Genomic DNA, 142,023 nt, shown 5'->3' with positions numbered 1-142,023 from the left:
AAAAATAAATAAATAACTAAAACTAGTACAGAGTTCCTTTTAGGGAGAGAAAAGTGTTTTGTTTAGCAAAAGAGTTTTATTGGTCATTTTAATTGTGGAAAAATAGGCTCCCGGGCAGGGCTTGGAAGGCAGAAGGTGAGCAAAGATAAAACTAAATTGCTGTCCAGAGTAAATTGGGATTTGGGGGTTTCCCTGGGGAGTGAGGGACCGGAGAAAGGGAAGGGAAGCTACTCTTCAGAGGCTGGCAAGGTCCTGTGCTAGGCTGAGATGAGACCCTCTCTGTGAACTTCAAACTATAAAAGACTATTACGTGTAAGTGTCTTACCTAGGGAAGGCAAAGAAAAGGCACAGAGCTCCACCGTCTGGGTTAACGCAGAGCTGACAGGCAAGACCAGCAGTGTGAAGGAAGATATATGTGAATTGGGGAATCCAGAAAGCACACAGTAACTAAGGAAAATAAACCTCTCCTCACGCCCAGATCCTTGAGATGGGGGGCAGGGCTGCTGGTTTTGACACTATATGCTGGGGACTCAAGCCCCTTTACCATTAAAGGATATCGATCCCATTGGGACGGAAGGTGTGGGGACACCCGGGTAAACAACGCTGGCTTACACTTCTAAGACTGGATATAGGCTCTCTCTCGACTATTTAAAAAAATTTTTTTAAATAAATTTATTTATTTTGGCTGTGTTCGGTCTTTGTTGCTGTGCGTGGGCTTTCTCTAGTTGCGGCGAGCGGGGGCTACTCTGCAGTGGTTTCTCTTGTTGTGGAGCACGGGCTCTAGGAGCACGCAGGCTCAGCAGTTGTGGCTCGCGGGCTCTAGGGCGCAGGCTCAGTAGTTGTGGCTCGCGGGCTCTAGAGCGGAGGCTCAGTAGTTGTGGCGCACGGGCTTAGTTGCTCCGCGGCATGTGCGATCTTCCCGGACCAAGGCTCGACCCCCCTGTCCCCTGCATTGGCAGGCGGATTCTTAACCACTGCGTCACCAGGGAAGTCCCTCCCTGTACTCTTAAATGGGAGTCTTCTTTTATAATAGGAGATAGTAAGCCTATAGCGATTCGAATGCTGAGGACTGATATGGGTTTAAAATATGTCTAAGGAGGTTTGAGCAGAGGTTCTCAGCCTTTAGCACACACTGCCAGCATCTCACTAGGAGATTTATAGACCTACAGGAACCTCGCTGGACAGGGTAGGGGGATGTGAGATTCTTATATCCAGGACCCCTCTTCTCAAGAATAACCATTTTAGAGATGTCCCTCCATCATGGCTCCCTAGCAAGTCAGTGTTGGATGGAATGACGGCCATGGCCTCCCCAAAACTATTAGGGTCCCAGGATGATAAAATGCTGTTACATGTTTTTCTAACAGTAACAAACCGATGGGCCAGCACTGTAAAACACAGACACAGGCTGGTTCATCTTGCGCCTGGTGTGTTTACCCATTTTTCCTTTACCCTCTGCCATCACCCAATATTCCGGGACCAGATCTCAGAGAGCCAGTTATAGCGCCCAAATCCTTGGTGGTGAGATAACTTTGTCCACCTGTGGCTCTTCATTTTCAGTGGCATCTACCTTAAACTTGCCGTCTCAAGACTTCCTCTCTGAGGAAGCTATGCACTGTTTCTAAGGAGTTCTAAGGGGGGGATGAGGGTGTCTGTGGCACAGCAGATCGCAGGCTAACTGGCAGCTCATCTGTGGAAGAGTCTTGGCACTGAAGGCCCTCCATGGCCCGGCCCCGACTCACCTTGCATCTACATCACCTACAACTTTATACACCCCGGCTCTAGCCGGGCCAGTCTCCTGCCTTACTGCCCCAGTTCCTGCCTCCCCAACATGTTGGATCCTCATTCCACTTTGCCTTTCCCTCCTTCCCCTGCTCCATTCAATGCATCCTTTAAGCCCCGACTCCTCCAGGTCTAAAGGACATATAAGCTCTTGGCCGTGGATGCTTCTCAACAGGAATGTGGTAGGAAAGAGTTTTACTCTTCATTCTTTTTTTAAACCGATTTTTACTGCATGCATTGATCTTTTCATTAAAATACTTTTAATTAACACATTATCTCTGAAGGAAAATAAAAATCCACCCCCAAAGCAGGACCGCCGTCCTGCTTCGGTAAGCGGACTGCAGGGTCCACACTGAGGATCCTCGCTGCCTGGGGGAGGTCCACATTGAGTGTCACCACCTTTGCTCAGCTCCGGGGGGGGGGTGCGTTAGAGCTCACTCTAGGACTCCCCCAGGGGCTGGTGCTGGAGGCTGGGTTGACTTGTGGTATAACCGAGGGGCACTTAGTGCGTGGGGCCCACCAGACTAGGACGCAACAAACCAGAAACTTGGCCTTGGCTCTCTCACTCATCCGTCATGAAACCTCTTTGGGAATAAGCTCCTCGAAGGTAAAATAAAGGGACAGACTCGAGCTATGGGCTCAAATGTTTCAAACCATGTCTCAGTGGGGATTTCTCCCCCTCCTTCACACTCTTAACAGCCCGAAGAAGCAAGAAACAAACAAACAAACAAAAAACCCTGTTGGCCTTACTTCCCGTGATTTAGGTTATGAAAATGTTGATTTTCTCCACGTGCTTTTGAAAAGCAGAACAGTGCTGCCTCCCAACCGGTACAATGGACTAGAGGGTCCCCTTCTGCTCCAACAAAACTCCATTGAGCTTGTCTATATTTAACTTCTCATTTTCTTAAGATGTGCCTCCTTCAAAAAGCAGAATAAAGGGGGAAAAAAATCCCAGTTAGCTGGATTCCAGTTCATTGAGGGTTTACTGTACGAAGCCACGCTGGAGAGCCCTCCGGCCTTGTGAACATGCAGTCTGCAATCTGGACACCTTTTATTTAATTTCAAGAATTCCCTTTGCACGGCAAAAAGGGGTCTGAGGAAAGCAGAGCGGCACAGATGAGGGGAAGGCAGAAGCAGAGTGCGCACACACGTGCTCCCCGGCTGGGAGAGAAGTGGGACCGACGGCAGGAGCGGAAGTCATTCTTGACACAAACAAGGGTCCTGGGGTGTGCCACCCCACCCCAGCGCCTGGCCATGCAAGACGCAGAAATGGAGGCTGTGGCCCATCAGGACCACAGAGCAGATGTACTGACACGGGGAGTCCTCTGGGCGCCTCCCAAGGCGCCTGCAGGGTCTGGAGCAGAGAAGGGTCTGTGTCCATGTCCACGAGCGTGGTCGGTTAACAGACAGCACCAGTTGGGAGGCTCAGGGCAGGAGAGAGACTGAGGCTCTCAGACGCTAGCACCTACTGGCCCCGGCCCTCCTGGGAAGAGACTCACTTCCTCGATGGCTGCCCTTGCAGCAAGAGCCTCTCCCTCACCCCTGTGCCCTGGGAAACGAATAAATCGTCAGGATGAGGTCTGAGCCAGGGTGCTAGCTGCCTCTGGAGGGCCAGGTCACTGCTGTGCAGTGGAAAGATGCTGCTGCACCAGGTACAGGGATTGGAGGTGGGAGGGACAGGCTGGGGGCCGGGGGCCCTCCCTCTCGCCCAGCGGTGCCCACACAGGAAGAACCTTCTGGAAGCACAACCCCGGGCATTTTCTAGTCCATCTATTCCCCATTCCCAGTAACCCCATGAGTTGGCCCCTGTTGCTTCTGATTATTTTTGGTGGGTCAGGGGAAAGAGAGAGGAGAGAGACCAGGCCAGAGAGGTCTCTCACGTGCCAGAGGTAGGCAGTGTGTGTGGTGGGGACACTGCGCTGGGGGCAGGGCTCTGGTCCCAGCCCTGCCACTCTCTTCTGTGTGATCTCGGGCAAACCATCTCACCTGTGTCTCACTTTCCTCAGCTATCAAGTCAGGAAAATCCTACCCCACGTACCTCAGAGGGATAGGCTAAGGGTGAAAATAGATAACGGATAGAAAACGTGTTTAAAAAAGTATAAAGCGCTATTCAAACGCGAGGCAGTGTTGTCATCACGGAGATCCATCCCTTAGCACGTCCCTCCTCTCACCGGGACACCTTCGCTTCCTTTTTTTAGGGTCTCTTAACTTTAGGACCTATTTCTTTATCTCAGAAGGGTTCCGAGACTCCCTGGTGGTTTCCCCTGATCACAATCTGTGACCCCAGAGGCCCAATGGGCACGCTAGGTGTCTGAGGGGGGGTGCCGGAAGAGGGACCTATCCGCTGTCCTTCCGGCACCTTCCCTGTGCCGGCCCCCTTGGTCCACCCTATGAGAAGAGCTGGGCTGTCCATTCAGGCCGGACAGGTCTAGGGGACCCCTGCCCCACACTCAGGGGACCCCGTCTGGAGTGCAATTCCTGTTCCCGATTTCCAGCAGGTGGCGGGTAGAGGGAGGGAAGGCGCCCCGAGAACCAAGGGCAGGATCGGATCGTGGGGCCTCAGGACGCCCCCGGGCTCGCCCCCGCCCCCTGCTCCTGCCGCCGGGCCCTTCCCTCCCCCGGCCCAGCCCTAGTCTCGCTCTGGCGGCGCCTGGAGGGGCCGCTGGGCGCCGAGGCCCGGTCCGCCGCCGCTGTGCACGCGCAGGTGGTCCTTGAGCGACTCCTTGTAGCGGAAGCTCTTGCCGCACTCGCCGCACGTGTAGGGCCGCTCGCCGGTGTGGATGCGCTGGTGCTTGAGCAGGTTCTGCTTGCGGATGAAGCTCTTGCCGCACAGCGCGCACTGGAAGGGCCGCTCGCCCGTGTGCAGCCGCTGGTGGTTCTGCAGGTGCTCCTTGCGGCTGTAGGTCTTCTCGCACTCGGAGCACTTGTAGGGCCGCTCGCCGCGGTGCGTCATCTGGTGGCGGATGAGGCCCGAGTGGCAGTTGAAGCTCTTCTCGCACTCGGCGCACTCGTACGGCCGCTCCTTGGTGTGGCTGCGGTGGTGGATGATGAGGCTCTTGCGCACACCGAAGCTCTTGCCGCACTCCGGGCACGAATAGGGCTTGCTGCGCGCGCCGTGCAGGAGGAGGCTCCGGCGGAGGCCGCCCGGGCAGCAGCTGCCGCAGCCCCCGCCGCCCCCGCCCGCGCCCGCGCCCCCCGCGGCCCCGCCGCCGCCCGCTTGGCCGCCCGCCTGCGCCCCGCCCGCGCCCCGCTCGCCGGGCAGCGTAGGGAAGCCGTCGTCCAGCAGCGCGCCCCCGCCGCGGCTCGGGGGGCCGCCCGAGTCCTCGGGGGGCGCCGGCAGCGGGGGCAGGCTCTGCGGGGCGGGCGGGGGCTGCGGCGGGGCCGGGGGCGGGTTCTTCACCATCAGCAGGCTGTCACCTGGGGGGGAGACACGAAGAAGCGACATGCTGACACTGCTCGGTCAAGGAGTCACGCCGTCCCTGCAAGGGGGCCCCGGGCCTTAACTCGTTCCTCTGCGGCTTACCGCGAGTCACAGGCTAGCCGGGCCTCAGCTTCTCTAAAGGATGAGGGGATTGAACAAGGCAAATGATCACATTCCCTGTGCTAGAGAGTTCCCCAACCCTCGGAGCTGCACAGAGCCACCAGCTGGAGAGCACCTGAAGCGGGTCAGGCAGGTGGCATGCAGTTAGGATAGGAAACACCCCCAGATGCCGGGAGCCGGTGGGCGGAGGAGCGGTGCTCTGCGGAAGTCCCCTTGGAAGGCGGAATCGCCTGGAAATAATAAGACTTAATTGTATTCTGATGTTCAGTATTAATTTACCTACGGAGAATCTCCCGACTGGAGGGAGACAGTTTGCCAGAACCTATCCCAGGTGAAAAGCCCGTCTGAAGGCCTACAGGAGGGGAATGCAGGGGGCCGGGCGCATAACCACCCTGCGATTTGCAGTTATGTCTCCACTAAGCAGGCAGCCTTCGGCCTTGTACAGCGGCGGGGTCAGCCGGGTTGATATGAGTCCCACCCTGGCGCCTGACCCCACCTGGCCGCAGACCACATGTGACTGGCACTCTCCACATCCTCGTGTGGAAGTGGCTGCCCAGCCAGCCTCCCCAGGAAGCGCCTGTCTCGCTCCTGCAATGATGCCCTTTCCCGCATCCCTGAGTCTCCAGGGTGCATGGTTCCACACTACCTTGGGGTCAGTGGGGCACAAAGCCCAGGCTCTGAGCATCGGAGCAACAATCTTAGGCCCAGGACTCCGACTTCCAAGGCACTACTGGGTTTGCTGACTGTATTTAGGAGTCTTCCCTTTCCTTCACCCTCCATCACCTCCTCGATCCCCAGTTCACAGTCCTTTCTTCCTGCAGGAGCCCCCTCCCCGTGACATGTGTTCCTTACGTGACACTCCTAGACAGACTGGGCCCAGCCTGGCCCCCTCTATCCCAACCAACACTGACCAGGCAGAGAACCATTTCCATAGGACACTGGCCAGGGGCAGGGGCCACCGTAACTCTCCTAGCCTCGATCCAGGATGTCATGCCGTTGATCCTGCAGGTTTGGCTGTGGCCTCTGTCACAGCTGCACTGTGGGCCTTGCTCCTCCTTCTACCCGACTGGCTACTCTCACTCCTTCATGGGTGTTATTCCCAAGAGGACCCCCAAGGAAACCACATGCATGTAAACCTCCATCTCAGGGACTGTTTCCCAGGAAACCCAACCCCAAACAATCCTAATCCTACTCTGATCATTCTTCAAACTCGGACTGAGCACCAGACCACTTCTGTCCACTGCCTCCCTGCTCCCCCCCCGCCCCCCGCCTCTGTTCTCCCTTCCTGACCCAGCTTAGCTCCTGTGCTCCCTCTACCCCTCTCTCCTCTGTTGGGCTTGCCTGGGGGACCCCAATGCAGTGACAGCACTCAAGTAGCTGAAGGCTGCTGGAGAAGATCACACACCTCAGACCCTGGCATCCTACCCCATGACTCAGCATACCCCACTTTTCCACTCTCCATGGGGATTACGTCACACCTTCTCCTCCCGCCTCTAACATGAGGACTTTAACTCCAGAACTCACTGGCCAGTAACTGATTCAGATACAAGCACGGGACCTTGTTCTGGCTGATGAGATGTGTTTGCTGGGAGGCTTCCAGGAAAGCGTCTCCTTGGAGACAGTGCAGGAAAAAAGACGGCCCTTCCTTTCCCTCTGGGTCTGGAGGTGATGCTTGGAACAGCTGTGGCCAGCTTGGTCCATCCACACCAAGGATGACCGAACAAGCAGTTGGAAAGAACCTGGGTCCTTGATAATATAGCTGCATCCTTGAACCAACCAAGGCTAAAACTGGACTACCTCTTAGTTACATAAGAGAATAAATGTCTTTTATTTTATTTTATTTTATTTTTGTGGTATGCGGACCTCTCACTGTTGTGGCCTCTCCCGTTGCGGAGCACAGGCTCCGGATGCGCAGGCTCAGCGGCCATGGCTCACGGGCCCAGCCGCTCTGCGGCATGTGGGATCTTCCCAGACCGGGGCACAAACCCGTGTCTCTTGCATCAGCAGGCGGACTCTCAACCATTGCGCCACCAGGGAAGCCCGATAATAAATGTCTTTATTCTTTAAAGCAGTCTGAATATTCAATCAATTGTACGTATGTAAAGAAACCCCAGTACAAACTCTGGACACAGAGGCTCCGGTGCGGTCCTCTGGTAGGCAGTACTGTCCCTCATCACTGTGCGGGGAGCATGACACTCCCGACTCCACAGGGAGTAGATAACAGAAGCTTCATGCTTAGGACCCTCCCAGACCTGGTCCTGCGGATCTCCCCTTTCAGCTGGTTCTGATTTGAATCTTCTTGCTCTAATAAAACTAATTGTAAGTATAGCACTTTCCTGAGTTCTATGAGTTGTTCTAGGGAATTACTGCACCCGAGGCATTAATGGAGACCCCTGAATTTGCAGCCAGCTGGTCAGAAGTGCAGGTGGTCTGGGGACCCTCGAACTTGCAGCTGCTGTGTGAAGTGAGAGCAGTCAGGTGGAGAACGAGGTGCTTCACCTGTGAAGTCTGGCCTAATGCCAGGTAGTTGGTGTCAGAAGTCCTTGCAACCTGTAACTCCCCAATCAATCTAGCCCCGGGCTCTCCATCTTCAGACTCTTGACATTGCTACCTGGATGTCATCTCAAGTTGAACGGGTCCAGAGGAGAACACCTAATTTACACAGCTAACCTGCTGCTTTTCCAGGACTCACCATTTCAGCAAACAGCACCACCATTCACCCAGTGTTTCTGGATCAAAACCTAGGAGTCACTCTTGTCTCCCCATCCACCACAGACAATCCATCAGGTATATTTCCAACCATCACCTCTTGACCTGGTCTCTTGACCCACTACATTAGCTCCTACATGGTTTCCCTGCTTCTGGCTCTTTCTCCCCACCTGACTCCGGTCAATTCCCAAACTTACGTTTTAAAAATGTAAACCAGATCATGTCACCACTGTGTTTAAAACCCTCCCTTAGTCTCCTTTCATATTAGCATAAAATCCAGACGCTAACCTGGCCCATAGGTCATACGTGGTCAGACTCCTCCTTGTCTATTGCTCCAACCTCATTCCCCAGATGGCCTCCCTATGGCCTTCCCTCTTGTGGCCTTCCCTTCCCCAGCAGCCCCATGGTCAGCTCCTTCTCATGATCTGGACACACTCAAGTGCTTCCTCCTCTCCTGCCCCGACTCCCATCCTCCTGTTCTCCCTGAGTCGTCACCCTCAGAGCATTTACCACCCCGACTTGATCTTGTTTGCCTGCTTATGGTCCATCACCGTCCCACAGAGGGAAAGGCCCCTGGTCCTTCTTCACCACTTACTCCAAGCGCCTGTAGTACTGCATAGCATAGAGCAGGCACAAGGTAAATATTTGTTAAGTCACAGAGACTAAAAAAGGCTGGAATCACTGTTTGAACCAGTTTTAACCCAAGGCAGTACGTGGGAATTTCAGGAGGGTGCTTTCAAATCGTATCCTGTGATTTGCGAGTGTGTTTTGAGTACTGGCATCCGGGGAGGGCGGTCTGGCCCGAGGTTCCCCACTCTCTCCAGAAGCACCCGGTAGCCACTGAACTCCAAACCCCTATTCATACTTCCTGCTTCAGTGGAGCCCCATGCACATTACTTCTGAGGGAACCAGACTTTTTTTCTGTCTTACACTAACTGTCAGAGAGCAGAGAGTAACACCCACTCATTAATATATAAAGCCAGGAAGCCTTTTGACTAAAATGTAATGTCCAGTTAGGCTGCCGTCTGACTTTGAGTTAAGCAGGACACCAGGTCTTTCTCTCTTGTTTATGGCAGGGCCAGGGAAGGGGGCTGGCATGAACATGTATATATTACTGCATTTTACTCTCTAGCCCTGCCCCCTCTCCCCTTCCAAGCCCCCTCCAGAAGACGACCACATGATGCCACGTCTTACCAAAAGTCCACCTGGTTGTCCTGGGCAACCACAGCACTAGGTGGGTTTTAAACCTCAAAGAAATCACAGGTGAGATACTAATTTCACATTCCAACATTAATGAGCGGAAGGCAGGTTCATTTTGGGAGAAAGACAAGAGGCTCTGATATGAGGCTCTAGTGACTGGGTGGGCAGGAGAAGCATTTCCAGACACCCCTCTCTCCCAATTCTGGGCATTTCTTCCCAAATGCAAAGTTTCTAAGGCCTCCCAGAGACAAAACAACACGGGGCAAACTGTTCTATGAGTCGCTCGGCATATTTGAACTGGAGAAGGAAAGCGTGTTGGTAATTTGCAAAGCCTGTTGATTTCTGCACGCGTTTCTCACATTGTTTTCACAACCACGCAGGTCCCAGGAAAAGGCTCCTTGAAGCCCACACACTCTTAGCCAAGTTGAAGAAATCAGAAGGCAGCGCTGAGGGACAAAGATTTGGGCAGAGTTTCCTGGCACAATGTTTGATGATCTGGTACCCCTGCCTTCAGGGCCAGGGCTAGAAATGGTGGCCTGAGTGCTGCAGAGCATGGGTAGCATCCACCGCTATCACTTCTTCCTGCCCTCACAGGCAGTCCCCTGGATGTCCCTTTCACATCCCACCCCACCAGCAGGTTAGAAAGAGGACAACTGAAATTCTGTTTTAGACAAGGATGTGCACCGTTCCTCTGCCATCCCATGCCCATTCCTCCGGCCCCACTTGCTCTTCCAGAATGAACTAAGTTTGTCTCACAGAGAGTTAGATCCCCTCACCTGGGTTTTCAATGTCCCTTCAGATTCAGAAATAACCCGTGTCCTCAGCTCTGACATGGATTTCGAGCTCTTAGGGGATGTCAGGCATGTGAGCAAGGAACATACGATTAATTGTCCCATCACCACCCCAATCACCCAGAGGACATTAAGCCAGCTGTTTCAGTGGTACTGGCCCTGGCAAGGAATGTGAGCCTGATGTTACGTGTTACCTAATCCACCAACACATGACAAAGGTCCTCAGCCAGTAAGGGAGCTTCCAAAAAGACCCAAGAGACCCAAGTCAGGGGAGATATTTGGCCTCATACTTGTCGGCAGAAAAAAATCCCCTCTTCCTATTTGAGCTTCAGGATCTTCCCAGTTACTCTGGGGTGTCAGCTGCCTTGGGTGCTCTGGTGAGTGTTTCCTAGTGTGTGAGCCACCTGCTGCCATCACCTGGGGCTCAGACACCACTGCCTCAGCTCGCTCCCAGGCTGCTCGCCTTTCGCTGTTGTTATGGGTTGAATTACATCCCCCCAAAAGATACATCAAAATCTGGACCCCCCAAGTACTTCAGAATGTGACCTTAATTGGAAATAGGATCTTTCCAGGGGTAGTTAAGATGAGGTCATACTGGAGGAGGGCAGGCCCCTGATCCAATGTGACTCGTGACCTTATAAGACACAGACCGTGTGAAGACAGAAGATTGGGGTGACACATCCACAGACCAAGGAACACCAAAGATCACCAACAAACACAGAAGCTAGGCGGAGGCAAGGCAGGGCTCCCCCACAGCTTTCAGAGGGAGCATGGCCGTGCCGACCCTTTGATTTCAGACTTCAGGCCTCCAGAACTATGAGAGAATAAATTTCTGCTGTTTTAAGCCACCCAGTTGGGTATTTTTGTTAAGACAGCCCTAGGAGACTAACATACCTGCCATCCTCCAGAAGGAAAGGGGACAGTGCTTTGATACAGGCCTTCGAAAGCCTGCCGTGACAGAACATCATCCTATAAGGGGCTAGGCTGGGTGAGCAACCATCCCTGTGGACAAAACACCCAGGGGCCCCGCTGGATGCACACTCACCGGGGCCAGAATCCAATCCGAGCTCTCCTTCCATGGAGTCGCGAGGGCCCCACGGGTACGGCTGCTCCTCCTGCTTTATCCAGGACAAGATGTCGTGTGCGGAGATCAGAGACTCTGCTCGGGGAAAGAAGGCAGCCTTACAGCCTGTTCCTTTCCACCGAGCATCCCACCGGAAGTTCGAACACTGCCACGTGCAGAGGCCGCTGCTCTGCTCAGAGGGCGTGTGGCAGTTTGGGTATCCCTGTCCCCCCGCCTGCCAACAGCCTCCCCAGATGGGACCTCACTGGTGCTGCTGCCAGGGAGGAGGCTGTGTGGCGGCAGAGTCAGGACCGGAACCCAGGTCTTCTGGCTCTGTCCTCAGAGCCCCAGGGCCATCCGCGGGGCCAGGCCGGAGGGGAGCCTGGCCTCTGCCGGCCCACAGGACCAAGGGAGGAGAGGTCGGCCTTCCAGATCGGCCACAGCAGAAGCGGTGGACAAAGGTCATTAATAGGCACTGCAGTGGACACTGCCGCCTCTCTGTCGGGAGGGCGCTGCTTGCTCCTCTGCCCTGGACCCCTTCAACGTCCCCCCCTTGTGAAGTTGTAGAGTTGACAAATGACCCGGAATCCTAGATTTTACAGCCGCTTCTTCTCCTGGTGTGTGGGGATGCATGAGACTTTGGGGTCACAACCAGCAAACAAGATGACACTGGCCTCCTCCAGCTCTGCAAGCGTATGTGAACACACGTGCACACGCACAGTGCACACGCACACAAATGCACACGCACGCCCACATGCACACGCACATGGGGCCTGGGCGGGCAGAGCTTCCCTATTGTTCTTTTATGCTTCCCTTTATGCCTGGACTCTCCCTAGAAGTTTCCTGGGAGACATCTAACTACTATTCACTCAAGGAAGATTCCAGGAAATGTAAATTACTTTCTTTCTGTCACAGAAATATATACAACTTTTAAAAGGCTTTTTAATTATATTTCAGAAATCAGTGAAGTCATTTTAGTATCAGTTCACTGACAGTACAAATTATCAGTGTGATGATTACTTTAGAGAAATCCTCCCCACTTTTCTAATAGTTTTATGCCAAAATGTGTACAAAGTTGCCACCTGAGGAACACACTGTAGTTTATTCCCTCAGTCTTTCACTGGACTTTGACCAAAGTGACTCAATCAGATTGATTTTCTGGCAGTTACAAAAGTCATCCTCCCCGTGCTCCGACGGCGTGCTCACCTGAGTTGGGGTCCGTTGGAATGTCCCTCTCTGCCAACTCCTGCTGAGCCCACACGCACGGCGGGTCTTCCTGTTTGATCCGGGACAGGAGGTCTTGGGCAGAAGCTGGTGAGTCTGCTTGTGGGAACAGAGCAGCAAAGGTGTCGGGGGACATGGAAACGCCCGCAAGGCGGTGCTTTAAGTCTCTCGTGTCAGGCAATTAGTTCTTTCCCCTAAACATCAGCAGTAGTTTTTCTAGTTAATTAAAGCTTTAGGTCAGCTTGGCCTCAGTTGCTGGAGCTTTTGCCGCAAATAAGTGGATACTACAGGGGGTGACCTAACAGTGATGTCATCGAGAGAGATTTCCTGTCCTTCAGGAACTTAACTCCTTCAACCGAGGTTCACGCCTGAGGCCTGAGCAACACTGTGGAAGGAGGTCTTCCTCCTGCAGGGATCATCCAGGAAAATGACGCCTTCCAGGAAGCCTTTTATCTTAACCATCTTTTTTTTTTTGCGGTACGCGGGCCTCTCACTGTTGTGGCCTCTCCTGTTGTGGAGCACAGGCTCTGGACATGCAGGCCCAGCGGCCATGGCTCACAGGCCCAGCCGCTCCGCAGCATGTGGGATCTTCCCGGAGCGGGACACGAACCCATGTCCCCTGCATCAGCAGGCAGACTCTCAACCACTGCACCACCAGGGAAGCCCTATCTTAACCATCTTAGCGGGATTTTTCTAAGATGTATCCTGCACGTTCTTTCCTCTGCAGAGTCTATTAAACCTCATTTACCCTTTATTGCCTTCTTATCTCTTAAAGATCCCTTTGAAGCTCTGTGATGCTCTCTGAGGAATGGACCGGATGAATTGGGAAGCGGCTTTCCTCTGCTTGGGGGCTGCTATCACTTACCTATGAGTGTGAGGCTTTGACTGAGGGATAACTTGTGGATAAGTAAAGAGCTACCGCATGTTAATATATCCTGTGACGGTTAATTTTATGTGTCAACTTGCCTAGACCACAGTACCCAGATACTGGGCCAAACGTTATTCTCGATGTTTCTGTGTTGTTTTTTTGTTTTGAGGAGTTCAACAAGACCTTGAGTAAGGTGGACTGCCTTCCATCATGTAGGTGGGCCCCGTCCCACCACCTGACAGCCTTAATGGCAAAAGACTGACATCCCGAGGAAAAGGGAATCCTGCCGGCAGACTGCCCCAGAGGTCCAGTTGGCAGAGGCCAGCTCCTTAAATTCAATCACTCAATCAATATCTCTCTACACACATGCGCACACACACACGCATGCATGCACACACCCTGTTGACTATTTGGAGAACTCTGACTAATAAATACATATCTTCTCTAACAGAGATCTCACGGACAAAGTCCAGCCGGAATGCCATCGCAGAGGAGCTATCCAGACCACCCGACAGGACTGCGGCCGTGCGGGGCCTGACACAGAGCCAGCAGCCCTAAGTGCTTGGTTAAAACAACGAAAGCTCTTCCCACCGGGCGGGAGCAGGTCTCACGGACCCACAGATTCCCCCACCCACGGGACCTGTAAAACGCCTCACACTCAGTACTTCTGCAGATACTACTTTCCAAGGGAAGAAAGGAATAGTTAAAAACTGGTATTACAAAGAAGAGGAAACAGAACGGCTAAGCCCAGACGTGCTGGCAACTCGTCCACGTCGTGTGCCGGGTCTGTGGCTGGTGGGAAACCCCGTCTCTCCATCCATCCCGGACCCACAATCTTCCGTTTTCAGCTCAGGCCTCTGGCCTGGCACACACGTCAGACAACGCTGGGCGCCTGCAGACCATGTTGGACCTTTCCTCTGCCACCCGGCTTGGGCGGCCAGTCAGCCCACTCACCGGTAATGGATTCCGTGGGGATGGCTCTTTCCTCCAGGCCCCGCTGACCCCGGGCGCACAGGGCCTCCTCCCGCTTCACCTGAGAGGACGTGTCCTGTGCAGGCACCAGGGGCTCTGCTCCTGGGGACAGAGAATCACATCGTTTGGTGCCGTTTTCATGAATGATGGTCAGCTGGACGTTCCCGGGGTCAGGAGCACGGCTGACAGCACTGGCCAGGGAAGAGCACAGGGGTCTTGGGTTTCTCTGGGCAACTATGGGGAAGCCCCAGGAACAGAAGGTCCTGGGAGCAGAGAGGCGACTGACGTTCAGGACAAAGGGGTAGGCCAAGCCACAAAATGAGGTGTGGTAAGGCTGGGAGAGGGTTCCAGAAACAGCCCACGCTGGGTGGGTGCCAATCAGGACAGGCCATAGGTCTCCCTCCGTGTGGGAGACATTCGTCCTTGTTCTGCACACCAGTCAGGAAGAGTGGGCCAGACAGACACACACACACACGAAGTTAGACGGGCAAAGGGAAGCAACCCCGTCCCATTCCTGGATGGATAACGCACAGCATCCTTTTGCATAAAAGACAGCAACATATCTTCCGCGCAGACCCCATGACGTGACCACAGGGGCATGCTCCTCTTATGAGGGTCTGTGGTGTAATGTATAACACTAGCCCCAGCAGGAGCCAGCAGGAGAGAGACTACATGAGGAAGTGGAAGACACGGATCCTGGTTTCACCTCTGCCCCCAGCCCAGAGGATGAGTCACTCGCCCTCTGTGGCTCTCAGTCTGCTCGGTCCATCCATAAAAAGGCCACAGTGGTCCCTGTTCTATCTGGCACAGGGATGGATGATAACTCAGTGAAACGGCTGAGGTTACATTGCTTTACTGTGAAAGGTCACCACAGCTGCTGACCTCAAACATTTGTGGTACCTGAGACGGGGAGGAGCCATTTAGACGAAATGTCCAGAACAGGCAAATCCATAGCAACCAGGGGCTGGGGGGGCATAGAGAACAGGAGTGACTGCTCATGGGTGCGGGGTTCCCTGTGATGAAAATGTTCTGGAATTAGATAGTGATGACGGCTGTACAACTTGGTGAACTGAATGATACACTTCAAAAGTGAATTTACAGCATGTGAATTATATCTCAATAAAGAGAGCAGAATGGGGGGAGGGGGCTGCCTTGAGCTACCTTCTAGGGAAGTTTCGGTGAATACACCCTCCACTGAAAAGGGAGGGAGGGCAGAGGGCGCCAACGGGTGAAGGTTCCTGGGATAAGGCAGAGAATACAGTTCAAGGACCAGATGTCACCTGGCCCAACAGTGCTCCGGAGAGCTGAGGTCCCGAGAAGCCTCGCACCTCCCATCACCAGGTGTGACGTTCTCAGGGAACTGGATCCTCAGAACGTAAGATCTCCCCTGAATGAGGAGAAAGCCTTGGAGGGTAAGGCTGCCTGTGATGGGGCGTCTGTGAGAACGGGGTGAGGCTACTGAAGAAGACAGCCAGGCATGAAGCAGTCGGCCACGCACCCAACATGCACCACGCAGAGCCCCCTCTGCCCACCTCCCTAGGCTGGAGCTGCACTCAGGTCTAGGGCCCCCATCAGGCCTGGGAGGCTGCAAGGCACCCCCCCTCTGCTTTCTCTTCTCTCCAGCTTACCTGGGCACCTCGAGCTACACGGTTCTGACCCAAAAGACAAACATCTGTGGTGCGCTCTCTGGCCCTGACACTCTTCCTGTAGGTGACTGCCAAATTTCAAGGGCAGCAGAACTGGCCCCACGAACAACTCAGGAGAAGCCCGCCTGGAATTCATGCAGGGATGGCGGTGCTTCTCTCCCACCCTGCCCCGGACCTAGGGCTGTCTTTGGCTGCCATCACCTGTGTCTGGATCCATCAGGATTTCTCTCTCTTCTGGGTCACGCTGCTCCCACACGCAAGGCTCTTCCCGGGGCTCGGCCTGGGGTGGAGCATCTGGCTTTGACACTGGACCTTCCGAGTCTGGAATGAGGTGGAAGGGAAGGAAGAGCTGAGTGAAGCTGATCATTGGGCCCCGATCAAGGGCGATGTGGAGCTCTCCCCTCCCCCACCCCACCCCAGCGGTCCTCTAGGTGGTGGCCGTTATGTGAGTACGTCAGGTCATCTCTCACGAGGAACTATGAAAACAAGTCAATAGATTCTCCAGTTTCTGGTGTGGAAACAGCTGGTCTCTGAAAGCCAGCAGCAGAGCGACTGCGGCTTATCCAAGGCTGCTGGGAGTCCGCGCGCAGTGATGCTATTTGGCTGTAGTTCCAAAATAGCAGCAGCCCAGTGTTCCTTCCTGCAGTGACAGGCCCTGTTGTCACGGTCCACTCTGTTACAAATCATTCTAACTTCCTAGCAGGCAAGCAAATCGTTTCTTGAGTTTCCGTGAGGTATAAACATGAAACACCTTGCCCGGGGGTGGTGCACCATGGGTCGAGAAGCATCTCACTCCCCACTCCCGAGGTGCCCGCCACAGGGGAGGGAAGGCGCCCTTACCCAGGGACATCAGGGTTTTGTAGTTCTCCTTAACCAGGTTGTTGTAAAGCTCCTTCTGCCATTCATCCAGGTTCTTCCACTCGTCCTCAGAGAAGTACACAGCAATGTCTACAAACGTCACCGGAACCTGGGCCAACAAGAGTTTTAGTCTGGAACCTCCTGCTCGCTCCTCCCCACCACCAACTCCTCATCAGGGGCACTGGGCCCGCTCCATCCACGGCCCCCGTCCTCCCCATCCTGCCCGGCCCGTTTCAGTGGAGTCAGTCCACTCTGTTCCTGATCCTCCTGTGACTCCAGTAACAATGATGGTCACCACTACCTTTTAAAAATTAAGCATTTAGGGCTTCCCTGGTGGTGCAGTGGTTGAGAGTCCGCCTGCCGATGCAGGGGACGCAGGTTCGTGCCCCGGTCCAGGAAGATCCCACATGCCGCGGAGCGGCTGGGCCCGTGAGCCATGGCCGCTGAGCCTGCGCATCCGGAGCCTGTGCTCCGCAACGGGAGAGGCCACGACAGTGAGAGGCCCGCGTACCGCAAAAAAAAAAAAAAAAAAAAAAAAATTAAGCATTTAACCACATCCTTTGTAATTTCACTTTTAGGTAAACTGGGTACCTGAAGGTAAAGCTTTTGGCATTCAGGGTGACAGAGATGCAGCAGGTTCCTGGAGTGCGTATCAGCGAGCCAAGTACGATAAAACCCTGTTACGGAACCTGTACTTCAGTCAGGTCCCCCCTAGGTACACAGCCACGTTTTTGTCACTAAAACTTGCCCGTGCCAAGGCTCCGGAATCTTGATCTGTTTCGTGCACTGCTATATCCCAAGCATCTAGAAGCATGTAGTTTGGAGTCAGTAAATATTTGCTGAATGTGTTGAATAGCTGTTGCCAACACTAGGAAGGTCCCACTGTGGCCCAAGTCATCCAGCATCCAATGTCAGTCACGTGGTGTTCAAGGTCATCTAATCTGCTCCATAAAGCGGTTGTTTCAGGCCGACGAGGACTCTCGTCTGCACTCATTTCAGGCACTCACCATCATGGCCTCATCTCGGACAGAACTGTTCAAGATGGTTTCACTTCCAAGGCTTCACTATGTGACCTTCACTTCTCTGACCACATAGCCTCACCTCCTACCACTTTCCCACCCCTGCTGGACCAGCCTCTCCCTCTCGCTCTGAAATCCAAGCCCTCGGTCCTCCCCAAGGCCCTAACCCTAGCCCGCCCGTCTTTGTGCCTGGCGCGTGGCACCTTTGTGTGAATACAAACAGAGCACTCTTGGTGTCAGGCCTGTTGGTGCACGGCTTGGTAAGTGGGCAGTGCTCGCACACAGATGATACATGCCAGCCCTGGCATCAGGCGCTCCTCACCCTAAGGGCGACTGGGCAGGAGCCATGTGCAGACCTCTATGTCACCCACTGACTGACTCCCATCTTTAGAAACGGAACTAGAACTCCTAATTCCCTGGACCTTCCACCAGACTTCGGCAAATCCCCAACCTGGGAAAACGGATACAGGCCACTTTCTTCATTTTAATTCTCTGCTCTAGATAAAAGTCACAAAATTCTGCAGGTGACAACCACCACACACTCAGGCCTCCTGGCCCCAGCCTGCTTCGGAAGCCTTCTGGCGATCTTGCTGGCGTCTCCCTGTGTTCCCCGGGGGGCTGCTTTCGCACTCTTCCCTCTCCCCAGCGCTCCCCGGGCCTTCTGCCATCTCCTCCGGTCTCCCCTTGATGGCAGGTCGCTGTTGGCAAACTCCCGTCTCTGCCCTCCTTCTCGCGAAGCCAGCACCCTTGCCCCCCGCGTGTGCCCTTCATTTCTCCTCCTCCTGCCTGTGAAACTCAACCCAAACCACCTTTTCCCTTTGGCATTCTCCGTCTCTCCATCTCCCCCGGTTCCGCCTTCAGGACCCCCAGCCCGAGAGGAGCCCCCCTCCACTCTGCCACCACAAATGAGTCTACTCTTCCCTTTCACTTGACACATCCCGAGACACACGTTCTGTGCTTTCCTCCCAATCCAGGCATCCTTAACCCCCGAAATCTATGAGCATCCCCTACTCTCTGAAACCACATCCTGAGAGGTCATCAGCCTCCTGCTGTGAGCTTTCACCCCTTCAGACCTCTCTGAAAGGTCAGACCACCTTCCTGGAATTTCCTCCCGCTTGGTCTCCACGACCACGCTGCCTCCTGCCCACCCATTCACGTCTTCTGTACCTGCTCCGTCTTCCTCCCCCCGGGACCAGGGTTCTGCCCTTACCCTGCCCTGTTTCCTCACTTTCCCCTCGGCAGTTTCATTCTTTTCACAGGTTCAGTGGTTACCTCTTTGCAGATGACACTCTTCAGCGTTCCTTCCTCCCTTCAAAGTTCACATTTCAATAGCCTTCTGAGTGGCTTCATTTATTCATCTGTTTTTTTTTAAGATTTGTTTTTTTGATATGGACCATTTTTTTAAAGTCTTCATTAAATTTGTTACAATATTGCTTCTGTTTTATGTTTTGTTTTCTTGGCCGCGAGGCATGTGGGATCTTAGCTCCCTGACCAGGGATCGAACCCGCACCCCCTGCATTGGACGATGAAGTCTTAACCGCTGGACCGCCAGGGAAGTCCCTATTCATCTTTTAAGTACCTCAAGCTAAATGTATCCAAAATCAAGTTTGTTGTCTTTTCCCACACACCAACTCCTCTGCCCACCCCTTCACCAGTCAAAACTCCAGAATCATAGTCCCACAATTGGAAGTAGACAGCACTCTGCAAAAACCTCACTCTGCTAGGATGCAGCAGAACTCTGAGACATGGGCCAAGATTGCAGGGAACCTACAGCCTAGCCAGACAGGAAAGAATATCCATGAATTATCCATGAACAATTAACCAATTAATAGAACCCACAAGGCACAGAGACGCTGAGACAACAGCCTTAACTTTGAATCTGACAAAGAGAATCAAGGCCAAGAGTCTACAGTGAATTAAAACCATTGCCAGCAACAGTAATTAACATTCTCATGGTGCTTTATGGTTACGGAGGTTTTAAAATATGTCTGCAAATTCTCTGACAATCCCTTCAAAAAATAAATCCAACTTTCCTCCTCTTGAGTGCAGGATTGAGTGACTTGCTCCTAACAAATAAAGAAAGAAGTGACGGTGTACAATTTCTAAGACTGGGTCATAAAAGACATTGTAGCTTCCATCCTGGTCTCCCTTTCTGGATCACTCGCTCTAGGGGAAGACAGCTGCCATGTTGTGAGAATGCTCAAGCAGCCCTGTGGGGCAGGTCCAAGTGGTGAGGAACTAGCTAAGGCTTCCTGCCAACACAGGCGAGTGAGCATACTGGAAGCCGATCCTCCAGCCTCAGTCAAGCCTTCAGATGACTGTAGCCCCGGTCATCAGCTTGACTATAACTTCATGAGACTCTGAGCCAGAACCACTCAGCTAAGCGGCTCCTGAATTCTTAACCCACAAAAATTGCAAAATGATAAATAATAATTTTTTTAGGCTGCTAAGGGTTGGGGTCATTTGTTACATGGCGATAGAGAACTACTACAATGAGCTACATAGTGTTGCCCCATCAACGAAATCAGTTAATCCTCACAACTCCACGAAGTAGGCATATTATCATCTTCATGTTACAGATGAGAACACTGAAGCTCAGAGAGACCACCTGGGAATTTACTTACTAAATTACTTACTTATATTTCACTTCTTTCCAAACAGGAATTGAGGAGGCTCAGAGACAACACAAAACATAGCTGACCTGCGGTAGGAAAACTGGCACGTGGCAAAGCCAAGATTCAAACCCGAGCCTTCTAATTCTGGACCCCACAACCATTCCATTCTTCCGTGAGGGTATTTGTCAACTCAAGACCCCCAACGCCTGGCCCAACACACAGAACGCACAGCAGGGCCGGGGCGCAGCACCGAGTTAAAGCAGAGCGCAGACAAGGGCAAAGGGCAGCGTGGGAGGAGATGCCACCTATGCTGCACAGCAATATGTTATATAAGCCAAACTCTACAGAAACGAGCCCCTGGGGGCTGCAGTAGTGGGGGTGGCTTAGGGAGGAACCAAAGCCACTGTTAGAACTCAGCTCTGCATGGCCTCAATGGATCACTGTCCAGCACCTCCTCCGGCAAAGCCACTGGGTCGGCTACCAGATACAAAGACTAAGAAGGCTCAGTCCCTTATGTGGAAGCGTGAGCCCTCCAGCTGGAGAGTCATTCGGCAAACATTTTTTGCTATAAGCCAGGTACTGTTGTAGGCACGGAGACACTGCAGTGAACCAAGCAGAGGGAAACCAACCAAGAGACAAAAAAAAAGTATTTAAGAAGCCTGATGTCATAAGTGCTTTGGAGGAAATGAGAGCGGGGACCGAAGAAAGAGTGAGCTGGGCCTGGGTGGCCAGGGACAGCGAGCCAGGGACAGCTGAGCAGAACCCCTAATGGGAGTGACGGGGCGGGGGCCCTTCAGTGGAGGAAAGTCCTTGCCATGGGACCATGGGGAGCAACGAGTGGGCAAGACGGGGTGAGGGGGAAATGAGGTCGGATGGGTGGGCCAGAGGGAAGGGGCCATTGACGAAATGGGGGCTTTTATGCTGAATAAGATGGGGAGCCATTTGGGGGGTTTTAAGCAGAGGTGTAATATGACTGATTTGTATTTTTTCTTCCTCCTTATTGGGGGTACGGGGGCAGGGAAGAAAGCTACGAATATTTATTTTTTAGCCTCGCCGTGCAGTATGTGGGATTTTAGTTCCCCGACCAGGGATTAAACCCATGGCTCCTGAAGTGGAAGTGCAGAGTCTTAACCACTGGACTGGACTGCCAGGGAAGTCATGACTGATGGATATTTTTAAAGAATCACTCTGGCTGCTCTGCTGAGAACAGACTGTATGCGGGCGGGGCCCAGGATGGAGACAAGAGGACCAGGGAGGAAGCCACAGCTTCAACAGATGAAGGCGGGAGCCGTGGAGGTGGGGAGGAGTGGCCAGGCTGTGCATATGTTTTGAAGAAAAATCAGATGGTATTTACTAATATAGCGGAAGTTGGGTGTGAGAAAGAAAGGAGAGAAAGATGACCCTAAGGCTTGTGGCCTGAGCAGCTGGAAGGATGCTCTTGTCTTCGACGGAGGGCGACTTTGAGTAGAACAGGGGTTCAGGCAGACATCGGGGGTTCAGTTGGGTCGAGTTAAATCTAAGAGATTTACTGACATCCTGACGGAGATGCTGAATTAACAGGTAGCAACCTGACTCTGCATTCAAGGAGGAAGTCTGGGCCGGATACAGAGACAGAGCGGGAGGGAAAGACTGCCTTTGAGAGTTGACAGCGTCTCAAACGCCGAGCCTGGACGAAATCATGAGGGAGGGAGTGTAGAGAGTGAGCAGAAGGCCAGGACGGAGCCCTGGACCCCTCCAAACGCTAGAAGTCAGGAAAAGGAGGGGAAAGCAGCAAAGAAGGCTGAGAAGGAGCAGGTATGCTGCAGGAAAAGAACCAAGGGGCTGCGGGGATCCCGGAAGGCATGCGAACAGGTGTTTCAAGGAGGGAGGGGTCTCCTGCATGAAATGCAGCTGACAGGGCAGGGAGATGAAGACGGAGGCTTTAATACCATGGCTTTAACAACCCTTGGCTTTAATACCATGGATGTCATTAGAGCCTTGGCAAGACCACTAGGATGGAGAAGCGGCAGCAAAAGCCTCAACCACGTGGGTTCCAGGGAGAATCATCCAGTCACCAATTTGCTGGAATACTGAGAACAGAGGAACATGTTAGATGTAGACCCCAGAGGATGCAACAGCAGAATCCAGAGAGTGAGAAATTCCACAGGACAGATGGCCTAGTTTCTTCCACAGATAAACTACAAGGAAAAATGAGAGAGATGGAGGAGGAACTTACAGACTGAAGAGACTTAAGAGACACAGGAATCACAGTGTGTGGACTTATTTGAGTTCTGATTCAGGCAAACTAACAGAAAAAATAGATAATATTTTTGGAAGAAGTGAAAATCTGAACACTGACTGGATATTGGAGTAGGTTGAGATCTTTGTTATGCTAGTGATAATCTTGAGATTATTACTTTAAAAAAAGAGTCCTTACCTTTTAGAGCTACCTACTGAAATATTTACAATTAAAACGCCTGCTGTCTGAGATGTGCTTCAAAATAAAATGGGAGGGGGATGTGGGTAGGGAATTAGACGAAACAAGACTGTCCAAGAGCTGATCACTGCAGAAGCTGGACAATGGATTCGTGAGGGTTCATCACACGACTCGATCTACTTTTGTCTAGGTTTGAATTTTCTATAATAAAAAGGTTAAAAAGGGGAGAGAGAGACAATGAAGAAAGAATTGGAGACAGCAAGTAAAGACCGCTGTAAAGAGGAGCAGAGAAATGAGGCACCACTGGAGGCAGTTTTTTTTATTACAGAAACGGCCGACGCTGCAGGCGGGGATGAGCTAGTGGAGAGGGAGGAGGTGACGAGGCAGGGGACAAAGGGCAGATGCTGCGTGACTTCCTGGAGCAAGTGAAGGGGTGGGGTGCAAGCCCACGGTAACAGGAAGGCAGAGTACACGCAGCCGCACGTGAAGTCTCCGGAGGGTGACCCCATCTTCTCAGGGGCGTGCTGACTGAGCCCGCAGGCTTGATGAGCCGGGGACAGCAGGAGAGAAAACGGAACAGGAAACGGAGCGTGAATTCTGAACTGTGAGGAGGGCCCACCGGAGGGCGGTGGCCATGACTCAAGTGACTCTGGGTGGCGTGGTCTGGGTCAGTCTCCAACCATTCAGAGGAGCAGACACAAAGACAACCAATGACAAAGGGTCATTTGCAGGTGCCAAGGGGGAAACCCAAGCATGAGGAGCTGTCGGAATCTGCGGACGCCCAGACACCTGGGGGTGGGGGGGACTGGGAACAGTGAGGGCAAAGGCTCACAGGCAGGGCCTGCGGGCTCCGTGGGGCATGGGTGGAGGCCAGCCTCGCTGCGGTGGAACATTCCAGACGAAGTGGTTAGAGTGGAGGCAGGCTTTGGGAAGAAGACACTGAAGTCAGGCAACAGGGAGCCAGAGACGCTTGTGAGAAGGCCTGACAAAAAGAGCGTTGTCCACGTGGGCTGGGCCTCTCCGCCATCCCTGCCCCTGGGGACCACCACTTACCTTGGGGACCTCGCCCTTGCTGCCCGGGGGCAGCCGCAGGACCCAGAAGTTCCTGTTCCTCAGCAGGTTCTCCATGTTCTCCAGCCGCCTCTGCAGCAGCCCGTACTCCTGCAGCAGGGTCCCCAGCACCGCCCACTTGCCCTCCATGTGGTTCCCGAACTCCACGGCCGTCTTCTCGCAGTCGGCCAGCTTCTTCTCGGCCGTCCCCGTCCGGCCCTCCAGGTTTAGCAGCTGGCTGGCCTGGGCATCCACCTTCCTCTCCACAGCCTGGATGGCGGCCACCACGGTCCAGAGGGAGATCTCTGCCGTGGGCAGCTGGGGCTCTCTCATCATGCGGTCGGGGAAGACGGGTGCCCTATCTGGGAAGGGTGGGAACTGAAAAGGCATTGGTCGCCGGGCGTCCATGTCCCATTCCTGAGCCTGTGCGAGAAGGGAGAAAGCGACAGCGGGGATGAGACCCTGTGTGAGGAGGCAGGGTGGCCTGAGAGCAGGGGACAACTCATCCAATGCTGCAGAGTCTCGCTCTCCTGCCAAGCCCCTGCCTCTCAGGCTACGGTGTTCCTTAACATGCCAGCAAGAGCTCGGGCAGCCACCCACCCAATCTTCCCACTTCCCACCTGCAGGAGTCAAGCTGGCCACTAGTTTGCCACCCCACCTTGACCCTTGAGAGGTCAAGGCTGTGGACCCCTGCCTAAAATGTCACGAACCACTTCTCTTGGTGAGCCCATCTGTTTCCTTCATGGGCTAGACTTAATGATGAACTCTAGAGCTGCCCAGTGTTTGCTGTTTCAAAGTAAAAACTTTCATGTCAGTCAACTGCCCCTAATCTTCCCAGCCATCTCTAAGCAGGTTAGGGCAAGAATGATTATCTATCTCTGCTTTAAAGATGATGAAATAGAGCCACAGAGAAGTGGCCGGTCATTCCACAGCACCTCGCTGCACTGTCAACTGGAGTAGTTCTAGGTGCTGCAGGTGACAGAAAACACAGTTCAGGTAACTGGGCTGCCAGCCTTTCCAGCAGGGCTGTGGCCAAGGGAGACACCAGGAGCCCGAGCAAGAGGGCAGACGAGCAGCTGTGTCTCCTTATGTAAGTACGTATTCATACTTTCCAAAATAAAAGTGGGTTTGCCAAAAAATGTCATTCACCGAGGAGAGGAGGAGGGGACACCTCTAAGAGGAAGAGGAGACTTCCCAGCCCCCCCTGCTTCCCAGGGGGGAGGGGTACCTGATGGTCCCGGCCCTCTGGTACTCGCCCAGCTCTGGGTCCTTACCCTGGAGGCTGAGGTCCCCTGGGTGCAAGTTAGGAGCTGAGCCCTATGACCAAGAGTGGGGTGGTGACTGTGCACTGGTGACCTGGGAACTGGACCCATACCATACCAGCTACCCAGGGCTTACTGGACAGCAGGGCTGAAATGGCCTCTCCTTGCCACATGGGACAGGAGGAGGTGTCATTTTCTGTTCTCTCCGTTGCTGCTGAAGAGGCCCTCAGGCTGGGCGAAGTGGAGACCTGTTACTTAGAGGTGAGCTGGGCAGGTAGGGACAGGCATGCTCACTGCCCTCTCTAACTCAGAGCAGCTGTGACAGCCACGGAGGAGCATCACCCAGCTTCCAGGGAATCACTCCTGACATGGGAGAAAGGGCAGCAGGACCTGGGCCCCAGACCCTGCTCCATAAGGGGCAGTAATATTTCCAGCAAAGCCATGTACTGGGGCTCATTCAGGCATCATTCCAGCCTGGACTACAGAAGGGGGCAAGGGCTGATGGTGGAAGTTCAGAGAGTCCACTGGGCCCAGTTTACTTTTTGCAGGTGTTGGGGAAGAAAAATGTTCCTTCCACCCTTCTAGGTTCTTTGGCTGGTCTAATAGGCGAATTGACATAAGACAGATTAACATGAGAAAAACGAAGTTTAAAAACCTGTATACCGGGGCTTCCCTGGTGGTGCAGTGGATAAGAATCCACCTGCCAATGCAGGGGAAACGGGTTCGAGCCCTGGTCCAGGAAGGTCCCACATGCCGCGGAGCAACTAAGCCCATGTGCCACAACTACTGAACCTGCGCTCTAGAGCCCTCGAGCCACAACTCCTGAAGCCAATGCGCCTAGAGCCCTTGCTCCGCAACAAGAGAAGCCACCGCAATGAGAAGCCTGCACACCTCAACGAAGAGTAGCCCTCGCTCACCACAACCAGAGGAAGCCCGCGTGCAGCAATGAAGACCCAACGCAGCCAAAATAACTAAATAAAATCAAACAAACAAAAACAAGTATACCTCCTGTATACCTGGGAGAGACCCAGAAAACTGAGTTACTCGCCAGAATGGCCCAGGCCACTACCTTAAATACCATCTTCAGCTAAAGACAGAAGATGATGTTGGGGGGGTGGAGGAGTCAGTCACAGGAGGTGACCAGGAAAAGAACAGGACACAAGGGTATACGGGTTTATGCAGATGTAAGTCCTTGCCTTCTCCACTGGTAAGAGTTCTCAGAGACATTGAGTCATGCTCCTCTTCCTGGTAGAGCGACGGAGATTTCTCTTTTACAGAGGGAACTCCTACTTGGTTTTCAGAGCTTCTCCCATGCCTGCAGCTTCTCTAAAATAACCATCTTAAAATAATCCTTATGCCAAAGAGGCATATTTTGGGGCGGCAAATTCTGCTTCCCTACACAGGTTTGGAGACCTAAAGCTGAAAAATGATCAAACAGGACACGGCAACTCCTGGCCGACTTGTCAGAACCCGGCTGGCTGAGAACCAGGCCAGGGACAGAGGAGGCTCCGCGGGGTCCAGCCCAGGGTCAGCGCCCACAATCTCCTCCGGGCAAAGCTATCCAGGCCTCTCTCAGCATCACGTCCTCGTGTTTTACACACCGCTCTGGAGCTCTGACTCCGGAACTGAGATCCTTATGGACCTTTACGAAATGACTGGTGCCTATTCTCAACCCCAGAGGCGCTGATTTAACCGGTCTGGACGAGGCTTGGGCGTCAGGAGTCTTAAGCTGCTCAGGTGCTTCTAATGTGCAACCAAGTTTGCCCACCGCTGGAAGGAGGGCAGAATCACCTCTCAGCGGCCCCTTTCCTCCGTCACAGCCGGTGCCGGGGAAAGGTGAATCGCTCGTTATGCTCGGTGAAAGATGGCCATACAACGTTTAAAACATCTTTTCGTCAGAGTGGCCGCAGTGTGACCTGATGAGGTACCCAGCGCGCCCACGGCGCCGGCCCGGCGCGAGTGCGGCCGGCAAGCCCCTCGGCGAGCCCGGGCCGGGTTGGGTGACGCGGTCACGGCCCCGCCAGGGCCCGGGGACCGCGCGTTCCGGGCCCCCCGCCCCGCGGGGCCTCCCCGGGCGCCGGCTCTGGGCCCTGCCGGCACGCGGCCTCGGGCGCCCTCCGCTCCGGGGCGCGGGCGGGGCCTGCGAGGGCGCCGGGCCGGGCCTGCCGCGCGGGCCCCCGGCGCCCTGGCCCACCCAGCCTCCGTCCCCGCCCCGCGCGGCCCGGGCCCCCAGCCGCCCGGCGCCCACCGCCCGGCGCCCCGCCCCGCCCCCACGGCAGGCGGGCGGCCATGGCGCCGGCGGGGGTGCACCCACCTGCATGGGCGGCATTCCCTCGGCCATTTCCCCGCGCAGCGCCGGCTCCTGGTGGCAGACCTCCTCCGGGGGCAGAGCCTGCGCCCAGCTCCAGCTCCCGCTGTCCAGCCCCAGGCCCTGGATGCCCAGCTGCTGAGGCTGCGGCCGTGTTGACACAAACTGCATCCTGGGAGCGCTGTTCCCCGCTCGGGCCGGCCAGGGAGAAGAAGAACGTTTTCCAGGCGCCTTCCCCCTCGCCGGGGCCGGACAGCTCCATCTACAGCCCGTAGGAGCAAACAGTCCCCTTCGGCGGCGCTCCCCGCCCCTCCGCCGCCCGCGCGCCAGCCAATGGCCTCCGAGCTCCTGCCCGCCTGCGGGGACCAACGGGGCCGCTCCGGGGCCAGGGGGCCACCGCCGCCCCAAAGTGGCCCTGCGCGGGTATACCTCTCATACCTGCCTGCCCTAGAGTCCCCAACAAGGCAGGCGGGCCCTGGGGCTGGATTTCTGTTAATTCGGCTAATATTTATTGGGCATCCCATCCCAAAGGACCTGACCCTTCTGAAAAATTGGCAATTGTCTCCAGACTCTTTGTTCTGGCCTTTCCTCTTGCCTCACTCCTTTGCAACCTTCACCTCCCCACTCTCCCTCTTCTCAATCCAAATTTACCTGAATCAACTCCAGGCCTTTGCATTGGCCTGGATGACAGAGAAGTGACCTGGTCTGTGTCAGAAGAGGGCCAAACTCTTCCTTCCAGGTAAGGTGCACTCACTGCATTTTAACAGCAGCCTCTTCCAGAACCTTTAAATGTAAGTCAACGTCACTTTGAAACGTCAGGCCAAGTCAGAGGAAGAGCGGGGGAGAGGACAAGCTAGGCTGATGGAGAAGAAATGGGAACGGGAAAACTCATTCCACAAATATTTACTGAGCACCTACTATGTGCCAGCTGCTGCTTGGGCAGCGGGTGGGCTTTGCAGTTTGATATACCTGAGTTTAAATTCCAAAATCACCACTCATTAGCTGTAACTGTGAGCAATTTCACTTCTCTGAGCTTCACTTGGTCTCTTCATATATAAATGAAGAAAATAATGTCTATTCCACAGTTACAAATCAAATGAGAACAGTGCTTATAGGCACTCAACAAAGGTAATTACCTCCAAAAGGTAAGTCCTTGTAATTATCCTCAAAACAGTGTCTACTCTGTCTTCCTAAATGACTAGTCCCTATCTTGGTAAGACAGAGATCTCCAAGGCTGATTATCGCCCTGTGTAGAGGCAGACCTTCCAGAGAGCCACCCCAGACTAGTACTCTTTTGTTCCACTGCATTTAGTATATGAAAGGGCATTATTGGTCCAAGTGAGACATGTACTTAGAGCACCGTACTCAGAAGGACAGTTATCAAGTACTTTCTCTGCTAGGCATACTTCCAGGAAAAAGAATGAGAATCTCACAGACTTAATACTATTCTCAAGGAGCTTACAGGTTAGCAAAGGTTATGTTCCCAGAAGTCAGTGATTTTTTTCCCTCTGTTCCTTGGCCATAGGCTGCCCCCGATTGTAAATATCATGTCACTATTATTAGAGGAAACTGGCAAGTAAAAGCTCTGAAAAGCTCCAAGTAAACTCATTTCCACCAGTGAGACACATTTCAGAGCACACATTCTGACCTATTCATCATCAACATCTTCCCTCGTTCCTAGAGGTGGAAGAGAAGCTAGGTTAGTCCCAAGGGTTTAAGCTATCTTTTCAATATAAAGTAGTTAAAATTACTTCCCTTCCTAAGCATTAAACTACTTATAACTACTTCTCTTTTTACACAATAAGATACCACATAGTGTATCCACTTTACGTTTCTCCTTCACAGAGGGTGAATTTTGCACACACAGAGCCATCGTACTTTCACCCCTGGCAGTCAGAGTTCAGTTCACTGTCATGAGATATGAGCAGAGCTACTCAACTCAAACAGGATTTAAATGCACAGGCTTCGTGGTACTAGCATTATCTTGTAACTGCCAACCCTAGCAACCACAGGTCACAAAAACCAGTAGTGGATACAGCAGATGCATGGTGAATGGGGGGATTGGCGGACACTTCCCAGAAGGAAAACAAGAAGGGCACAAGGAGGGGGCTGCTGTCCGTGGACCATGGACTCCAGTGACCAACGGGCTGATGGGACTGAGAGATGCCAGGGTGGGAGAGACCCTCACTGGGAGAGGTGTCCAGTCCTCAGACTTGTTTCTGTGAGTTACTGAGTAACTATGAGGCAGTTATCTAACTTTCTGAGGAGCAGAATGAGCAACTGGATGAAGTAGATTATAGATGTCAAGAATCATTGTTAATAAACATTTCTTGTAGGGGAAGGACCCGGGGCTGGGCCCTCAGTCTCGCAAGTGGGAATGGGCTGCTTCTCATCTCCTCACCTAGGAATTAGATAGCTTCTGCTCAGGACAGGGTATTGGACTAAAGGATATAGGAGAGGCCAAAGGAGAGGGCATTCAAAAATGCCAGAACATTTATGTGTTGTGATGGTTGATTTTATGCATGAACTTGACTGAGCCAAGAGATGCCCAGAGAGCTGGTAAAATGTTATTTCTGGGTGTCTGTGAGGGCGTTTCCAGAAGAAATTAGCGTTTAATCCAAGACTGATTAGAGAAGATGCCCTCACCAGTGTGGATGGGCATCATCCAATCCGCTGAGGGCCTGAGTAGAACAAAAAGGCGGAGGGAGAGCAAATTTGCTCTTCCTTTGAGCTGTCACAGCCATCGCCTTCTGCCTTTGGACATCGGTGCTCCTGGTTCTTGGGGCTTTGGACTCGGAATGAATTACACCACTGCTTTCCTGGTTTTCCATCCTGCAGCTGGCAGATCATAGGACTTCTTGGCCTCCATAATTGCATGAGTTAATTCCTCTGATAAATCTCCTCTTATATATCTCTATGTATCCTTTTGGTTCTGTTTCTCTGGGGAGCCCTAACACACGTGTCTACGACTCCCTAATTCCTGGTGATCCCTGTGCACTCCGTGTCCTTTCAACAACTACAAGCTTTATTTGAGGAAGAAACCCTCTAGATTCACTCTTAGCTAAGTGAAGAGAGTAACCAGATCTGCACTTCTACCTCAGTGTCGCTCCTTGCTTAGTTTAAAAAGCAGGCTTAAGGACTGCAATGTAATCTTCAAGCTCCCCTCATCCACTGACATGTCCATGGTTACAACTTCCTATCTTCACTTCAGGATGCTTTAGGCCAACCTCCAAGGAAGGATAACACCTTAGGTTTCAGAGTCATTGACATCCTAAGTATAACTAAAAATCAGAGGCAAGACTATGTGAAGGGGAGGGTCGCTGGGGGTAAGGTGATAAAGCTCCAAGACTACTTAGAAGAGGCAGAAAGTGTTAATGTGGGGAACACAGTCAAATATTTTGTATTATACAGTTTTAAGGTCAATTTGCTCTTGCTAATGAGTTTTCAATATCCTTGCCTTTTTCAGATCCACCTTCTGCCAACATTTTAATTCAAACTTAAATGCACACACACACACTTTTTTTTTCCCTCTCTCCCTCTCCCTCTCTTTCTCAGTGACTTCTGAAAATTTCTGCTTTGTTTGGAGAAAATACTACTTTTTCCCCTCTTGAATTTATTCTCAGCCTACTTCAAATAGGCATTCCATCACTTTCTTTGCAAGTCTCGACACAGTAGATGAGTGAAGTTCTCTTCAGTTCTTAATGACTCTATGGCACTTTCCTTGATATGTGACGGCTTGGTGATTGAGTAAGCTACTCGACAGTCCTAAACGCGGGCACCAGGGCTCAGAAACCCTTTATGCAGAAGACATGTTTTATGTTGGTGATAACTGCAGTACATCCTCTCGAATCTTCTCAGTGGGCAACCCTTCAACATTTAAGTGTGGGGTGACTATATATATTCTTTGTTTTTTGTTTGTTTGTTTTTCCGTTTGTTTGATGTGGACCATTTTTAAAGTCTTTATTGAATTTTTTACAATACTGTTTCTGCTTTATGTTTTGGTTTTTGGCTGCGAGGAATGTGGGATCTTAGCTCCCCGACCAGGGATCGAACCTACACCTCCTGCATTGGAAGGCGAAGTCTTAACCACTGGACCACCAGGGAAGTCCCTGGGCTGATTATTAAAAAATGGTCAAAATTCATTCAAAATAGTCTAGTGCTCATGCAAAATGATACTGGTTTTTCTAAAAGCAACAAATAAGGTATTAGAACCGTGTATTATTGTTAAATCTGAGCTGGTAATGACGTCACCACAGTCCCTTTCGGCTCTTCAGCAAACTGCTCACACAGAGGTGCTGGCCTCACCACGACGGAGGTTAGGGAGGACGGCGGGGCAGGCACTGGTGCTGTTCCCACCTGTGCTCGTGCGGTGTCCTGTCCATACCAGGTCTCTGGACAGAGCCTGCAGTGGGCACAGCTGAAATGAATGCTGCCTCTGGAGCTCCTAACTCAACTACTGAGATCAGTCAGAACTTTTTCAACAACCATTCCCATAGCCTTATTTCCTTCCGAGTCCTGCCTCTAGAATCAAATTATGACTTCCCATTGTGGATTCAAAAATCCTTTTTTTCATCTTCAATCCACAGCTCCCTGTTCTGGGAAAGCAGGCTAACTGGTCATTTCCAGTCCAATAATTCACTTTCTCTTTCTACGATCTTCTAAACTTGCAGGCACTTTAGAATCACTTGGGGGAACTTTAAAAAACAGAACATCTGGGCTTCCCTGGTGGCGCAGTGGTTGAGAGTCCGCCTGCCGATGCAGGGGACGCGGGGTCGTGCCCCGGGTCCGGGAGAATCCCACATGCCGCGGAGCGGCTGGGCCCGTGAGCCATGGCCGCTGAGCCTGCGTGTCCGGAGCCTGTGCTCCGCAACGGGAGAGGCCACAACAGTGAGAGGCCCGCATACTGGAAAAAAAAAAAAAAAACCAACAAAACAAAACATCTAGGCCCCATCCCAGATGAATCAAATCATGCCAGGGTGAGCCCCGACATAAATGTGTTTTTTAGCTCCCCAGGTTATTCTAATGACCGGCCAAGAACAAAGTAGCATAAGAAGGGCTCCGTGCTGTTCCTGAGATCCTTGTCTCAGCCCCACAAGATCTCCCTGGGGGCATAAACATCCCAAATTATTACTTACTGACTAATAATAAAAAATGATTGACTTAACTATTCTTGTTCATTGTTTTATTCTGCTGTTTACTCATTGAGGCTGGCTTGCAGATATTGTTTTTCTTATATAATTTTTTAAAACTATAACCTCAAAGCCAAGAACTGATTTGATGTACATAGCTTTACATACATCCTTAATTTTGAATTCTGTTTAAACCAATCTCTCCAGGAATGTGCCTGCCTTTCCAATTTGTTATAATTCCTCATATACATAAAACTGGTTATCTCGCCTGAGTTGCTGATAGAAGTCAGCACATTATATAGGTCACATTATATATGTCACCCTGATATTTTCTGCATCAAAATTTTTTTCAGTCTCTGCCCACATGTACTTCTGTTCTCTCACTGCTTCCCAAATTGCAGTCTCAGGCTAGCTTCCCCCCAGCACAGGCAAGCAAACTGGAAGTGAAGAAACGGCCACTGCCCAGTGTTGACTGAAGAGAAGCATCATTTAAGTAACATCCAGGAAACTGTTTAACTGATCAACAAGTAATTCTTCTGCACCTACTATATCAACACTTTCTTCTTAGGCTTGCAGTATGTTTCAAAGCACTTTTTAAGACCTTCCCTCATTGGAGCCTCACAACACCTTAGGTAAACTTGGTAAAGTGTATACTAGCCTCACACTGCGAGTGAGAAAACAAAGCAAGAGGCTCCCTGACTTCCTTTTTAGGACCTCTTTCATTATGATAATCCTTATTCTTATAAAAGCATTAGAAGTGCTATATACAAAATGTTTTACATTACACAAAATATACAGGAAAAAGTAACCACTGAATGACCCCAGCACCCTAGAACAACTATTATTTTGCTGTGTCTTCCTATGCTTAAAAGTGCAGTCAAACATACTGTGTATTAAAACGAAATTTTATAGTTTTGCTAGAATTTTGTCAGTTTGTGTGGTTTTGGAGTAATCATAATATGGTTAGAATGAGACTCTTTAATCCATAATAACGCATACCTCTCCAAGGTGTTGATTCTGCTGTGTCAAAGAAATCACTCACTCAATAGGGCAGAATCTGGGGAGAAACCAGACAAGGAGAACAGGACCAGGAAGTAAAATCTTAAATTCTATGATTTTAGAGTTGGAAGGGACCTTCTACTACCACCTTGTTCAATCTGCCCATTAGGATTAGGAAAATGAGGTCTACACAGTTTAAGCGGCTTGCTCTGTACCAAGCAGGTCAAGAACGTTAAGCTACAACCAGAATCGCTTGTCATCCCTACTCAGGTGGTCCTCCCACCACACGGTCATTCATCGAGCACCCGCGTCCCCGACAGCACGTGGCCCCAGTTCTCGGATGGCTTAATTTTTAGACCAGCTTCAAGATTTTACAGTAAATACTGGCTTTGCTAATAGCAGACACAAAGCCACGTAGCCCAATGAGATTTTACCAAACGTTTTATTTGAAATGTAACCTGGCAGTTTTAAGAGCGTTGCAGCGCAGTACTTTTGAGGCCTCTCTGATTTGACTGTACCTCTCTGCATTCTTCAGTGGGCAGTTGGTCTTAAGGGGTGGAATTATGTTTTGTTTTGAAGAGGCAATTTGACCAAGCTGACAGAAGTCACTGTGTATGTATGTATAAATAGAATTATGGCCAGAGTTACATATTTAAAAAGAAAGTGGAGCTGGGACAGAAAGGAGGAATAACACCCTAGAAAGTAACAAATTACTTCTTTTGCAAGACACAGAAAGAGCGCCTTCCAGGTCCTTTACGCGGGGGCCGTGAGCTCTGGTCTAGGATGTGCTGATGAAGTAGAAGCCTTTCAAGGAAGCCTGATACAGGTGAAACAGCCTTTCCTCTCCTCGCAGTACTAGAAATGCCCCCCTGTGCCACCGTTTGCCCATTCCCAAGTCAGTCTACCAGGCCCACAGATCCTGGGATCTGGGACCTTCCCTCCTGACTGCAGCTGACTGAACCAAGATGAGCCTGTAACCCAAGGGCAGCCAGTCCAAGGGTTGGATGGAGACTTCTGCAGCCTGGTATAGAAAGAGGAGCTGGGCCAGATTCCACATGTTAGAACGTGAACTAAGAAAAGTCAAGAGGATCAGAACCACCTGGTGTCATGGCACACACAAACTTTTGGGAGCCAGGAGATACAGAAAAGACAGAGTAAACGAACAGGCTAAATGGAAGCAAAAGATGGAAGGCAAAAGCTACGTCATCAAGCAATCATGTGCTTTTGCAGAGCGACCTCAGTTCTCTGCACTTTCCCCTCTCTGGTTGGGCCTGCACCTTTCCTGATGGCTGCCCCCTGACACCTCTGTGTGCCAGGCTCTGTGCTAAGCACTTTCACAGTTTCCCCCCAAACCCTGACACCTCCGAGACATAGCACCATTCTATTTTACAGATAAGGAAACTAGGCTCAGGATGGCTAAATAATATGTTATGTTACTTCTTATGATGTCAGGACTTGAACCTAGGTCTGAATCTAGTCCCTGCTTTAAGCCATTAAGCTGTACTAACCCACATAACATGTCCTTACAACGCCCAAGCACTCCCTACTCCCATCTCCCACCAGTTTGCCCTAACTTGAGGATCTTTTGCTTGTAAGAGCCTGACACTTCCCAAGTCAAAGAATGTCCTCTGTGTAAAACCCTGCGAGAAGACTGCTTCCTTTTTCGAGTGAAGGGAACAGGGTCAAAGGTGTCCACCGAGCACACAGAAAGAACATATCTCTGATGATAACAGAGTCCCTGGTCTGTGAGAACCTTTCGGGGAGACTTGCATTTCCTCATCGCTCCTCAGCAGCCCTCAGATAGCCGAGGAGGATGCTTTTTATCGTCTAAGACGCTACAATGTGGGATGTGGCTGTGGGACAGCATGCCCTGTCCCTCCTCCAGAGGAAATCTGAGCAGAAATTTGGGTTCTCCATCCCATTCGGAATGAACAGATAAAGGAAGTTGGGCCCTCTTTTATCAACAAGACCGTTGCCAACTGAGACAGTGAACGTTTATTACTCCCTAGTAAGCCATAAGGCCTGGTCCTGGTTGAGATAGGCATGGACACCCAAATATTTAAAAATGCTCCAAAAAGAAGCCCAGCAGAGTCCCCCAACAGAAAGTCCGCAGACTATTACTAATGATGAGGGAAGTTATGTAAAGCACTGCTGGGAAGTTATGTAAAGTAGCTAGAGCCCAGCCACAATGTTCCAGTAACAAATATCCAGCAGAAAAGATCAGGGTCTTCTTTCACTTTCTGGACAATCAGCTCCATTTATGTTCACATCTGTGGCTGAGCCAGAGGTTCATCTTACGGTGATAATGAAAAATCTAGTAAGCAAAGAGTGAATCTGGTTACAGTCAACAGCTGGATCCACTCCAAGGAGATGGTGCCTATTTATGGGATAGTACAGACTTCCCAGCCCAGCGGGCAGACTGATGAAGAGCACATTTCTAGGTTTTCCTCTTTCCCACTGTGTCTGGTCAGGAAGACCAATCCTCAGTTACTGTTAAGTGTATGGTTTGTCTCAGGAGCCCTTGATGGACCACGTTTCTCCACCCACTGGAACCTCTCTGTTGGACTTATCTTTTCCACTGGTCTATTTTACTTATCCACTTTTGAATCTTAAGCAAACAAACTCGAATTAAGAGCTGGCCTGGAGTTCTACCTGGTAGAGGACTGGTGGAGGGAAAGGGGACCAGAATGTACAATAGCTGAACCCCAAGTTTGTTCAAGGGCTGAGGACTGGGTAACATCTACTTCCATCTTTCTGGCATGATGCTGCCCATTCCCTTTCATTCAGCTTCACGGCTCTTGCCTCACTGGTATTTGAACTCTGTTCACTTCTTGCCAAAGTGTGGGCCCCCGCTGGCTACAGTTCCTTGCAGAAGGGACCGTGGGACCTATCTGCAGCATGTTAATCCACGGGTCTCTTTCATTAACAAGCTCTGTGTCCTCAGTAAACCTCTGAGTAAAAAGGAATTTCCATCTCATCCATCATCACACCTAGTGTAGGAGTGCCTTCTCCAGCAAACCCTGGCGAATGCTCAAATCCATCTGTTCAGAAAAGGGACCTCACCACATAAAGATCTGACTCTTCTTCCTTCTCATTAGGAAGATCAGGATGCAAACCAGAGTTGGATCTCACACTCAGGTTCCTAGTGGGTCACCGGTAAAGCTGGAACCCTGGTTTTGGGATCCCCAGATCCCCCCCCGCAATTTTCCATGGTATGGGTCCAGATTCTAGCTAGAAAACTCTTAATCCCATATGCCAGGGTTCTGTTTATCATCTCTCTCGGTTTGTCCCATACCCTTGCCTTTAGACTATAAGTTATGACAGTGGAATAGGTCTCGTACACATTTCTTAGGCCTCCCATGATGCTTGGTGTTGAGAATGTCACAGATGTTCTATAAATGTGATTATCCTAAAGAGCAGCATGTTCGGACAGAGCATTCCCAGGAGCAAAGCTAGCTGGGATGACACTTTTTTCCTAGTGTAGTTACACATAACTAGGCAGGGTGAGGTTTGGGCTGGGTGATAAGGGAAAAAATGGGTCCTTATCATTTCATCAAGAAAGTGTCTTGTCTAAATACTCTCAGACCCTGTCACAGCCATCTCAGGAAGATTCAGGGGAAACAGGAGAGTACAGGTACAAACAACTTTTCTGCCCAAGACTTAGGACTTCTGCATTCTCTGTCTTCTACCTCAGTCTCCAAGCAAGAGTAAAACAACAAATCAAACTGATTTCAGTCAAGTTTCAGCAAGAATGTCGCTGCTTTGATTTTGCTGTCTTATTTTGCTTTGCCTGGATAAAAGCCAGAGATAGAGATAGGATTTTGGCAGGAGAAGGAATGTACAAAAAAAGTTTTTTTTTTAATTCTAAAGGTTCACTTTTTCCTTTCACCAGCCTCATTTTGCAGATGAAAATCTGAGATCTGTAAAGGGAAAGTGGCCCAACTGCAAAGCCACTTGGGAATGGGACCAGGCTCAGATGCTTCCAGGTGACTGACTGACCCTGACAAAAGAACACACGGTAGCCAAGGTCCCCAGAAGCAAAGCCAGCAGGAAGAAGCTGTCTTCATCCACGCCTGGTGCTCAGCTCTCAGGGGCCTATGAAGTCCCTCCACCTGCCCATCGCCGGGTGTGGGGGGTGGTGAACAGACACCCTGCTGGCTCAACAAAGCGGCACTGTAACTATCATCTCACTACCGAGGAAGTGAAAGGTGACAGGCCATTGGCACTTTCCAAAACTCTGTAATGCTTCTGGAAAGTGCTGTGACCTTTTCTGCTGATGACTGTCAGAATATCAGACACCGGGAATGGAAAAGCCAGCTTACTTGCTTGGAAACAATAAGGAAGAATATGACCTAAGTGACTCTTAAGAAACATGGTTCAGGCACAAACTCTAGGCTCTTCTGTCACTTCTCGGGGATCTCTAGCTTTTAAAGCTGGGGCTGAGAATCCTGCTCCCAAATTTTTAACAAGGACCCCGGCAAAAGTTTCTAGCAGTTTAAATGGCAGTAAAAGCCTGAATGCTTCAAATTAAGCTAGTGAAAGAACTGTTCTCCTTAAGAAGGTTTTAAAGTCAGATTTTTTGCTCATCCAGTATTAAACAAAATATATTAGAAGAATTAATCTAGGAGACCTAGGAAGGCAGTCTTGAGTCATCATTTCGGGAGAGACAGTACCCAAGCATGTGAGTCAACTGGAGCCACTGTCTGGGAGGAACAGGGGTGGTGCCCAGGCTTGGGCACTTTCTTCCAGAACCATCCTACCATCAAGGAGGTGATGAAAGGCTCAGTTAAACATTCTCTGCCGCAGGATGGGCTTCAAGCCTTGGAGGCTCTTCCACGCACCTGACTCTACCTAGTGATGCATCACCAGAGGCCGAATTACCCTGTGATGGATCACCAGAGGCCGAATCTTGCTTTCCAACCTCTCTGCAACGTTCTTCTAACTTCTGCTTAGGTAATGTTTTTGAAAAGATGGGGAAGCTGGGCTCTCTTCCAGGTCTTCCTGGGTTTCACAATGTGCTGCTCTTGTGAAGTGTCGAAACTCAAGCACGGCTCTAGTCAAGTGCACAGGGCCCCAAATTCACTGACGTGCCAGGCAGGCATTACCACCGGGTTAGCGGGGTGCAGGGGCTTCTGGGCTTGCCTCTTGCCCCGCTGCCAGCACGGCTAACCCTGAAAGGAGATTTACTAAACCCCGCCTCCAGTCCCTTCCCCATACCACTGATTGGCCTCTAGACCTTCGGTGTTAACGCCCAGGCCAGCGGTTTCGAGCCCAGTTAGGAGGGGGCCCGGGGGGTCCGGCGGCTGTCCAGAGGGGTCACTGTGCCCACCACAGCCGCCACCGTGGCCCGAGCGCAGGTGGTCCTTGAGCGTCTGCTTGTAGCGGAAGCTCCTGCCGCACTCGGCGCAGGGGTAGGGCCGCTCGCCCGTGTGGATGCGCTGGTGCTTCATGAGGTGGTGCTTGCGGATGAAGCTCTTGCCGCAGTGCGCGCAGCTGAAGGGCCGCTCGCCCGTGTGCAGCCGCCGGTGGTTGAGCAGGTGCTCCTTGCGCATGAAGCTCTTGCTGCAGTCAGGGCAGGGGTACGGCCGCTCGCCCGTGTGGATCATCTGGTGGCGGATCAGGGCCGAGTGGCCGTTGAAGTCGATGCCACACTGAGGGCAGGAGAAGGGCCGCTCCTGCGCGTGGCCCCGCTGGTGGAGCAGCAGGCTGATCTTCAGGCTGAAGCTCCGGCCGCACTGCGCGCACCGGAAGGGCCGCTCGCTGGCGTGGGCTCGCCGGTGGCTGGCCAGGCGCGCCTGGTCGGCGAAGCGCTTGGGGCAGTCGGGGCAGGGGAAGGGGCGTTCGGTGCTGTTGTGGACCCGAAGGTGGTAGGTGAGTCTGGATGGGTGAGTGAAAGTCCTGGCGCAGTGCGGGCAGGTGGGTGGCGTCTCGCTGGCGGTAGGCTGGGGGCCGCGGTCGGCGTGCGGGGGAAAGTGCCTGGGGCACTGGGCACAGGGGGCCGGGCGCTCCCCCGCGGGGCCGCACTGGTGGGTCAGCAGCATGTCTTGGCTGAGGCTCTTGCCGCAGTGGTGGCACGAGAACACCTGCTCCCCGGCCGGAGGCGGGAGGGGGTAGCTGCCCAGCTGAGTGAAAGTCACTTGTCCCTCAGAGGCTTCGGCCAGGTCGGTAGCTGGACGTCCAAACGGCGCCATGGGCGCAGACTGCGGGCTTTTGAAGGCCACGTCCGGAAACGTATCCTTAGCTGGTGCTGGTGGAGAAGAGAAGGTGACGGGCACCTCGGGGCACAGGGAGGCTCTGGCGAGGCCTTCAGCTTTGATGACAAGCTCTTCGTCTGAAAGAAAGGACTCAGAGTCACACCTGTCAACAACAGGTGTCCCAGCAACTCTCCTGTGTCCCTGCCCAGCTCTGACAGGCTGCTCTGAGCTCCTCATTGGCCCAGATAAGGAAGTCAGTGGAGGGCTGAGATAATAACCAGGGCGTCTGTAGTCCCTGAGGCCAATTGTCGGAGAATTTACTACTGAACCTCTTCAGCGCTCCCCGTTTGGACGGGAAGAACCCTGGCATCAATCTTCCCAGCATTACTTTCGTTAGGATTCACCTCTGCTCACAAGCTCTGAAATGTTCTCTGTTGCCTATTGTGATTAGGCCTGAAACCATGTATTTATCTAACCTTGTTCCTTTGTATTCTGCCAGGTAAGTCCTTCACTATAGTTAGCTGTCTCCTTACTTTCCTGGAAAGTAAAGAACACGTTTCTGCTCATACGTCTTTGATCATTCCACCCTCCCTTTTGTAGAATGCATCTCCTCTCTTCCCATCTTCCCAGATTATATCCAACCACACAGTACCAATTTTCTAAGGCCAATTCTAGCTTCACATCCTGGCTTGCGGGGATCTCAGTTCCCCGACCAGGGGTGGAACCCAAGCCCCCTGCAGTGCAAGCGCAGAGTCCTAACCACTGGACCGCCACGGAAGTCCCTTCGCATCCTTCTTTAGGCCTTATCTAAATACCTAAACTAAAACTGATGTGATGTTCTCCGAACTTGTTATTTCTTGTATATAAGTCATCCGTCCCACTCACCCTTGACATTTAATAACAGGCATGCCTAGTACTGATATGTGTGTCCCCAATATAAACTTCTTGAAGAGCAGAAACTGTCTTTTTTTTTCTTCCCCCAGGGTCTAAGCACAGAGCATAGAAGTTAAACAGGTCGCATTAAGTTGCATAAACGATCATGTCTCTTCTGACCTTGAGATTCTCTTCTGGTTCAGATGGCAAAATAGAGATGGTGCTAAATGTCTTAGAAGACGCGTGTTTCTTCTCATGTCACTGTTCTTCCTGAGGGAGACCCCTTCATTAACATTCCCATTTGCGCCTCTCCCAAGACACTGCCGTCTCCACTGCTTGTCCCTCCCGCCCCCTAGCTTTGTTCTGGCCTTCCTGCATATGCTCTTCAAATGTCCTGTCCTTCCCCATCCTCATACTTCTGGTGCATCTGTATGCACTTGTTTTTCTTCCTCGGACAATTCTAATTTGTCTTTACACTTAAGAGTATGTTTTCTCACTTAAAATCTATCTTGGTTTCATTTCCGTTTCATTTCTAACTTACTTGAACATGCCTTTTCCCCCCTTTTCCTCATTCCTCACCCACTTCCTTGCATCCACAACCCCACTTCCTCTGCCGTTTCTTCTCAGTGGTCCTGGCATAAGCTGGGTCTGGGCGGCTCAGTACTCACCGGCATAGGTGCTTTTGCACATGTCACTCTCCTTGGGTTCTTGTGGGGCGCCGACCTGGGTCTCTTCCTCTTGTTTAATCCAAGACAGAATATCCGATGTTGAAATGCCAGGCTCTGTTTGTGGGGGAAGAGAATGGCCTTCAGGGCTTGACTCAGAAAGTGGAAATAATCATGTTGGTTTGCTGAATATTACATTTTGCCCAAATATTTATCTCTAATCAACTATAACAACAAAATGAAACTAGCCTTAAAAAAAATGCATATAACATTTAGAGAACCAGTTCAAAATGAAACCAAATTTATGAATCTTTACATGATAGACTCACCTTGATTCACTATTTTCGGTGAGCCCATTTCAAAACAAATCAAAATTTTTATATTAGAGATGACACTCTGAAATAATCTAGATTCAATTGTACCTTTCATTTCATTAGCACACTTACTTTCAAAGTATTTTCACCTTTTCTCTCACAGCTTTCTTATGAAATAATGAAGCAGGGAATATTTTCTCCATGTAAGCAGGGGGGGGCCCTCAGAGGTTAAGTAAATTGCCAGTAAGGAAGTATTTACAGTGAAAAGCTATATTATCAAAGATTTGCTTTAAAATACGCCAAAAAAAAAAAAAAAAAAAGATGAACCGAAAACTGTAAAAAAACGTTAATTTGAAAACAAATACAGGGACTTCCCTGGTGGCGCCACAAGTGCTGAGCCTGCGCTCTAGAGCCCACGAGCCACAACTACTGAAGCCCACGTGCCACAACTACTGAAGCCCATGCACCTACAGCCCGTGCTCCACAACAAGAGAAGCCATCATGATGAGAAGCCTGTGCGCCGCAACAAAGAGTAGCCCCCGCTTGACGCAACTAGAGAAAGCCCGTGCACAGCAACGAAGACCCAACATAGCCAAAAATAAATAAATAAAATTGATCCTTAAAAAAAAAAAATTTCCAGAATTACAAAGTTAGGTTTAAGCACAGATCTGACTGCTCAGAAACATTTTTCAGGTTGCCAATTCTGGGTTCTTTCCAAGAGATCATATTACTTCTGCTTATTAATGATACAGGTTATTGTTTCCTGAACACTGGGAGTGGGGAGAATAGTATTTGCAAGTCCCTCAGGCCTTGGGGATTCTTTTGGAAAGAAAAAAAGAACAGCCTCTAAAGGCTTTGCACATAACATGCCTCATTTGGTCAGTACAGAAACAGCTGTGCTTGCTATTCCAGCCGAGGTCTATATAGCCTTTTTTGGCCTAAAAGGACAAGCTGGCATGCTGACAGGGTCCAGAGAGTAAATTCAAGCTCTCTATATTATTTATGAAAAAAGCCTTATACGAAGGTTATGGTTTTATTCCTAGCAAATGAACAGAACTCAGTGTTTTGTTTTTTGGTTTTTTTTAGAACTCAGTGTTTTGCTCAATGCCTTTCAAATCAGTTAGAGACCACTGAAATCTAAAGTCGTACCCAAAGGAGAAATAAGAGGTTGGACAAGACTAAGGCCCAAAAGACTGTCAGGTTATGTAGACAGACGGAAAAATACAGGTTTTTGCACACGTGGCAGTTGTCCTTCCAACTTCCTACTTTGAGCTACAAGGCTGAAGTGTATTAACCATAATCCAACCTTATCTTTTTTCTCCAAGATTTTATAAACACACACATATATAAACAGGCAGTGAGAGACTGAGTGTAAGGAAGTGGATCTTTTAACAGACATCCAAAGGATGAACTGTCTACTCATCAAAAATATGAGACTTTTAAAATGCTTAATTGCTTCATTCGTCAATTTTCTGAATAATGAGTTAGTGCTCTAGAACCTCCAAATGTGACTCAAGTAGTTTTGACTCTTTCTTTAGTTTATCACTATGAACTCATAGAATGCTATACACTGGATGAGTTTCAATCCATTGCAGTCATTATTTTTTTAACCATTTTTTAAATTGAAGTATAATTAATTTACAATGTTGTGTTCGTTTCAGGTGTACAGCAAAGTGATTCAGTTATACACATATATGTATATATTTTCAGATTGTTTTCCATTATAGTTATTACTGAATATAGTTCCCTGTGCTATACAGTAGGTCCTTGTTGTTTATCTATTTTATATATAGTAGTGTGTATATGTTAATCCCAAACTCCTAATTTATCTCCTCCTCCTCCTCTCCCCCCGCTATCCCCTTTGGTAACCTTAAGTTTGTCCGTGAGTCTATTTCCGTTTTGTAAATAAGTTCAAGTCATTATTCTTTTTAACGCTCAAATTGTCCCTTTTTTGGCCAGCGGGAGCCCCTTCAGATCATTTTTGCATCTTTTCACGTCATCAAACATCTAGTTTCCTTTATTTCTGGTATGACAAACTAGACCAGATTCATCTTGTACACTTCCTGCTCCAAGCACACAATCAATAATCTCTCTGAGAAACGGAATTTAGAGACAACAATCTGGATGATAAGGATGCTAACTGCTAGTAGGTTGTCACTGCTTCTAGTGACAAATGGACAAAGCTATAAAATACATACCTTTCAGAAAAAGGAAAGTGTCATGAGTTTATATTAATATTTATGATTCATATTTAAGATTACAGGGTTTTAATTAAATCCTTTGATTTTATGCTTGTGTCTTTTCCCTCTTATCCTGAGAATCTTGGTTCCTAATGACACCATAATCTTTGCTTTATCTGAATGTACATTTCAAAATAATACCAATATTATTAACAAAAATATGGACTCAATTTAAGATTTTTTTGTAGTATACAGTTTAGTTATTTCAGTGTGTGCTTGATTTTTATTTTATTTTTTTATGTAAAATATTTACAAAGCTCCAAAATCAAAACTATAAAATAAGGTACATTCAGAGAGGTCTAGCTTCCATCTCTAATCTCTCCCTCCCTGTGTAGGCAGCCATTCTCATTGGTTTTTGTTTCAATCTTCCATTGTTTCTTGGAAAAATATAAGCAAACATGTATACATCTTTGTATTTTCCCTCTTCATGAGGTATATGACACAAACTGTTCTGTACCTTCATGTTTTACTTAACAATATATTCTGGACATCTGTCTGTAGCAGTATACAGAGATCTTTCTCATTCCTTTTTGTAGCTGTACCGTTGTTTATTCAAGAGTCTCCTACTGATAGGCATTTGGATTCTTTCCAATCTTTTGTTACAATATTAGTCAGCAGCCAACCATAAAAGCTATGGAGGACTAAAAGAACAAGCCAGTTCTCCAGAAATGCGGGTGGCTATTGTTATTACAGCCACTGGCTCAGTATGTCTTCACTGAACTTGGGGAACCCCAGGAAGGTAACCCTTCTTTTTGAATAATGATGCTAAAGTTCCTCTGGTCATTTAACTTACCAGATCAGTAAAACTAAGTAAATATTTATTTTATCAAAGAACTGGGTCTTAGCACTGTTGTAACTGAACGCGTGTAATATGGCTGTGTCGACTACACTTGGTGGGAGTGGTGGGAGTGCGTAACTGAGGGCCTTTGGGAAGTGAAGTAAAAGGAGCAGGAGCACTGGAATACTAAGGGGCCTCATGCAGTCACCTGCCTGGTGACGGTAGGGCAGCTACTGGCCCAGTCACCACAATAGCACTCAGAGGACACCTGCACAGGCCTGAGGAATCCCAACAGTGGATACTTAAAGAGACACAAAGGAAAGTAAAATCATTGGTTCCTGCAAGCAGCAGGCTTTGGAGAAAGCCAGAGAAGAGAGAGAAGCTGAAAATAGTGATCAGGTAAGAGGAAGTCGATAAATGCTGAGGTTTTAGGTTTGAGGGGTAGTTCAAATAGAAAGGCTGATCCCAAGAAAATATAAAATTTTAATATCTACACTGGTTGAATGTTATTTTAGCTATGAGGAAATCTTATTGTATGTGTGTGTGCATATGTTTTAAACAGGTAAGGCCCCAGGCTGTCTGAAAAGGAGCTGGAACCTTGAGGTTCTGGGATGTATACAAAGGTATTATGAACTAAATGAGTTAAAACAAGTGCTGAGGGACTTCCCTGGTGGCACAGTGGCTAAGAATCCACCTGCAGGGCTTCCCTGGTGGTGCAGTGGTTGAGAGTCTGCCTGCCGATGCAGGGGACACGGGTTCGTTCCCCGGTCCAGGAGGATCCCACATGCCGCGGAGCGGCTAGGCCTGTGAGCCATGGCCGCTGAGCCTGCGCGTCCGGAGCCTGTGCTCTGCAACGGGAGAGGCCACAACAGTGAGAGGCCCGCATACCGCAAAAAAAAAAAAAAAAAAAAGAATCCGCCCACCAATGCAGGGAACGTGGGTTCGAGCCCTGGTCCAGGAAGATCCCACATGCCGTGGAGCAACTAAGCCTGTGCGCCACAACTACTGAGCCTGTGCTCTACAGCCCGTGAGCCACAACTACTGAGCCCGCGAGCCACAACTACTGAGCCCGAGAGCCACAACTACTGAAGCCTGCGTGCCTAGAGCCCGTGCTCCGCAACAAGAGAAGCCACCACAATGAGAAGCCTGCGCACCGCAATGAACAGTAGCCCCCACTCACTGCAACTAGAGAAAAGCCCATGCACAGCAACTAAGACTCAATGCAGCCAATAAACAAATAAATAAAATTAAAAGAAGAAAAAAAAACTGGTGCTGAGATTTGTAGCAACATGTATGCAACCAGAGATTATCATGCTAAGTGAAATAAGTCAGAAAGAGAAAGACAAATACCATATGATATCACTTATATGTGGTATCTAAAATATGGCACAAATGGACCTATCTAGAAAACAGAAACAGACTCAGACATAGAGAGCAGACTTGTGGTTGCCAAGGGGGAGGGGGGAGGGGAGGGGAGGGGGGATGGGGATATCTGGACATAAGATATCTGGACATAAAAAGGATGGGGTGCCACATGGCACTATTGCTATCCCCAAATCTAGTCTACCTATGCATATTTTTATTTAATTACAATGCATAGTTCTTCCTAAAGCTCTAAAATGGAATACAATAATAAATTATGGGTGTTATTTTATAAGAAATATGGATAAATCCAAACATAATTTTAGAAAATTGTTTCTAAAAGTACATCAAAATTTTAATGTAAACACACTGGTCTAATAAAAATTACAGGGCTTCCCTGGTGGCGCAGTGGTTGAGAGTCCGCCTGCCAGTGTAGGGAACACGGGTTCGTGCCCCGGTCCAGGAAGATCCCACATGCCGTGGAGCGGCTGGGCCCGTGAGCCATGGCCGCTGAGCCTGCGCGTCCGGAGCCTGTGCTCCGCAACGGGAGAGGCCACAGCAGTGAGAGGCCCGCGTACCGAAAAAAAAATAAATAAATAAAAATAAAAATAAAAATTACAAGGTGTATTAAAATTAAACAAAAATTAAAATTAAACAAAAACAAGGTGTATTAAAATTAAAATTACAAGGTGTATTAAAATTAAACAAAATTAAACAAAAATTACAAGGTGTATTAAAATTAAACAAAATTAAACAAACCCTGGCGGTCCAGTGGTTAGGACTCCAAGCTTCCACTTCTGGGGGCCCAGGATCGATCCCTGGTCAGGGAACTAAGATCCTGCATGCCCCGCAGCACGGCCAAAAAAAAAAAAAAAAAAAAAAAAATTAAGCAAACACGATGATGTTAAAGAAGAGAGAAGCTGCCTGCTCAAAAATGAAAAGTTTTGATTCTGTCTTTTTATAATAACAAGATGTTAAAAATGATATAAATGGTTAAAGTGAAGAATAATCTACGAAAAAAATACTTTATTAGTTCTGTCACTAAAGTGGCCCAGCATTAGTATCTACCTGGCATCCGTGTGGACAGTCTGTTATGCACCTTGATGACCAGACAGTTAATACTATTCTCCACTGAAAGGAACCAGGACATTTTTAATGTGTTAGGAGAAGGAAAATCTAAAATAGGCTGCTGTTAACACAGCAGTCCTGAGACTGCCTATCCTTAGAAGGCCTGCTTGCAAGGTCGGCGCTTGGCTGGCAAATAGCTCCCTATGCTGATATCAAACTTTCCTATATGTTGAGTGCCTAAGCTGTTTGTACAAACAGTGTGGTTTATGTTGAACATCCACTTTCCTTCTGGGAGTCTGGAATCTTGGTACATGCCAGACAGAGGGTGCCTACGTGACCAGCCTTGGGTGCTGAGTCCCCAGAGAGCTCCTCTGGGAGACAACACACTGCACGTGTTGTCACAACTCATCGCTGGAGGAATTAAGTGTGTCCTATGAGACTCTAAGGAAAGGGGACTCTGGAAGCTGGCCCCTGGTTCCCTCCAGGCTTTGCCCTGAGTGCCTTTAACCTTTGCTGATTTTGCTTTGTGTCCTTTTACTGTAATAAATCTCAGCGCTGAGCGTGACTATATGCCGGGTCCTGTGTGTCCTCCCAGCAAATTACTGGGCCTAGGAGAAGTCTTGGAAATCCCAACACAGCCTGCAACATATTTTTTTAAGAAAACGAGTACTGAGGCAGTACTAGAAGGACACAGGAGACACAGGAGATAGTTTAAAAGTCCTCTCACTTGTTGACAATTTGAGCAACCAAAACAAAACACCTGAATTAAATGAATAAAAAGGCATTAAAATATAATTAAACCTAAAAGGGGGAAAATAGTAAGGGTTCTAAAGGTTAGAAACATATGAATTTTTTAAAGGCTATATATTGATCAGTCCAAATTATATGACTTCTATCCTCAAGTTCTGGTAAATATTTAGGTTGGTAATCACCAATGTAAGCTAAAACTCTAAAGAATAAAACCAGAGTACTAAATAAATGCAATGCTTACACTGTTAATTCTAAATAAAAATGTATTAAAGTATAAAGGGTGACTACCCACAAATAAGAGGGTTTTTTTTACGATTTTTTTTTGATGTGGACCACTTTTAAAGTCTTTATTGAAATTGTTACAATATTGCTTCTGTTTTATGTTTTGGTTTTTTGGCCCCGAGGCATGTGGGATCTCAGCTCCTCAACCAGGGATCGAACCCACACCCCTGCACTGGAAGTCAAAGTCTCAACCACTGGACCACCAAGGATGTCCCCCACAAATAGAGTCTTAAAAACCAAGGTAAAAATAAATTGACAAGATGGAAGCTAAATCAAACTTTCATATATAATCTCAAAACCAAATTATTTATACCTTTTCCATTCATCCCCAAACAATAAAATGATACATTCGTTTTTTCTCACTGAGGACTATGTCATGTAACTAACAAAGGTGACCAAGGAGCCATTTCCAATAATGAATTTTTCTGCAATCAAATAACCCATCTTTACTTGTGATATGATTTTAGACTCATTATTTATATCCATGATATAGAGATTAATAAAATTCAACCTGTTACACTGCCTAAATACAATCACCTACACATTCTTAAAAATAGTGGGTAGCAGATATATACATTCCTCAAAATTCAGAGAATGGGACTTTCCTGGTGGCACAGTGGTTAAAAATCTGACTGCCAATGCAGGGGACACGGGTTCGAGCCCTGGTCCGGGAAGATCCCACATGCCGCGAAGCAACTAAGCCCGTGTGCCACAACTACTGAGCCTGCGCTCTAGAGCCCGTGTGCCACAACAAGATAAGCCACTGCAATGAGAAGCCCGCGCACCACGATGTAGAGTAGCCCCCACTCGCCGCAACTAGAGAAAGCCCGCGCGCAGCAACGAAGACCCAACGCAGCCATAAATAAATAAATAAAATTAAAAAGAAAAATTTACATCAAAAGAAAAAATATAAACAAATATTGAACTCTAGGTAAATGATATTCATGCTGAACTAGCTAGGGGGAAATGTATTGATATCTGTACTGATTTTGAAATACATGAAAAATAAGATGTATTGATGCCGGGATAGAGGGATGCAGGGATGGAGATATATGTAACAGGGAAGTACAGTAAAGTGTTAGTGATAGAATCTAGGTGATAGGTATCTAGGTGTTCATTGTAAAATTATTTCAACTTTTCTGATTGTTTGAAAATTTTCATAATAAAATGTTAGAAAAAATAACAGTGTATGGGGTGGGGGTGGGTTGTCGGAGAAGTTCATCTAATAGACATGTCTGGAGGATGAATCTTCTGTGAACTTTCTATCTATCAAAGAACAAAAATTGCATGAGATTTTTCTGGTAACAGAGGTGGGACTTGAGAGAAATAATACAACTGGACTTTGACTAGCAGTCTTCCCCGCACAATATCAAGGAGCTGCCAACCAAAAAAACTAGGGAGAGTTAACTAATGATAGCTGGCTGCCAAATTGGGCAAAATCCACCTTGCCCAGGTGGATGCCATCAGGGTCTGCCAGTTAAGTGCGTCCCCGAGGGACCAGGCAGACTCCCAGCCCCTTAGCACTTCTGAACAGCTGGGCACACATTCCCTCAATAGCCCTCAGGTGTGTGGTACTGATGAGCGAATGCCTTGGACAAGGTTATCTCTAAGCTCTATTTAAATGCCTGATGACCCATTCGCAGTCTACTTGCTTTAGGACTGAGAGGCTCTAGAAGCCCCAAGCCCTGCTTACCTTAGTTCTGAGCCATCATCTCTGACCAGGAAAGGGAGACAGGGAGTGGATACTCTCTTCTCTCACTCACCTTCACTGGGATCTGTGGGAATCTCACTTTCCTCTGGCCCTGCCTGGTCCTCTGTATTATGGTCCCCTTCTGGCTGAATCTGAGATAAGACATCAGGTTGATTCATGGCATAATCTAGGAGAGGAAAACGGGAAAGAGGGTATGACAAAGTGATAAATGAGGATGACAACTAATGGCCATAAAAGCTGAACTGAAGGCTGTGAGGTCCACAGGCCCAGGGAATTTCTTTTAGAGTCTAGATCACCTCCCCCCATCCGTTCACCTCCAACTATGGACGCTATCTATTAGGAAACAGGTAAGGGGAGAGGTGAGGTGTGGGAAAGGCACAGGTGCTACTTGGGCACCGCCTGCTACTTCCATGGAGTAGGAGTGAGTGTGCCTCAAGGAGGAGAGGCAAGGCCCTTTCAAAGTGAAGGATACCATGGAAACCACTGCAGCTGGCACACCCATAACCCGTAACCTTGAACTTCATTCTCTGTCCCATGATTTGGCAGAAGGAGAGATCATGATTTCCTATTTAGCAAGGGTGAACGGGAAATCTTTCGCTCGGAACCAGAAGTGCGTGAGGACAGAGTGAAAATGAGGACACGGGAGGAAAAGGGACCATTCTGAGACTTCCTGGAGCTGCTATCACCTCATTCAAAAGGTGCCAACTTAGCCTCACCCATGGAAATGAGAGACTCGTAGTTGCCCTTCATGATATTCTTGTAAAGCTCCTTTTGCCATTCTTCTAATTTTTCCCACTCTGGAGTGGAAAAGTAGATGGAGATGTCATCAAATGTCACAGGCACCTGAAATTACAACACTGGGGTTAGTTTCTCTCACTGCAATTTAACCATTCAATAAATCTCTATGAAATGCCTACGAGTTACAGAAAACCTATGTGAGATGCTGAAAGGATACAGGCAATATTTAAGACGCACATCTAACCTCCAAGAGTTGACGGTGTTTTCACTGTGATAAACTTTAGGGCTATGAGTTCTAGGAGAGTGTAAACAGTCACTCATAGAGGTAGGTACAAATGCAAAGCAGGATTTAATTCACAGAACTCTACATATGGTGAATATCCATCAAGTACAAGGCTTATCCTAAGCACCAAGATTATAAATATGTCATTTCTGCCTAAAAGGAACATATGACTATACTCAAATTAATGACATGGACAAGAAATTTTGGAAACAGAGCTATAATGGGGTTGGGATGAGTCTAGAAAAGATGGGACTTTGCCCAGTCCTAAAAGACAGGTAGGTTATAAACAGGCCTAATGTGAATGGGAAAAACATTTAAGCATGGAACATTGGACAGTGCATTCAGAGAACAATTATAGATTCTGCCTAGTCGGAGTCAAGGTTTCATGAAGGAAATGGTCATATACAGAACAGAATCCTCCCACCTTCCAGCACAATTCTGTCTAAAGCTAGGAGCTTAGCCACAGGCAAATGGATATGTTTCTCTGGAAAGAAATACAAGAGTTGCCTGGGGAATTAAGGCACCAAGTGTGGGCACTATCCCCTAGTGTGAAGCTCTTCTCCTTCTGCCATCGTCATAATGGCTAGCTCTTCCTTTTCCTGCCTGACAGCTTTCAACAGTTTTATTCTTAAATATGAGCTTATTTCTAAGTATCAGTGACCATTTAGAGAAATCCTGCCACATGATCAAGAAAGACTAAAATAAAAGGAGGGAAAAAAGTAACTGGAAAAAATAGAAATACCTAGGCAACAGAATTTTTTAAAAACCTTAATTAGTAATCCCATAAAGAGTCAAGAGATATTAAACCCATAAAATAAAAACAGGATGCTACGGGACAAGAAATATCTGAGAGGAAGAAAGACTCCGCGTAACTAATATATATACATACACGTTTTTCCCCCAATTAAAAAATTCAATTAAAAGATACTCATCTTCATAAACTTAACATATCCTTTAAAATACAAAGGTCTATACAATTCTATGAGGCAATTAATTTCTCTCTTATTGCTTCATTTGTGTCATCTTTTTTTCCCCAACCATAAATTTTGTTCCTTAGGAGCTAGAACCATAAATTACTCATTTTACATCCTGCTCAGCATCTAAAACCAACTGAGGCAAATGTAGATGCTCAATAGTTAATTTTTTATCTAATCTCACTACACAAAAGATTTGTGATAGCTTACAACAGAAACACATGTGATAAAATAATGACAAAAATAAAGGATTGAGATGGGCTTCTGGTTCAAGATTGTGAACTAAACACACATGTACTTCCCTTTCCACCCAGAGTTCCATTGAAATGACAGTAAATAAGAGCAGGAGGGACTAAATACCAGTACCAAGAAGGAGAAGGAGAGGCCGTCACTAGATCAGAATTTCTGATGAGTTTCTCACTGAGACCTAGAGGATGCACCTGTGCTGGGGTCTAAGGTATGAGGAAGCTGCATCTCTGACAACACACAGGAAAGGACTGCAGTAAGGAATCCAGAGAATTCCAAGCTCAAAGCTGGCAGAGATGCTGAGTAGGGGTTACTGGTTATAAACTGCAGTCTGGAGGTCTACCTCTGGAATAGCGGGGCCCCCTGCCTTGTCCTCATCAGCCCTGGTAAAGCAGCATTTACCCCAAAGCTGAAACCCAGACCTCAACTCTAAAGAAATTAAAAAACCCGCCTGGAGGGCTTCCGTGGTGGCACAGTGGTTAGGAATCCACCTGCCAATGCAGGGGACACGGGTTCCAGCCCTGGTCCGGGAAGATCTCACATGCCGCGGAGCAACTAAGCCCATGCGCCACAACTACTGAGCCTGTGCTCTAGAGCCCGTGAGCCACAACTACTGAGCCCGAGAGCCACAACTACTGAAGCCCACGTGCCTAGAGCCCGTGCTCCGCAACAAGAGAAGCCACCACGATGAGAAGCCTGCGCACCGCAACAAAGAGTAGCCCCCACTCGCCACAACTAGAGAAAGCCCGTGCGCAGCAAAGAAGACCCAACGCAGCCATTAAATATTTTAAGAAACCAAAAAAACCTGCCTGGAGACAGCACCTGGTCCCAATGCGGTGCTGACAACTTAGAGTACCACCTTACTCCTGGCCTCTGGGTGGCCCCCGCACTGCCTGTTTGCTCCTTGCACAGCACCTTAAAGTGAAGCCCACCTATATCGGGCACCTATGGAGAGAGCCTCTCCTGCAAAGGAAAGATCCTTTGGTTAAACAGACTTACGTGGTGGCAGAGAAAACACGCCAGCTTCCTCAGATTAACCTCTTAATTAACCTACAAACAACCGAGGATTACCCGATATTGAAAACGTCAAACTAACAGCATCAAGATGAACACACACTACAAACAATCCTAGAGAATTTAAAAAAAAAAAAGCTCTAATACATATTCTCAGAGACATTCAAGTAGATACTGCATCCATTTAAAAAAAATTCAGGCTGCTTTAAAAAAGGAGAAAATAAATATTCTGGAAAATTAGATATATACTTGTTAAAATAAAAGAAAGACTGGAAGGAAACGTCACAGAACTCTAGTTTAAAAGGTGAAAAATATGAAGGAAAAGTTAAAGACACAAAGACAATAATCCATCATCTGTCCAACAGTAATTCCAGAAAGAGAACAGAAAAAAATGTGGAAGGGGGAAATGAAAAATTATAAAAATAGAATCACAGAAGAAAATTTTCCAGAGTGGAAAACATATCAGTCTTCTGACTGAAAGGTCACACTGAGTGCCCAACAAAAATTTTAAAAGACCTACACCCAGACACATCCTCAACAAATTTTAGAAAAACCAAGTACAAATAGAAGATAAAATCTTCCAGAGAGGAAAAAAAAAACAAAGAGATTTCTTACAAACGAATGAGAATTGATTTGTTATTAAACTTTTCATCGATGGCATTTGATGTTATGAGACAAAGGACCAACGTCTTTAAAATTGTGAGAGAAATGGAATGTTATTCAGCCTTCAAAAGGAAATTCTGACACCTGCTCCAACATGGATGAACCTGGGAGAGGTCATGCTCAGTGAAATAAGCCAGTCATATGGGGACAGATGTCGTACTGCATGACCCTACCTGGATGAGGACCTAGAGCAGACAGATTCACAGAGACAGAAAGCAGAAGCGGGGCTGCCAGGGCCTGGGGGAGGGGGGAATGGGGGGGGTTCTATAGATGCAGCATGAAAGTTTTGCAAAATGAAGAGGTTCTGAAGATGGTTGGTGGTGACAGCTGCGTAACAATGTGAATGTCCTTAAGGTCACTGAACTGTACACTTAAAATGGTTAAAACGGTAAATATGTTTTCTTTTTTCCCCTCTCCCACAAAATGGTAAATTTTATGTCATATGTATTTTACCACAATTTAAAAAATTAAAATTAAGAAAAAATGCTGAGGGAAAATTATTTTGAGTTTGGCATTCAAAAGTAAGGGCAGGATAAGAGCATTTTCAACAAATCAAGGACACAAAATTTCTTTGTGGCCCATGTTTCAATCTAGTAAATCTTCGATATATTTCAATTTCATGAAGAAATCTTTGAGAGAAATCACATTATTTTATATATGACTTTGGAGTTTAAGATGGACAGTTTAAATGTTATCCATTCATCCAGGTAAGACAGTAAGTAACTTTATGGCAAATACTAAGTTTAAATTACCCCAAAACACTTCTGGAGGTGCTCCAGATAACACAAACAAAACACACCGTGGGGAAGGTTCTCTCTAAGATGCTGACTCTGACCCCTCCGCCTCCTGCTCACCTCTGTTCCCCTCCCCCGCCAGCCTTAAAGGAGCCTCCATCGCCTCTCTTCCCGTTTGCTCTTCAGCCTGCTCCACCCAGTCTTCTATCCCCGCCACTGCACCAAAACAACTCTTGCAAGGCCCCCAGCGAGGCTGTGCTGCCAAGTTGCATTCACCATCCTCATCCTTCTAGCCCACTCAGTAACACATTAACCCACACGACCACTGTCCCTTGACCCTGTGACCCACACACTCACTGGCCACCACTCCCACTCATGGCGCTCGGTCCTTGGACTCTTTCTGCTGCTTCTCCACATTCTCTCCCGAAGTAATCACCTCCGGCCTCATGACTTAACAATACAACCTGTACGTCAGTGATTTCCAAATATTTTTCACCTTTGAGCTTCGAAGATCACTTAACATCTCTCCTGAACGTATCCCAGCCGTCTCAAGCCAATGCTGCCAAAGGAGAACTAATTCCTTCCCACCCTGAAGCATCCCCACCTCTGTAAATGCCAACACCATCCATCCAGCCCTTCAAGCCAAAAGCCTAAGAGCCCGTGGTTAAGAGCATACGCTCTGAAGCCAACTGGGTCACAGTACAACTCCATTATTTATACTTACTGACTGCATGAGCTTGGGCAAGCTAGGAGTCTCATTAAAGTAACTAGCACTTACACCAGTAAGTGCTCAGTGAATTATCACAGTTAATTTACAGCTCTTGTTCCTAATTCCTCATTCCCTAATTCCCATGAGTAAGGCCTACCGTCAATTTCACCATCAAAACAGCCTGAATCTGTCCACTGTCTCCATCTCCACTGCTGCCATCCTCACTCAAGCCACTCTCGGCCCTCCTACTATTACAGCTGCCTTATTGTTTTCTCCCTGCTTCGGTTCTTACCCCCAGGACCCATTTGGCCCAGAGCGGCCAAAGAGATTCTTTCAAAATACAGACCAGATATAACTCCTCCGCTAAAAAATCCCCCAATCTTCCCATTACACCCAAGATAAAGTCCACATTCCTTACCTCGGTCTCCAGTGCCCTATGTCAGTGGTTCACAACCGCAGTTGCATATTAGAATTATCTATGGAGTTTAAGATTAATGATTAGGCCCCATCCTGAACCTGTTAAGTCAGAACCTCTAGATGTGATGCCCATCAAAATTTTAAAAGCCCCCCAGGTGATTCCTGTACAGCTAGGGCTGAAAAACACTGCCCTAAATGAGCTGCCCCCTGCTTCTCTAGCCGTGCTCCACTTATTCACTGCACACCAGCCAACTGGTCTTTTTCCTTTCCCTCAGTGTTTCAAGTTTGTTCGTGCCTTTGGGACATTGCACCAGGTATTCTTTACACCTGGAAAGCTCCTCCTCAGATCTTCTCCCAGTAGGTTCCTTCCTGTCATTTAGTCTCAGCCTAAAAATTAGCTACTTTATGAGACCTTCTGTGACGTCCAATCTAAAAAATACATCACCAGATAGCACTTTTATTTTTATCAAAGTGCTTAAATGGATTTATTTTGTTTGTTTATATTGTCTTTCCCCCTAAAATTTAAGCTCCAGGGTAGCTTACAAGAATTGTTCACTGCTGTGCCTTCAGGAAGTAGATATCAAGCAAATACTAAGTGTTCAAGAAGTATTTGTTGAATGAATGAATAAATAAACGGGCATGTTTGGAAACTAGCTGCCTCAAGGCTGTCTTCCATAGCTCAAGAATGATGTTTATTTCCTGTTGTTTTAGGGACTATTCCCTTCAGAAAGGCCGGGCCCTAGCACTGTGGCACACTCTGTAAAGGAGGCTGAAGGACAGGACCCATGTGGATCCTAGACCCACAGACAGCCCCAAACCTTATATTAACTACTTAACTCCACATCCCTTCCTCTGGCCTCCCCTAACTTTTTTTTTTTACCAGAATTGCCAACAAATTCAAATTGACTGATTTAAATAATATTTACTTTTGTTTCCAACCAAGACTGTAGCAGACAGGTTAATAAAGAAAAAAGTGACTTGGGGGTAATGGGCAGGAGAAAGCAAAAGAGAAAAAAACCCAACTGCCGGATGGCCAACTTTGGATTGGGAAGAGTTTTCCAATCTGAAGTTTGACACTTCACGTGATCACTAAATTGAACATGGAATGCTTCCAAAATAGATAAAACACAAAACAACTTCTTGGTTCCTTCAGCCAAACTGCTTGACCAAGACGACCCCTTGCTAATAGTCGAAGGTCTAGTGGTAGCGCTCTGCTCGCAGAAGTGGACGTATTACCTTTGGGATATCTCCTTTAATACCGGGGGGCAGCCGCAGGATCCAGAAGTTCCTGTTCCTCAGCAGATTCTCCAAGTTCTCCAGCCGCCTCTGCAGCAGCCCGTACTCCTGCAGCAGGGTCCCCAGCACCGCCCACTTGCCCTCCAGCTGGTTCCCGAGGTCAGCCACTGTCTTTTCACAGCTGGCCAGCTTCTTCTCGGCTGTCCCTGTCCGTCCTTCCAGGTGCAGGAGTCGCCGGCTGTGGACCTCCACCTTTCTCTCGATAGCCTGCACGGCCGCCACCACTGTCCACAAGGAGATGGCCGCAGTCTGCAGGTGTGCTTCATTTGCTGCTGGGGGTGTGGGAAGAGGAAGTGCCTGCAGGGGTGTAAGGCATTCGGAGTCCCATTCAGAAGTCTGTGTGCAGCGGAGAGAGGAGACGAGACATTGAGGGTTAGAAGGAGCCCTAATCTGAACTAAAATGAGCTAAGCGCTGCTTAAGTGGCCAGCGGAGATGAATCTAAATATAGTATTAGTGGTGCCTGCATAAGCCTCATCTTTATGGAGCTCATTGACATCAAAAGCCAAGAGAATGGCTTTGGTGGTTGAGGGATGGAGTAGGTAAGACAGTGAACAGGTGAAACTGGATCAAGAAGCAGCCTGGCACAGAGCCAGTCACCCAGAGGCCAGGCTGCTGCTGCATCCTCTGTCTCTGGAAAAGCTCTAAGTGCATCAGGATCTTTCCGGGTTTCAGTGAGCTCAGTGCCCTTCTGATAAACCCCTTATTTATTGACTTAGGCTCTGGCCCCATCCATCACCCTGCTGACAAGCCACAACCATATCATTCAGTAGTAGTTGAATAAGCTGAGAATGTTGAGTGTGGAGAAAGCTTGACAGCTATTTTCAAATATGTGAGGGTCATAAAACAGAAGGCAGGACAGACTTGTTTACTCCTACACTGTGTTACTCCAGAGGGCAGAACTAGAACCAACATGCAATTTTCAGGAACGTGAACTCTGGCCGATATAAGTAAGTTCTGAACTAGATCTTTCCAAGAACATAACAGGCTGCCCCGCTCACTGAACCTACCTTGGAACAAAGAGTGTATAGGAAATGAAACTCCTACAACAAACGGGAGGTGGGACGAGGATGACCTCCGCAAAGCCTTCTGACTCTACGAGTTTGATGACCGGCTCTTTGGCCGCAACCTCCGGTCTCTGCGGCTCTCCCACTACCTTTTCCTCCTTTCACCCGCTCTGCAATCCCACTGAACCCTTGACCGTTCCATTTGCTCCTGGTTTACCGGCCTGCTCCGGGCTTTGCTTTCTTCCTGGCTGATCATTTCAGCTCACGTCAACCCCTTCACTCGTCTGCCTTTCTGTCCCACCTGCTCGGCTAACCTCCAGCTTTGAATCAGTTCAATTGTTCTCATTCTCTGTTCCTGGAAGCAGGCTGGTAAGCCCTACGAAAGGAAGTCACACAACCAGGTACACTGGTGTCACCACACACCCATGGTCTCTAAGCTCAGCAGGGACTCAGCACTGCCCTGTGCCCCATGCTCCTCTTCCCATTCCACAGAGTGGCCACTCCAAGCCCCCGGCCCTCTCCAGCTTTTAGTACAGCGCTTCTCAAACTGATGAGCATAAGCATCATCTGGAGGTCCTGCTAAAATGCAAGACTGATTCAGTGGGTCTGGGAGGAAAACTGGGAGTTTGCGTTGAAAACAAGGTGATGTTGCTGTTGCTGCTTCAGGGAGCGCAGGCTGAGCAGGAAGACTCCTGTCCGCTGTGGGCCCCTCACGCTCAGGAGATGACGCGGCCTCCTACTTTGAGAAGAGGGTTAGAATTATTAGTCTTCAACTCTCTTAACGTTCTCCTCTTTCTCTTCTTTGTCTTCACCCTCCTTCCCACTTCAAACTCATCAGTAGCTCAGTCCATGCTTCCTTCTGTTCTTCCCTCAGGAAAAAGGTTCATCCTATTTAAAACTAATCTCTCCACTTTATGCTCGGAATGCCACCTCCTTCCACATTTTTACGTACACGAATCTTTTCTCGTTTATGGTCGATGTTTCAATCTCTCCTGGGTCTTCTCCATGGGACAGACCTGCACTGTTCAATATGGTAGCCACATGTGGCTACTGAACACTTGAGATGCATTTATTTCCATTGAGATGTGCCGTGAGTAAAAAATACACACCAGGTTTTGAAGACTGAGTATGGGGAGAATATGTAAAACTTCATTGATAATTTCTTAATACTAATTACACACTGAAATATTTTGTAAGCCTTGGGTTAAACAGAACATATCATTAGAGTTCATTTCATTTATTTCTCTTTACCTCTAAAATGTGATTACTGGGAATTCCCTAGCATCCAGTGGTTAGGCCTCCGCACTTTCACTGCCGAGGGTTCAGCAGGCCACTGGGCATGCATGCATGAATAAATAAATAAATAAATAAATAAATAAAATAAAATAAAATAAAATATGACTGCTGGAAAATTTAAGGTTATATATGTGGCTTCTATTATGTTTCTATTGGACAGGGCTGGCATATAGACACATGATCATCTCTACCATACTGAAAAACAAGATCCAAAAGGGAAAAATAGGTCTGAGGGCACAGATGACATTCCCTCTGCTCGATCCCCCACCCCCACTGCTGCTGCTCCCTTTTTCCTCCACTTCCTCTCACTTTCGGGTCACTACTCTGTAGGCCAGTCTGGCTCCTGATCCACTACAATGACTCTCTTTGGGGTGAGCAGAGGCTTCTTAGCTGGCAAATCCAAGGCATCGTTTCCGGTCCTGTTACTTGGCTAGCCCCTGCTGGTTCTGCATGGCTCTTGTGTGCAGCGACTGTCTTGGTCAGCTCTGCAGGCTTGGCAACTGACGGAGCGGGCTTGGCACGCGGCAGGCCTGCAGTAAACATCCGCGTAATGAATAAAACACGCAGAAGGTAATCCCGCCCTCCGAATCTGCACCGGTTGTTCACTCTGCAAGCCCGACGGAGGGCCTCCTGCGTGTCCGGCATCGTCACGGGCTGGGCACTGGGGATCCCTGTCCTCCGGCGGTCCTTCAACACACCTAAGTGTTGCCGTCACCACGGCATCCGTGGCTGCGCGAGGCTCACGGAGGCGGCAGCGAGGGTGACTGTGCGGTCGGCTCCCAGGGCTGGAGAATGGCTGATGAAAACCCCAAACCAAGCCAACCCCACTGCCCCGCGTCCGGCAGGCAGGAGCGGGGCTGGCACCAGGCGAGGATCGCTTCACTCATTCCTCTTCCATTGGTGTAAGAGGCTCTCTCCGCTGGAAACCTCCAAACGGGATGGGCGAGCCGGGGCCTCACACCCAGGCGCAGGGACCCAACAATGGGGGAGGGCGAGCTGTCCCAGACCCGCGCTCGGCGTCGGGGTCCCCCCTCCAGGCCGCTCCCCTGCCGGCGGGACCCCGGGGGGTGTTTGTGATCGGCCGTCCGGGCTGCGCCCCGCTCCGGGGCCCCGAGCCTGACAGGCCGGGCTCCCCACCCTCCTCCCTTCCCTCGGGTCCGACCGCAGAGTCCGAGGCGCCCCGACCCTCCTGGGCTCACTTACCGGAGCCGGGGCTGCCTCGGCCATGGTCCTGCGCTGTCCGGCCCGGGCCAGAGTCACCGCCGCTGCCGCCGCCTCCGCGCTGCCCCACGCAGGCCGACCCCCGGCCTCTCCGTAGGCGGCGCCCGCCCGGCCCTGCCTTCCCGACCCGGCTCTCGCGCTGCCGTCGGGCCTGGCTGCTCGGGGCGCGGGGACGCGGCAGAGGCGCGGGGCGGCTGGCCGGTGGAGATCGGGTGGCGGGCAGGCTCAGCCGCGCTCAGCCCGCAGCGGCCCCTCAGCTGGCGCTTTGTGGGCACCGAGCGCACCCCGGGGACCGCTCGGGCCTAGACGCGCCGCCCGCCCGCCGCGGCAGCGCGCCCCCTGCCGACCCCGGCGGCCACTTGCGCCCCACCGGCTGGCTGGGCTTCGCTCGGCTCCGCTCACGAACGGTTTGCTCTACGGAACTAAGTGGGTCTTGTTTTCTCACAAACCCCGAGAGTGCTCAACAGATTGGTGCTTAGGGCCCAGCCACAAACCAGGGCTCATTCTGGGAAGTGTTTTTCTTTCTGGAGGCCCAATCAGCAGGCCCCGTCTAAAGGGAGGCGCCAGGGGGAGGGCAGTCCGATGCAGGAAGGTGGAAATGGGCGGAGTGCGAGGGCCAGGTGCCGGACCGGGCGTAGGGAGACAGTGGGTTAGAATCAGAGACCATGAGGCACAGATATGTGATGAAGACGTCGTTCATCACTTGCAGAAATTGCAAATGTGGCTCCCAAGGGGAAGCGGTTCACATCCCACGTGGCCGGTGTTAGGACCAAAACTACAGTCGTCCTTATATCTCGGATTATTGAAGTTGGGGTTTGCTGGGTCTGTGCTAACGGACAGCAAAGAACCAAGTGCTATCTACGGAGGTTGTGTATCTAAGGCTGACAGAGCGTATGTTACAGTAAGACAACCACATAACCCTGAGTTTCCAGCAAGGCCCTCCTTTCAAACAGGCTGAACGTGACCCAAAGTCCTCCCAAACCTGTATTTCAGCAAATGAATCGTCAATGCCCATAACAGTTAAAGAAGCTATAAATCACAAAAGTATGAGAACCGTCCTGTTGGGGCTGCTCTTGAGCCTACTAAGCTATTTTTAGACTGTAGCTACACCTGCAGTATGTAATTTGAGGTCTACCTCAAATTAATATATATTTTGGTCAAATGGTGAATGATGGTTAAAAGTTGTCCTTGTGGGCTTCCCTGATGGCGCAGTGGTTGAGAGTCCGCCTGCCGATGCAGGGGACACGGGTTCGTGCCCCGGTCCGGGAAGATCCCACATGCCGCGGAGCGGCTGGGCCCGCGAGCCATGTCCGCTGAGCCTACGCGTCCGGAGCCTGTGCTCCGCAATGGGAGAGGCCACGGCAGTGAGAGGCCCGCGTACAGCAAAAAAAAAAAAAAAAAAAAAAAAGTTGTCCTTGTAAAGCAATTATACTCCAATAAAGATGTTCAAAAAAATTGCTATTCTCTGAATCAGAATATAACCATAACCGAATGAACTTCTAGAAAAGAGAGGGGAAATCTGAATTTTCTTGGAAAGGAAATTCATTTTTGTAATTTTCTTATTAAAAATGTAGTAATTAAAACTTTAAAAAATTTAAAGTTTGAACTTATCAGGCAAGAACAGCAACTGCTGGACACTCCTATGACTATTAAATAGAAACAATTGTATTACTGAATAAGATACTTTCAACTGAGCTTCTTGGGGCATAGGTCTAGTTCTGCCAGTATAATATGGTAACATTACCATTAAATATTCTTTCTTCTAATAGGAGCTTATTAAGGTAAAGATTTTCTCTTTTTTAATTCTTAGCCTTGAAAATCTGGGGGGATGGTGATAGCATTTCATCGAAGCATCTTCACTGACTGAAGTTTTGTGCACTGTTTCAAGAAAATACATATTTTCAGAAGCAGATTTAAGATGGCCATCCTCACATTTTAAATTTCTAATTCCTTTTTAAATATCTTTTTACTTTATTTTATTTTTAATTTTTGGCTGCATTGGGTCTTCGTTGCTGTGCGTGGGCTTTCTCTAGTTGCTGCGAGAGGGGGCTACTCTTCCTTGTGGTGCGCGGGCTTCTCATTCTGGTGGCTTCTCTTGTGGAGCACGGGGCTCCAGCAGCTGTGGCGCACAGGCTTAGTTGTTCCGCGGCATGTGGGATCTTCCCGGACCAGAGCGCGAATCCGTGTCGCCTGCATTGGCAGGCGGATTCTTAACCACTGCGCCACCAGGGAAGTCCCCAATTTCTAATTTCTAATGTTTTAGCCTGTTCTTGCCGCTATACATACTCACTGGAGAAAAATTTGTTCTTAAACTTTGGATCTAGAAATGGGACAATGGAGCAATTTAACTGGTTTTCAAGTTAAGAAAATAATTGAAGTTTCCATCTGCATCTTGGCTTTCCTGGTATGCACATCAATTTCAGCATCTTCCTTGGAGTAGAATCAAAAGGAAATCTTTGTTCAGCAGCAATGATGTAGGAAATACTTGCATTCTCAAGGCACATCAATTTATTCAGCAAGTTCCAGCAAACAAACTGCTTTCCATGCAAATCACCATTGGTTATTAGTAAGTCTTGCTACGTTGATAACGTTCTCTGGAAAATACAAAATTAAGGCCTTCTTTATTCTATAAGCCTTTGACGGATGTAATAGCTGTTGTTCTATCTTGTTTAAATATTTTGCATATGTACACGACAAGACAATTTCAAAGGTTCTTTTTTAACAAAATTTGTTACTGGTTGAAGAAAAATTGTGGAAGTGGTCTACAATCTTTCTGCTTGAAGCCACTAATTTTCTATTACATCTTTTAAAGCTATAACCATTTTCTGAATATATAACTGAAGGGAGTAAACAAATTATATGCTTGTACCCATAGCCTTTACCATATTTGTTCTGTAGTCAATAATTTTGTGCATTTCTCTTTACAGATTTTACATTCCATAAATGTTTCTCAAAGTCAAATTCACTATGTGTGTGAGACCCAGGAATCTTTCAAGTAAGGAAAGAGGAAACATAGTTGAATTAATCATTAATCCTCTATGTTGTCAAACCTAAAAAAAATTAAGGTTGATTCTTCATGTCCAAATGTCACACATACCATATATGGTAGCATATTTCATAATTTCAATAACCTTTTTGTGTACAGCAAAATATAAATCAGGAAAAAGTTTTTAGGAATGTTTTCTAAAATAAATCAATATTTAGAATTAATAGCTTGGGCAAATCTAAAAAAATCCTTTCTCTTCAACAGCTTAAAATGGTTATCGGTCTACAGTAATTATTTCTACAAGCTTTAAAAAATATTACGCTTCACAGATCCCAAACCACAAGGCATTGTCTAATTAAAGGCATTCTTGTGAAGTCCGTTGTTTAGAGAGAAGAAATGTATTTTGGGTGTCTCATTTTATCTCCTTTCTCCTTTTTTTCCAGGCTCTCTCTATATTTTTAATCATGTCTCAATCAAAGATGATTAATCATATATGTCTTGTACATGACTTTTTTTGTCCTTGTGAAATTTTGAGGTAGCCATGTTGACATTCTGCATTTAATTTTACCCTCCTAATATGTGAAAAATTACCAAATAGGGCTTTTTCTTTTTTAGGATTAACAGACCAAATGGAATTTAATTAAACGTTAGTTTCTAAAGATTACTTAGTGTTATGAATGCAATTGCACCAAATAATTCTACAGTAATTAGGACTGTGATACAATCTAATCTTTGTTATTTTTGCCCTGTGGTCATATTTATATTTTTATGAACATCTGTAGGTTCAAAAAGATATATATATTTTTAAAGTTATCTGGATGACATTCTCTCAATATTCACATTAACTATTAATATTTAACTATCTGAAAGTTCTCATTTATTACATAAAATCAGCACCTTTCATAATCCTCAATAATTATTGTAGCATTTTACTTTTGCAATATTAAAAATACATTCATATATACCTCAACTGTTAGCATTTCAACATATAAAGCACATCATCGGATTCTGCACTTCTAGTTACATCTAGAATTTCAAATATTTAAATTTGAAAGCAGATATTCATATACTAACAATGACTGATATGCCATGTTCTTTTTAAATTACTTTTTATTGTAGTATAGTTGCTTTACAATGTTGTATTAGTTTCTGCTGTACAGCAAAGTGAATCAGTTATACCTATACGTATAACCACTTGTTTTAGGTTGCCTTCCCATTTAGGTCACCACAGAGCAATGAGTAGAGTTCCCTGTGTTATACAGTAGGTTCTCATTAGTTATCTATTTTATACATAGTAGTGTATAAATGTCAATCCCAGTCTCTCAGTTGGTCCCATCCCCCCCTTCCCCCCTTGGTAACTGTAAGTTTTTTCTCTACATCTGTGACTCTATTTATGCTTTGCAAATAAGTTCATCTGTCCCATTTTTCTAGATTCCACATGTAAGCGATCGTATACAGTATTTGTTTTTCTCCTTCTGACTTACTTCACTCTGTATGACAGTCTCTAGGTCCATGACATGCCATGTTTATGTTACTGAAGACTGATGCACTGATGGGATATGATGGAAATCTACCCAACAGTACAGTCTTACTCATGTACAAGTTTAAGGATGCCAGAAATGGCATTGAGTAAGCATTCAACTATTCCACTTTGCAGTGGCCAAGGCTGAACACCACAGCTGAACAGCAGAATTTGGCCAAACACTGAACTTGAAGCCAAATAGAAAATAGTGCACCCCCAGTACATGTGCATGTAGTTCTCATCTGGGCATATGTGAAAGGGCTGGCAGTTGTGCAGTGACGAGATTACTGTGATTGTAGATGGAAATTTCCAAGTCTATTATGCATCTCGGTTGAAAGTATGGATGTTATTTTTCATTTAAATATTTTTATATTTACATGATGTAAATAGGTTGAAAATATTTTCTATTTTTACTACCAATGGCCACCAGAATTCTGAGGCTAACGCCTTTACTTTTTCTTTTTCTCCATTCACGTTTATTATTCTTTTTCTGTGCTTTGCAGAATATTTGAAGTATACGACGATTATAAAGAAGACAAAAGCCACCTATAACTGCACTATTCAGAGATAATCACTCAGCATTTTGGTGTCTATCCTTCCAGGCCTCTTTCTTCTATGTATATTTGTTTGTTTGTTTAACATAGTTGGAACCATAAGTACTGTTTTGCAAGCTGCCTTTATTACTTAATACACTTGAATATCTGCCCTAGCATTAAATATTCTTCTAAAACATAAATGAAATGTTTACATACTACTTCACTGTACATGTGTTTAATAATTTATTTATACATGTAGGTTCTAATTTTTACCACAACATAAATTTAAGATGATTCTGCTTATCCATAATTTTTATAAGCTTTCTTGATTGTTTTCTTAGATGCAGTTGCCAGGAGTGGGAGATTACTGGGCAAGGGCATGATTATTTTAGACTCTTGAGATATGTGGCTATCCAGAGAAGTTATGCCGATTTACATTCCCACCAGCAATACAGAACGCTCACTTTTGTTTTGTCGCTGTTGCTGTGTCTTTTAATGTTCCAAAGTTTAGCTTTTATTTATTATTTTAAATTTTTTATTTTATTTTTTCACCACGCAGCTTGTGGGATCTTAATTCCCCGACCAGGGGTTGAACCTGGGCCCTCGGCAGTGACAGTGTGGAGTCCTAACCACTGGACCACCAGGAAATTCCCCAAGTTTATTTTTATGTAGTCAAATCTGTCAGTGTGTTTCCCTTTATGCCTTCTAAATTTGTGTTTTGCCATGTTACCCTAAAACTACAAAAATAGTTTTACATTTTCTTCTAGTTGTGGGAAAAATTATATTAAAGTCTTTCCCTTTCATGATCTCTTTATAGCAATAACAACTAACATTTATTGAGTACCAAATGTCAGGGGCCATGCTATGCTCTTTACATGTATTATATGATCTAATCTTCTCAACTATTCTATAATAGAGATAACATGCCTTAAAAGTCAAATAATTTGCCCAAGGTCACAGGACTAAGAAGTGGACAAGTAGGGATTCAAATACAAGTTCCTTTGACGTCCCAGTCCAAGTTGTTTTTTTCTTTTAATTTTATTGAAATATAGTTGATTTACAATGTTGTATTTAATTTCTGCTGTACAGCAAAGTGACTCAGTTATACATCTATATATTCTTTTTCATATTCTTTTCCATTATGGTTTATAAAAGTATAGTGAATACAGTTCCCTGTACTATACAGTAGGGCGTTGTTTATCCACAGCCCAAGTTCTTGACTACTCTACTGCACTACTTCCCCGCTTTTCTTTTTTTAATATTTACTTATTTGTTTATTTGGCTGCGCGGGGTCTTAGTTGCGGCATGTGGGATCTAGTTCCCTGACCAGGGATCAAACCCAGGCCCCCTGCATTGAGAGCATGGAGTCTTAGCCACTGGACCACCAGGGAAGTCCCCATATTGCCTTTAAACTAAATATTAATGTGAAATTGTTGCCTGAATGAGGTAAGAAGAGAGAGCCCACCAATCAGAGATGGCTGAAGAAGGTTATAGATTTTTCACTGAGAAGACATTACAATTTGAAACATTCAATGATATGCAAAATTGTCTTTTCACTGACAAGTGTAAACTGATTAAGAACTTTTGGGTTTTGGAAAAGTCAACAATGATCATTGACACTATAATATTTCTTTTACGTTTTACAATCATTTATGAGTGCCCCCATGTGCCAGACATTGTACTGGGGATAAAGAGTGGAATAAGATAAACTTTCCTCGTGGGGCTGTAGCTTTACTTAGCAGTGGGAGGTGGCAAGAAAGCAAATAATTTCAACTCAATGCACATTGTGTAATTATGTGACGTTGGATTCATTTCCTAGGACTGCCATAACAAAGTACCACAAGCTGGGTGGCTTAAAACAACAGAAATTTAGTTTCCCACAGTTCTGGAGGCTATAATTCTGAAATCAAGGTGTCAGCAGGGCCATGTTCCCTCTGAGGCTCTAGGGAGAGTCTTTCCTTGCTTCTACCTAGCTTCTGGGATTTGCTGGCAATCCTTGTGTTCCCTGACTTGTAGAGGCATCACGATCACTCCAATCTCTGCCCCCCGTCAACTCATAGTGTCCGCCCTGTGCCTCTGTGTTTCTGCTTCTCTTCTCCTCTTCTTATCCGGACACCAGTCATATTGGATTAAGGGCCCACCCTACTCCCATACGACCTCATCTTTTTTGTTTGTTTGTTTGTTTGCGGTACGCGGGCCTCTCACTGTTGTGGCCTCTCCCGTTGCGGAGCACAGCCTCCGGACGCGCAGGCTCAGCGGCCACGGCTCACGGGCCCAGCCGCTCTGCGGCATGTGGGATCTTCCCGGACCGGGGCACGAACCCGTGTCCCCTGCATCGGCAGGCGGACTCTCAACTACTGCGCCACCAGGGAAGCCCTATTTTATTTTATTTTATTTTTAATTTTACTGAAGTATAGTTGATTTACAATGTTGTGTTAGTTTCAGGTGTACAGCAAAGTGATTCAGTTATACATATACATATATTCATTCTTTTTCAGATTCTTTTCCCATATAGGTTATTACAGAATATTGAGTAAAATTCCCTGTGCTATACAGTACTTCCTTGTTGCTTACCTATTTTATATATAGTAGTGTGTGTATATTAATCCCAAACTCATAATTTATCCCTATCCACCCCTCCCCCACCAACATTTCCCCTTTGGTAACCATAAGTTTGTTTTTGAAATCTGTGAGTCTGTTTCTGTTTTGTAAATAAGTTCATTTATATCATTTTTAAAATTAGATTCCACATATGAGTGATATCATATGATATTTGTCTTTCTCTGACTTACTTTACTTGGTATGGTAATCTTGAGGTCCATCCATGTTGCTGCAAATGGCATTACTTCATTCTTTTTTTTATGGCTGAGTAATATTTGATTTTATGTATGTACCACATTTTCTTTATTCATTCCTCTGTCGATGAACATTTAAGTTGCTTCCCACTTAATTATTACAGCAACCCTTCAGATATGGAAACCAAGATTCCAAGTGTCAAGTGACTTGCTTGGTGTCACAAAGATGGCGGACGGTATGGCCTATATCCAAAGCCAGGTCTTTCTCACTTTAAACTCAAGCTCTTTCCACCATAGCTGGCTTCCTTGTGTAATAGGCCTCCCTGAAGTCAGCCAGAAAGAACTCTGGGGAAAATGGAGATGTGCAAAGTTGGTTTGGGATGGCCTAAAACTTGGGGCAGGATTCTTGTGAGGCCGTGTAGGGAAACACCTTCCTTATTCATGGGGAACAGAACCTGGTACAGATGGTTTAGGAAGCCAAGCAGAATTTTACAAAAATAGCTGTATTCATGCCTATTTGTGAGAGACTGGGCTGCCATTTACACACCAAGTGTGTAATAGGTAGGGGTGTCCTTCAGGTGCTCACCTTTCTGGTCTCCTGGGAATATCATTTGAATGTCCCAGTAAAAGACATTGTAAGCCCAGAAACTTCATTAGGCTGAAAACTGTAATCACTTGAGGAAAATCCATACCCCCAACTTTGAGGCCCCAGCAGCAGCTTTAGGAGAAATAATCACTGGCTACCACAACAACAGTGACATGTTCATTGGCAGCAGCAGAGGGACAACAGTGGAGACACTACAAGAGTCACTAAGGAAGCTTGTGAGCCCTCCAGACACACATAAAGAGGAAGGGGTTTCAGTGGCTTTGAAGTCTCAGGAACACTACTAGTTAAGGGCATAAAGCAAATTTCACTGTGATAGAGCAAAGGCTGTCCAAGTAGTACGGATGGATATTAGAATAATAAGAACTACTTTAGATCCATATCTAACACCATAAACTGGATAGTTTTATATAGTTAAACAGTTTATCAAAGAAAATAAATTTGTATTTACTACTCACTGTATATACAGAGAAATTCTAAATACTTAAGTATCAGATTGCATCAAAGACAAAAATAAGTGAATTTGAAAATATACATTTGAAAAATCTGATAAGTCAAGCTACTGAATAAGAAATGTATGAGAAACATCACTGGATTATGTGATGTGACCGTGATGTGATATGGAATTTATGTAAGTATGTAAGATCATTTTCTAGGATCAAATAGGGAATGAAGAAAGCGTTACAAAGGAGGAAAAACAAATTAATGCATAGAAAAGCCTAAAGCCTCATGGAACTAAATACCCACACACACAAATTAATAGAAGTGAAACATGGGACCTCTCTGCATTATTTCTTATAACTGCATATAAAACTACAATTATTTCAATAAAATTTTCAATTTAAAAAAGTCTATAGCGTCAATAGTAATTAAAGAAATGTAAATCAGAACAAAGTTAAAATAAGACTATTTGACGTGAAGAGATATTTCACCGAAGAGGGTCTGTGGGTGAGAATTAGGCACATGAAAATGTGCTCCAGGTCCACTCCTGCGGCTGGCACAGCGCGGGCGGCTCCCGCGGCCGGCGTTCGCTCCTCCTAGCCGCAGGGGGCGCTGTGGGGGCGGAGCGGCCGCCAGTCCCAGCGTGCACCGCGCCCGGGCCGGGCCGGCTGGTCTGGGTGGAGCGCGGGACCACCATAGGGGAAGTGCCGTGGCGTCGCCTGGATTCCCGGGTGGGTGGGGGGCTGGGGTCGGGCGGGACCGCGAGGGGACATGGCTGAGCTGGCTCCGGTAAGAGGGGCCGTGGAGGATGCGGGCCCCGTCGCGATCTGGAGTGGACTTCCGGTTCAGGGAGCGAGGCGGTGGGATCCCCGGCCGGGGATTGTCTGTAAGCAGGACTGCGCTCCGACCCCGGGCCGGAGAAGGCGAGGTCTAGGTGCTCGAGTTGTTGTGAGGTTGATCTGGGAGAAAGGGGCCCCATGGAGAAACCCAGGGTCTCGCTCGTGGTCCGTTCAGTTCCCCTGCTGTTCCCGTCCTGTGCGGGGGTCTCTGAACGTCCTGGTTTCTCTTGGGCTCACGTTCCGAGCTCTGCTGACATGGAGTTTCAGAGAAGCACATCTTCATCAGCAAATGAGGAAAAGTTGGAAGAAGACTGGAGACTGCTTCCTCTAGGAAAAGACGGAAAACTTAACCAGTTTGGGTGGTTATCCTAATTCAGATTTACCACGAATACTCTAGTGATTTAATGGAAAATTTGAACACTGGTTTTAGAGTTTGAAAGACATATCCCAAACCTAATCCAGGAAACTCTACATTCGATTAAGTGTAACCTGCCTAAGTATGCAAGTTCTCCTTGTATCTCCACTGAGGTTTCCTATCTAATAATCTCACTCATGTAATGCATTTTCTTTCCTTCTGCTTCTCACCCCTCTCCCCCAGCATTCCTTGGCAGGTACCAATTCTGTTCAGATTTCTTCAGGCCGCCTCTCTTCAACGTCCTGGAATCTCCCTCTCTGTTCTGTGAAACTTGGTGGTTTGCAGTAGTTCTTCTTTGACTGTAAGTTTGAGTCCACAGAGAAAGCTCAAGTGATGTCAGCTTCTTGGCTGTTGTGTTATTGGGGGTAGGCAGGGAGAAATCAGCATTTTCTGGTTGATTTTCCTTTTCACTGGAGCAGTTCAGTGCTAATTGTGAGAATGCTCACAGAAAAGTCTTTTGTAGGTGGAAAGCACGTGGGTGAGTTGCAAGTAAACAGAGGAATTTCTTTGAAAGTCCCACCTTAAATGCAACACCAAGTTTAAACTTGTTTGTTATACTAGCTAATACTTCAGCTTTGGGCGCCTGTAATAGTTTTGATGATGGAATTATATCCCTGCAACTTTTCTCTTCAGAAAGTGTCAAGTGGCCCTGGTTGTGGAGTTTCCTAGATTCCTTTATTGGGAGAGTTTACTTTGTAGCATTTGGGACCAACATTTTTCATATACTTGTGAAGAGCCCGAGCTGTCTTGTGAGTTGCCCAGCACTTGCCTTGGTAGGCTCTCATCTACATTTGTAGCACAGAATTTGAAAGGAGTGAAATGGAATCTTCACAAGCTAAATTATGTATCTTCTCTTCCTTCCCTATTGTCACAGTGCATCTGTCCTTCGAACCTCCAGGAAGAGTGGTCCTGGTTAGTCAGTCCATACCAGAGGTTGTAGATTAAACATCCACGAACAAATTGTGGCTCGAAGCTGTGTGTTTTGGGTGTTTGTTTGTTTGTTTTTAACCATTCCTTGTTAAAATTGTGAATTTTAGTTGCCAAAATGTAAAAATCAGGAGAGTTCACATAAAACTGTCACATCCAGGGACTTCCCTGGTGGCAGTGGTTAAGACTCCACACTCCCAATGCAGGGGGCCCGGGTTTGATCCCTGGTCAGGGTACTAGATCCCACATGTATGCTGCAACTAAGAGTTTGCATGCCACGACGAAGGAGTCCACGTGCCGCAACTAAGGAGCCCTCAAGCCGCAACGAAGGAGACTTCAAGCCGCATCTAAAGGAGCCTGTTTGCCACAACTAAGACCTAGCGCAACCAAAATAAATAAATATATATGTATATATATATATATATATATATATATATATATATATATATATATATGGACTGTCACATCCAAATGTAAAATGTTAAGCTCTAAGATGACATTGGAGAAAACCTTTGGGACCTAGGGCTTGGTGAAAAGTTCATAGATATGGCACCAAAAGCACAATCTATAAAAGAAAAAAATGATGAGTTGGATGTCATCAAAATTAAAAACTTTTGCTCTGGGAAAAATTCTGTTAAGAGGGTGAAAAGACAAGCTACAGATGGAGGAGGGCATATTTGCAAACCACATATCTGGCAAAGGACTTATATCTAGAATATATAAAGAACTCTCAAAATTCAACAACAACAACAAAAAAACAGTCCAATTAGAAAATGGGCAAAAGACATGAAGAGACAGTTCACCAAAGAGGATATGTGGATGAGAAATAAGCACATGAAAAGATGCTCATCATCATTATTCATTAGAGAAGTGCAAACTCAAATCACAATGAGATCACTGCACAACTATTAAGAGTAATGAAAATAAAAAATAGCAACATTGGGAATTCCCTGGCAGTCCATTGGCTAAGACTCCACCCTTCCAAGGCAGGGGGTGCGGGTTCGGTCCCTGGTCAGGGAACTAAGACCCCACATGCTGCGCAGTGCGGCCAAAAAAAAAAACCAACAACAACATTACCAAATGCTGGTGAGGATGCTGAGAAATGATCTCTCATGCATTGCTGGTAGGAATGTAAAAGGGTTCAGCCACTCTGGAAAATAGTTTCTTAGAAAACAAAACATATACTTCCCATATGACCCTGCAGTTGTAGACCTCAGCATTTATCCCAATAAAACGAAATGTATCCCCACCAAAAACTTGTACATGATTATTTATAGCAGTTTTTTTGGTAATAGCCCCAAACTAGAAACAACTACATTGTCCCTCAATAGATAAGTGGTTAACCAAACTGTGGTATACCCATACCATTGACTACTGCTCAGCAATAGAAAGAAATGGAATATTGATAAACAATAAACACGACTTGGATGGATCTCAAGAGCATTATGGTGGCTGAAAAATGTCAATTTCAAAAAGTTGCACACTATGACTTTTTTTTTTGGCCACGTTACATGGCATGCAGTATCCCAGTTCCCTGACCAGGAATCGAACTCATGCCCCCTGCAGTGGTTGCACAGAGTCCTAACCACTGGACTGACAGTGAATTCTCTGACTTCATTTTTGTAACAGTCTTGAAATGACAAAGTTACAGAGATGGATAATAGATTAGTGGGTGTGATTATGAAGGGGTAGCCCAAAGGAGATCTCTGGTCATGGAATAGTTTTGTTCACGATTGCAGGGTGGTTATATGAGTCAGCACATGTGGTAAAATCACGTAGAATTGTACACACACTACCAGTGTCAGTTTCATGGTTTTGACAGTGTACTATAATAATGTACCGTGTGACCATTGGGGTAAACTGAAGGGTACAGGGAACCCTTCTGTACTACCTTTGAATCTATAATCGTTTCAAATTAAAAAAGTTACTTTAAAAATTGACACATCTGGGGCTTCCCTGGTGGCGCAGTGGTTGGGAGTCCGCCTGCCGATGCAGGGGATGCGGGTTTGTGCCCTGATCCGGGAAGATCCCTCATGCCGCAGAGCGGCTGGGCCCGTGAGCCATGGCAGCTGGGCCTGTGGGTCCGGAGCCTGTGCTCCACAACGGGAAAGGCCACAGCAGTGAGAGGCCCGCGTAACGCAAAAAAAAAAAAAAAAATTTTTTTTTGACATATCTGGCAACCCTGGCCCAGTCTTACATTGCAGTAATTGTTTGCTGCTATGTTAAGTATCCTCCTTTAGATGGTACATGTGCTCAAAGGCCTGCTATTCATTCATTCACTTTACTTAGTTCCAATAGACCTCTGTGACCCCTTTATTATGGTCATGGCACCATCCAGAGATAACTACTTTAATACTGTTCCTGTCTCTTAAAGACATGGATGTTGAAAAACACAGTAGCCTTGAAATGAAAATATATGTATGTACTGTTTATGATTTCAGTTACCCATGGCGTTTGATGATGTGGCCTTATACTTTTTGGAGCAAGAGTGGGAAATCCTGGAGAAGTGGCAGGAGGAAATGTATCAGCAAGAAATGAAGACCAACTATGAGACCCTTGATTCCCTGGGTAAGATGGGTTTCTAAGGAGTCGTTTTGGGGGACCCAACCTAATACTGATAGGCTTTCTTCCCTTTATTGGCTGTTGGCTGGTTGAATATGATACTGTGCCCAATTCACATTCAGAATGTCTCTTTAACTTCCTGTTATGGCCTGGGAATTTTGTCCCTTTTTATCCAGTGATATCTGTGCCCCTCAGCCTCGTTAACACTCTGAATTCTCTGTCTCCCACTCCAACCCTCCCCCATTTCTCCCACAGTTAGAATTACAAAATAATCTAATTGCCTCTCTCTTTTTTAAGTGTGTTGTTTTATTTCTTTAACTGATACTTTAGTGCCTGCTTATGTTGCCTGAATGAGATGCATCCTTATAAGAACTAAGGCTCTCATGAAGGGGCCATAGTTATTATATTAGAGTAAGCTGAGGACCCAACACATTGCAGAACATGGATACGACAGGGAAGAAAGTTTCCCTGGTAAAGGGAGAGAGAAGAGAGCAGGGGCATGGGATACTTAGATATCTCCAGGGAAGTACTCAGGAAGTGGATTGGAAGAGAAATTTGGGGAGATTGTACCTCACTGCTTACTCATCTTGCTCTAACTCAGTCTTGTATCATTAAGAATAGTTCTCCTCTTATCAATTTAATAGGTGATCTCAGTGTACCTGAAGAATTCTTTCTGTCTTTGGGGGTTTATAATTTATTCTGTCTGAGATATGAATGACAAGAGGGAGTCAACCATGTGAAATCATGGGGAAGAAAATTCTAAGCAGAGGAGGAACTAGTGCAAAGGCCCAAAGGTTGGAGTGAATGAGCTCAGTACATGGTGGGAACCACAGTGAGGCTATTGTGGCACATGCACAGAGGGTGAGCACAAAAGTGATGGGAGGAGAGGACAGAAAGGGCAGCTATGCCGAATTGTGAAGGGCCTCTGGGCTGAGGTGCAGGGTTGGATTTTATTCTAAAGATAAAGGGAAGATGATAGGGGGACTTTTTTTTTTCTGCCGCACCACACAGCTTGTGGGCTTTTAGTTCCCTCACCAGGGTTTGAACCTGCGCCCTCGGCAGTGAAAGCACAGAGTCCTAACCACTGGGCCACCAGGGAATTCCTATAGGGGGATTTAAATAGAGAAGTAATATGATATCTTTTTTTTAATGATTACTTGGGTTGCTATGTGCAAAATAAATTGTAGTGCGTAGAAATAAAGGAGACAGACCAACCAGGAGCCTTGGCAGTACTGGTGAATCTTTGTGGCAGCTGAACCAGGTACGTAGTAATGAAGATAGAGAACAGGAGGCAGTCTCCAGGTATGTTTTGGAAGTAGCATCCCAGATTTTGCCATTGGCTTGCAGTGGAGTCCGGTGAAAGAACCAACTTCTAGATTTTTGGCTTGAGTATCTTGATGGCAGTGTTTTTTTGTTTTGTTTTGTTTTAAAGAGCAATGCCTTTTGTTTTTTAAATTTTTATTTATTTATTTTGGGCTGCATTGGGTCTTTGTTGCTGCGCACAGGCTTTCTCTAGTTGCGGCGAACGAGGGCTACTCTTCGTTGCGGTGCGCAGGCTTCTCATTGCGGTGGCTTCTCTTGTTGCAGAGCACGGGCTCTAGGCGCATGGGCTTCAGTAGTTGTGGCACACGGGCTCAGTAGTTGTGGCTCACGGGCTCTAGAGAGCAGGCTCGGTAGTTGTGGCGCACAGGCTCAGTTGCTCCGCAGCATGTGGGATCTTCCCAGACCAGGGCTTGAACCTGTGTCCCCTGCATTGGCAGGCGGATTCCCAACCACTGCGCCACCAGGGAAGCCCCGATGGCAGTGGTTTTATTCACTGACATGAGGAAGGCTTGGGAGAGAGCAGGTTTTGGCCACATTAAGTTTGAGATGCTTATTAAACATATTTATATGGAAATATAAAGTAGATAATTGAGTATGCGAGACTGGAATTCCAGTGAAGATCAGGACTGGATTCACACGTTTGGGGTCATTGTATAAATGACATTTAAACCACAGGGCTAGTTGGGATCATCTAGGGAGAATATGTCAATAGGACAGGACAGGACACCCCCAGCTGTCCCCAGGACACCCCAACAGTTAGGGTCAAGCTAAGGAGACTGAGGCAGGTAGGGTAGGAGAAACTACAGCCCTGTGCTGATCCAGTGTTGAGTTTTGAGTTATCACAATCCTTGGGCTTGGAGAATCCAGTCTGATTTTCCCAAATTTTAAAACCAAACAGTATTATTTGCAAACGATTTTCTTTACAGGATGTCCAGATCCTAACTCCAGAGATTAGGACTTAGCAGGTCCAGGCTCAGGCCCAGGAATCTACGTTTTTAACAAGTACTTCACGTGCCGCTAATGCTGGTGGTAACTGGGTCACTTCGAGAAACACTGATCCACGGGCTGAGCCATAGGTGACACCACTGCAGGGTGTCTGATGCATCTTCTAAAATCCCTCCACTACTTTGTAACAACCCCTCTTCCCTTCAGGCTGATGTCATTAGACACATTACTCTCCACTTCTTCATAATCACTGTCATTTAACAGCCTCCTGGTTCCTTCATTCCGCTGATCAAGAAAGAATGTGAGCAGGACTTCCCAGGTGGCACAGTGGTAAAGAATCCTCCTTCCGGGCTTCCCTAGTGGCGCAGTGGTTGAGAGTCCGCCTGCCGATGCAGGGGACGCGGGTTCGTGCCCCGGTCTGGGAGGATCCCGCGTGCCGTGGAGCGGCTGGGCCCGTGAGCCATGGCCGCTGGGCCTGTGCGTCCGGGGCCTGTGCTCCGCAACGGGAGAGGCCACAGCAGTGAGAGGCCCGCGTACCGCAAAACGAAAACAAAACAAAACAAAAAAAAGAATCCTCCTTCCAATGCAGGGGGCCCGGGTTCGATCCCTGGTTAGGGAACTAGATCCCACATGCATGCTGCAATTAAGAGTTCGAATGCCACAACTAAGGAACTGGCGAGCCACAACTAAGGAGCCTGCAAGCTGCGACTAAGGAGTCCGCCTGCTGCAACTAAGTCGTGGCACGACCAAATAAATAATTAAAATATTAGAAAGAATGTGGGCACCTCAGTAATTAGTTCCTTAGATGTGAAGAGTCTAATCAGAAAAGTTTAGTCACCTGGGTTCCCTCCTTGACCCACCCCGACCCCAGACTGCTTTTTATTCTACTCACATTGTTTTCCTAATGATCCCTTTTGAATACTTTCTGCCTGGATCCTCATCATCCCCAACCTCTCTGTTTCCTTTAATTTTGTGAAATATTGTCGGGAACATTTAACAGTTATTCATGTAATTTCAAGAGTTTCCATTTTTTTTAACCTAACATTGATCTCATGTCTCCAGTAATCAAGGTCAGCCATGAAACTAAAGTTAAAATAAAAAATTAAAAACTAAAATTGTTTTTAGTCAAGTACTCAGGAAACCCAGACTGAGTCTGTGTGGACTCTCTCTGCAGGCTGTATTTCTTCAAAGCCAGATTTGATCACCTGGATGGAACAAGGAAGAATGCTGTTAATCAGAGATCAAGGACACTTAGAGAAAACACAAATGACACTTAGCCTTTCTGGTGAGTAGATGGATTTGAGGGCCTGACTCATTTATTCTCCTAGCCTTGTTTGCTAATCTTTCTGCAGAGTCAGCAGGATGTAGTGAATAAGAAATATTATTTTGATGGAGAATGTTATTTTTTTCACTCAAGTTGGTAGCAAATATAAGAATGTCTTACTTTTATAAAGAAGGAAGTTGTATATATTTCATTAAAAAAACAAAACAAAACAGAAAATGGAACTGCCTTTAAGAGAACAGTAAAGGATCCATTTGTCCAGTCCTGCGGAAAAACCGTCTTCCCCATCACATCATCATGTCCATTTGTGTACAGAGAAATGAGAAGCCTTCCAGTTTTGTACAATATATTTTTTTATTGTACAGATTTTTAGAACTTGGGATTTTTTTATTCCTTTTGAAGGATTACTTTTTAATTCCTTGTATCATAAGGAAAACATTTTAAATATATTAATACTTTAAGTATTTAAGAGAATGTGCCATTTTTTAGAGTATGTTAATGCTTTACTAAGTGGAGATCTACTAAGTCTCTGGGTATCAAGGACTCTCCTGAAAAAGAGGGAATTTAAACCCAGGGAGTGTGTGACTAGCTCCATCGGAGGATAAAAGAATTCCCAGGGGCTTCATTTCACTGCTACCGTCTATTAATTCACTCATCTAATCAGTATTGTCTCTACCATGTTCATAGGACTATGTCACATATTATTTAGGCCAGGGGTTGGGAGAGATATATATATATGTATTTTCCCATTCTAAGAGTTTATTGTCTGTCTTACTGACCTACTGACATGGCAGTTAGGTTAGTCAATTATATTGAACTATTGGATTAGTCAACTATAAAATAAGACTGTATACACTTATAAATAGTAAGTGGCAATGATAATAAAGTGCTATAGGGATTTAGAGGAGAAAGCAGAGGAGAGACAGCAATATCCCAGGAGGACTTCTAAAGGAATTAGGATTTAAATAGCATAGAATGGGCATATTTGGTAAGGCAAAGAAGATTCAACAGGGGTCATACATGAGCTGAGGCTTAGAGGTGGGAACAAGCCTGTTATATTTAGAAAATGGAAGGCGCTGAGTCTAGCTGAATGTTATTTGTGGGACATAGTGGAAGATGGTGGGAGGTGGCAGTGGTGGCACATAATTGGTATCAGAGACCAAAAATGCCATGGTGGGAGTTTAATTTCATCCTTTAAAAAGGGCCTGGAAAGGTTTTTGAGTACCAAAGAATGAACGACTTTGGTAGCTGTCCCTAAAAACAAATGTTTCCTTTGTACCAGGTGGTACTCACCCAGTAACACAACTACTCCCCTGCCTGGGATAAACAGTAAGTGATGAGAAATAGGATTCAAGGAGACAGGCAAGTATGCTCTTCTCATGGTCCAGGCAACAGCTGTGGGTGCTAACTTAGTAAGTGACGTCATCTCGTTGGAAACATCTGTGTTGTTGAGAGGACCTCAGAGCAGAATCAGAGTCCTGCTCTGGGGCAAGCCTGATAGGTGAGGTTTGCTCCCAGGTTAAGAGATTTAAAAAAGGAGAGCTATGTGACCCACTGCAACAGGATGAGGGAGAAAAAGATGTTCTGGAATATAGCAGCTCAGGTGATTGTCGGGAATTGTCCTCTCCAGGTGCGGTGGGTGAGAATAAGGTGGCAGCTCAGCTCCCTCTGTACCCTGTCGTCATGGCTTTTACTTTGGGAACAGCAGTGACTTCCTTATAATTCGGAGTTCCTTGGGAAAGGGAATTATTTCCACAGTGTTCTTTGTGAATTCAGTAAATTGCCATTTAACATACCTAAGAAAGATACTTCCTATTAGCATTTCTTCAGAAAACTTTTCCTGAAATCTGTGGTGGAAGGGTGCAAGAATATGACCCGAAGCCTTCCTACTTAAATATTGTGCTATTTATTTCACAGATTTAAAGAAATATTACAATGAAATGGTCAGGTTCTCAGAGTAACTCCTTTTTATTTTCTTCCAAGTTCTGCTTAGCCTCTGAGGGTCCTCATAGGCTCACAGAATGTATTTGCCTGCCATTTTTTTCACGTTAAGCCTTTTGTTAACAAATGATGAAAGGATTTGCACATCCAAGTTAAATTCAATATAATTCACCTGTGGCAGGCAGATTCACAAAGTCATGGGGACAACGGGAGTCCCTTTCCCACGTTGTCAGTGATGTGAAGACAGCCCTTGACCCCGCAGACCCATCACTGATGAGGGTGGGCCTTTTTGTCTCTCCAAGTGACCAGGGAACTCCCGGGGCAAAAGAGGAGGAATGCCATTTAAATGGTCTCCAAGAGCAGGGCTTTTGTGCTCCCTTATCCAAGGAGGAAAGAAAGATTTAATCAGATCAAAGAGCCGCCTTACAACACCCAAGTCTCCAAGAAACAGAGATTCTAAATAAAAGCTTCGACATCACAGCATCTAATCAGAACAAGAATGATCCACGGCATAAGCCAATGGGAACCCCAGATCACCTGGAAATTCCACCAGGTCTGAGACTTGGTTCCTGCTTTGTCTGTAGGAAGGTCTTCCAGATAAAGAGAGACTTCGTGAAGCACAAAAGGAACCACCGCGAGAGCCAGTCCTGTCAATATCCGAAGCACAAAAACAAGTCCAGGGGGAAGGCGGAGCTCAGGTGGCTCCGGCCGGTCCCGTGTAAGCAGCAGCCTTTCCGGCGCGGCGCGCGCAAGCAGAGCAGCTGTCTCAGGTGCAGCCTGGCCCCGCACCAGGTGGCTCGCCCGGGCCCGTGGCCCTTCCAGTGCCCCAAGTGTGGCAGGGCCGTCCGGTCCAAAGCCGCCCTGAACAAGCATGTGTGTTCGCCCAGAGGGGAGAGGCCGTCTTCCTGCCGGGAGTGTGGCCGGGGGCTCACCCAGCACGACGAGCCGGCCGAGCACCTGCGGGTGCACAGCGGGAGGACACCCTTCCAGGGTCCGCAGGGCGGCAGCGGCCCCTCGCGGGACGCGGCCGCGAGGGCCCACCGGTGGGCACACCGCGGGGAGAAGCCATTCTCCTGTGACGACTGTGACCGGAAGTTCACCCACCGGAGCAAGCTCACCGAACACGTCCGAGTTCACACGGGGGAGAAGCCCTTCCGGTGTCCCGAGTGCCAGAGAAGCTTCCGCCTCAAGAGCAGCCTGCAGGCCCATCTCTGTCGGCACAGCGGGAGGAAGCCCTTCCGGTGCCCAAAGTGCGGCCGGAGCTTCTGCTGGAGGAACGCCATGAAGGCGCATCAACGTCTGCACAGCCAGGAGAAGCCCTTTTCCTGCGGGCAGTGCGGCCGGGGGTTCACCCGGCCCTCGAAGCTCGCGCGCCACCGCCGCGTCCACGCCAGGCAGACGGCGTTCCCCTGCGAGCGGTGCGGGAGGACCTTCCCCCGGCGCTCGGGGCTCACGCGGCACCTCCAGGTCCACACTGAGGAGAAGCCCTTCTCCTGCGCCCAGTGCGGCCGGGGCTTCCACCGCCGCGCGCACCTCGCCGAGCATCGGCGACTCCACGGCGGGGCCGAGCCCTTCCGGTGCCCCGAGTGGAGGCGGAGCTTCTCCTGGAAGGCCTCCCTGAAGCTGCACCGGCGGCGGCACGCGGGCGAGCGACCCTTCCCGTGCGGCGAGTGCGGCAAGTGCGGCAAGGCCTACGCTCAGCCGTCCCAGCTCGCCGAGCACGCGAGGGTCCACCGCGGGGAGAAGCCCTTCCGGTGCCCCGAGTGCGACAGGGGCTTCCGGCTCAGAGGGAACCTGAAGAGCCACCTGCTCCAGCACAGCGGCCGGAAGCCCTTCTGTGCGACGTGTGGCCGAAGCTTCGTTCAGCGGTACAGGCTGTCGGAGCACGTACGCGTCCACAGCGGCGAGAAGCCCTTCGGGTGTCCCGAGTGCGGCAAGGGCTTCCTCCAGAAGAGAAGTCTGGAGACCCATCTGCACCGTCACCGCGGGGAGAGGCCTTTTTCTTGTGCTGAGTGTGGAAGGGGCTTCACCTACCTGGGGGCTCTCAACACCCACATTGCCACGCACGCCAGGGAGCAGCCCTTCAGTCTCGAGGTCACTCCACTCAGAAAGCAGTGACAGCTCTGCGGTGGGGCCATTGGCTCTGTTGGCTCTGGCTGAGGCAGGATGAAAAATTCAGCCAACATGCTTCAGCCACACTGGCCAGCCCGGAGCAGGTGGCCGTGAGGGCTCCCTGACGAAGGTTCCAGATAACCCAGGCACAGCGTCTAGACACTGGAGGAAAGCAGGCTTTCTGTGAAAGGCGCTGGTCATCCTGATGTGAGAGTCAGGTTAGAGCTCCTCCTTTAGCCTTTTTCCCCCTCTTTTTTGTCATAAAGTTTCTTGTGACAGAAGTTCCTTACATTACGGGTGTTTTAGTCTGCTGGGGCTGCCATAGGAAAATGCCACAGACTGGGCGGCTTAAACCACAGAAATTTAGTTTCTTATAGTTCTAGAGGCTGGAAGTCCAAGATCAAGGTGCCAGCAACGTTGGTGTCTGGTGAGGGCCTCTTTTCCTGGCTTGCAGATGTCACTTTCCCCCTGGGTCCTCACGTGGCTTTTTTGTGGGCAGGGGTGGGGTATCTCTGGTATTTCTTCCTTTAATAAGGACACCGGTCCTATTGGATTAGTACCCCAGCCCTGTGACCTCATTTAACCGTAATGAATTAATTTTGGAGAACCTGATGGTATAGCCGTAGACCTGAACAAAGTGAATGAGGAGGCAGAGACTAGGGATGATGTGCTGGTGGAGCCGCCTCTAAATGGAAAGAAATGCCAAGCCTGGGGAAGAAGCGTGCCCCCCGCCAAATCCAACAGCCAGCTGTACCTGTCCATTCGCCTGTCGTTCTGGCTCTCCTGAGCCACACCTTGTGCAGCAGTTTCCTCTGTTCTCTGTGAGGTGATGATGACTTTTAAATCTATAAATCCATGTTCATGTTTCCAGCTTCCTCCTGATTGTTTCTGACTTCCACAGACATCTCAAACACAGAATGCCCAGAATAAGACTCCTGATCAGTACCAGCCCTCACTCTATACCTCTTTTCTTTACACTCCCCTGTTTTTCTCATCTCAAAACTATAACTAATCTCCAGAGCTGTAAACTTGATAATGATCCTAGATTTTCCTACACCCAATCTACTAAATTTCTCCCAAATAAAAGCCCTTCTCTATCTCTGCTGACACCATATAAGCTCACTTTTGAAAAACTTTTTTTTTCAAGTGTTTTTCCTAACAGATTTCCCTGCCTCTGGCTTTTTCCACTAATACATTATCACTCTTGTGACAAATTGGTTTTTCTAAAATGCAACTCTAATGTTATTCTCAAAAGATATTTTTAAGAAGTTTCCAATTTTGTTATAAGTGAAAACTCATTTCTCCAAAGAAGACATGAGGATGGCACATGAAAAGATGCTCAACATTGCTAATCATTAGAGAAATGCACATCAAAACTACAATGAGGTACCACCTCACACCAGTCAGAATGGCCATGATCAAAAAGTCTACGAATAAATGCTGGAGAGGGTGTGGAGAAAAAGAAACCCACCTACACTGTTGGTGGGAATGTAAATTGGTGCAGCCACAACGGGGAACAGTATGGAAGTTCCTTAAAGAACTAAAAAGAGTTATGTGATCCAGCGATCCCACTCCTGAGCATATATCCAGAAAGACCTCATTTGAAAAGATATACGCACCCCAGTGTTCATAGCAGCACTACTTACAATAGCCAAGACATGGAAGCCACCTAAGTGTCCATCGACAGAGGAACGGATAAAGGAGATGTGGGGGCTTCCCTGGTGGCGCAGTGGTTGAGAATCTGCCTGCTAATGCAGGGGACACGGGTTCGAGCCCTGGTCTGGGAGGATCCCACATGCCGCAGAGCAACTGGGCCCGTGAGCCACAACTACTGAGCCTGCGCGTCTGCAGCCTGTGCTCCGCAACAAGAGAGGCCACGACAGTGAGAGGCCCGTGCACCGCGATGAAGAGTGGCCCCCGCTCGCCACAACTAGAGAAAGCCCTCGCACAGAAACGAAGACCTGGCACAGCCAAAAATAAAATAATTAAAATTCCCCTTCCTTTAAAAAAAAAGATGTGGTATATATACACAATGGACTGTTACTCAGCCATAAAAAAAGAATGAAGTAATGCCATTTGCAGCAACACTGATGGACCTAGAGATTATCATATGAAGTAAGTCAGAGAAAGACAACGTATGATATTGCTTACATGTGGAATCTAAAAAATGATACAAATGAACTTATTTAAAAAACAGAAATAGGGGCTTCCCTGGTGGCACAGTAGTTGGGAGTCCGCCTGCCAATGCAGGGGACGCGGGTTCATGCCCTGGTCCGGGAGGATCCCACGTGCTGCGGAGCGGCTGGGCCCGTGAGCCATGGCCGCTGAGCCTGCGCGTCCAGAGCCTGTGCTCCACAACGGGAGAGGCCACAACAGTGAGAGGCCCGCGTACCGCAAAAAAAAAACCCCAAAACAGAAATAGACTCACAGACATAGAAAACAAATTTAAAAAACAGAAATAGACTCATGGACATAGAAAACAAACTTATGCTTACCAAAGGGGGAGGATAAATTAGGAGTTTGGGATTAAAATATAAAATAGATAACCAACAAGGACCTACTGTATAGCACAGGGAAGTACACTAAGTATCTTGTAATAACCTATAATGCGAAAGAATATATTCAGATATATATATCTGAATCACTTTGCTGTACACCTGAAACTAACACAACATTGTTAATCAACTATATTTCAATAAAATTTTTAAAAAATTAAAAATAAATTAGGGACTTCCAGTGGTTGGGACTCTGCGCTTCCACTGTGGGGGCGGGACATGGGTTCCATCCCTGTTCGGGGAACTTGGATCCCAGGTGCCTCGCAGTGCAGCCAAAAAATAAATAAAAAATTTAAAATAAATGCAAACTCATTAACATGACATAAAAGAACCTCTGAGCTGAACTGGACCTGCCTTTTCAGCCTCATCTTGTTACCTATTCACAGTATGAATTTCACTCATACCAGATGACTTTCATCTTTCCCAAATGCATCATATTCTCATGACTGCTTCCTCTAGAATGCCTTTCCTCTCTCTTCTTCTGAACTCCTTCGTATCCACCATTCACTCTCAACACCAGGAACATTTTGGGCACGTGCTCATCTCTTCATAGCATCCTCTAAATACCTCTCTCTAATAGCACTCCGCACATTCAACTGAAACCTTCCCTGCTTCCCCTGCCATGTCCCCTGGAGGGCATGGATTTGATCTTGGTTTTACATTTTCTCCATCCAAACCAAGACATTCTGGGCTAGGTCCATCCACATTGCTGCAAATGGCAGATTTTCATTCTTTTTTATGGCTGAGTAACATTACAGTGTGTGTGTGGTGGGGGTGTGTGTGGGTGTGGGTGTGTATCACTTCTTCTTTAACCATTTTTATGTTGATGGACACTTACACTGCTTCCGTATCTTGGCTATTGTAAATAGTGCTGCTGTGAACATTGGGGTTCATGTATCTTCTCCAATTATTGTTTTCATTTTCTTCTGATATATACCCAATAGTGGAACTGCTGGATTATATGGTAGTTCTATTTTTAGTTTTTTTGAGGAATCTCCATACTGTTTTCCACAGTGGCTGCACCGATTTACATTCCTACCAACAGCATAAAAGGTTTTCCTTTTTTCCACATCTTCACCAACATTTGCTATTTGTAGACTTTTGGATTATAGCCATTCTGACAGGTGTGAGGTGATATCTCATTGTGGTTTTGATTTGCCTGTCTCTAATAATTAGCAATGTTGAGCATCTCCAGATTTTCTGTCTGGATGATCTGTCCATTGATGCAAGTGGGGTGTTAAAATCCCCTACTATTATTGTATTACTGTCAATTTCTCCCTCTATATCTGTTAATATTTGCTTTATATATTTAGGTGCTCCTGTATTGGGTGCATATATGTTAACAAGTATCATATCCTCTTCTTGTATTGATCCCTTTAGCATTATATAATACCCTTCTTTGTCTTTTGTTACAGACTTTGTTTGAAAGTATATTTTTTCTGATATTGGTATTGCTACCCCTGCTTTCTTGTCATTTCCATTTGCTTGAAATATCTTTTTCCATCTCCTCACTTTCAGTCTGTGTGTTTCTTTAGCTTTGAGGTTAGTCTCTTGTAAGCAGCATATAGATGGGTCTTGTTTTTTTTTGTCCAATCAGCTACCCGATGTCTTTTGATTGGAGCATTTAGTCCATTGGCATTTAAAGTAATTATTGATAAATATGTACTTATTGCCATTTGTTACTTGTTTTGCAGTTGCTTTTGTAGTTCTTCTCTGTTCTTCCCTTCTCCCTTTAGTTTCTTCCCTTGTGGTTTGATGATTTTCTTTAGTGGTATGCTTGTGTCCCATTCTCTCTCCTTTTTTGTGTATCTATTGTAGGTTTTTGATTTGTGGTTACACAGGAGTCATATATGTTTACCTATAATAATATCTATTTGTTTTAACCAGGTAGTCATTTAAGTTCAAAAACATTCTAAAAGATCTCCACTTTTCCTCCCCTCCCCCACATCTTGTGTTTTTGATGTCATCTTCTACTACTTCATGTTTATCCCTTAACTGATTATTGTAGTTATAGTCAATTTTACAATTTTTTGTCTTTTAATCTTCATACTAGCTTAAATGGTTGATCCTCAGCCTATACTATATATTTGTTTTTACTGGTGGGATTTTTCCTTTCCTCTAGATTCTTGCTTCTTGTTATAGGCTCTTCTTTTCCACTTAAAGAGGACCCTTTAACATTTCTTTTAGGGTAGGTTTAGTACTGATGAACTCAGTTTTTGCTTGTCTGAGAAGTTCTTTAACTTTCTTTCAATTCTAAAGGATAATTTTGCTGGGTAGAGTATGATAGGTTGCAGGTTTTTCCCTTTCAGCAAAGTTTTAAATTTTAATCGAATTTAATGTATTGGTCTATCCTTTGCACTTTGTACTTTTTGTATCTTAAGACTGTGTGTATAAAAATGTTCAAGCAATATTATTTATAGCCACAACATTTTTTAACTGCCGCTAAGTACTTCACACGACCCTACCTGTTATGGGCTTAATTGTGTTTCCAAAAATTCTTTTAAAAAAATTATTTATTTGACTGCACTAGGTCTTAGTTGCAGCACGCAGGATCTTTGCCTCAGCATGTGGGATCTTTTAGTTGTGGTATGAGGAACCTTTCTGGTTGTGGCATGTGGGATCTAGTTCCTTGACCAGGAATCAAGCCTGAGGCTCCCTGCATTGGCAGCACAGAGTCTTAGCCACTGGACCACCAGGGAAGTCCCCCAAAATTCATTTGTTGAACTCCTGACCCCCCAGTACCTCAGAATGTGACGATATTTAGAGATAGGGCCTTTAAAAAGGTAATTAAGGTAAAACGAGGTCTTATGGGTCAGCCCATATCCAATGTGACAGGTGTCCTTATAGGAGGAGATTGGGACTGAGAACACCCAGACCGAGGGACAACCATGGGAGGACACAGGGAGAAGCGCAGCCATCTGCAAGCCGAGGAGAGAGTCCTCAGAGGAAACAAACACTGCTGACACCTTGATCTTGGAATTCTGGCCTCCAGAACTGTGAGAAAATTAATTTCTGTTGTTTAACCCTCCCAGTCCGTGGTACTTTGGTATGGCAGCCCTAGCAGATTAATACACTACCTTAAATTGCAGCCATTTAAAAGTATAATTATGAGATTATGAGAAATATGGAAAACCTTGATATGGTAAGTGAAAGATAAAAAGACAAAAAATTATGTGTGTCTCAGAACCATATAAAAAGAACATGTCTGTGGACAGAGACTGGAAGTCTATATGAAACAAAATCGAGCATTTACATTAGAATACCAGAATTATGGACAACTTTCACTTCTTTTAAAATTTGCTTTATTGTTGCTAAATTGTATATATACAATATTGTTCGTTAAGAAAACCTTTAAGTTAGGGATAGCAATTACATATATCTAAGCAGTTCAACCATACTGGCTGCTTAAGAGTGAAAGGCAGAGTAAATTTAAGATCCATTTCATATTTAGGTTATAGACCATTTCTTGAATTTTATAGACTATGAGTCATGTTCCTAATGTAAGTCCATGGGGCCAGCGATGTCATGACTCTGCCTGACCTCCTGAGGATGAATACCCAGCCTCCTCAGGCTTGGCAGGACCATTCTGAGGGATGATCTGCACCCTCTGAGTCCCCAGCAGAATGGACTCCCAGTTGCCGACGGGGGGACCTGCTCGTTAATGCTTAATGCCCCTTGATTTCTCACCTCCCTCACTTGGTTCCTGAATCACCTCACAGATGACCCCTTGAACCTAATCCTTGACTGGGGTTGGCTTTGGGGAGGAATCAAACACCTGCACTCCCTCTCATTGTTTCTATCTCAGTTAATAGCGAGTATCCTATCCATCCATTTGCAGTTGACGCTGCATTTCCCACCTCTTTCCATCTGCATCTCCGTCTCCCTCCTCTGGGTCCCCCAAGAGAGTGCGAGGATCGGTCACCCCCGGGCGGCTGCGGCTTGCGACTGACGCCGGTCCGCACGGCGCGGGCTGCCAGTGCAGACAGCGCTCGCTCCTCCCGGCCGCAGGGGGCGCTGTGGGGCGGAGCGGCCGCGAGTCCCAGCGTGCACCGCGCCTGGGCTGGGCCTGCAGGTCGGGGGGGAGCGGCGGGGTGGGGGGCCGCCGCCGCCGTCGCCGCCGCAGGGAAGGTGCCGCGGGCAGCCGGGACGCCTGGCTTGGCCGTAACCCGATCCGGGGCCGGGTGGGACCGCGAGGGCCCATGGCCGAGCCGGCTCCGGTAAGAGGGGCTCCCCGCGCGGACGCCCGGCTCGGGGATCTGGGCGGGTCCTCGGGTTCCGACTCGGCGGGCCGACATCCGGAGGTCCTCCCGGGGCTGAGGCAGACGGGTGGGGCGGGGTCTGAGGGTCACGCTGAGCGCCTGGTGTGGGGTCGGGACCCTGGACGGAGCCGGTGACCGCCGCCCCTGGGGCTCGTCCGTGTCCAAAGCCCTAAACAAAGCCGATCGTGGAACTGGCGGAGTTTGGGCCGGGGGCGCCTGTGCGTGAGACGGGCGGATGAGAGAATGGATCAAAGTTGGTCTGGGGCCGGCAATGCGTGTTAATTAGTTCAGCCAGTTTTACATTATAGTTACTGAATTTAGAACTAGTGTTTGAAAAGATTTAAGATTCTGAATGGTTGAAATGATGGTTGGCAGGGACTTAAATGTCAGAATTTAACGCTAACGTGTTGAAGTTTGTGTTGAGTGTAAGAAGGAAGGAGGACACATTGGAAGGAAGAAGATATAAAAACCTAAGTAGGGTACACATTATTTGATTATTTAGTGTTTTGTTGAAATTGAGGTTTTATGTTTTTCTCTATAAGCTTACATATTGAGCATTTTTTCAGATTACTAAATGAATTCATGAGACCATTACTTTTAAGATACCGTTAACAATCTCAACAAAAACCATAATTCCCAGGACTAAATATATAAAAGATATGTAACACCTTTTTTTTTTTTTTTTTTTTTTTTGCGGTACGTGGGCCTCTCACTGTTGTGGCCTCTTGCGTTGCGGAGCACAGGCTCCGGACGCGCAGGCTCAGCGGCCATGGCTCACGGGCCTAGCCGCTCCGTGGCATGTGGGATCTTCCCGGACCAGGACACGAACCCGTGTCCCCTGCATCGGCAGGCGGACTCTCAACCACTGCGCCACCAGGGAAGCCCCTGTAACACCTTTATAGCAAAAATTATAAATAACAGGCATACCTTGGGGATATTTTGGGTTTGGTTTCAGACTGCTGCAATAAAGCAAGTATCACAGTAAATGAAGTCACGATTTTTTTGGTTTCTCAGTGCATATAAAAGTTATATGTTTATGCTGTACTGTAGTGTGTTAAATGTGCAGTAGCATTATGTCTTAAAAAACAATGTACAAACCTTAATTAAAAATACTGTGGCTAGGGCTTCCCTGGTGGTGCAGTGGTTGAGAGTCCGCCTGCCGATGCAGGGGACACGGGTTCGTGTCCTGGTCCGGGAAGATCCCACATGCCGCGGAGTGGCTGGGCCCGTGAGCCATGGCCGCTGAGCCTGCGCGTCCGGAGCCTGTGCTCCGCAACGGGAGAGGCCACAACGGTGAGAGGCCCGCGTACCGCAAAATACTCTGGCTAAAAATGCTAATCATTGTCTGAGCCTGGAGCAGGTTGTAATCTTTTTGCTGGTGGAGGGTCTTGGCTCCTTGCTGATGGTTGCTGACTGATCAGGGTGGTGGTTACTGAAGGTTGGCGTGTGGCAATTTCTTAAAATAAGACAACAGTGCAGTTTGCTGCATCAGTTGACTCTTCAGGAGTCATTTCTGTGTAGCATGCAATGCTGTTTAATAGCATTTTACCCACAGTAGCACTTCTTTCAAAATTGGAGTCAGTCCTCTTGAGCCCTGCCACTGCTTTATCAACCAAGTTTATGTAATATTCTAAATCCTTTGTTGTCATTTCCACAATCTAAATGGCGTCAGCAGGAGTAGATTCCATCTGGAGAAACCACTGTCTTTGCTCATCCATAAGAAGCAACTCCTCATCTGTTAAAGTTTTATCATGGGGTTACAGCAATTCAATCACACCCTCAGGCTCCACTTCGAATTCTAGTTCTCTTGCTGTTTCCACCACATCTGTAGTTACTTCCTCCACTGAAGTCTTGAACCCCTCGAAGTCATCCATGAAGGTTGGAATCAACTTGTTCCAAACTCCTGTTAACATTGATATTTCAGCTTCTTCCCATGAATCATGAATGTTCTTCATGGCATCTAGAAGGATAAATCCTTTCCAAAAGATTTGCAATTTACTTTGCCCAGATCCATCAGAGGAATCACTATGTATAGCAGCTATAGTCTTATGAAAGGTATTTCTTAAATAATAAGACTTAAAAGTCAAAATTACTCCTTGATCCATAGGCTGCAAAATGGATATTGTGTTAGCAGGCATGAAAACAACATTAATCTTATATATCTCCTTCAGAGCTCTTGGGCGATCAAGTGCATTGTCAATGAGCAGTAATATTTTGAAAGGAATCTTTTTTCCTGAGCAGTAGGCCTCAATGGTGGGCTTAAAATATTTGGTAAATCATGTTGTAAACAGCTGTGCTGTCACCCAGGCTTTGATGTTCCATTTCTAGAGCACAGGCAGAGTTGATTTAGCATAATTGTTAAGGGCCCTAGGATTTTTGGAATGGTACATAAACAGGGGTTTCAGCTTACAGTCACCAGCTGCATTTAGCTCTCGACAGAGACTCAGCTTGTCCTTTGAAACTTTGAAGCCAGGCATTGATTTTCCTCTCTAGCTATGGAAGTCCTATAAGATATCTTTCTCCACTATTAGGCTGTTTTGTCTATACTGAAACTCTGTTGTTTAGTGTAGCCACACTCATTACTTACCTTAGCTAGGTCTGGAGAACTTGCTGCAGCTTCTACACCATCACTTGCTGATGCACCTTGCACATTTATGTTTAGGAGACGGCTTCTTTCCTTCGGCCTCATAAACTGTGCTCTGCTGGCTTCACACTTTTCTGCAGCTTCCTCACACCTCTCAGGCTTCATAGCATTGAAAAGAGTTAGGACCTTGCTCTGCATTAGGCTTTGGCTTAAGGCGATGTGGTGGCTGGTTTAATCTTCTCTCTAGACCACTAAAACTTGCTTTGTATCAGCAGTAAGGCTGTTTTGCTTTCTTATCATTTGTGTGCTCACCGGAGTAGCACTTTAATTTCCTTCAAGAACTTTTCCTTTGCATTCACAACTTGGCTAACTGACACAAGAGGCCTACCTTTTCAGCCTGTTTCAGGTTTCCATGTGCCTTCCTCACTAAGCTTAATCATTTCTAGCTTTTGATTTAAAGTGAGAGATGTGTGACTCTTCCTTTCACTTGAACATTTAGAGGCCATTAAGTGTTCACTTGAACACTTAATAATGTAGGGTTATTAAGTGGCCTAATTTCAATATTGTCCTGTCTCAGGAAATAAAGAGGCCCGAGGAGAGGGAGAGAGATGGGCCAGTCCGTGGGGCAGTCAGAACACACACATTTCTTTTAATAACTTTTTTTTAATGTATTTATTTTTGGCTGTGTTGGATCTTTGTTGCTGCGCGCGGGCTTTCTCTAGTTGCAGCGAGCAGGGGCTAATCTTGGTTGTAGTGCGCGGGCTTCTCATTAGGGTGGCTTCTCTTGTTGCGGAGCATGGGCTCTAGGTGCTTGGGCTTCAGTAGTTGCAGCACGCGGGCTCAGTAGTTGTGGCTCACGGGCTCTAGAGCACAGGCTCAGCAGTTGTGGCACACGGGCTTAGTTGCTCCACAGCATGTGGGATCTTCCCGGACCAGGGCTTGAACCCGTGTCCCCTGCATTGGCAGGTGGATTCTTAACCACTGCGCCACCAGGGAAGTCCCAGAACACATACATGGATTGATTAAGTTTGCCATCTCATATGGGCACGGCTCATGGCACCCAAACACAATTAAAATGGTAACATCAGGGCTTCCCTGGTAGCGCAGGAGTTAAGAATCCGCATGCCAATGCAGAGGACATGGGTTCGAGCCCTGGTCTGGGAAGATACCACATGCCGTGGAGCAACGAAGCCCGTGCACCACAACTACTGAGCCTGTGCTCTAGAGCCCGCGAGCCATAACCACTGAGCCCACGTGCCACAACTACTGAAGCCCGCACACCTAGAGCGCGTGCTCCACAACAAGAGAAGCCACTGCAACGAGAAGCCTGCGCACCGCAACGAAGAGTAGCCCCCGCTCGCCACAACTAGAGAAAGCCCACACACAGCAATGAAGACCCAACACAGTCAAAAATAAATTTAAAAAAAAATTAACATCAAAGATCACTGATCACGGGCTTCCCTGGTGGCGCAGTGGTTGAGAGTCCGCCTGCCGATGCAGGGGACACAGGTTTGTGCCCCGGTACGGGAAGATCCCACATGCTGCGGAGCCTGCGCGTCCGGAGCCTGTGCTCCGCGACGGGAGAGGCCACAACAGTGAGAGGCCCGTGTACCAGGAAAAAAATAAAAAAAGATCACTGATCACAAATCACCATAACAAATACAATAATAATGAAAAAGTTTGAAATATTGTGAGAATTACCAAAAAGTGACACACAGACATGAAGTGAGCAAATGCTGTTGGAAAAATGGCACCAATAGGCTTGTTCGACACAGGGTTGCCACAGACCTTCAGTTTGTAAAAAATGCAGTATCTGCATTTTTTACAAAGCACAAAGCACAGTAAGATGAGATATGCCTGTAAACAGGAGGTAAATCATGCCCATAAATGGGAAGACTAAATATAATAAAGATGATACTTTCCTTCCAAGTTAATATATAAATTTACTGCAACTTCATCAAAATGGCAGTAAGATTTTTGTAAATTATATAAACGGATTCTAAATTTCGTTTGGAAAAATAAAGGTCAAAATATGATGCTGAATAGAAGAATAACAGGGGGACTTGTCCTAGCAGATAATAAAATTTACACTAAATCCATGGAATTAATACAGTACTGTTTTGTGCAGGGGTAGACACATGGAGCAGAAGAAACCCAAAGAGGACCCCAGAGCAGACTACTGAGTTGAATAGTGTCTCCCCCAATACATGTCCTTCCCAGAACCTCAGATTGTGACCTGTATAGGAGTAGGGTTGCTGCAGTTGAAATTCGTTAAGATGAGATCATACTGGAGTAGGACAGGTTCTTAATCCATCCTGAGTGGTGTCTTTATAAGAAGAGGAGAGTCACAGAGACCCAGACACACAAAGGGAGAAGGCCCTGTGACAGTGGAGGCAGAGATGGAACTATGCAGCTTCAAGCTGAGAAATGCCAAGTATCAACAACCACCACCAGAAACAAAGGGAAAGGCACGGAACAGATTCTCCCCTAAAGGCTTCAGAGAGAGCATAGCTCTGCTGACACTTTGATTTCAGATTTCTAACTACCAGAACTATGAGAGAATAAATATTTATTGTTTTAAGCCGCCAAGTTTGTGGTACTTTCTGACAGCAGCCCTAGGAATCTAATTCGGAGAACTTCAGAAGTGGTGTTGGGACAACTGACTTTTCCATTTGGAAAAAAACACTAAGGTAGATCACTGCTGTATACCATAAAAAAATTACGTTCCAGATAAATTAAAAATCTAAACATGAAAAGTAAAACTTCAGTCTTTTGGAAGGAAATGTAGGATATCTTCATAATCTTAGTGTAGAAGAAAATTTCTTAAACCACAAAGGGCAAAATGAACTAAGAAAAGATTGATATATTGCATTACAACTGAAAATTTATGTACAATATAAATATAAGGCAGCTTATGTAAAAATAAAAGGTAAGAGATACACTAGGAGAAAGTATTTGTAAACTAATATAGTTAACAGTTAATACACAAATTATATAAAGAAATCTTAGAAATGAAAGGACAAATAACCCAGTAAAAATACAGGCAAAGGATATGAACAGGCAGTTCACAGAACTAAAAGCAAATGGTCAATGGATAAAAGAATGAATTAAAATTGTGACATTCAGACAATGGAACACTATACAAAATTAAATCAGTTCTATGTATATCAAGATGGACAGATCTCAAAATGTTGCATAAAAATGCAAGTTGCAGTATAATAAAGCATTTGTGTATAAAAGACAAAGCAATACTGTATATTATTTATAGATACATATGTGTATTAAAAAAATTAAAAACATGAGCTGAAAACTTACCACATGCATCAACATGTTTGTGTCTCAGAAGGGAGGTGAATAGGACTGAGTGTAAGAATAAGATTGAAGTGGGGACCGAGGGGGCTTTGAGTTTTATCTGTCAAATTCTATTTCTTGAGAAGGAAATCTGAAGAAAAAATGTTAAATTTGTTAAATCAGTGGTAAATACTCAGATGCTTGTTATAGTGTACTCTGTAATTTTCTGGATCTTTCACACTTCTGAAGATTAAAGAAATAAACAATGAAGGCTTTTTGAGCATTTTTGGAAAACATTTTAAAGTAATGAATTCTGCCATCATACATCATATGCATTTCTAAAAATCACAGTGCAATGCAAAATCATGCAGTAAAAACCACAGAGCTCATGGGAGAAATGGGGTTAGGTACACAACACTCAAAAAGTTTGTCAGTGACAAGTTAAAAAGAAAAGATAGAAACAATAAAAACAGCTCAGTTTTATGCATGTTAAATGATTAAGAAATAATTACCTTAAAAACAATCTGAAATTTGTGGAAGTGGGTGTAAGAAGGGATGGAGCTTTTGAGTTATTGTGAAGTAGTGGAAGGAACAGTATCTGAAATTAGATGGAAAGTTGTAACACCAGGTGTGAATAGGTAGGGCTCACCACAGGGTAATCTGAGGCAGCTGGTGCTCGAAGGGTATGCATGTGTGTGCTTTGTATATTCCTATTCAGTTCAGTTCTCATAGTAGCAACCAGAACTCTAAAATCCCTAGGAATGAATCTGTCAAGAATTATATAAGATCTATATGAAGAAAACAATAAATTTTACTAAAGAATTTTAAAATCTAGATAAATAAAAGATATATTATGTTTCTGGATGGGAAGATCCCATAATTTAGAGACCCACTTCTCTCAAAATTAATTCATATACTTAGTATATTGCTATCAGAATCCCAATAGAATTTATATAACTTTGACAAAATATTTTTCCTGTTTATTTAGAAGAGAAAGTAGACAAGGAAGGTCAAGACAGTTTCCTTTAAAAAAATGATCAAGGTGGTGGTAGATGGCCATATCCTCTTAAATAGCAAATCATTTGATAAAACTATAAGAATTAAACAGTCCAGTATTGGAGCAAGAATAGACAAAATCACCAGTGGAACAAAAATATAACCAAGTATAAATGGGAAACTAGTTTATGAAAAAGCAGTCCCAACACAATGGTAAAAGAATAGTCAATAAGTTTTGTGACAGTTTAATATCTTTGGAAAAAGAATTATGTGCCTTATTGTTATAATATACCAGAATATCTTTTATAATTTTAGAATAGGGAAAGTCTTCCAAATCAAGGTACTAAATCCTGAAGCCACAAAAGAGGTTCTAGCAAGTACAACACTATGAGATAAAAGCAGTGTACGTACTTTGAAAAGAGATGGGGAAATTATCTGAGAACTATGATTGTTTCCACCAAAAACAATACTATTAGAATTGATAAACAAATATGGTACATTAATTGGATATAAAATAAGTTTACAAAAATCAATTTTTTAAAAATACTAGTAGTAATGATTTGAAGTGGCAGAGGTGGTCCCATTTATAATTGTTGGGAAAACTATACAATACAAGAAATAAAGTTCATAAAAAAGATTCAGAACATTTATGAAGAAAATCATTAAGTTTATTAAAGGATAGGAAGCAAGATCACATGAGTGGTAGAACATGTTCGTAGATGAGCTCAATCTTTCCTAAATACACATATAAATTTAATTAAAATTGAATCCCAATGTACTTTTTTTTTAAACTGGACAAAATTATTTTAGAATTTGTAAGGAAGAATGAATGTTCCAGAAATTAACAGCAGTAGCTTGACAAAGAATGGGCGTGGGGGGGCACTTATAACATTGCATAGGTACTGTAATCAGATATGTATAGATAGTATAACAATATATAGATTCACATACATGTGAAAATCTAATATATGCAAAGGTGAAGGTCAGGATTTCAATCCAAGGAGGAAGAGTGGTGCATTTATTAGTGTTCTGTGATTGGCTGTCCATATGTACCTAAATAAAGATACCAATATCATCTGTAGAATTAAGCTGCAAATCTAATTGTGAAAAAAATTCAGTAGAATATTTGTATAATTTTTTGATTGTGACAAATACAAAAAATGAAAGTAAAAGCTGGAAACAATATGGAAAAGACTCAGGTTTTAACTAAATAAAAGGGTCAAAATGTTCTCTTTGGCAGAAGAGAAAGTCAAAATACAAATGATAAACTAGAAGAAAATGTTTGTTAACTAGTCAAAGGATTATTAACCCTAATGTAAGAAAGTTAATTCAAATTATAGGAGCCCACTAAAACGTTGAGCAAAGGATGTGAACAGGCATGCACAAAGATAAGTGGAACCCCCGCTCCCGGCCAAATATGAAAATGTTGCTAAGCCTCACAAATGAATGCAAATTAAAATAATGAAGTACAGGGGACTTCCCTGGCAGTCCAGTGGTTAAGAGTCCGGGTTCCCAATGCAGGGGGCACAGGTTCAATCCCTGGTGGGGGAACTAAGATCCTGCATGGCTCACAGAGAAGCCTAAAAATAAATAAATAAATAAAACAATGAAATAGAATATTTTACCTATCATGTTGGCCAATAAATAAACAAATAAATAAGGTTTCAGAACATCCTGTGCTGGCAAAGGTGTAAAGAAATGTCTCTTCTTATTAGCAAGGGTAAAAGTGCTGGATTCTTTCTGGAAGGCAATCCAGTGGTATCTCGTAAACTGAAGATGTTTCTATCCTTTGATTTAGTAGTTCTTTTTATTTAGCCTTTTCCTGCAGAAGTAAAACCACTAATATATAAGGAAGCATATCAGAGCATTCTTGGTAATTTATAAAGGAAATGGAAACAATATATGTGTCATCAGTGGAGTATGTGTACCCATGGAATATAATGCAATTAACAAAAAACCGATTTTGCCTATGTAAATTGACCTGGAAAGATGACATGTTAAGTGAAAGAAGTTACACAGTGATTTGTTCCCATTTTTGTTTAAAAAAAGAAGAAGAAGAAAAATGAAAGAGTTCCATGCTATACATATGCATATGTAGTTGGAACAGGCATAGAGAAACAAGTGGAAGGGGGTGGTCATGGTCACCAACAAAACCACGTGATGGGAGTCAGGGAAGGAGCAGTTCCCAAGGAAGAAGCTGCCTAACGGACAAAAACACTGTCCACTGCGAAACTCTTAAATTGATGAAAAGGAACTGGAGTTTTGAAGCCATTATGACTGTATATGTATTATGCCTATAATTTCAGTTACCTCTGACATTTGAGGATGTGGCCGTTTATTTCTCCGAGCAAGAATGGCGGGATCTAGAGGCATGGCAGAAGGAGCTTTACAAGCAAGTAATGAGAACCAATTATGAGATTCTTGTTTCTCTAGGTAAGAAGTGTTTAACTGTGGCTGAGGCATGGAACTGGGTCCTGTTAGGGGTTTCAGTCACTCCATGCTCCTGTTTGTCAGGTAGCCAGATTTCTCAGAAATTAACTCAGAAAGGCATTTTTATGCAGAGTCTTTTGTTAATATCTGTAAGCATTGCTAATCCTTACTCAAGGGTAGACGTTGCTACATGAGAATATTTGTGACAGCATGTAATGTAAGGTGGTCAGAGATGACTAAATATATGTCAGGGCTTTTAATCACTATATACTTACTCACAGGTTGCCATGATTTTTCAACATGGATACATACCTTGCCCATATCCATGAAGTACCCTGTACATCTTTAACCTAGGATGTTCCTACCTGTCAACTTTTACAGTGGTGTCCATATACCTCAAAAAAGCTGGTGTTGTTTTTCCCTGCAATGAGATTTCAGAAGGCTATGCACAGGTGTTTAACTGCAGTTGTTTCTGCATGGTTACGATAATGGTGTTCTTTTTAGTCTTTTTGCTTACTTAGTCTTTGTATTTTACTATTAAATATGATTTTTTAAAAATCAGTCTGTTTGGAGAAGCATCAGAATGAATGATAAAAGTCTCTTGCCTCACCCCTCACTCAGTTAATTCCCCAAAGGCAACCATGTTAATCATTTCTGTTTTAGTTTTTCCTGCAGTTTACTTCAGTCTGTTGTGCTTACACCTATATTTCTTGGTTATCGAGTTTAACTCCTTACTGTGAAAAATGAGGGTTTCACTCACTTACACTATCCCTCTTCTATCTCCTTTCCCCCCCTTCTACCGAAATTTTGATAGTTTTTTAAAAAATTTTTTTAACTTAAAAAATTTTTATTATCTATGTTACAAATATTTCTTTCCAGTTTGTTCCATACACACACACACACACACACACACACATATTTGTTGTTGTTGTTTTATCTTTTGGCCACACTGCGTGGCTTGTGGGATCCCAGTTCCCCAACCAGGGATCAGACCCATGCCCCCTGCATTGGCAGTGTGGAGTCTTAACCACTGGACTGCCAGGGAAGCCCCTGATAGTTTTTTAATGCCTCTGTTGGCCACCTTTATAATTTAAATAATAAACTTCTAGATCATGTTTCATGAACTTTTTATTATATCTCTTTATTCTTTCAGTCTATGAAGGTAATTAGTTCTCCTATATTCCCTCCACTTCTCTTGCCAGCGTCTGACAGCCAAACCGCTTCTTTTATATTGCAATGTTTCTAATAATTATGTTCTGTTCCATTACCATAATTAAGATTTCCAGTTTCTATACAGTGTTTCTGAAACATTAATACAAGATATTACATTATTTTCATTGTTAGCAAAGAACCAATTAAAGTAATTGAATCTATAGAGAAAAGAAAAATAATCTTGTGACATGAACCCTGTGCCACCCAAAAAGAATGTTCCAAGCATCAAGATCAAATGGATGTGGACTTCTATGGTGGCGCAGTAGTTAAGATTCCGCCTGCCAGTGCAGGGGCCATGGGTTTGATCCCTGGTCCGGGAAGATCCCATATGTCATGGAGCAACTAAGCCCGTGCTTCACAACTACTGAGCCTGGGCTCTAGAGCCCGCGAGCCACAACTACTGAAGCCCATGCTCCTAGAGCCCGTGCTCCACAACAAGAGAAGCCACTGCAATGAGAAGCCCGCACACCACAGTGAAGAGTAGCCCCTGCTCGACGCAACTAGAGAAAGCCCACGCACAGCAATGAAGAAACAACAAAAGATCAAATGGATGTGAAGTGGTGTATCAATGTGGGTTTGGTTTGCATTTCCTTAATGGCTAATCATGTTGAGCATCTTTTCATTTGTGTATCTTCTTTGAAGAAATGTCTATTCAAATACTTTGCCCATTTTTATAGTGGGCTATTTGTCTTTTTATTGTTGGGTTATAAGTGTTCTCTATTTGTTCTGAATACTGAACTTTTATCAGATATATGATTTGCAGATATTTTCTCCGTTTTTTGGGGTTACCTGTCCCCCCCCCTTTTTTTTTTTTTTTGCGGTACACGGGCCTCTCACCGCCGTGGCCTCTCCTGTCACAGAGCACAGGCTTCGGACGCGCAGGCCCAGTGGCCACGGCTCACAGGCCCAGCCGCTCCGCGGCACGCAGGATCCTCCTGGACCGGGGCACGAACCCGCATCCCCCGCATCGGCAGGCGGACTCTCAACCACTGCGCCACCAGGGAAGCCCTACCTGTTCCCTTTTTGATGGAGTCCTTTGAAGCACAAAAGTTTTAAGTTTTGATGAATTCCAGTTTATTTTTTCTTTTGTTGCTTGAGCTTTTGGTGTCATATCTAAGAAGCCATTGCCTAATTCAGTGTCACAAAGATCCACTCCTGTTTTCTTCTAAGAGTTTTATAGTTTTAGTGCATATATTCAGGTCTTTGATCCTTTTTTTTTCCTTCTTTGATCCATTTTGAGTTAATTTTTTCACACTGTGTGATACAGGGATCCAGTTGTCCCTACACCATTTGTTGAACAGACTATTCTTTCCCCTATTGAATTATCTTGGCACCCTTTTGGAAAACCAATTAACCGTAAATGTTGGAGTTATTTCTGGATTCTCAAGTCTGTTTCATGGATCTATATGTCTAGTCTTATGCCAGTACCACACTGTTTTAATTACCATTGCTTTAGGATCAGTTTGTCACTTTCTGCCAAAAAAAAAAAAAAGGCAGATGGAGTTTGGGGAATATTGTCATCTTAACAGTACTGTCTTCCAACTCATGAACATGGGATATCATTTCACTTATTTAGTACTTTTTTTTAGGACTTTTAAAATTACTTTCAACAACATTTTATGATTTGTATTGGGCAAGTCTTATGTTTCTTTTATTAAATTTATTCCTAAGTATTTTACTCTTTTTGATGTTCTTGTAAATGGACTTGTTTTCTTAATTTTTTTGAAAAATAGATTTATTTTAAAAGATGCTGAGAGTTCAACCCAGATGAAGACTGAGAATAGGTGTATGGATTTATTTTTTAATTAATTTTTATTGGAGTATAGTTTCTTTGCAATGTTGTGTTAGTTTCTGCTGTACAGCAAAGTGAATCAGTTATACATGTACATATATCCCCTCTTTTTTAGATTTCCTTCCCATTTAGGTCACCACAGAGCACTGAGTAGAGTTCCCTGTGTTATACAGTAGGTTCTCATTAGTTATCTGTTTTATATATAGTAGTGTATATATGTCAATCCCAATCTCCCAGTTCATCTCACCTCCCCTTCCCCCCTTGGTATCCACATGTTTGTTCTCTACATCTGTGTCTCTATTTCTGCTTTGCAAGTAAGTTCATCTCTACCTTTTTTCTAGATTCCACATATAAGTGATATTATATGATATTTGTTTTAGGTGTATGGGTTTAAATAAAAGATAGTGATTCCTTTTTTCATGAGAGCAGCCTTGGAATTCTTTTGGGGTTGAAGTCAGATTTCAGAGGGCTAATGTATATGTCACTCTGACATTTTATCCCTAAAATTCCTCAGCATTGCCCAGCTTATCCTCCTTCTCTGATTTGGACCATCTACTAATCTCCCTTTAGCAATCCATGAAGCATACTTTTAGTTCTTTTAAATATATGTATTACTGAAAGAAAGTTTTACTTGAAAATACACAGAGTAAACATTTTTTACAGGGAAATGGGTATCTTGTAATATTTTAATTTGTTCATTTAATTCATTGCAACCCCCTTCTATTCTAGCAGAACCACTGGAAGTACTTCTCAGAATATTTTAGCTGAAGCTCCAGTTCTTATTTTCATATACCCCCTATTCCCAAGATATCTCCAGTTGTCTCAGGGGTTGTCCCATGATTCTCAAAGCACAATACTGGTGAGTTTTAAGAAACCTGTGACAAAATGCAGCATTGCTAGATATATTGGGACCAAGACAAAATCAAACACAGAGTCATCTAACAGGTCCAGGTAGATTAGGAACCACTGTTATAATGTGTGGGCAGTTCTGCTTTTCTTTGTGTAAACCTATAATCTATTTTTTAAAATCTCTTCTCATACATTTTCCCAGGGGTAAATTTGAGAATTTGAAAACAGCTCATTGTGCTTTAAATTTAGTGCTCAAGAAAACCAAACTACCCTGTTTGACTTCTCTGTACAGATGATGGACTTCCCAAACCAGAACTAATATCCTGGCTTGAACAGGGGAGAGAACTCTTCAGGAACTGGGGAGAATCACAGAAATCGGGAAACATAATTTGCTCCTCTGCTGATTTGCATTTGGATCCAGTTATTGAGGGACAGCTGTTTGGGGGTGAGTAGTAAGAAATCAGGGCCCTGTCCTTAAGACATCCCATTCAGGTTTCTTGGTTCCAATTCTCTGACCTTGACTTCCTGTTTGACTGGACTGAGGCTTAACACCTGGTATATTCTAGAGAAAGGCAGTAAAGCATAGTTGTTAGGATTGTGGGTTCTGGATCCTGAGTCTGGATCTTGCCTTTTCCAGGTGACCTTGGGCAAGTTATTCAACCTCGTAGCATTTCAATTTCCTGACCTATAAAATGAAGATAATAAAAGTACCTACCTTATAGGATTAAATGGGTTAATGTATGTAAACTGTTACAATGATACCTGGCAACACAGTAAGAGTTCAGCAAATATGAGGTATTCTTAGTAGTGAGGGGGGGAGGAATAGAGACTCCTCTTGTTTCTTGTCATGATGGGAGAGTCTGAGATTTTTGGATTCTTAAGGGTTAGTATTAAAGTATGGAAAGAGAAAGTCAAATGGGAGCATCATTCCAAGAAATGTCAGTAATTTAATTTTTAGCTGCTGCTTTCAGGAGAGTAAAAGTTTTTCTTCACAAATTATTTCACTTTTTACTGTCTGTTAGCAATTCTTCCAAGAAACCTTTTTACAAGGTTGGTAGGAATTGAGACAAGGAGGGAGGAACATCCGGTCTTAGGACAGCTCCTGGAGTATATGGAATCACAGTGTTAGCCAGGGCCTGGCAGTAACACTGCCGTCATTATTTTATCTTTTTTAAAGTCTTTATTGAATTTGTTACAATATTGCCTCTGTTTTATGTTTTGGTTTTTTGGCGAGGAGGCATGTGAGATCTCAGCTCCCTGACCAGGGATTGAACCCGCACCCCCTGCACTGGAAGGTGAAGTCTTAACCACTGGACTGCCAGGGAAGTCCCTGTCATTATTTTTTGACTCCAGGAATGTCTGCACATCCAAATGGGACAAGTCTGGTGGCCCTGAGGTCATAATGGTGAACATTTACAGGGAACATGCAGCGTGCCAGGCCCACGCTAAGCCGTTTACCCACGTTAACTCATACAGTTCTCACAATAGTCTTATGTACTGTTTCCATTTCTACAGGAGAAGGAACTGAAGCCAGAGATGAGTTTGACAAAGCTTGCACAGTGGACAAATGGGATTCGAACCCAGTCTGATTCCAAAGCTTAGGCCCTACATTTGTGACTTACATGTTCTCTTTTCAATATTATTCTAAGATAGGTCTGTTCAGTTTAGTTTCAGCAGACTCTCACCAAACTCCTGGTCATGAAACTGACCCCCACTGAAAGGAGCTGCTGGTTTAGTTCAGTGGAAGCTGGGCTTCCAGGCCACCTCAGGTCACTGCTACGGCCACATAAGCCTTGGTCATGTCACAGGCTGGGATACTGACTGAAGTTTTCTTTTCAATTTCAGGAAGCCAGCAAGCTGTGAAACCAGGAGAAGCCCACTGCCATTTCCAAGTAGATCCTCTTCAGAGCCAGCGTTGCTCTGAACCCTTATTAGGAAAAAGTGAAGATGTTTCCTTCAGGCCTGACCAAGTCGTCGCCCTGCTGAATCCACAAAGACATGATACTCGGGCTCTAGTTCCAGTAGTCCACAGCTCCAGGGAACCCACCCAAAGACACAGAATCCTAAGTCCCAGGACCCTCGGTCTCCCAGGCTTCCAGGAAACCTCCGGGGAGGGCCTCCAGCACCCTTGCCCCGTCTGTGGGGAAGGCTTTTGGAAGAACCTCTCAGAGCAGCACCAGGGGAGCCACTCGAAGGACCCGCCACACAGGGCCTGGGATCAATTCCGCAAACAAACCGAGGCACAACAGCCGCTGAGCATCCCCCGCCAACAGAGGCACTTCCGCTGTCCAGAGTATGGGCGGGGCTTCCGCCGGAAGTTGTGTTTGCTTAGCCCCCTGGCAATCCATCCCGAGGAGAGCCAGCTGCCGGGCAGCGAGTGTGAAGTGTACGCCCACCACCTGCGCGCAGGGCCGAGGCCTTCCCAGTGCCCCGGCTGCGACGAGAGAGGCCCCTGGGGCCCTCCCGGCACGGAGAGGCCAGGCTCCCGGAGAGAGGGTGCCGGGGCCGCCTCCGAGCAGGCTGAGCTCCCGCGCTCGGTAGAGAAGCCGGGCCTGAGCCCGGCTGGTGAGGAGCGCCCGGAGGCTCTCGAGCCCGGCCCCGGCGCGGAGAGGCCGGCCTCCTGCGGCCCGTGCAGCCGGCGCTCCTCCCCGCAGTGCGGGCTTCCAGACCACACCCACGTGCACAGCGCAGAGCGGCCCTTCCGGTGCGCCGAGTGCGGCCGGGCCTCCCGCCAGCACGGGCGGCTGCGGCTCCACCAGCGGCTGCACTCAGACGAGCAGCCTCTCGCGTGCCCGGAATGCGGCCTGGGCTTCCGGCTGAGGAGGCACGGCGGCGAGAGGCCGCTCTCCTGTGGCGAGTGCGGCCGCGGCTTCGCCCACCCGTGCAAGCTGCGCGAGCACCTGCGGGTGCACAGCGGAGAGCGGCCCTTCGGCTGCCCGGAGTGCGGCAAGAGCTTCCGCCTGAAGGGCATCCTGAAGGCGCACGAGCGCACGCACAGCCGCGAGCGGCCCTTCCAGTGCGCGGAGTGCGGCAAGGGCTTCACGAGGCCGTCCAAGCTGGCCGAGCACTTCCGCGTGCACAGCGGCGAGCGGCCCTTCGGCTGCCCCGAGTGCGGCCGCCGCTTCCGTCTCAAGGGGCAGCTGCGGAGCCACCAGCGCCTGCACACGGGCGAGAGGCCCTTCCCGTGCCCCGACTGCGGCAAGAGCTACCGCGTGAAGGCCGACATGAAGGCGCACCGGCTGCTGCACGGCGGCCGGATGCCCTTTTCCTGCGAGTGTGGCAAAGGCTTCGCCAAGCAGTCCAAGCTCGTGGAGCACATCAGGACGCACACGGGCGAGAAGCCCTTTCAGTGTCCCCAGTGCGACAAGAGCTTCCGCTTGAAGGCGCAGCTGCTCAGCCACCAGGGCCTGCACACCGGTGAGAGGCCTTTCCGCTGCCCCGAATGCAATAAAAACTTCCGGGAAAGGGGCCACATGCTTCGGCATCAGCGCATCCACAGGCCCGACAGGCCGTTCGCCTGTGCAGACTGCGGCAAGGGCTTCATTTATAAGTCGAAACTCGCTGAACACATCAGAGTGCACACGAAGTCCTGTCGTGCCCCCAGTGAGCCTGACGTTAAGCAAAGGCTCAGCCAACTGTTTGCGATGATTGAGGCCGACTGGAGTTGAGGCCGAGTAGGGCGCCCAAAGCGGTCAGCAGAGTCGGTATTGCCAGGGAGTCCACAGCCAGCGCAGCCAAACCCAAACTCTGGTAAGACAGATGGAGCAAGAATGTAATACAAGTTAGGAATATGAGAAACCACAAAGATTCTCATTTAAAACATCACCAGCTGCGTTTTCTATCCATTGATAGAAAACAGTGGATAGAAACGGTAGGTTTGTTCTTCCCACCATCTTAACGGGTGATTTTCCCCAATGTGCTAATAAGCTAACTCTGAAATCCCAGCTTGAATTTAGACAGCAGGAAATCCCTCCAGTACTGTTCTGAAAGCTAAAAGGATGGGGTGACTGTTAAATGTCAGCTCTTCTTTTTTTCATAGTATGATAAGCAGGGGGGTTAACCCAGCGACTTTTGTTGCAGGCCTGATATGATAGGATTTGGTTTTGACTTATTTGAAGCTAATAGCAACAAAATGAGTTCTCCGACTCATGGTTTGTCTGTGTGAATGCTGAAGTTTCACAGCAGGTTTCATAGTGATTATGCATGGTTACCCTTAAGGAAAAGCTGATAATTCATGCAAAATTCGATTAATCTGGGTTGAAGAAAATAAAACCGAAGGTGCTAAGTTGTATGGGACTGGAGGTGTTTTGTTTTTTTTTAATTGAAGTATAGTTGATTTACAATGTGATAGTTTCAGGTGTACAGCAAAGTGATTCAGTTATACATACATATATACCTATTTTTTTTCAGATTCTTTTCCCATACAGGTTATTATAAAATACTGAGTATAGATCCCTGTGCTATACAGTAGGTCCTTGTTGATTATCTATTTTATATTTAGTATCCCAAACTCCTAATTTATCCCACCCCCACGGAGGGGGGGTAGCTAGAGTTTAGATAAGAGATTGGGACAGGAGGTCGATTTGGGAGTTCCAGAACACAGGTGCTGTTTGCAACTGAGAGAGTGAATGAGATTCCCAAGAGTGACTTTCTAGGCAGATGACTAAAGTCTGAGTTAAGACAAAATAACAAAGCTAAACAGCTTTATTAGGGAGCCTGACAGGCAACAACAGTTTCGTGTAGAGAGTTTTCAAGCAGGCGTTAAAAGTAAACAATACAAATAGAAGTCGAGGAAAATATCCCATTTGTTATACTAGGTGAAGGCTGTGTGAGCACAGAATGTTTATACCCCAGGGACAGAGTTGTACTCCATCCAGAGAATTCCTGACTTTCAGAGGGTTTATGTTTCATTTAAAAGAATGGCTGACCTGAAATTCTAGGGATGATAGAAAATGAGATGTTAGTAAACTGTAATAGACATTACTATAAAGCAATAGTTCAAGATGATTTTCTCTGGAACACTAGCTCCGAATAAATAAGTTAAACAGTTCCCCCCTACACACACACAGAGTCTATGACTCTCAAGAGGAAGACATAATGTATAGTATATTCTGAATATATTTGACCTTGGGATTCCTTTCTGTCTTTATTTCCCCCCCCCCAAAAAAAAAACACTATGATCTTGTGGACATCAATAGAGTTCTACAGGACTCATTCTGGAAAATATTACTGAAGAATAGTCCTGGCTCCAGCCAAGTAGCCCTTAGTCTAAGACAGAATATCAGGGGATGAATGCCCTCAGTTTTAGGTGACAAAACAGAACTTTAAGTCAGAATAAATCTTTAATTGGTTTTAGAGCACCCTTTTTTCTCATGTGATAGGACACTAACAGAGGTGACTGATGATATTAAGAGGTGATATGATTTAGGCAGGTTTATAATCACTAGACACACATGGCTATGTCTGCTGTGTTCACGAGGCAGCTGACCTCACAGTGTGTGAGGAAAGAAGGGGCCGTGGCCCCTGCTGCAGATGAGGGCCCGTGGTGAGGGAGCAGGAGGGCGAGGAGGAGTAGGGTCTGTAGTGGGGGAGGGGGAGGAGAAGGGGGGTCTTGCTGGGGGAGGGGAGGAGGAGGATGTGGCAATGAATCATGTAGAGGCTTTGGGGAAGACTGAAGGCCAGGGCCTCTAGTTCGGTGTTCTCACATATTTCCTGTTATAACTGGAGGATCTCAGAGATAGTAAAAGATCCAGAGTGTTTGAATTTTGTTAGAAACTGGAAGGGTTTTGGAGGAAGTTGAGAAAAAGGGCACGACCCAACTAAACCCCAGTACCCTAGGCTGCCCACGCTACAAATGAAAAAGATACCAGAGTGGTGTTTAACGAGTAGAGGGATTTCTGGGAAGGAAGGTATTATTAAGCACAGGTTCCTAAAACTTCTCTTCCTTTCCTGCCCAAAATTCCTTAAAAAAAAAAAAATATATCACTGCTGAGATATCCTGGTGAAATCCCTGAACTTCCAAAAATAAGAAGAAGGAAAAAAAAAAAAAAGGATCCTGTCACCTACAAAGGAATAAGAACTCTGATTGGCGCAACAGTGAAGATCATATTAAAGGGACAGAATGGTTTAAAAAAAAATCCATTTAAGTCAAGAAGACAAGGTCTCTGCTGAGCCATTATTTAACATTATAGAATACATCATATTACTGTGTACCTGGAACATCCAAGAGAATCAGCTAGGTAACTACTACAAGTAAGAAAAATGACCCTATTCACAAAAGTCCAGTTACTGTCTTGATTCAAGATAGGAATTAAACACACGCTCATGTTTGTGTCTTCTGCCTCTCAGTATCCCATTGAAATTATAGTAAAGGGATTTTTCTTCAAAGTCTATAAATCCACAACAAAGAACAGAATTCTGAGGAGACCATCACCAGATGAGAAATTTCAGTAGATTTCAGAAAGTTATTAAAGAGTGGTATCTAATGAAGAGGATCACAGGACTGAGCTGAGGGGACTATTGATTTGCTCAGATTAGAAGCTCAACCTGGGGAGCCAGGCAGGATGGAGGCTGGAAACCAGGGCATTAACTGAAAGTCTATTACAGTGAATAGTCCAGCCCCACTCCATCCCTACCACTACCAACACCAGAAGCAGGAAGTATGTCTGGCAGCTAGGTATTTATTTACCTTGTAAGGGAAAAAAGGAAATGAACAAAGCACCTGGGGATAACTAGAACAATATGGATGTTGTCTGAGATAAAAGCCCTCCTCATTCTAGCATGACTCCTAAGCAGTCAGTCACCTTGGAGTAAACTGTCATACAAGACCCACGCATGGACACAAAGATCCTAATGACTTGTCTACTGTTGCATTCTCAAATATGGACAGGCAAGATTATCAAACATTTGGAAAACACTTTTACATGAAAGAGAAAGACCAAGACAAGCAAGAAAAAAAGTATGTCAGACAAACCATAGCTCATTCAGGAAATAAAAGCTATATTTTAAAATCTCTAATAAAAATATTCAGAAAAATTGGAGAACACTTATATAAAACAAGAACATAATGTTATGAAAAAGGAAGCATCTGAAAAACAAATTCTAGGAAGTTTAAAAAAAAGTGATTGCTAAAATAAAAACATCTCAGTAATTCCCTGGCAGGCCTGTGGTTAGGACTCGGCACTTTCACTGCCAGGGCCCCGGGGTTCAATCCCTTGTCGGGGAATTAAGATCCCGCAAGCTGCACAGCACAGCCAAAAAAAAAACCCAAAACAAAACAAAACAAAATCTCATAGTAGTATTAAAGAAATCTCAGAGAAAACAGAACCAAGTTTCAACAGATAGAAAATAAGAGTAAATGGGAGAAAATGAATTGTGCAAATACTAGCCTCTGCCCATTTTTCTATAGGAAAAAAATGCATATCTATACATATTAATCATATATACATATATGACATAAAGGTAGGAGGGGAAGAGAGTGGAGGAAAGAAGCAAATAAAGGGGGGAAAGTACACCAAAAAGCCCCTCGTGTGATTATGCATCTATATAAAAATGTATGTGATTACAAGGAAACTGAAATTTTGAAAAGTAGTAATATAAAAATAAAATATAAAAGTCCTAAAGGAGGGCTGGACACTCCTTTTAATTCTTTTTAGAATTTTAGAGTTTTAAAATCCAATCTCTAATACTACAGAGAAGGAAACCAAAGCCACAGTTAAGTGTCTTATCCACAATCTCATACCTAGTTAGTGGAAGGGCTGAGACCGTGCGGGTCTCCTGAGTCCAGGGCAGGGATCCTTCCACCACGCTTAATTGGAAATCCAGGAAATGCATGTTCTGTGGATAAGAAATACTAACTGCTTAAACAAACAAAACCAGCACAGTTACCTAAACCAGGGAAGGAAGATTACAGAGAAAGAGAACAGAGAAAACCACAAATATTCAGTGTAAAAAATCACATAGGCAAAGGGAGATTATTAGCAGCATCTTGGAAAAGACCAAAAGATTAATGAAAGGATTCTTTTTTAAAATAGGGAAGAAAAGCCATCAGAATGAATGGAAACCCATTATGATTTTAGGGACAAAGAGATTATTTAGGAATAAAATAGAATCTTCTTTCTGACTGAACGTAATTCACTACTTCACTCTTGACCAAGATAGTTCTGGGGGGAGGTTTCCATCAACCTAAAATGTGAAGCTTGGAATTATTAAATAACTAAAATCCAGAAACTTTTAGTTATAATTGACAAAGGGGAGTTTGTCATCAGAAGTTTTAAAATAAGTTAGGAACAAACCAGTCACTCTCATGGAAACTAGAGGGCTTTTTAACTGTGACCCCACTCTGAGAATAACACACTCCCCTCGGGAAACCAGCATGATTATATCCTGATGAGAGTCACCTGGTAAAAAGTACAGAAAAGGATGTGCTCACCAAATACTTAAAATAAGTTGTTGAGGGAGAGGCAACAGTTTCTGTTATGCCTGTGTGGTGTATCAGGGAATAAAAGGACAGCTTCTCACCACATCCACTTGGATGTCTAATAGACTTCTCAAATTCGACATTTCCAAAACCAAACTTCTAATTTTCCTCCCTTATCCTGTTCCTTCTGTAGTCCTTTCCATCTCAGCAAATGGAAACTCCACCTTCTAGTTTCTTAGGTAAAAAATCTTGATACTTTCTTTGACTTCTCTCTCTCAAAAATCTCACCTAATCCATCAATATGTCCTGAGAGTTCCATCTTCAAAATAAATCTAGACTCTTAAGTCTTCTCACCACCTCCTCTAAGACAACGTGGCTCAGGCTGCCATCACCTGGTGCCTGATTATTTCAATAGCCTCCTCACTGATCTTCCTGTCTCCACCATTGCCTGCCCACAGTCTGTTCTCCAGAGAGCAGCCAGAGTGATCCTTTAAAAATAAAAGTCAGGTCATGTCATTTTCCTGGTCAAAACCCCCAATAATTTGAGGGTCAACAGATTTGAAGAGGCAAAAGAGACCAAAAAGGAGAGAACAGTGAGGTGACAGGGATCCCATGAGAACATGGTGTCTCACTAGCCAAGCAAGAAGAGTATTCCAAGAAGCAGGTCTGCTACTAAGGAGTACGATGAGAACAGGGAAGTGGCCAGTAGAATTGGCAACATTGAGATAAATGTTGACCTAATCAAGAACAGTTTCATTGGGAGTCCTTGGGGCAGAAAGGCAAAACTTGGTTGATTGGTGCAGGAGTGTGAATAAGGAATTGGAAACAGGCTACACAGAAAACTCAAGTTTGAAAGAAGTTTGGTCATGAAGGGGAAAAGAGAATTTGGCAGTAGCGGGAAAAGTTATTGATGCTGGAGCATGTTTGCATGCTAATGGAGGAGGATTCTGAAAGCGGAGGAAATTGATGTCGAGAGGAAAGATAATAGAGGAAGTGGAGGAGCTGGCTTTTGATGAGGGAGGGACATTTTCCCCACAGTAACTGGAGGATAGGAAAAGAGGAGGAGAGGGACCCTGTCCCTTTGAACCACTACCGTCTCCCTTTTAGCGTGCACTGTGCATCTGCATTACGTAGACATTAACTATATCCCCTTAGAAGACACAGGAATGCCTACTCGCCAGAAAAACCTCACCCAATTTCCTCCTGGCACCAGCAGGGTAACTCCTTAGGAGTTAATATTCCTTTCTCAATCCTGTAAGAGGTCACAATAACCTACTACTTGCCTCCTTGGACTATGTAAACTGTCAATACGGTACTTTGATGTATAACCCTTTGTCTCAAAAATCTATGACTGTGCTTTGCCTTCTGATAGGTGGAACAGTCTTCAGAGCTTTCTGCAAGACTGTCTCCCCTGTAATAATCCTCAGGTTGGCTCAAATAACAATTTCCATATCTTTATGAGATTGACTATTAATTTTTTTCACTGTCGAGAAGTTTGGTGTACCAAAAATTCAGGCAGAAATGGGCAACCTTACACATGATCCAATTCCCTGATTGATATGCCCATCAATTTTAGGTCCAACCTTGTGTAACCCCCAAAAGAGGAAGGGGCGGGATTTCCTTGGTGGTCCAGTGGTAAGGAATCCGCCTTCCAATTCAGGCGGCTCGGGTTCGATCCCTGGTCGGGGAACTGGGATCCCACATGCCACGGAGCAACTAATCCTCCGCACCACAACTACTGAGCTCGCGTGCCTCAACTAGAGAGCCCGCGTGCCACAACTACAGAACCCACACGCCCTGGAGCCAGCGTGCCACAACTAGAGAAGAGAAAACCCACAGGCCACAACTAGAGGGGAGACCGCGCACCACAACGAAGGGCCCACGTGCCTGAACGAGAGGCCACATGCCCCAACAAAGATCCCGTGTGCCACAACTAAGATGTGACGTAGCCATTAAAAAAAACGGAGGTGGGGGGCAGAGTTTAAATTGCAGTCCTCCCAGATACGGACCAGACGCGCAGCCCTATGACCTGCCTCTGGAGACTCTTGGTTCCTCCTGCCTGCAGGCGGCGCCGTAGGAGCCCAGTCCCAGAAAGGCAACGTTCCCAGGATGCCTTGCGTGTCCCCATGGCAACGGCCCCCGCTGAGCGGGGCTGAAGGGCACAGGCCCCACCCCCGAGCGGTCGGTATCTGGTCGTCCGCCGCGGCACCGGCATTTGGAAAGGGTACCCCGTACCCCGCGCCCAACCGAGGCCTGGAATCCTACCGGGGACCATCCCGGGGGCGGGCTCAGCGGCCGAGCCGCGGGTCTCGGGCTACGCAGACTCTGTAAGTGTCAGCGGTGACCTCTCGGCCCGGCAGAAGGAGCGGTCCGCGGTGGCAGGAAGAAGAGCCTGCTCGGGCGGGAGCCGGGCCTGGAGGAGGCGCGGTCCGGGATCCTCGGACTGACTGTGAAATCTGCAACCCTAGCCCAGCAGTCTAACCCGAGCTCGCGCATTGGAGTCCAGAGGGGGCCGTGCAGGGAAATCCGTGCTCTCAGCCGTGGTTACTAAGTTCCTCGAAGCTGGGACTGATTTTTTTTTTTAATCTTTGTTACCCATGCAGTGTGTTTCCACAGTGGGCGCTCTACAAACACTTGTTGAATCAATGAATTAACGAATGAAAGAGATGTACACATAGCCACTGATTTTACAGTCAGCCCAGGGCTTTCTGAGTGTTCCTGCTTCTCTGAAGCTCAGCTTGTGTGCTGGGGAAGTACTGTTAGTAAGGTACATAGTGGGAGAAAGAACAGGGAATTATGGCTGAGAAAAGGAAAGGAGTCCCATAGGGGAACATAGAGTATACTACTAAATTGCAATGATAGGGACTGTCACTTTAACATGTAGTTCTTTAGAAAATGATCATGACGGTTGCAACTCTTATTTTAGTTACAAGTCTTTCAGAGATTCTCAGGGGTGACAGTAACTCAGTTTCCTGATACTTAGCTTAAGTTGAAACAATGTTTCCCAAGAAACATGACAATTAATTTCTTACTGCCTTTTCCCTAACACACACACACAAAATGGTATTCAGAATAAAATCTTTAGGGATCATAATCCAACTCCCTCACTTTACAGATGAGTAAAGTGAGTTACAGAGAGGTTGAAGTGACTTGCTCCAGGTCATATAGCTAGTGACCGAGAATACAGCCTAGGTTTCTTGAGTTCCAGTTCTATGCCCTCCCTCCTTTCTTTCCACACATATTTATTGGAACTTTTTCAATAAATATTAATATAGTATTGTTTCTCTTGGGTTGTGGCTGCTTAATCAAGCTTCTGTTTTACATTTTCCCCAAGTTATCAGGAAGCTATAGGGCATTTTCCTTATTCCCCTTTGTCATCTTCTACGGAAAGTGGTTTGTTTTTCTGGTGCAAATGGTCTTGAAAAAGAACACTGATGATTTATCATTTCTTTCTGACATTTGTAACATGATCTGGGGGCAAATAGTTTTCAGTTTGAATTTCATTTCAGTGGAGTCAAACTTCCAATTGTAGAAGTCTCTGTAAATGCAACTTGCTGTATTTCTTTCTTTAAAAAAATGAATGGGTTTAAAGATATGTCACAGGAAATGCTGAAGACAGTTCTATGCATACTTTATCACCCAGTATCTTAACGCATTTACACGACTGTATCCTACGGTGGGTACTTACATGACTGTGTCTTCTGCTATGTGCTCAAATGGCTTTTTATTGTATTTTTATTCTTTACTGTGTCACGCGGCTTGTGGGATCTTAGTTCCCCACCCATGGATCGAACCTGGGCCCCTGGCAGTGAGAGAGCTGAGTCCTAACCACCGGACTGCCAGGGAATTCCCTCAAATGTCCTTTTAATTGAATCAAGCTATTTGTGTCAGGTCAAGTTTCTCCAGTTAGACATGAGTGTCTGTGGCAGTTCCAATGACTGACTTCTTTATGAGTTCCCCCCATCCCCCCACTGTTCCTGTAAAACAAGGGCCTGTACATTCAGTATTCCACCTTTGTCAGGGTATAAATCTGCTTTGTTTGCAGCAACTGTTGTTTGGGAAAGAGGACCAGCAAAACCATCACAAGCTCTTCTTGGAATTATATCATCCAAACCTTGCCCATTTTACATATTGAAAAGTCTGGCTTTTCAAGATCTGTGTCGTAACTTCTCGCCTGATACGAACAAAGGTAGAAGGCTTTTAAACATTATGAGAAGTGTGACTTCTACTACCTTTCAACGTCAGCACTGTCAGCATGAAAACTCTAAGGGCTTGATTTTCTATCCAGTTATGCTTTCACCACTATGTGGACGACTCACTGAATCACTGCTGAATCTTCAACTGCAAAAGTGACTTAAGTATAAGTATCTGTGACTTTAAAAGACGCTGGATGGGTACGTCAAGTTTGCTGTCTCGTTAAAGGCTGACCAAGTAGCAAACAGAAAGTATGGATGACCTTCTGAGACTTGCTTAGCCTTTGATTTCATGAATTACTCTCAAATTTTCAACAAAAACATCTCATGCCTAGAGAGAGCAGTCTCATCCATACCCCTCATCACATGCATGTAAAGCATGCACCACGAGCATTCGTTCTGATGCTTATCCGGATTCTCCTACTCCTGGGCTCAGAAACAGATGACCACGTCATCAAAGGGCACTGCCATCTGGACCCCCAAACGCAGTTCCTTCTGTCTCAGGATGGCTTCACACTTCTCGTGTTGAAAGTGACTTGTTCTCGTCATTCTTGAGCAACTTCCCTGCTATCTCTGTCACAGGTTGTTCCACGTGTGGCTTCTGTTTACCCTGTCCCAGCGCTGCAGTTGATCATCTCTCCCAGCACCCCTGGGTCCTTGTAACGGAGAGTGGGTTGGAAGCCAAGATCCGGCACCAGCGGTGCCCACTGCTATTTGAGGATTGCTACTCCCAGACCCTCTCAGCGGGCAGAGCTGGGACACACATACGTATAGCACGTACATGTTTATATTTACACTTACTTCCACATCTTTTTGTTTTCTTTTTTGCGGTACGCGGGCCTGTCACTGTCGTGGCCTCGCCCGTTGCGGAGCACAGGCTCCGGACGCGCAGGCTCAGCGGCCATGGCTCACGGGTCTAGCCGCTCTGCGCGGCATGCGGGATCTTCCCGGACCGGGGCACGAACCCGCGTCCCCTGCATCGGCAGGCGGACTCTCAACCACTGCGCCACCAGGGAAGCCCTCCACATCTATTTTTATGAATGATTCCACACCAATACCACTACCATACCAGTGTCCGTTCTAGTTTTGTCCCTTCCCATATTGGTAATTCTCATCTCCTAGAGTGAGCTTTGCTTCCATTATCTGTAATATATTTATTTATCTGATCCGTCCTCCTGTGAGTAAGCCACCTCATGGGGCCACTGCCACCCCTTCCCCCGAGCAGAGCCCCACTGGGGCTCTGACATCCTGCTCTGGGCCACCCCACCCCCTCCCATCCCCACCTGCTGTAGATGCTTACCTTACTCAGCTCTACTTAATGATTTTGGAACTGAATTGTTCAGGAAAGGAAGGGAGGAGAAAGAGGAAGGAAAAGAAAGAGGAGAAGGGAAGGAAAAGATGGTGACACTGTTAATGGAAATGGTTTCGTTGACAAAATGAATCAGTGTAGAAGTGAAAAAGATCAACAGAGGTGATAAATTTAATATGTGAGTGGATATATGACTGAAATTAACCCCCAGACTGAATCTAGTCCAGATCTGAAAGTCATTTAAATAAAAGTGATTCTAATGCTATAAAATTAGGAGTAATTTACTAAGATCATAAACATCAACAGCCAATTGCAGATGGCCATGGGCTGAGGTTTGGAAAGCACATCCAGTCCAAGGGCAGCACCAGGAGGAAGAGCAGTCCCAGTCATTCAGCAAACGTCGATGTGGCCGGGTATCATCCCTGCCCTCGAGAAGCTCAAATGGAGAGAAAGACGAATAAGGGGCAAATATAGGAAAGTGGAATAAGCGCCAGAGGAAAAGCAGACGCGTGAGGATAGCACCCCAGAAGGGCACTTAACCCACATTCAAGGGGTCAGGGAAGTTGTCCCAGAGAAACGACACCTCAACTCAGTCTTGACCAATAGAAGCAGGTTGCACCTGCCCAAGAGGTAAACTTGAAGTTGATTAAAATGCAGGTTAGACAGTCTAATGAGAACCAAGGAGGAAAGCAATGCATGTTTTCGATGAAAGGGCTTCATGTGTGGTTTATGAGAGAAGGCAGATTCCAGTCATTGGAAGGAGGCAATTAAGACTAACACATGTTGAGAACATCCAGCCCTTGGATGATAGGAGATGTTGCCCACAGTCCTACAGAGGGAAGCCAGGAGGGGAACAAGAGGACGAGCAGGTTCAGGGACGTGGCAGTGAGCCAGGGCGTGACAGAGCAGGATGCCACCCGCTGGTCCACTCAGCTGGTCCACAACCACTGAGCCTGTGCTCTAGAGCCTGCGAGCCACATCTACTGAGCCTGCATGCCATAACTACTGAAGCTCGCATGCCTAGAGCCTGTGCTCTGCAACAGGAGAAGCCACCGCAATGAGAAGCCTGCGCACCACAAGGAAGAGTAGCCCCGCTCGCAGCAACTAGAGAAAGCCTGCGTGCAGCAACAAAGACCCAACGCAGCCTAAATAAATAAATAAATAAGTTTATTTTTAAAAAATTATCAATATCAGCAGTAAGAGAAGTGACCTCACTACAGATTCTACAGTTATTTAAAACATAAAAAGAATATTAACAACTTTATGACAATAAAGTTGACAACTTACGTGAAATGGACAAATTGCCACTAATTACCAAAGCTCCCTTGAGAAGAAGTAGATAAACTGACTAGCCTTAATATTTATTAAAGAAATGGAATTTATAGTTAAGATCTTTCCCACAAAGAAAATTTCACTAGAGAACTTTACCAATTCTCTAGTGAATTGGTAAACTATTCCAGAAAGCTGAGAGAGAATACTTCCCAACTCATTCTGTGAGGCCAGCATTACTGATTTATCAAAGCCAGATAAAAATATAACAAGAGAAGAAAATTTAAGATCAATATTTTTATACATAGATATATAAACTCAATAAAATTTTGGTAAATCAAATCCAACAATATATAAAAATGATAATACATCATGACCAAGTGCAGTTTGTCTCAGGAATGCAAGGTTGGTTTAACTTTTGAAAACCAATCAATATATTAATCTATATGAACAAACTAAAAAAGAAAAACAATATGATGTATTTATGATTTTTAAAAAAAACCTCTCAGAAAACTATGAATTAGAAGGGAACCTCCTCAACCTCAAAAGTGCATCTGCTAAAAACCTATAGCTAACATCAAATAATGGGAAAGACTGAATTCTTCCCCTGGTATCTAGAACAAAGCAAGGATATCTTCTCTCACTACTTCTCTTCAGCATTGTACTGGAGATTCTGGCCAGTGAAATAAGGAAAGTAAAAGAAATGAAAGGCATCCGTAACAAAAGGAAGTAAACTGTCTTTATTTGCAGATGACATGATTTATGTAGAAGATCCAATGGAATCTAAACAAAGCTATGAAAACTGTGGTGAGTTTAGTAAGGTTGCAGGAGACAAGGTCAATATACAAAAACCAATTGTATTCTACATACTTTCAATGAACAATAGGAATTTGAAATTTCAAGTGAAATTTAAAGATTCACTTAAAATAGCATAAAATAGGGACTTCCCTGGTGGTCCAGTGGTAAAGAATCTGCCTTACAATGCAGGGGACACACGTTTGACCCCTGGTTGGGGGAACTAAGATCCCACATGTCACGGGGCAACTAAGCCCGCACAAGCCACAACTACTGAGCTCGTGTGCCTCAACAAGAGAAAACCCGCACACCCCAACTGGAGAGAAGCCCGCCCACTACAATGAAGAACCCACATGCCACAATGAAAAATCCCGTGTGCCTCAATGAAGATCCTGTGTGCCACAACTAAGACCCAACGCAGCCAAAAATAAGTTAAATAAATATATAATAAATAAATCTTTTTAAAAATAGCAAAAATATATGCAAGATTGCACACTGAAAATCACTAGTCACATAGTAGGTACTCAATAAATACTGAATGAGTAAAAAGTTGGTAGGGTCTAAACTCAAGGCTGTGAGGTCTGACTCCAGAACCTCTACTCTCAATCTTTCACAGCAAACACAGTAAATATTTTTTGTTTCTAATATAAAAGTATTCTGTGTTTAAGTTTTACTATTTAATTTCCACAAGGGCATTGGTCTCTTTAGTAATAGCTACCAAATGTCTGGAACCTAGCATTTGGTGACAATAATACTAAAATAACCTCAGTTTGAGTCTTAAAACATCTTCTTAAGAATTCTTTCACCATAGAACAATGAGAAATGGTGGCCAAGACCACTGGCTTAACAAACAAACAAAATGGCTGTGCAAGTTACCTATATTTGCAAACTTGGAAAGAATGTCTTATCACAGACAATCTCCTGCAAAAATGCTGGCTTAGTCTTACTCTCAATGTTTGGCCACACCTGTAGTGTGAACATTTTGCTGTTTTGAATCACATCAAAGGCAGTAAATACTCCAAGCTATTGGCAGATTCAATAAAAGTTGCAGTAGCTGAATATCATTACATCCTAAAAGGTAAGGATAGAGTCCGAGTACCATGTCTCAGCTATGAACAGGATGGAGTTAACGAATATGGTAGGCATTCCCAGGCAGCTGCCTGAGCAGCTAAAGGAGGTCTGAGTGTGTGCATGGGACCTCATTTCAGTCTCTCATCTTCATGAGTCAAGGTGGACCCTTCAAGGGAGAGCTCAGTTCCTTCAGAAGACAATGTAAGAGCGTGAGAAAATGAGTATGATGTGATTTTAAGTTAAAAATGTAAGCTAGAAAAGTACATGCAGATTTTATCTCTGGCTACAGCAGTGTTTGCCTGAAGAGGCAGAGATTTCTGAAAACGAATCCCTTTATTTCCAAAAACTTCAGCTTTTCTTTCCCCTTTCTACTGGAAGGGGACTATATCAGAACCATGGGAAAGATAGTCAGGACCATTCCTGAGTTCTCCAGCACACAGAAGCAATGGTTTCATCCCACAGGGTTTAATTCCCCAAAAAGATTGATCATAAGCCTCATGCATTCAGGGCATGCAGATGTGCAGCTGCCTGGTTTCAGTTTACAGTTTTCTGACCATATATTGTTGGCTTGTGAAAACTGACATAAGTGCCAAGATTGGTAATGATATTGTCACAGATCCACCTGGAGACTATCTAAATGGGGAAGATTATTTCCCCATAGGCCGCTTCTCTAGAGAGTGCTGTTTGGGAGAAGAGGGAAGCACATGTTCAAATTGATCTATAAACATAACCTAACAGTGTTAAATGGCAGCCCTGAGGACAAGCCAGGGCCCGTTCTGTGTCTTAAAGGCAGCCTCCTATGTTCACAACTAGTTATAAAGATCTTGGAGATAATCACAAAAATCTCTCTCTCCATTCTGACCCTGAACACAGTGGTCTCCAGCCTACTTGTACCCATATAACCAAATCTGGTGATATTTGGGGATAAAGAAAAAATGCAGAGCTCTTCAACTTGATAAACTAATGTTTTGCTGTTGAATGAACTGTTCATTCATTGTTCATTGCTCTAAATGTTTTTTAAAAAGAAAATATTACTTTAATTTCACAAGTAATATGATACTGATTTCATATATATGTGTGTGTATACATACATATATACTGCATTTTGAGAGGTTTCCTCTCATACCTTGGATCAACAAAGGGTCTTAGTGAAATTGGTTGTATTTGTCCCACTTCTGGGCAAATGGTATTCTCAATCCTCAGTTTAATAAGGATTCAGAGGAAGCTACCAAGAAATATAAAAATTTTGGCTGGGCACACTATCTTTTTGAAGAGCTTCTTAAAATGATATTCAACTGTTTGATATTCTACATTCAGAGCATTCTGATAAATCACTTAGTGCATACTCATCCTGTCGTTAAAGTTAATTGAATAATGTCTTCCTGCCCTACAGAACTGAGGGGAGTACCATCAGATTCAGTAGTTCGATAGAAATTTATTAAATTTAATAAATCAAATAAAAAACTTTCTAATTACTAAAGCCTGTGAGTAGTTAGCTTTCTTTCTTCCTGACAATCTGTATACACAGAAAAATACTTCTGGACCCTCGAGTTTTGTTAATTTGACCTATCTGTCTTCCGTAACTCTTCAGGCATATGAATCCCCAGGTGTTAAAGAAATCTCAAACCCTAAGACACATCACGGCTTGACGTACAAAAATCATTATCTATCTTAATCTAGTTTTCTTCCTCCTAAATTGTCAAGAGGGAAAACCCCAAGCCTATATTTAGACTTGTGTAAACCTATAGATTTTGCATAAAATCAGGAAAATTGATAACATGAAGCAAAGTTTAGACACACACCTGATGGCCTGCTCATAGATGAAACCCTAGAGAGAAGCTTCCCCAAATCCTAGTTCTAGATTCACTTTTACTGCATGCGACCCCCCGTCCCTAAGGCCAATTTGTGTTTTAATCCAGGAGAGAAACGCCAACTTTCATTCGCGCAGGCATAAACCAAAAAGACCACGAACATGAAGCCGACTCCGGAGTCCCGTTCTCTCTCTTTCCCACCAACAGACTAGTTCGGGACCCTCCGCCGCTTCGCTCTTGAGCCCCCCCCCCGGGGTCCCCCAGGGTTGCGCACACGTACCCTCTCACCAACGTTCTGCTAAGGACACGTGTTCTTCCTGCCCAGATCAGCAGCTTGGAGCCCCGCCCGCCTCGCATTTCCAAGGCCCCGCCTACCGCTCCACCGACCAATTGCTCCTGAGGCGTAGCCCGACCCCGCCCCTCCGGCCCCTGCCGGCCGCCTTTGTTCTCCCCCGCTCCCTCGCTCAGCCTGTGCGCTCCAGGCAAACCGAGTGGCAGCCGCTGATTGGAGGCCGCGGCGCAGCCAATCAGAAGGGGGCACCTCACGTTAGCGCTCCGATCTTTAAACGCCGGAACCGCGGGGCCTGCGGAGGAGGCCGGGAGGAGGAGCTGCGCTGAGAACGGTGCTGCGGGACTCGGACGCGCACTTCGGCTCACGCGGCCCGCGCGCCCGGTCGGGCTGGGATTGGCCGGTCCGCGGCTTCCCCCGCCCCCAGTCAATTGCCGGCTAGGTCTTCCGGTGGGGGGCGGTTTATTTCCTTACTTCTCGTTTCCTTTCGCGAGACCGGAGCCAGAGGTTCGGGATCCCCCAGCGGCCGCTGGCGCGAGGAGGCTGATCTCCGCACCGCCGCGATGAGGCCCCGGAAAGCCTGGCTGCTCGTTCTGCTCTTAGCCCTGGCGCAGCTGCTGGCAGCGGCGAGCGCCGAGGGCCCGGATGAAGGTGAGCGGCGGCGGGCCGGGCCTGTGGGCGGGGGGCGCCGCGCGGACCGCCGACGTGCTGCAGTTTGAGGGCGGTAGCGGGGGACAGGATCGCTTGGGAGATCCGGAAGAGGAGGGCGGCGAAGCGGCCGGGGCTGCCACCGAGGCTTGAACGCGGAGAGGATGTAAAGTGCCTACTTTGCATGCTGGCTCTTTCGCCCTGATGCTGCTCAGATTTTCCTCGAGTCCAGGCTGACTGCCCGCTCTTGGGAAGGGGAGCTTGGGAACTGGTTCAGCATTTGAGACTAACACGCCCAGGGAGTGTGAAGGGAGAGGGGCCTCTGTTTTCAAAACAGATTTTAGAGAAGGGGAGAGGGCATGAAGCCCCAAGTGGGAGCTCTCGGGACAACCGCGGGCAGCAAGCATTTTACGTCTCAAAACTGTGCTTTGTAGGTTTGGATATAAGTAACTCAAGGGTTCTGGTTTGAGGGAGAAAGGGATGGCTTGGTTTGCATCTTTTGGAAACCGGAGATAACATTCCTTTTGCGAGCATTTATTGAGCACCTACTGTGTGTGCCAGTCACTGCACTGGGTTGTGGGAGTTAAGGATGAGTGTGGCCCCTGCCCATAAAGCGCCCGCTCTGGGAGGAAGGTTCGCAGCTACTAGTCATCACTCCTGCATTTTTTCTTTGAAATCGGCTAGCTAAAAACAAATGGTGTAAGAGAACTTGGAAAATTAGAAAGTTTTAGTCAAGAAAAGAATGCTAATTCCTAGAGAACAGGGCATTGCATTACTGGTCTTAAACTTCTTCCTCTCTGGCCTTTCTCTAGGTGACTGGTGACTAGAGTTTTTTCCTGTTGAGTTTGTTCCAATATAAATAAACCCCTTTTTCTAATGTCAGTGTGTAAAGGAACTGTGAACTTTATACTCTTTTAAACACCTTGAGTAACTTCTATGCAAGTCAGTGATTCAAGAGTCTTTACCCACGTAGAAAGGTAAGTTAAAAACCAGCGCTTGGCGAGAAGAACACCTACCTGCCAACAGGAACTAGAGAGTAGTGTCACCTACGTCTTAGGACCTTTATCCAAATACTTGGTGCTTATTTAAATACAGGGTCCCAAAATACACCCAAGCGGACTGCAGCGGTGGGCCCTCGAATCTGCATGTTAAACATTTCATTGATTCATGGGCAAAGTAAACTTTGGGAGGCACCTTAAAGTTTGAGGACCAGTGGAGATGGAACGTTTTGGAACGTGGCCAAAGAGCAAACTAGCTTTGTCTTGGTTCTGATCCAGTGATTCTGTTTTGCGGGGATTCTTAAGAGGCCTGGAAGGGTGGCAAACATGGGTGGACACCAAGGGCTATTAGGAAGAGGGAGTCTGTCATTTGGGTCCCAGGTCACTAATGCACTGGAGACCCTGGGTAGTCGCCTCTGGGGTGAGCCCAGGAATCTCTGCGGTTGGGTAGGGTGGGGCTTCTAGTAGTTACCTTGACTCTTTCCCATCCCTGGCTCTTCACGTTCAGCTTCTATCACAGATAACCCATCCCGTGGATTTATTTTAGGGCCACACTTCCCTCTACCCCAGATGATCCCAGTCCTTAGGGGGTTTTCCCCCTTTTGTGCCTCTCGTGCATTTTACCTTTTTGTTTTGCCGCACTGCTGGGCATGCGGGATCTTAGTTACTTACTTATTTATTTATTTGGCTGCACCTGGTCTTAGTTGCAGCATGCGGGATCTTCATTGCGGCCTGTGAGCTCTTGTAGTTGCGGCATGTGGACTCTTAGTTGCGGCATGCGGCATGGAGCCCGGGGCCCCCTGCATTGGGAGTGCGGAGTCTTAACCGCTGGACCACCAGGGAAGTCCCTTGCTTGCTTTTATTTGGGATTGGTTTAGATTTTAAAGTAAGTGGAAATTCACTTGGGTACAGTGCTGAGGAACTGTCCAGTTGTCCCTCTCTCTTCGTTTCTGAGAAGTAATTATCAAACGAGTCCATGTAAAGCTTGGGGCATCCTGGGAAGAAAATCCTATGTGTCAACATGGCATAGCGGCTGAGCAGTCAGGACCCTCCACTCAGTAGCCTTGTGCCTTTGGGCAGGTGACTAAAGCTCTCTGTTTCTTCCTCTGTAAAGTGCATGTAATGTGTTTCCCTCGGGGGATGAGATAATGTGCGTAAGTGCTCAGCACAGTGCCTGGCACATAAAACATGTCAGTTAAGTGATGTTATATCTGATAACAAATTTCTCTTTTTCTATTCAGTATTGACCTAATGGTAAGATTTACCCAACTTTTATGGGCACCTCCCTGGTGGGGACTGGAAGACCGGCCAGCTGAGGAGGCAGATGAGGACATGCTGTAAGGAGCCGCTGGTGTCCAGCCTGGGCAGGATCCAGAGTTGTCAGATGTACTGGTGGGAGGGGCCAGGGGTTGCAGTGACCTGGTTAGAGGAGGGGCCTACATTTCAGGAGTGGCCTTACTGGGTGGGCTAAGCAGTGTGTGGAGATGATGCAAGAGGCTTCACTGACTACACGCTGGGGAGGATGGCACCCTTCCAGAAGGTGCTGGAAGGCTTTGGATATATTTCTATCCTAGAATGTCCAACTTTAAAAGTGAAGCCCAGTGAAGAGTGGTCTCCCCATTAAACTGAGATATTTTCCTTGTCCGGATGTGTGGGGTTTTAGTCCGTGGGAATACAGAGCCAGCACCTTCTCCAGTTGCAGAGGAGTCAGCCCTGGGGGTTGTCTGCAACTTGGGGAGGAATGGAAAGGGGGGGCCACGCCTTAATGCTGTTGAGGATCCTTAATTACATAGGGAATGTTCTGCCATTTTGTTTATCCTTAAAAATATAAACTCAAAGTCAATTTTTTAAAAAGTGTCAAGAACTGAATTCACTGTTCGGAGCTCTGTCCCAGGATAACTCATGGACCCCCATTTAATCGTGAGAGCCCCATTACCAGTAGTGCTCACAGACCACTTCGGGCTGGGTGTAGGTAGGAAAGCATCTTTGCTTTTCCGTTTTGTAAAATTCACCTTATCCCTGTGCATTGAGCGGGTAGCCGAGTCCCTCTTCCTCCCCGAGCTGTTTCCTAGCTTGAAGAGAGGATTGAGTTCTCCCGAGCCTTCTTTCCAACCTTCCTCCAGTCTTTCCGTCTGCCCGCAAGTCAACTTGATTCTTGGACTGAGCTGAGCAGCCAGGCGGTGAGAGTGGAGATGCACTGCCTGGGCATCTACCTAACTGCCCTCAGCAGGCCTTCTGGGCCGTGGGAGCACCCAGATCTGGGGCAAGGCGTGTGGCGCTTCCTAGGCCCCCGACAGGAGCAGAGAACCTGCACGACATCCCCACTTTAAGCCCCCGGTTTTGCAGCCCCGATGTGGGTCATTTTGGGTGGGACTTTCAAGTGAGGGGCGGTCAGACTAGCCTTTTGAAAGCCACTGGGACCAGGGTTCTGCAGGCCAACATGGGTCAGCTAGTACTTATCCTGCAAGTTTGTTGTAGGCAGTGTTCCTAGAAGTACCGGGAGCCCCTAGCCAGCCCGTGTGAACCCGGAGGTTCTCAAGCGTTACGTCCTAGGATTCCCGAGGACCTGGGTGTATCGTGTTGGCTGCCAGTCACCAGTGGAAGGGGATTCAGTGTGACGTGAGTGTAAAGAAACGAGCTGAGGCCACCCTGAGAGGTGGCGTTGGGGTTGAGCCCAGGTTGTCTTCCTCTGGGTCCTGCCCCGTCCACATCCAGGGAGCCTGGTTCTCATCGCTCTCCCCAAGCCTCCTGCTGACAGTGCTGGGGGCCTGGGGCTTCTGCAGGCCTGAGCACCCCACAGGGTCCCTGATGGGGAGCAGGGAAGTGGCAAGGTGGCTGGGGAGCTCGGGGAGGGCGGGAGGAAAACTGCAGGCAGGGCCAGTAACCTGCCCCAAGAAACATGGGAGTCTGCTGGGTATGTACTCCTCAAATTGGTGGGTGTTCTTTTTGGATTTTAGAGCCGTTTCTCCTGCCCGTGCAATGGAGGAACTTCTGCCTTAAGTTGGAGAGGGGGATGTGAAAGGAAAAAGCAGTGGGTGTTTGAAGGGACAAGTGTGGAGGAAAGTGGGGCTTGGCGGGGTGGGGTGGGTTTTTTGGTTTGCTTTTGACCATTAGTGTGCAGATTGGTAGATTTTAATGATAACGAGCAAAGCTGCCACCCTGCCCAGACCAGTTCCTGGCTTTTCTGAGCAGCTGCAGAGCCAGCACTGGATCAGTTCAGGGGCGGCTAAGATTGGTCAAGTCCCAGGGGTTCCCGGGTCCCGAGGGCAGGTTTTCAAGCCCTGACCTCAGTCCCGCTGTCAGTGTTGGTTTCTCTCCTGGGAAGCATCTCCAAAAATAAATAATTGGCCCTGAAACATTCTGCCTTTGGAGTTGATGAAATCGTGCTGGCTGCAGTTCTGTTTGCTGACGTGGTAGCAGCTGGGGAACCTGGGTAACGAGAACTGCCGTTCAGGATTTCTGGTACCTGTAGTTCAGCAACAAATTCAGTTGAACCTTGATAATAAGATGTGCTCATATTCTTGCATTCTGGAAAGAGTACTTTGCTTCCAGGCAGGGCGTCCTACAAGGGTACGAACAGGAAACAAGTACTGGTTCTCAGTTTTTCATTCTGGAGGATGGAATCCTAATCCATTTCTGAAAGGGGTGGCATTTTTACCTCATACACATAAAAAATAGCCCCACAGGTGTTATAATCCTTCAGCAGAAGGTTGAAATGTGAAGGGAAGAGTGTGGGGAATCATCTTTTACTTATAAAGTCAGCCCGAGTAACCTCCAGGGTGGAAAAGTTGAGAACCAGTACTTGTTTCCTGTTTGTACTCATCTGGGGACCTGGCAGTCAGTCATTCATTGGGGGAGGCGGGGGCAGGGATTAGATGCAGTCCTTCTTGCCTGTGGAAGCAGAGAGGGTGAGGAAGAGGAGCACGTCTGTGAAAGTTAGCCTGGCCCTTGAGCACAGACGTGGGGGACCCACAAAGTGAGGAACCTGAGACGCAGGGCGTGCATATGGGTGAGGGAGCCTTGCCGCGGAGCAGCCCGAGGGATGGATCAGGGTGGATCGGATCTGTGCCTGGGGAGCGGGAGGGAGGGTTCTCTGTGCCTGGGCTGGAGGCCTGCAGAGCAAGGCCGGGGAGGGAGTGCTCCGTCTGGAGAGGGGGCTGGTCCTGCCGTCAGAGTCCTGCTGCAGTTTTTAGACTTTAAATTCTAGACCTGTAGTCAGTTTTCAACCATCTTTTAGGCGTGACCTCCCTTTAAGTGAAATCTTAAGTGGCCACCCGATATGCAAATTTCTGGGGTCGGGGAGGCCCCCAGGGACCACGCAGGACTCATGACCATTTTGAGGGTTTTGGGTTCTAGGGAGATTTTTTTTTTTTTTTTTAAATAAAGCTATTTATTTATTTATTTTTGGCTGTGTTGGGTCTTCCTTGCTGCGCGTGGGCTTTTCTCTAGTTGCGGCGAGTGGGGGCTACTCTTTATTGCGGTGCGCGGGCTTCTCATTGCAGTGGCTTCTCTTGTGGAGCACGGACTCTAGGCACGCGGGCTTCAGTAGTTGCGGCATGCAGGCCCTAGAGCGCAGACTCAGTAGTTGTGGCTCGCAGGCGTGGCGCACGGGCTTAGTTGCTCCGCGGCCTGTGGGATCTTCCCGGACCAGAGCTCGAACCCGTGTCCCTTGCACTGGCAGGCGGATGGATTCCCAACCACTGTGCCACCAGGGAAGTCCCTCTAGGAAGATTTTTAAGGAGGAGGGTCACCAGTTTCCTAACCAGTCTGGGTATTTTCTGCACAGATTCTTCTAAGAAAGAGGATGCCATTGAGGAGGAAGACGAGGAGGAGGAAGATGACGAGGAGGAGGACGACGACGGCGACGACTTGGAAGTTAAGGAAGAAAACGGTGTCTTGGTCCTAAATGACGCGAACTTTGATAACTTTGTGGCTGACAAAGACACGGTGCTGCTAGAGTTCTATGCTCCATGGTGAGGACCCATGCTCCGCCCCCCTCAGCCAGATGGACCAGGGGTTCCTCTGTGTCCCAGGCTTGACCCTTCAGTGTCATCCGGACCCCGCAGGGTGGGAGTGTCCGGGTGCAGCAACCCAGACTCCTGGTTCGGGAGCGCCAGGAGCTCAGCATTCTGCCAATTTGCATTGAGCGTCCGACGAGCCAGCCCTCAGGGACCGTGGGCCCCGCTCGTTTCAGATCCAGTGCTTAAAAAGGTGAACACGTCCTCTGCTAGTTACAGCTGGGGGCGGCTGATGAACTGTGATGACACAAAGACCTGCGTGGGTGACAGACGCATCCCTCGTTACAGATTCAGCCCTCCACCCCTCCTTCTGCCCGGAGTCTGGCGGCTGCCCAGTGCAGCCCCTGGGGCCTCCCATAGGAAAGGTGCATGGGCCCTGGGGGAGCAGCCCCTCTTTTCCCATCTTTCACCCTCACGGTGCAGCCAGTCATGACTCTTGGGCTCCTTCCCCCCACCTCTCTCCTGCTGTTTTTTCCATCTCATAATCCCGTCTTCTTTTTCCCCTTTCTCCTGCCCTCCTTGGTTCACCTTGGAGACAAAATAGTCAAGATATTCTTATGTTGTTTGTCTAGCACAGTGTGAGATACTTCGTAAAAGTATCTAAACAGTCCTTAGGACAGGCCTATGAGGTTACATCATTCCTGGTTTATAGATCAGCCGTTCTCAAACATTTTGTTCTCAGGACCCCTTAACACTTAATAATTGAGGACCTCAAATAGCGTGTTATGTGGGTCATGTTTATCAGTAGTTACCATATCAGAAATTAAAACTGAGAAATAGAAAAAGCCATCTTTAAATAACAGGAGCCCTCTTACATGTTAACATCAGAATGCTGACATCATCGTCGGTCACGTAGCCTCTGGAAAACCCTGCCATATGCTTCTGAGAGGAGCGGAAAAGACAGCATCTTTCAGGAAGAGTCTTCTCCTTACACTGGGGCATAGAGATGTTGAAAGCATGTTCCCTCAGTAGAGCTCAGTTTCGAACCTGGAGCTGTTTGACTTTCAGCTGCCTTGGCCTCCCCTGTTTTGTGTTTCTTGTTAACTGCAAACATTTCTGGTCCCAGTGTCCCCGTTTGTGTGCGTGTTGCTGGATTTAAGACTCCATGGGTACAGTTAACCTGCTGCTTCTTCACGAAATCTAATTCTCAGGTGCGGGCATTGCAAGCAGTTTGCTCCAGAATATGAAAAAATCGCCACCACCTTGAAGGAGAATGACCCTCCCATCGCTGTCGCCAAGATCGACGCGACCTCGGAATCGGCGCTGGCCAGCAGGTTTGACGTGAGTGGCTATCCCACCATCAAGATCCTTAAAAAGGGGCAGGCTGTCGACTACGAGGGCTCCAGGACCCAGGAAGGTGAGCGCTTCTGAGCTGCTGGTGGAAGTCGGGGGGACCGGGCTCCCTCCCGCTGGAGGGGAAAGTGGAGGGGGTGATGGGAGGGGAATTTGGATATTAGAAAGGAAGCCGAGCTGAGTGGACGGGGAGTGATCCCTGATGGAATGTTCGCGGACACTTGGATCAAGATAAACTTGTCCTTGCACGGGAGAGGGTATCTTCTTCCATTGACGGCCATGAAACTCAAGGTCTGGAGCCGGTGTGTTGCAGTTCATGGGTCTTGGTAGCGCCCTGGAGCAGTGCTTCTGAACGTCTAGCTTGCATCCGACTCACGGGGGATGGGATGGGGTGGGGTGGGGTGGGGTTGAGGGGGCTCGTTAAGACAGACTGTCGAGCGCCAGCCTAGAGCTTCTGATTCACTAAGTTTCAGGTCTGGCCCAATAACCTGCGTTTCTTGCGAGCGCCAAGGGCTTGCCGAATGTGCGGGTCCAGCGCCCCACGTTGGAACCACTGGTGTGCGGAGCCAGACAGTGTTTCTAAAACCAGGCCCGATGGATCCCTGCCTGGCTCACATCAGACACTAAATAAGTTTCATTAAATGAATGAGAAAATAACATTGTGGTAGCCTTTAGCCTATCTCTTAATCTCTTAAGAAAAAAAGATTGCTTTGTGCTGCATTTTCCATTCCCAGTATAGCATAGTAGAAATAGCACTGAGTAGGTTTGGGGTCTTCATTGCCATCACGTAGCCCTGTGTCCCCCCACAAGGGCCTCCCTTGCTGGGCCTTGGGCTCCTCATCACGGAGTGTGAGGTCATTTGGACTTGATCTCAAGGTTCCCTTTGGATTGGTACGAGAGTCTGTCCTGTGACGGACTTGTATGTTTGGAGGTCTGCGCTTGACACCTGACAGCTAGGGATGTGGCCCAGTTTGGGATCTTGAGAGCAGAGTTTGCCTAAGTGGCCTCCCCAGGCACCAGACCTCCCAGTGCATCTTAATAATGGGGCTCGGGGCTTCCCTGGTGGCGCAGTGGTTGAGAGTCCGCCTGCCGATGCAGGGGACACGGGTTCGTGCCCCGGTCCGGGAAGATCCCACATGCCGCGGAGCGGCTGGGCCCGTGAGCCATGGCCGCTGAGCCTGCGCGTCCGGAGCCTGTGCTCCGCAACAGGAGAGGCCACGACTGTAAGAGGCCCGCGTACCGCCAAAAAGAAAAATAATAATAATGATAATGGGGCTCGCCCGCGTTGATGGCCCCAGGGCCTCAGCTCTGTCTACACCGGCAGGTGCTGCTGTGCGCGCTCCAGTCTGAAAGCTCGTGCTTTGCGGCAGTGGGTCTCAGACCTGGCTCCTTGGTAGATTCTACGGCAAACAAGGAGAGAAAAAGTTTGCAGCCGCTGCTCCTAAGAACCCCTTGGAAAGTGCTTTGCGAGCATATATTCAGTGTCCCAGGCCTGGCGTTGAATCCGTCTCCGGGGAAGCAGGCCACAGATGGGCCTTTTGCAGTCTGTGCAGCCTGAGCAGCGTGGGAGCTGCTGCTCCTCTTTTCATTTTTCTCCAGTTTGGTTACATTTTATGATGCGTGTAACATGCCAGTGCTAGATGTGCGTGTCTGAATACACGTGTATTTGTACGAGTTAAGAGGATGCCCCCAAAACTATTAATAGGCATGTGTGGTCAAACACTGGGAGATGACCTCTCGGGGTTCGAGTGCAGTTAGAACCCTGGTGTGGTAGGAACGGAAGTCTCGTTCGTTGGGTTGGGCTTGGACTGTCTCGAGCAGTCTGTAGGGGGTGCGTGTGGCAGTGGACATGTGACGGACGGCTGCTGGAAACAGTGGGCCTCTGGCTCTTAATTGTGCAGAGTGGCCCTGGCTGTAGACGTGATTGGATTTCAGGAAATCGCATGGGTCCCGTTCTGTGGCCCCGCTCTCTCTCTCTGCCCCTCACCACCTGCCACCCCTGGAGCGGGGGCCTGCATGTGCTTAGTCTTGTGGTGTTTCTTCCAGAAATTGTGGCCAAGGTCAAAGAGATCTCCCAGCCCAACTGGACACCTCCACCAGAAGTCACGCTCGTGCTGACCAAAGATAACTTCGATGAGGTGGTGAACGACGCAGGCATCATTCTGGTGGAGTTTTATGCCCCATGGTAAGATGGTGTCTATCACCTGTTATCGGATACTGGTCAGGCCCGTCCTGTATTCGGTACAGGCACGGGCCGGGGGTGGCAGAGACAGACCCCCACACGTGAGGCAGGACTAGCCGAAGAGCAGGCGGGTGCAAAGTCCCCGCCGTGCACAAGTGGGCAGAGTGGGGCGCCACGTGTTCCGAGAGAGGTGGTTTCACAGAGTCTTTCCTGGGGGGTAGGATGAGGCTAAAATGTAGGCCTGAAGCGTGGAGGCTGCAGGGGAGAGTAAGCCACGTGGGCCACCCAACGATCTGGGGCCCCTCGGAGCTGGAGGACACGGCCGTGCGCCGGGCAGTGCCCGCTGCCCCCCAGGCCTCGCTGCCTCCCTCCTAAGATGTTTGAACCTTGGTTTTCTCTGTCTTCGTCTCTGCTCTCGACTGTTCTGGAGTGAATCTTGGAAGTTGACCCTGACTCTTGCTTTACACTCAAGACCTGTTCCCTTCTTGTGCCGGAGCCCCGGGGTCCCTGCAGTTTCCTGCCTTTTGTCCCTTCCCCTCACCGCCCCCCCCCCCTTTACAGGCTTGCATCCACTTCCTGCCCATCCCAGCTCACCCTCACGTCCTGTGTGAAGTCACCACTGACTGGTATCCTTACCTGCCCCAGCTCTCCAACCAAGAAAATTGTCTTGGCCTTTCCCACGTCTTACCCCGCGTCACGGTTACGCCCCTGTCCACCCATGTCTCGGGTGTGTGTGTGTTGTGTGCGTCCCCCACCCCCATGAAGGAGGAGGCCACATCCTGCTGGCCCCTGGGGAAGGCCCGGGCCCCACCCTCACCCGGGGGCATCCCGAGGTTGTCGCCCGGGAGCGCAGGTGGGGTTTCTGCGCTTCACTTACCTGGCAGGTGGCATCCACACCAGAACAGGCCCCTGACAGAACAGCTTCCTCTCGCAGGTGTGGACACTGCAAGAAACTGGCCCCCGAGTATGAGAAGGCCGCCAAGGAGCTGAGCAAGCGCTCTCCCCCGATCCCCCTGGCGAAGGTCGACGCCACTGCAGAGACAGACCTGGCCAAGAGGTTCGACGTCTCCAGCTATCCCACCCTGAAAATCTTCCGCAAGGGAAAGCCCTTCGATTACAACGGCCCACGGGAAAAATACGGTACTGCCGCCTTCTCTGGCCTCGGTGGGGGGGGAAGCTCCTGGCGCGTGTGGCCGCCGGCAGAGCCGTGGGGACAGCGCCCTACAGCCCCCAGCGGCCCCTCAGGCGTGCGCTCTGCTCTTAGGGATCGTGGACTACATGATCGAGCAGTCCGGGCCGCCCTCCAAGCAGATCCTGGCCCTGAAGCAGGTCCAGGAGTTCCTGAAGGATGGAGACGATGTCATCATCGTTGGGGTCTTCAAGGTGGAGAGCGACCCAGCCTACCAGCAGTACCAGGACGCTGGTAAGGAGTGGCCCTCTGGGCGGGGCAGAGTGCCCGGGCCCGGGCCACCTGAGGTTGCTGGGGAGTCTGCTGCTTTTGTATAAAACTCCTGGGCATCGATTTAGGGGCTGGCTTGATGGAAGAATTGAGGTTGCATACGTGGGAACAGGCTTTCCTTTCTGGGCTTGGGGGTTGGTTCTCTGTTGTTTAGTTGCACGTGGGTGATATGATCTCTTACTAAATAGATGAGAGGGCTGCGCAGTCCCCCTCCTGGCCTCTGAGAGGAGGGGAGGGGCACAGTCAAGTTCATCCAAGGTCATTGTCTACCTCCCGCCCCTTCCAGGGGCCCCTTCCCAGAGCCGTTCCCTCTGCCAGGGGTAGGGTCTTGACCGGAAAGGGAGGGTTTCTGCGTCAGACCTGGGTTCGAGTCCTGGCTCTGCCAGTGTTAGGATACCGTGACCACAGTCAGTGACTTGATCAGCTCAGAGATCTCCCGTCCAACACGGTGACCTGTCCTACTTGGAAGGTTGTTACATTAGTTGAGATAAAGTGGAGGAAGTGCTTAGCAAAGCGCCTGGGGATGCTGATCGCACGGTGAATGCTGGTCTTGCTGGTCTGGGAGGCAGAGTTTATCACCAGCAGCTGTCAGTGGTGTCCCGTGGGGGCTGGCGTCCTCGCTCCCCGGATGGTCCCCAGGTCATGAACAAAAGACGGTTTTTCAGGGACGGTCAGGACGCTCTTGGTCCTGCTGAGTGCCCTCCACCCCTCACCCCACGTCACACACTCCAAAGCAGTTTGCTTTTCTACTTCGAAGGAGTAGTTATGACCTGCTCGCCACTTAGTGCTAATCTCTGTGCTGCGCAGTCACGGTTGTGCGTTTGTCAAATGCAGATTAACGTTGTAAAACTTACAGTAGAGCTAAACTCTGTGCTTCCTCAGTCTTCACTGATTCAGTCAGTAACCTTGTCACCCAGTTATGCTAGAAACTTGCAGAGGGGTCCCCTAGCCCACCCAGGGCCACAGGCAGCCACGGAGTCCCCAAACCTACACATTTATGTGCATGCAGATCCCTGGGGATCTTGTCAAAATGTGGGTTCTGGGGCTTCCCTGGTGGCGCAGTGGTTGAGAGTCCGCCTGCCAATGCAGGGGACACGGGTTCGTGCCCCGGTCCGGGAGGATCCCACATGCCGCGGAGCATCTGGGCCCGTGAGCCATGGCCGCTGAGCCTGCGCGTCTGGAGCCTGTGCTCCGCAACAGGAGAGGCCACAACAGTGAGAGGCCAGCGTACCGGAAAAAAAAAAAAAAAAAAAAAAAAAAAAAGTGGGTTCTGGTGCTATACATCTGGGTGGGCCCGGGTGCTGCCCATCCAGCTGCCTCACTTCCAGTCTGACATATGTGTGACTCCACGTGGCCGGCCGGGTTAGGCTCAGGCAGGGGTGACAGTCACTGGGCCTAGGGTGTAGACTGCGGGGAAGGAACCAGAGACAGTCCTGGGGCTGCAGCGCGGACGACGGGGAAGCTGATGGGGCAGGAGCAGAGGGGAGGCTGGCGGGAGGAAGGGGTCTGTGAGCGTGGAGGGCGGGCGGGAGGTTCTTGAGTCGATTCTGTCTCTCCACCCAGGGCCACCTGATAACAAATACCCGGGGCGCCTGGCGGCTTAGAACGGGTGTGCCTTCTGGGTGGGCCACCTTGTTTCATTCTTACAGTGGTCTGAGAGGTGCCCTGTCCTGTTTCTACAGAAGAGGGACTGGGGCTTGGGGAGGTGAGTAACTGGCAGGCGTGAAGTCACACAGTTGGCAGGTCGAAGATTACGATTTCAGTCGAAGTCTGCCTTAGCTTCCAAAAGCTGTGAGCTTGTCCAGGTCGCCCCTGCCTCCTGCAAGACACGTACTGTGCCCTCAGCCGCCTGTCCCTATAACCAGTCGGAGGCTGCCCTCGGGTGGGGCGACACCTCACCCAGTGCTGGGACCACAGACTCCGCTCAGGGTGTGTCTGGATGCCTCAGCCAGGACAGAGCAGAGGGACTGAGGTGATTCCCCTGTGGGGTCTGGGGCAGGGGTTGACAGGCCGGCCCACGGGCCAAATCCGGTCCTCACGTGGTTTTGTCAGTTCCCTTAGAACACAGCACACTGGATGGTTTGCACGCTGATCAGCACAGAGCTGGGTCGTCGTGACCATGGGGTCCACAAAGCCAAGATAGTTCCTGTCTGGTCCTTTCCATAAAAGTTTGCCAGCCCCTGTTCTAGAGTATCCTCAGACAGTGGGGTTGCATTTGGGAGTTTCCCAAAATTTAAAGTATGTATAGCAAAAGAACCGCAGCCCACAAACAGGCCACCCAGCAACTCGAGGAGGAACAGTCAAGCCCCTGCGAAGGGTGCTGGGTGTGAAAACTCCCTGTGGGGATGGAGGGTTCTTGTGACGGACACAGGAGGATTGGGGCTGTCTGTCTAGGGTTATGCGCTTCTCAGCATCAGAGGCCACAGTCGACCATAGCGCCTGACAAATTAGCTCTAAGTTTTTCTGTGAAGGTTGTTTATTTTTAAAATAAAATTCCAAGATATATAGATTTTAAGGTATTACATCTATACCAACCTTTAAAATCCAGACTCCTTTCAAGTGTTTCAGCTCTGGATATTGTCCGCACAGCATTTGTGGTTAATAACGCTATTTTCTGGGCGTTTGCTTTGACTCACGGTGGGTAGTGAGTTGAATCTAGATCATTTAAGCAGTTTAGTAAATTGTGTATTTGCTGTTCTGTTAATTTTTCAGCTAACAACCTGAGAGAGGATTACAAATTCCACCACACTTTCAGCACTGAAATAGCAAAGTTCTTGAAAGTCTCCCCGGGGAAGCTGGTCATCATGCAGCCTGAGAAATTCCAGTCCAAATATGAGCCCAAGAGCCACGTGATGGACATCCAGGTGGGTGAGGTATGCCAGCCCTGGGGCATCCGATCGGCACGAAGGTCTCTTGGTCAGGGTTCGGGGGAGGGACGGTGGTTGGGGGATGGGGTCTCACATACCTCGTGGGTCGTGGGGCCTTGGCCCCTGGCAAAGCTCCACCTGCTTTTGCCAGAAGGGTTCCCCCGGTCTTTATAGCTCCTGGCAGGCCAGCACCGGCCTGCGTGGCTGGTGTGGCTCCTGGCCAGGACGTGCTGGCTGCTGGGTCTGAGCCGAGCCTCACTTGCCGCCAGGTGGCTTGGGTGCTGAGGCCTACGAAGTGATGACGGGCCTCTCTGTTCACTGGGTGAAGCTGTGGGACATGGCATGTGGACTTGGCCTTTCTTTCCTCTATGTCCCCCCACTCTCAGTCTTCCTAAGGGGGTGACACACTCATGTCTAGAGGGGCGGAGGGAGTTCCCAGCCCAGGGTGAGCCTGGGTCCAGCTCGGTGTTCCGAGTGCTTCACAGGGGCCCCGCACTCCACTGAACAGATCTTCAGGTTTGGAAAAAACCTTACATCTTGAATCCAAATATTTTATTTGATAGAAAGATGCAGAGAAGTGAGCTAACAGACTGGAGGTCCCACAACCAGTTAGGAGCAGACTCAGGGGAAAATGCAGGTGTGCTCCGTCCCCAGCCAGGACATATGGGGGTGGTCTCATCTCGCCCCCTGCCCTCCAGCTTCTCTTTTTAGCTACTGACTCTGGGTCCACAGAGGGGCCCTGATGGCACAGTTCTGTATGGTGTGCATGCTTCTGGGAAAGGGGGCTGCCTGCAGCTTTCAGTAGATTCTTGAAGGGGTCCTTGACCTGAAAAGGTTGAGATCCACAGTCTGTTGTACACATCACTGCTACTTTGCTCTTTTGGTATTATTTATATACCGTCTTGGTTGCAAAAATTATTTCAGGCTGCTTTGTAAAAAATTCACCCAGCAGATAAAATGCGATTTTTAAAAAATGGATTTAAAAATTAGGACAAAGGGAAGACAAGGGCAGGACAGGTGAGATGAAGCCAGGTGTACAATCAAGACAGGCAGCACTGCTGCGAGGGGGTAGCCTGTTTGCTGCAGACGTAAGCGAGGACGGCTCTGGCCTTGAGTTCACATTCGGGCCCGCGGGTGCCAGGTGCTCAGCTCGGGAGCACATTTGTCCTGAGTCCCTCGGCTTTGAGCTCCCCTCCTGGGTGACGGTTGGTCCAGGGGTCGTCCTGATGAAAGACACCCCACAGCCCGGCTGCCCTCTGCCTTGCCCCTGCTGCCTTCTCCCACCTGGCCCGCCCTGCCATTTTTCAGTGCCACCCGGGGCCACCTCCTGACTATCCCTGCAGATGGGACATGGGCCTTAGGGGGAGAGAGCAGTGGTCATCCATCACTTCCTGCTGGGCAGGCAGCCTCACCTCGTTGGGCCTCGGTTTCCTCACCTGTAGAGCGAGGTGGCCGTGCCGCCCTCACGTGCAGCTGTGTGGCCCCGCGCTCTTCCTGAGAGACACTGCCCACACCCCTGCCCGCGGCTTCGGTGTAGCAGCTAGTCAGGGGCAGGCTTTCTCCAGGCGGAGCTCAGAGCCCCAGCGGCGCTTCGCATCACGGCACCGTGTTCCTCGTCCGTGCAGTGTCCCTGAGAGGCTGCTGTGAGGATCAGACCAGGGGAAGGGGGGACCCTGCGCCCAGTGTAGCCCACGTTAGCGCCGCTGTCATCTGGGAGCCGGGCCTTCCCCCAGCAGAACCTGAGTGACCTGGACCCCAAGCCCCCACCCAGAGGGAAGGGCACGCGGCCTCTGCGGTTGCCCGAGAGGCTCACTTCGGGTTCCCTGGAGGAGGGGCCCCAGCATCACTGGGTGGACTTGAGTGGGGCCCCTGTGCCCATCTCTTGGAGCAAATGTCTTTTCCAATCGACAGCAACAGACAGCTGCACCTCACCTGCCCCCTTTTGCAGGACTCCACGGAGAGCTCGGCCATCAAGGAGCACGTGTTGAGGCACACGCTGCCCCTTGTCGGCCACCGCAAGTCTTCCAACGAGGCCAAGCGTTACTCGCGGCGCCCCCTGGTGGTCGTGTACTATGGCGTGGACTTCAGCTTCGACTACCGCGTCGGTGAGGCCCGGGTTGGCAGCTGGGGTGTGTGGTTACTTACGGCTTCAGGGGCTTTTTCCTCCCGGGCAATGTCGCTACCCTCTTCCCTCTCTGCTTGAGCACGAGGGGAGCTTCGAGTCGAGTTGGGCCCTCTTAGATTAGAGATGCGGGGGCGATCGGGCGAGGCCAGCCCCCAACCCCGACCCGCCTGCGGGCAGGGCCCCTGGGCTGCGGCCCGAGGCTGGTCCGGGGTCTGCGCCTGGCATCTGGAGTCTCAGCCGCTGCGGCCCGGCTCATGGCCCTCGGTGCCCTTTCAGCCACTCAGTTCTGGCGGAACAAGGTCCTGGAGGTGGCCAAGGACTTCCCCGAGTACACCTTTGCCGTGGCCGACGAGGACGACTTCGCCACGGAGGTGAAGGACCTGGGGCTGAGTGAGAGTGGGGAGGAGGTGAACGCGGCCATCCTGGACGAGGGCGGCCGCAGGTTCGCCATGGAGCCCGATGACTTCGATGCCGACGCCCTCCGAGCCTTCGTCAGCGCCTTCAAGAAAGGTGGGCCCCCCCATCCCATCCCCCCCCATCCTCCACCTCCGCGGCCCCGCCGGCTTGTTGTCGGGGGCCTGGCCCAGGCTTCCCCCTGGACCCGAGGGATGGGAAGATGGGGATGGAGAATCCCTGTTCTTTTGCTTTCTCTCTCTCTCTTTTTTTGTATTAGAAAAAAGGCAGGTGTCTTGGAAATCTCAAGAAACCTTATTATTATTATTATTTTTTGTGGTATGCGGACCTCTCACTGCTGTGGCCTCTCCCATTGCGGAGCACAGGCTCCGGACGCGCAGGCTTAGCGGCCATGGCTCACAGGCCCAGCCGCTCTGCGGCATGTGGGATCCTCCCGGACCGGGGCACGAACCCGTGTCCCCTGCATCGGCAGGCGGACTCTCAACCACTGCACCACCAGGGAAGCCCAAGAAGCCTTATTTTTATAATATGTAAAGTACAACAGGCTTTTGGACTTAGACGTAAGTTTCACGTATGAGGGAAACTTGCTTTGGCATCAAGCCGAGTGTCTTTCTCATCTGGTTGAGCACATGGCCCCAGGTCCCCAGCGCTGGCGGCTGGCGGGCAGACCTCCTTGTCCGTCTCTGCTCAGTCTGCTCCCCACCGTGGCTTCCAGCCCGCGGCGCCCACCCTCCTAGTAACCCCTCTGCATCGGGAGCATCTCTTGTGACGGCCTCACTGAACAGGACCCAGTGTCTGCTAGGCCTTGTGGGGAACCACCTGCACCCTCTCTGGCCTTTGCAGGGACTGGGAAAGTAGAGGATGTGAGGAAACCAGAGAACTGGGGGTGGGCTTCTGGAGACAAGGCCCTGCCTGGCCCTGGCAGCATCTGACTTGCCCTGTCCTGCACGTCAGGCCAGCCTCACTGCCTGGTCCAGTCAGAGCCGCCGGGGTCCGGGCCTTTCGGCTCTCACACTCCTCCTCTGCTTGCTTTCCTCGGCAGGAAAACTGAAGCCAGTTGTCAAATCCCAGCCGGTGCCCAAGAACAACAAGGGGCCGGTCAAGGTCGTGGTGGGGAAGACCTTCGACTCCATTGTGATGGACCCGAAGAAGGACGTCCTCATCGAGTTCTATGCGCCCTGGTGCGGGCACTGCAAGCAGCTGGAGCCCGTGTACACAGCCCTGGGCAAGAAGTACAAGGGACACAAGGATCTGGTCATCGCCAAGATGGACACCACGGCCAACGATGTCACCGACGACCGCTACAAAGTCGAGGGCTTCCCCACCATCTACTTCTCCCCCAGCGGGGACAAAAAGAACCCAATTAAATTTGAGGATGGAAACAGAGATCTCGAGCATTTGAGCAAGTTTATCGAAGAACATGCCACAAAACTGAGCAGGGCCAGGGAAGAACTTTGAAGGCCTTGAGGGTCTGCTCAGGGCGAGCGCGGCAGGGACCAGACAGCGGCGCTTCCAGCACTCGGCAGTGGGGCCGGAGCCAGCTGCGAGCCCAGTGGGCTTGCTCAAGGCAGTCTCTCCAGGTGTTCTGGTTTGTCTTGTGTTTTAATTTTTTATACTTTGGTATTTCACCTCATGCTCTGATACTGAATAGATATGAATGACTCAGTAGATTAGTCCAGAATTTTACAGAGGATACATCTATTTTTATCATTATTTGGGGTTTGATTTTTTTTTTAACCTTTTCACCTTCTTTAATATATTTCTTCAAAGCAGACAAGTTGAATCTCTTCTGTGTGATTTTTTTTTCTCTTTTTTTAATTTAAAATTTAAGAAGCCTTTGCCAAATCACGTTGACTTTTCCTTTTTGTTTTATTGTCATCTGAGGAATGCTTAGCCGAAGACGGGACTGTTGGTGTTTGTTTTTTTTTCTTCCTGTTGTGGCACAAAGTGAGAACTGTCGCCGAGCACCCTGCCGAGGACGTCATTTCAGCCCGACTGATCTGCCACCCGGTCCAGGGAGAAGCAGCATCTCTGCAGGCCTGAGCGTCACCGTGCCTTCTCCTCCCAAGGCGAGGACCGCAGGCAGGAGCGTTTCCCAGGTGCTCCCAGACCCTTGGAGCCAGGATCCGAGGCTCAGCCTCCGAGAGGCCGCCTGCCTCTTCAGAACCACCGTGGCCGAGGAGAGATGAGCTAGGGCACAGGTGGAGACTTCAGGGTGATAGGAGGATAGGGTAGGCCGTTGTGACAGAATAAAGAAAGGATTGAAAATGAACCTCCGTCACCGTCCTAGAGAACGTGGTCCCGCCCTGGAGCCTCAGCGTGCTGGAGATGGAGAGGCTGGGCCTGGAGGGGAGGCTCCCTGCCCGGCCTGCAGAGTGCAGGTGGCCTCACTCCAGCCTTGAGCATCCAGGGGTGGGGTGGCATCCCGACCCGAGTAGGGGCATCGATGGGCTCTGCTCTTGGTTGGTTGTGGGTGGGCAGTGGTGCATTCTGTCGGGAGGGGGCAGGGACGGAGGGCAAGGCCCTGAGCACTTCTGGGGGCTGGGAGCAGGGGACAGGACAGGACAGGACGGGAAGCTGGACCGGCCCTCAGGGTTCTGGGCGATTTGTGTGATGTGAGCTTCATCCCGGGAGCTCATTCACCAAGATGTGCCGTCCCCGCTCACCTGTTCCTAATTTTGCTGAAACAAATCGTGAGCTGGGGACGTCTCTTTGAGCAGTGGCTGGTGGGTTTGCTGCAGGGGGTGTGGGGGTGGCAAGAAGCAGCCCCACGGGAAAGGGCAGCCGGAGTGGGCCTTTCTAGATGATCTGCTTTCACGTTGAGTCTGGCCAGGGTGGGCGGGGTGTCTGGTACGTCCTCAGAATCCCCAGTGGGGCAGGAAGTCCTCCGCACCCTCCTGGACCCTCAGGAGGACAAGCAGGCCCCCCTCAGAGACTTTGTGCCAGAAGCTCACAGGAGTAAATGTGGGTGTGGGGCTTGAAGGCTTTTTTTTTTTTTCAGCCGAGAGGCACACTCCTCCAGCACCGCCTTGGACTTCCATGCTGGTCTGGGAGACCTCACACAGCACACGTGAGGCCCGGGCTCTAGGAGGGAATAAGTGTGGTCTCATTTGAAGTGAGGTGTCGGGAAAGCCCTTTTTGAAGTGACGTTTGAGCTGAGACCCAAGGATGAGTTGGCTGGAGCCCGGCTGAGGTTGGGAATGAGTCATTTCTCAGTGTGTCCCGGGACCTGCAGCGTTGACACTACTTGGGTGTTTGTCAGGAATGCACGATCTCGGGCTGGGCCCCAGACCTGCTGAGTCAGAGTGCATTTTAAGAAGATCCCAGGAGACTCATGCCTAGTGAATGCAAAGGCCCTGAGGCAGAAGTCAAAATGTATCCTCTTCTGAAATATAATCTGGAAACCAAGTTGCCCAATGGAGTGTCAGGTAAACTCACCCTATATTGACTGTAGAGTGTAGGCCCCTGGGAGGGAATCTACCCCAGGCTGGGTAGGGAGCTGATAGGCTGCTAAAGGAGACAGGTGAGTCAGCCGATGACAGTCCAGTGCCATCAGGTCCAGGGTGAAGATGCGCAGGCCACGGGAGCCCAGAGAGCAGGCACTGGCCCAGCCTGGGAGCCTGAGCAGCCCTTCAGAGAGGCTGACCTGGGAGCCACAAGGAGGAGGTGAACTTCCCAGGTTGAGGCATAGCAGGTGCAAAGGGACAGGCGAGGGAGGGAAGCAGTGATGCGAAAGGAGGTGGAGCTGGGCCTGGAAGAGGTGGGTGCCCTAAGTCAGGAGTTTGACCTTGTCCTAGAACTTTGCAGGGAACCACTGATGGTTTTAAGCAGGGAAGTGCTGTGATCAGGTTGAGAGATTAATCATGGGAGTGACAGGTAACTATTGGGCATTTAGCAAAAGCCAGACCCTGTGTCCAGCAGTTTGCCGGATTATCCCAGTGTAAGTGATCTGCAAGGTAGGTGCTCTTGTGCTCACTTTACAGCTGAAGAAAGGAAGGGGGCACGTGTCTGCAACTGCGAAGCTGGGGTGTGCTTCCCCCCCACCCCAGTTGTGTCATTGCATCTCCCTTGTAGACAACCCAGTCTAGTAGCAGGGGAGCCAGGGCCGGCTGCAAGGAGGGTGGGCTGCATTTTGAGTACTGAGTGGGCTTTAGCAGTTAAGGGGTCTGCAGGAGCCGGCACTGATGGGAGGTTGAGGGTGGGTGAGTGGACGCAAGAAAACTGGTGTCACATCCAGTGTCTGAATCAACTTTTTGTTATTTAATTATGAAACATCTCAAGCATCCACAAAAACGGAGAGAGTTGGCTACTCGATGCCCTTTACTCATCATTCACCTAAAACAATTACCAAAATTTTGCTACATTTTCGTATCCCGCCCCCCT

The 142,023-nt window shown here is 47.6% G+C and overlaps 4 protein-coding genes across 11 annotated transcripts; 2 read left to right on the top strand and 2 right to left on the bottom strand.

The window, feature by feature from the left end:
• Nucleotides 1–2,022: 2,022 nt before the first annotated feature.
• ZNF282 (zinc finger protein 282) lies at nt 2,023–27,604 on the bottom strand. Of its 2 annotated transcripts, none has more exons than XM_082632470.1 (8): nt 27,328–27,604; nt 23,755–24,174; nt 16,634–16,760; nt 15,995–16,114; nt 14,130–14,249; nt 12,290–12,406; nt 11,066–11,179; nt 2,023–5,196 (listed from the first exon to the last, which is right to left on the bottom strand). In XM_082632470.1, exons 1-8 carry the CDS (start codon nt 27,490–27,492, stop codon nt 4,409–4,411), a joined length of 1,971 nt encoding a protein of 656 aa, XP_082488596.1. In that variant the 5' UTR covers nt 27,493–27,604; the 3' UTR covers nt 2,023–4,408. The 2 variants fall into 2 exon arrangements, with proteins under 2 accessions (XP_082488596.1, XP_082488597.1); XM_082632471.1 differs by having other exon boundaries at nt 12,290–12,403.
• Nucleotides 27,605–33,911: 6,307 nt separating this feature from the next.
• On the bottom strand, nt 33,912–60,621 carry ZNF398 (zinc finger protein 398). Its single transcript, XM_082632693.1, has 6 exons — nt 60,265–60,621; nt 56,701–57,096; nt 50,403–50,529; nt 49,739–49,852; nt 41,185–41,298; nt 33,912–39,780 (listed from the first exon to the last, which is right to left on the bottom strand). Exons 1-6 carry the CDS (start codon nt 60,286–60,288, stop codon nt 38,636–38,638), a joined length of 1,920 nt encoding a protein of 639 aa, XP_082488819.1. The 5' UTR covers nt 60,289–60,621; the 3' UTR covers nt 33,912–38,635.
• A 9,199-nt stretch (nt 60,622–69,820) lies between these two features.
• Nucleotides 69,821–105,776, top strand: ZNF786 (zinc finger protein 786). 7 transcript variants are annotated; one of them, XM_082631703.1, is made up of 5 exons: nt 69,821–69,897; nt 73,789–73,915; nt 77,352–77,462; nt 101,773–101,925; nt 103,326–105,776. In XM_082631703.1, the coding sequence occupies exons 2-5, from the start codon at nt 73,795–73,797 to the stop codon at nt 105,146–105,148; spliced, it is 2,208 nt and encodes a 735-aa protein (XP_082487829.1). In that variant the 5' UTR covers nt 69,821–69,897; nt 73,789–73,794; the 3' UTR covers nt 105,149–105,776. The 7 variants fall into 7 exon arrangements, 6 of the variants coding, with proteins under 6 accessions (XP_082487829.1, XP_082487828.1, XP_082487827.1 ...); XM_082631702.1 differs by lacking the exon at nt 69,821–69,897 and adding an exon at nt 69,898–69,955; XM_082631701.1 differs by lacking the exon at nt 69,821–69,897 and adding an exon at nt 69,965–70,052.
• A 15,140-nt stretch (nt 105,777–120,916) lies between these two features.
• PDIA4 (protein disulfide isomerase family A member 4) lies at nt 120,917–139,912 on the top strand. The gene is made up of 10 exons (XM_082632386.1): nt 120,917–121,287; nt 127,069–127,255; nt 128,452–128,657; nt 130,640–130,778; nt 131,710–131,915; nt 132,040–132,198; nt 134,947–135,098; nt 137,050–137,206; nt 137,503–137,736; nt 138,683–139,912. Exons 1-10 carry the CDS (start codon nt 121,200–121,202, stop codon nt 139,096–139,098), a joined length of 1,944 nt encoding a protein of 647 aa, XP_082488512.1. The 5' UTR covers nt 120,917–121,199; the 3' UTR covers nt 139,099–139,912.
• Nucleotides 139,913–142,023: the final 2,111 nt, after the last annotated feature.

Source organism: Mesoplodon mirus (assembly GCF_964341445.2).
Source record: "Mesoplodon mirus genome assembly, chromosome: 9".
Lineage (NCBI taxonomy): Eukaryota > Metazoa > Chordata > Mammalia > Artiodactyla > Ziphiidae > Mesoplodon > Mesoplodon mirus.
This window is presented reverse-complemented; position numbering and strand designations above follow the sequence as displayed.

What these genes read in the sequence shown, in the direction of transcription:
- ZNF282 (XM_082632470.1), bottom strand. Translation starts at nt 27,492, where the DNA reads ATGCAGTTTGTGTCAACACGGCCGCAGCCTCAGCAGCTGGGCATCCAG. An exon ending in AGGGAATGCCGCCCATGCAG is followed by an intron (nt 24,175 to 27,327) that starts GTGGGTGCACCC and finishes CTTCTCGCACAG; the next exon opens with GCTCAGGAATGGGACATGGA. An exon ending in TCCAACGGACCCCAACTCAG is followed by an intron (nt 11,180 to 12,289) that starts GTGAGCACGCCG and finishes TTCCCCGAGCAG; the next exon opens with AGTCTCTGATCTCCGCACAC.
- ZNF398 (XM_082632693.1), bottom strand. Translation starts at nt 60,288, where the DNA reads ATGGCCGAGGCAGCCCCGGCTCCG. An exon ending in CCGAGGCAGCCCCGGCTCCG is followed by an intron (nt 57,097 to 60,264) that starts GTAAGTGAGCCC and finishes CGCTGCACACAG; the next exon opens with ACTTCTGAATGGGACTCCGA. An exon ending in CGAGTCTCTCATTTCCATGG is followed by an intron (nt 49,853 to 50,402) that starts GTGAGGCTAAGT and finishes TTCCTCTCCTAG; the next exon opens with ATTATGCCATGAATCAACCT.
- ZNF786 (XM_082631701.1), top strand. Translation starts at nt 69,975, where the DNA reads ATGCGGGCCCCGTCGCGATCTGGAGTGGACTTCCGGTTCAGGGAGCGA. An exon ending in AATGACACTTAGCCTTTCTG is followed by an intron (nt 77,463 to 101,772) that starts GTGAGTAGATGG and finishes TTCTCTGTACAG; the next exon opens with ATGATGGACTTCCCAAACCA. An exon ending in TGAGGGACAGCTGTTTGGGG is followed by an intron (nt 101,926 to 103,325) that starts GTGAGTAGTAAG and finishes TTTCAATTTCAG; the next exon opens with GAAGCCAGCAAGCTGTGAAA.
- PDIA4 (XM_082632386.1), top strand. Translation starts at nt 121,200, where the DNA reads ATGAGGCCCCGGAAAGCCTGGCTGCTCGTTCTGCTCTTAGCCCTGGCG. An exon ending in CCAGCAGTACCAGGACGCTG is followed by an intron (nt 132,199 to 134,946) that starts GTAAGGAGTGGC and finishes TTAATTTTTCAG; the next exon opens with CTAACAACCTGAGAGAGGAT. An exon ending in GCCACGTGATGGACATCCAG is followed by an intron (nt 135,099 to 137,049) that starts GTGGGTGAGGTA and finishes CCCCTTTTGCAG; the next exon opens with GACTCCACGGAGAGCTCGGC.